A 121,457-nucleotide genomic window follows, 5' to 3' on the forward strand; every position below is an offset into this window, starting at 1 on the left:
GAGGTGATTGGTGCACATTATGCAAGAAGGGGCCTTAACATAATTGTATGTTGCTTTGCAGTGCTCTTTTTGCTTTCACTTAATAGAATAAAGATTGCTTTCAAACAAACACAATTCTTTTATTGAAAGACAACAACCAGAGGAGATAGTGAAACAAAAAAAATCATCAGCAGGGAGGGGGATGGGGGAATGGAAGGTCTCAAGAGGAGGAGGGGTCCCGGGACGGCTACAGATTTGTGTACGTCCAGGGATCATACCCAACCTTCTCCTTTGGAGTATGATGCAGCGGGTGCTGTACTTCAGCAGGGTCAAACTGTAAATGGATGGGTGTTGAGTGCAGTGGGTATTGGGAGTCCACACTGCTGGACTGTGAGGAGGGAGGAGTGGAATGCGGGTAGAGAGTGGAGCAGGATGTTGATAAGAGTGTGTTGGCGGTGTGTGTGGGGGGAGGGGGTGCATGGGAAAGAGTGTTGTGACAGCAGCTGCAGGGGAGGGCGGGTGCAGAGCTGCTCGGTTTAAAGAGCTAGTATTGCCTGGAGCGTGTCTGCTTGGCACTCCATAACTGTTAAGAGCCATTCCGTGGCTTCTTTCTGGTGTGCCACGTTCTCCTTTCATTCCCTCTTCTTGCTGTCCCGCCACTCCTTCAATTCCTTTTTCTCAGCAGCGGAGTGCATTATAACCTCACGCATAAAGTCCTCCTTAGTTAGAGTGACCAGATGCCCAATTTTATAGGGACAGTCCCAATTTTGGGGTCTTTTTCTTATATAGGTTCCTATTACCCCCCACCCCGTCCCAATTTTTCACATTTGCTGTCTGGTCACCCTATCCTTAGTTTTTCTTGGACGCTTCCTAATTCTTCGCAACCATTCTGCCACCAATAACAAAGAGGGAGGCTGTGCTCCCAAGGTCATCTCTCTGAAGTTTAAATGCAACATTTTACAGAAGTAGTATTGTTTGCAACGCAGACAATACTGTTTCAGTGCTTTAAAACACAGCCAGTACTCACACGCCTGTCACTAACTGACCCCCAGGCAAGCACACATAAGCCACAAGACCCCCAAAATGGTGAGTAGCTGCAGGGGCAGGGTAAATCACTGTTCCTGGACCCTGCTGTACACTGGGCACGTGGCTCTTGGGCACTTGGGGAGAGCCAGCACTGTAGGATGGGCCTGATAATCATTCCTGTCCCCACACTTTCCACAGGAGGTGATCATTATGGAAGATATCTTGCTGCTGAGTGTGAGCAGGGAATCAAGGGAGGGTCTTCTCCAAGCCTGCGGCTTCTGCCCTGGCCCCTATGTGGCTAGCCTGTGTACGGCAGTGGTCCACCTACTCTGCACCCGTGACAGCACAGTGGCGCGGGAAAGTTATCGTTAATGGGGCACGAAACAAAGCAGTTCTGCCGAGGAACCTGTGGGAGCGGATTGCCCAGTGTCTCCACGAGAGTTTCCTGATGATCTCTGAGGGAGCTTCCCATGAAGTGAGGGAGTGTATCAACAGCTGTTCTGCTGCTCAAACTAGGCATGAGATGGGAGACAAGCCTGCTTTCTGCAACCCTCCTGCCACCAACAACTCGCTTCAGCAATTCCCAAAATCAGATTGACTTATCAAGGGCCTGCTCTCCTGCTTGCGCTTTGCCAAGATCCAACTGCTGTGACTGGCTAGGCTCCTCCAGGGAAGAAAAGAGCTCCTGGCTGCATGTATCTCTGGCTTCCGAATCATCCTCTGCCTCTGGTTCCCCCTCCCCCTCTTCATCCAAGATTACCTCCTCCTGGCTCGGTCCACTCTTGACTGGCGCATGAGCCAACAAAGTATCCACAGAGGCCTTCGCAGTGAAGGTGGGGTCATCACCGAGTATCGTGTCCTGCTCTTTGTAGAGCCGGCAACTCGTGGACGCAGCACTGGAGTGGCGATTGGTATGCGTTCCGCAGCTCCTTCACTTTGACCCTGCACTGCAATGTGTCCCGGTCATGGCCCTTTTCTATCATGCACCTAGAAATCTGTCCATAGGTATCATAATTCCAATGGCTCGAACGCACCTGTGACTGCACTGCCTCCTCTCCCCAAATGCTGATGATGTCTAGCAGCTTGGCATTGCTCCAAGTGCAGGATCGCCTGGTGCATGGAGCAGGCATGGCCACCTGGAAAGATGCGCTGAGACCACTGCACACATCACTGAGCAAACAGGAAGGGGGCTTTCAAATTTGCAAAGGAAGTATGGGGTGGGGCTGATGGTTGGTCACCTGAGGGCAGGGCAGTAGAGTTCAAACCAATGACCAGAGAGGTGAGAACAGGCATTGTGGGACAGCTCCCGGAGGCCAATCACAGCACTGTAATCACCACAGTGCCTACAGTGGCACCGCAGCGCTGTAGCCCCGGCGCAGGAAGCTCTATGCCTCTTGTCGAGGTGGTTTTTTTAGAGTGCTGCATCTGTGCAGTTTCTGCACACTAAGTGGCTTGGCAGTGTGTACACCTCAGGAGTTACAGCGCTTAAAGCTGCTTTACTGCGCACAAACTTGCCAGTGTAGATGGGACCTAAGAGTCACAGGCACTATTTAACTTGCCCCTCTCCCCTATTTAAAGATAGAGCTTATTAGGCTCCATGGAGAGTCTTTTGTTTTGTTAAGTGACCACTAGAGTTGAAATCACTAATAATCAGGTCTGAGTGCTTAGATCTGCTGCAGGACAGCATTTCTGTGGAAAAAACAGCCCAGCCTGCATGCGCTGTAAGGTTCCCCCATTGAGAGCTGAAATCACAGAAAGCTGAGTGGAACCTCAAGAGACCGACTCGCAGCGGACCAGGTTCTGGAACAGCCTCCCACTAGGAGTTGTGAGACCAAACAACTTTCTTAGTTTTAAGAGCAGCTGGACAAATTTATGAGTGAGATTGTATGACAGGATTGCTTGTGATCATAGGTGCCGACTTCCTCTCTTCCCCAGGGGGTGCTTGACCTGCCCCAGGCCCACCCCCACTATACCCCTTTCCCCAAACCGTACCCCTGCCCTGCCTGTTCCCACCCTCGCTCCGCCTCTTCCCGCCCCCTCCCCCGAGCGTGCCCCATCCCCACTGCTCCCCCTCCTTCCTGGTGCCTCCTGCATGCCACGGAACATGCAGGAGGCAATGGGAGGAGGGTGAAGAGTTGATCAGTGGGGCCACCGGCAGGTGGGAGGAGCAAGGGCAAGAGGGGAGCTTGGCTGCCAGTGGGTGCAAAGCACCTGCTAATTTTTTCCCGTGGGTGCTCCAACCCTGGAGCACCCATGGAGTCAGCCCCTATGCTTGTGATAGTAGGGGGCGGGGCTCAGCAGCACTGGAGGGTCCCTTTGGGTTATTGTCTTATGTGCCCACAGCTCATGCTTCAGGGTTTCAGCCATCTTCTGGAGCTTTAAGGGGGATGAGGGTTGGTCTCCTTCCTCTGCATCAGGGTTGGCCATGGATGGAGATGGGACATTGGACAAGGTGGGCCAGGGCTCTGAGGTGGAACTGGGCATTCTCTCTTAGGTGCTTGGCTGGTTGATTCTTGCTCATGTGCTCAGGATCTAAAATGATCACCATATGTGGGGTCAGGAAGGAATTTTCTCCCAGGTCAGTCTGGGAGGGACCTTGGGGATTTTTTTACCTTTCTTTGCAATGTGGGGTATGGGTCACTTGCCAGGATTATCTGAGTCTCTCTCACTTCATCATTTTCCTGCCATTGCAGGAGCCTTCAGCACCCAGTCTCTCCTGTTCTCTGCCTGTGGCACATAATAGTCTTGTCTCCTGTGTGCTGTAATACTTGGGTCTAATTTTGCTTGTTGGGTGTAGTGGGCAGGTGCTGGGGGCCTGTGCTATACAGCAGGTGGTAGGAGGTCAGATTAGAGCAGTGGTTCTCAACCATGGATGCGCAGAGGTCTTCCGGGGTACATCAACTCATCTAGATACATGCCTAGTTTTACAACAGGCTACATAAAAAACACTAGTGAAGTCAGTACAAACTAAAATTTCATACGATTTGTTTATACTGCTCTATATACTAAACACTGAAATGTAAGTACAATATTTATAAACCAGTTGATTTATTTTATGATTATATGGTAAAAATGAGAACATAAACAATTTTTCAGTAATAGTGTGCTGTGATACTTTTGTATTTTTATGTCTGATTTTGTAAGCAAGTAGTTTTTAAGTGAGGTGAAACTTGGGGATATGCAAGACAAATCAGACAACTGAAAGGGGTACAGTAGTCTGGAAAAGTTGAGAGCCACTGAACTAGATGATCTGGTCCCTTCTGGCTTTGAATTCTGACTTTGTTGTCACGGTTGAGAGCAACTGGACCTGTATTTCCCGACTGTGATCCAGGAAGGGCACCCGCTCCCGGGCTTTCAAACTCCCCAACTGTTACCTTTCTGGGTGGAGACCTATGACTCTCTCCCTTCTGACTGGGGTTATTTCCAGGCTGCCAGCTCTCTGCCTTCACTGTGTTATTCCCAGCAGAGGCTTGCTTTCTCTTTAGAGAGGGATAAGAGTGACTGTCAATAAATTACCACACTGTACTACTTATGCAAGCCTGTCTTATTCTTAAGGTGAAAGCATTACAAAAAAAAACAAATAAATAACAATAAAAGAGCCTACATGCCTGCTAATACTGTTACCACAGGTCACCTCAGTCCTAACATGGGCTCTGGCAACAGCAGTCTTTAAACATCCATGGGGTCTCCTGTGTGGTCACATGTTCATCACAGATCAGTTCAGAACAAGCACCCAGTCTTATGGGGCTTCAGCAGCCCAGTCCTTCCAACACTTTCGTAAGGATGGGAGGGCCTCCATGGACCAGGAGTCCTATGTTTGCTTCATCAGAAAGAGCGCCCTGAGCCAGTTTAAAACCAGGCTCTTTATCCAAAAACCCTCTTTGTCTATTGGTCCATGGAGAATCTGGTTTGTGCTAGTATACATGGACATTTCCAGCTGGTGGCTTCAAAGGGTGGATAATGGAGGAAGTACATTAGCCTCCTCCTGCTACTAAAGAAAATACATACAATGCCACAGTAACACATACTTAATTTAATTTTCAATACAATATACCCCAAAGGTATTAACCCTAACTCAGTAAGATTTAACTTAATTTGATAGAGTTTATTTTAATTCCATAAGGTTTGTTCAAGATCAGGTCAGTCTATCAAGCTGATTTTTTAAAAAGGCTCCAGAGGCAATCCTGGCAATTACAGCCCCTTAAGTCTAACTTCAGTACCATGCAAACAGGCTGAAACTATAGTAAAGAACAGAAAGGGAAATCATGCCTCACCAATCTATTAGAATTCTTTGAGGAGATCAACAAATATGTGGACAAGGGTGATCCAGTAGATACAGTATACTTGGACTTTCAGAAAGCCTTTCACAAGGTCCCCACATCAAAGGCTCGTAAGTAGGGATAAGAGGGATAAGAGGGAAGGGCCTCTCATGGATCAGTAACTAGTTAAAAAACAGGGAACAAAGGGTAGGAATAGATTGTCAGTTTTCAGAATGGAGAAAGGTAAATAGTGGTGTCTCTTAGGGATCTGTAATGGGATCAGTACTGTTCAACATATTCATAAATTATCTGGAAAAAAGGGTAAACGGTGAGATGGCAAAGTTTGCAGACGACACTAAATTACTCAAGATAGTTAATTCCAAAGCTGATTGTGAAGAGTTACAAAGGGCTCTCACACAACTGGGCAATAAAATAGCAGATTAAATTCAATATTGATAAATGCAAAGTAATATACATCGGAAAACATAATTCCAACTATAGATATGATATGACGGGGTTTAAATTAGCTGTTGCCACTCAAGAAAAAGATCTTGGAGTCACTGTGGATAGTTCTCTGAAAACATCTGCTCAATGTGCAGGGGCAGTTAAGAAAGCTAACAATGTTAGGAACCACTAGGAAATGGGTAGATAATAAGACAGTAAATATCATGATGTCACTATATAACTCCATAGTACTCCCCCACCTTGAATACTGCATGAAGTTCTGGTCACCCCATCTCAAAAAAAAATATTAGAGTTGGGGAAAAATACAGAAAAGGACAGCAAAAATTATTAGGGGTGTGGAACAGCTTCCATATAAGGAGAGAATAATAAGCCTTGGACTGTTCAGCTTGGAAAAGAGGCAACTAAGAAGGAGAGGTCTATCCAATCATGAATGGTGTGGAGAAAGCAATTAGGGAAGTGTTATTTACACCTTCGCATAACACAAGAACCAGGGGTCACCCAATGAAATTAACAGGCCACAGGTTTAAAACAAACAAAAGGAAGTACTTCTTCACACAATGCACAGTCAACCTGGTGAACTCATTGCCAGGGGATGTTATGAAGGCCAAAACTAACTGGGTCCAAAAAAATTAGATAAGTTCATGGATGATAAATCCATCAATGGCTATTAGCTAAGATAGTCAGTGATGCAACCACATGATTTGGGTGTCCCTAAACCTCTGACTGCCAGAAGCTGGGACTTGATGACAGGGGATGGATCACTCAATAATAGCCCTGTTCTGTTCATTCCCCCTGAAGCATCCTCATTGGCCTCTCTTGGAAAACATGATACTGGGTTACAAGGACCACTGGTCTGATCCAAGATAGCCATTTTTATATTTATCTATGATCATACAGATGTAATAAATTTGAAGGAAAGTAGATGTTAGAGGGATATCAAAAGTATCAAAATCTTGTTTATCATGTATACTCATCCCAGTGAGGTTGCCACCCGCCACTTGCCCACACTAAATCAGATAACCATGTTCTTGAGTAGAGTTGGTCAAAATTGAGTTTTGGTTAACCCAAAAGTATCTGTGAATTTGTGTTGCTTTTGCCAAATAGCTGTAACCAAACTAAAAACATGAAAATATTTTGACCTGAGGAGGAGGGCTCCCTCACAACCTTTGGCCCAGTAGTTAACGGACTCACCCAGGACATGAGATTTGGGTTCAATTACCTCCTCTGGGAGACATGGGTCTCCCACAGTCTAGGTGAGATCCCTAACCCCTGGGCTAAACATTGTAAGAAAGGCTATATTCTGTTCCCTGGCCATTTTGTAACTCTTGTCTTCCTTTGCTTTTGTCAAAACGCCTGAAATCAAAATGAAAAGTTTTGAATTGGGTTGAAAAAAAAAAAAGGTTCATTTTGACCCAACTTGAGATGGTTTTGACTTTTCAATTTGCTGAACATTTTTTAAACACTGTTTTTGGTTCCACCTGAAACAGAATATTTTTTTCAAAATTGTCAAACCAAAAAAGAAAATCCATTATTCACCCAGCTCTTCTCTTGATATTGATAGTTCTGAATAGTGACACAGAGCAGCAGGAATGTGACTGGTATGGAAAAACAAAATGACTAAAATGTATTAGCTTGTTGACATTAGGGTGGTTTGTACTGACTTAATAAAAATGTGTTCTAAAAGCAATGAAGGTTTGCTGTTTATCTTGAAATGTGAGAGAAAACGTGTCCATCATGAAGAGAAGCCAAACTCCCCTGCTACTCTGTCTCTGTGAAAGGAAGGCATTGTTTCCAAGTCCTTGCATAATAATCTTGGGATCTAGAATTAGACAAGTGCATGGAAAGTTATGCTGGTCTAGAAAGTTCATAAGAGGTTAGAGACCTAAAAGAAAAGCTGAGAGGGCCAAAGGCCTATTTTAACCTGTGATCAGTAGAATTTTTTGACTAATCCTAGACCCCAAATAAGCAATAGCAGGACAAGTCCCTGTTGATGTGAGAGAGGGCACCTCACCCTACAACCTAACTGGGAGGCAGAATCGCCTGACTTTACTGTGTCATGTATAATCTGAAAACGACTCTGAATTGAGTTACTTGTGAAATTAGTTAATATGAATTTGAAAACCATACATTTCCAGATCTTACTAGGGGCTGGCAGTGAAGTCTTCTTCCCACAGAGTACTCATTTTTTAGCTTTTTCACATACATTTGCTCACTGGAGTCCATATTCAAGTCCATGTCTCCCACCAAAGACTTCAGCCCCTCCTCCCTAGTGGCCAGATGAGAATGGAGCAACGGAGCTTCTCTGCACCCTGAAGGATGCTAGGGCAAATATAGGAAGCCCCAGGCTTGCACAGCTGTGGCAGCAGCAGCCATCCCTCCCCCATATTAGCTCTAGGACTATCCTACACACCCATGAAGGATGGAACCTTGGAACCCTGGCACAGTTACTCAAGGATGAGTCTGACTCAGGGGCATCAACTCATTTGTGGATGGGGTGGGGCTTCATCCCAGGTTTTGGAATCTCCAGCCTGGAAATGATGGTTGAAAACAGACTCAGCTGCCCTGGGGGATCTAAGTAGTGCTCTGGATTAAGCCACATAGCAGCCGAGAAGGTGGGTGCGAGTCCTTCTGCCACTAATGCAGGCGAGGTAATAGGGCCCAGTCTGGGAGAGCTTTACTGAACAGGGTGCTGGATTATTACCCTGTCACAGTCCTCATGTGTCCGGGACTTCCAGTCCCTCATGATATGCTCATGATCATGCAGAAGGTGACTTTTTTCAGAACACAAAAGAATGCTCAACTGCAGCTGTTGTGACTGGGAGTAGAAAAAGATGAATTCCTACTTCTTTCATCCCAGGAAATATAGCACAAAAATTGGGTTGAATCACTAGTGATGATAAAGAAGAAGTTGAAGTCAAATCTTCTTTTATTCATCATATGATATTCCACTCTGTTCAAATTCTCTATTCTGTCCTGATCACATGGCAGCCCCATTGCAGGTAGTGCCTCACTCCACTCAACTGTCAGTGTTTTACAAGACAGGCATCTGTAAAAGCTACGTAGAGGTTGACAGAATCCAGAAGTTGCTGTTGTAGAGAGGTAAAAATCAAGTCTGTGTATTTTACTTTTTCAGCCGGCTTACCAAACACTTCTTGTCCTCTTCATTTAAGGAGTTAATATAAGTGCCCTAATTAGTCAATTTCTGAACTGAAGTCTTTGTTTCTTCCAGTACGTTTTCAATGGATATCTCTCTGATTGATCCAAGAGTAGCTTCCATTGCTAGCCAGAGATCTAGTACTGTTGTAGCAGATGTCTGGATGGCATTGTTTAATGACTGAAGTGGTTTCAACAGTAGACTTACAAGAGAGAATGGTGATTGTCTTCTCTGAAATTAGTAGCAAAAGTAGTCCACCAGCCTCACTACTTAGATCCATCCCATCTCGGTAGATACTTTCCAAAGCCAATAATAATGGTTGCAGTAAATTTAAGACAACGGCAAAGGATTGCTCATGAGAAAGCCAGCGAGTTTTTCAAATTTGAACTTCAGTCCCAGTGTATCTTCTATATTTTCCAAGATGTTCAGTCCCTTTGGACTCATGCTGAAAAAAGAAAGACATTAAATTTATGGCTTTTTAAATTCCTTTTGAAGATTCTGCAGCTCATGCTAGTACTAGTTCAAGTAGATGTTGTGATGTTGCACTCCACATGCTTTATGAAAATATGCTTATGAATGTGAATATGAATTAACTGGAATATGCTTTATGCAAAAGGTCTCTTGTAAGGTATCATTACAAAGCTTATAATCTATTGAGTGTGTTCATTCTATTTGTTTGCATGTATTATTTCTAAGTCTGGAGTTAGGAGAATAAGATATAAACTTGTATTACTGATGCAAACATATTAAGTGGAAGCCATTAAGGGTGCTTCAGAGTCAATGAACTGTAAATAGCTCTGTTTACTTGCAAACCTTCCTGTGTAGGTATGGGCCAGCCCATGAAGAATGGAGGCTGGGGTCTCACAGGACAATGTCACATGACACTGGAATCCATCTTAAATCTGGTACTTTTCCATTTAAAGGAGGGGTGGGGATCCAAAGAAACAAAATATTCCTGCCTTGTGCCAAAGCTAGAAAAGGGGGTGGAGCAGGACAAAGGAGGCTGCCAGTCATGAGAAAGCCCCGGCTTACCATCTGAGATGTCTGCTGGAACTAACAAGGACTGTACCAGGTGAAAGGATTGGGCCCAGACTAGGAAGGAGTCTAGTCTGTGAAAGAAGTTTATTGGAACATCTCTGAGGGTGAGATATTACCTGTAATCAGTTTCTTAATGTATTAGGCTTAGACTTGCATGTTTTTGCTTTATTTTGCTTGGTGACTTACTTTGTTCTGTCTGTTATTACTTGAAACAATTTAAATCCTACCTTTTATACTTAATAAAATCACTTTTGTTTATTAATGAACTCAGAGTAAGTGATTAATACCTGGGGGAGCAAACAGCTGTGCAAATCTATCAATGTTATAGAGGGCGGACAATTTATGAATTTACCTGGTATAAGCTTTATACAGAATAAAACAGATTTATTTGGGTTTGGATCCCATTGGGAACTGCATGTCTGGCTACTGGCGAGGTAACCTGCTGAGCTGTTTTTGGTTAAAGTCTGCAGCTTTGAGGGCGTGGCCCAGACCCTGAGTCTGTGTTGCAGCAGGCTAGCGTGTCTGGCTCAACAAGGCAGGGTTCTGGAGTCCCAAGCTGGCAGGGAAAATGGGCTCAGAGGTAATTTCAGCACATCAGGTGACAGTCCCAAGGGGGTGTCTCTGTGACCGAACCCATCACAGATGGCCTCTGCAGTGTATATAGGAGAGTTTAGTTACACTTTTCTCTGAGCAAAGCTTGTACTCCACTGTGTTTTCCAGAGAAGTTTGCAGCTCCATCAAATGCACAAGCAGCCATCTCTTTGGGGTTCAATTTACAAGCATTTAACTCTTCTAAGATGTGGGTTGTCAGAGATACAGCCAATGTGTCTTTTATAACCTGAACATCTAGAAATTCATCTACTGCCCTACCACTGACATCAAGAAAACATATGCAGTGACTTAATACTTAACACCCATTTGCATCGGTTCATTCATCAGCCATGTATGCATATTTTCTGAATGCGGTGGGAGTTCTTCACTTTTTCAACAGCTGAGTCTTTCACTGTTATACTGCATGATTCTAACCAGTCAGTTGAGTTTCTTACAGAAAGATAGTGAGCATTTGCTGGTCTTGGTCGGAACCAGTGTCCAACTTCAGGATTAACAAATGACAGTGCACTTAACACTGGTCTCCAGTTTCTGGTGTGTGGCATCTCTTGCTTAAAGAGAAAGTATTATGTGACAGCCCTGTTTGTTTGAATAAACTGTGTTGTGTCTCCAGCATTTTTAACAGCCTTGTTAAGTACTACTAAAATTAGCTTTGACAATGACTGGTTTATAAGGTTTTCTGTGGGTATGTCTACACTATCGGATTAATCCGAATTTACAGAATTCAAATTTTGGAAACAGATTGTATAAAGTCGAATGTATGCGGCCACACTAAGCACATTAATTCGGCGGTGTGCGTCCATGTACCGGGGCTAGCGTCGATTTCCGGAGCGTTGCACTGTGGGTAGTTATCCCATAGCTATCCCATAGTTCCCGCAGTCTCCCCCACCCATTGGAATTCTGGGTTGAAATCCCAGTGCCTGATGGGGCAAAAAACATTGTCGCAGGTGGTTCTCGGTACAGCCTCCCTCCTCCCTCCATGAAAGCAACGGCAGACAACCGTTTCGCGCCTTTTTTCCTGGGTGAACACTGCAGACGCCATACCACGGCAAGCATGGAGCCCGCTCAGCTCAAGACAGCAGTCATGAACATTGTAAACACCTCGCGCATTCTCATGCAGTTTATGCTGAACCAGGACCAGAAAAATAAGGCGAGGAGGCGGCGGCGACAGCAGCGCAGCGACAAGAGTGATGAGGACATGGACACAGACACAGAATTCTCTCAAACCGCGGGCCCTGGTGCTTTGGAGATCATGTTGTTAATGGGGCAGGTTCTATCCCTGGAATGCCGATTCTGGGCCCGGGAAACAAGCACAGACTGATGGGACCACATAGTGTTGCAGGTGTGGGACGATTCCCAGTGGCTGTGAAACTTTTGCATGCGTAAGGGCACTTTCATGGAACTTTGTGACTTGCTTTCCCCTGCCCTGAAGCACCAGAATACCAAGATGAGAGCAGCCCTCACAGTTGAGAAGCGAGTGGCGATAGCCAGACAGCTACCGGTCAGTCAGGAATCAATTTGGAGTGGGCAAATCTACTGTGGGGGCTGCTGTGATGCAAGTAGCCAAAGCAATCACTGAGCTGCTGCTACGAAAGGTAGTGACTCTGGGAAATGTGCAGGTCATAGTGGATGGCTTTGCTGCAATGGGATTCCCTAACTGTGGTGGGGCGATAGATGGAACCCATATCCCTATCTTGGCACCGGAGCACCAGGGTACCCAGTACATAAACCGCCAGGGGTACTTTTCAATGGTGCTGCAAGCACTGGTGGATCACAAGGAACGTTTCACCAACATCAACGTGGGCAGGCCGGGAAGGGTTCACGCTGCTCGCATCTTCAGGAACACTACTCTGTTTAAACGGCTGCAGCAAGGGACTTACTTCCCGGACCAGAAAATAACCGTTGGGGATGTTGAAATGCCAATAGTTATCCTTGGGGACCCAGCCTACCCCTTAATGCCATGGCTCATGAAGCCATAAACAGGCAGCCTGGACAGGAATCAGGAGCTGTCCAACTACAGGCTGAGCAACTGCAGAATGGTGGTAGAATGTGCATTTGGACGTTTAAAAGGTTGCTGGCGATCGTTACTGACTCGGTCAGACCTCAGCCAAACCAATATCCCCATTGTTATTGCTGCTTGCTGTGTGCTCCACAATCTCTGTGAAAGTAAGGGGGAGACCTTTATGGCGGGGTGGGAGGCTGAGGTAAATTGCCTGGCTGCTGATTACGCGCAGCCAGACACCAGGGCGATTAGAAGAGCACACCAGGAAGCGCTGCGCATCAGAGAAGCTTTGAAAACCAATTTCATGACTGGCCAGGCTACAGTGTGAAATTTCTGTTTGTTTCTCCTTGATGAAAACCCACCCCCTTTATTAACTCATTCTCTGTAAGGAGCCCACCCTCCCCCTTCGATCTCAGCTTGCTTTCAAAGGAAATAAAGTCACTATCGTTTAAAAATCATTTATTCTTTATTAATTGATTATAAAAAGAGGGAGAGAACCCAGGTGGGGTTTGGGAGGAGGATCGGCGGGAAGGAAAAGGCCACTAAAAAAAGGTTAAAAAAATTTTTTGCTTGGGCTGTCCACTGGGGTGGAATGGGAGGGTGCACAGAGCCTCCCCCCCGCGTTCTTACACATCTGGATGAGGAGGCTATGGAACATGGGGAGGGGGGGTTATACAGGGGCTGTAGCGCCAGTCTGTGATCCTGATGCCGTTCCTGAAGCTCCACCAGACGCCGGAGCATGTCTGCTTGCTCACACAGCAGCCCCAGCGTTGCATCCTGCCTCCTCTGATCTTCCTGCCGCCACCTCTCATCTCGAGCATCTCTCCTCTCCTCACATTGGTCCCTCCTGTCCTCATGTTCACTGGCATCTTTCCTATACTTTGAAACCGTATCCTTCCACTCATTCAGATGAGCTCTTTCACTGCGTGTGGATTCCATGTTTTCCACGAACATCTCGTCTCATGTCCTTTTTTTCCAACACCCTATCTGAGATAGCCTTCGGGACGGAGGAGGGAGGCTTGAAAAATTTGCAGCTGCTGGAGGGAGGGAAAAAAGGAGAGAATTTTTAAAAAAAAGATACATTTTACAGAACAATGCTTATACTCTTTCACAGTGAACAACACTATTCACATTACATAGCACATGTGATTTCTGTGCAAGGTCGCATTTTGCCTCAAATATTGAGTGCCTGTGGCTTTGCTGCTAGAGATCACAGATGCAGGTCCGGGCAACAGAATTCCGCTTGCATGCGGCCATGGTAAGCCATTGTCTTTCGGCTTCTGTGCCCTCCTTTCCCACATACCAAGCAAAGCCTATTGAGTGCTGCGGTTTTCCTGTTAACCTTCAGCAGCAGAAAAAACTAACTCCCCCCCGCATCCAATTCTCTGGATGATCGCTTTATCCCTCCCCCCCCACCATGTGGCTGGTATCAGGGAATATCCCTGCTAGCCAAACGCGAAAAGCTCAGGGCCGATCCCCATCCCCCCCGCGCTTGACTAACTGCAGAGGATTTCTTTTCAGCCACAGGCAAACAGCCCAGTAGGAACGGCCACCTCTGTCCCCTTAATTAGATTCCCATATTTCAACCAGGTTACCATGAGCGATATCACTTTCTTGAGGATTACACAGCAAGATAAAGAACAGATGTTGCTTGAATGCCAGCAAACACCGGGACCATACGCTGCCAGGCTTTGTCATGCAATGATACCAGATTACTTGCTACTAGCATGGCGTGGTCAAGTGTCCTACCATGGAGGACGGAATAAGGCTGCACTGCCCAGAAGCCTTCTGCAAAGGCTTTTGGAGTACCTGCAGGAGAGCTTCATGGAGATGTCCCTGGAGGATTTCCGCTCCATCCCCAGACGCGTTAACAGACTTTTCCAGTAGCTGTACTGGCCGCGAATGCATCCCAAGTCCTCAGGGCAAATTAATCATTAAAAAACACTTGCTTTTAAACCATGTTTTATATTTTAAAAAGGTAAACTCACCTGAGGTCCCTTCCATGGAGTCATGGTCTTGGGTACTGGCTTGGGAGGGTATTTCAGTCAGGCTGAGAAAAAGATCCTAGCTGTTGGGGAGAACAGAGTGCTGTGTGCTCTCCGCAAGCTTGTCCTCCTCCTCCTCCTCTTCCCCATCCGCAGAATCCTCAGGTGTGGCTGATGAGATTACCCCCGCCTCGGAATCCACGGTCAGAGGTGGGGTAGTGGTGGCGGCCCCCCCTAGAATTGCATGCAGCTCGGTATAGAAGCGGCATGTCCGCGGCTCTGACCTGGAGCGACCGTTTGCCTTTGTTTTTTGATAGGCTTATCTGAGCTCCTTGACTTTCACGTGGCCCTGATCTGAGTCCCTATTGTGGCCCTGTGACAATGCGGTTCTGGCGGAACCCAACTGAGAGTGCCAACTCAGGACAAATTGCTCAAATAGGGCAGTTACAGCCCAAGGCTGGGGTTTTTCCACCTCTAAGGCAAACCAAACCAGCCAGACTAAGACTTCGGTCTCACCCCACTGGCTAACCGCAAGTCTCACAAGCAATCTCCTTAGACACTCCAGTTACCCAGTATTACCACCAGTGCCACACGTTATGGGGACAAATGGTTATAAAAACCAATACCCCAGTAAAAGAAAACGGTTCTCCTGATCCCAAAGGACCAAGCCCCAGACCCAGGTCAATGTACAAGTCAGACCTTACCCACAAATCACGCTACTGCCAATCCTTTAGAATCTAAAAGTTTATTCATAAAAGGGAAAAGATAGAGATGAGAGTTAGAATTGGTTAAATGGAATCAATTACATACAGTAATGGCAAAGTTCTTGGTTCAGGCTTGCAGCAGCGATGGAATAAACTGCAGGTTCAAATCAAGTCTCTGGAATACATCCCCCGCTGGGATGGGTCCTCAGTCCTTTGTTCAGAGCTTCAGTTTGTAGCAAAGTCCCTCCAGAGGTAAGAAGCAGGATTGAAGACAAGATGGAGATCAGGCATCAGCCTTATATAGTCTTTTCCAGGTGTAAGATCACCTCTTTGTTCTTACTGTGGAAAATTACAGCAAAAATGGAGTCTGGAGTCACATGGGCCAGTCCCTGCATACTTTGCTGAGGTACAAGGCGTATCTGCCTTCTCTCAATGGGTCCATTGTATAGCTGATGGTCCTTAATGGGCCATCAAGCAGGCTAGGCAGAGCTAATCTCAGCTTGTCTGGGATGTCACCCAGAAGCATAGCATAAGTTTGCCATACAGACAGAATAGAGCCAATATTCATAACTTCGACTACAAAACTGATACATACATATAGACAGCATAATCATAACCAGTAAACCATAACCTTGTCCTAGACACCCCATTTGACCCCCTTTATACAAGATTTGGGTGCCACTACAGGACCTTGGTTGCAACAATGATCTATATGGTCCCAGTTTATGTCAATAACGTCACAGGCCCCTCTCCATCATGCCCTTGGAGATTTTTTCAAAAGTTTTGGCATTTCGTCTTTTCGAATGAAGTTCTGCTAGCACTGAATCCTCTCCCCATATAGCGATCAGATCCAGTACCTCCCGTACGGTCCATGCTGGTGCTCTTTTTCGATTATCGGCCTGCATGGTTACTTGTGCTGATGAGCTCTGTGCTCACCTGTGGTCTCCACGCTGGGCAAACAGGAAATAAAATTCAAATGTTCGCGGGGCTTTTCCTGTCTACCTGGCCAGTGCATCCGAGTTCATATTGCTGTCCAGAGCGGTCACAATGGTGCACTGTGGGATAGCTCCCGGAGGTCAATACCATAGAATTGCGGCCACACTAACCCTAATTCGAAATGGCATATTGATTTTGGCGCTACTCCGCTCGTCGGGGAGGAGTACAGAAATAGATTTTAAGAGCCCTTTATTTCAAAATAAATGGCTTCGTTGTGTGGACGGGTGCAGGGTTAATTCGATTTAACGCTGCTAAATTCAAATTAAACTCATAGTGTAGACCAGGCCTGTATGTCAATACAGTCCAGAGGATTGGTGTTTTGCAGCCTTTTCACATAGTTTGTCAGCATTGGCTTTGCTGATCAGTCTGGCAAGCCAAGCTCCTCCACTTTTACTATAGAAATCTGTGCTATGCTCACCTTTTGAATACTGCGTGCAGTTCTGGTCGCCCCCTCTCAAAAAAGGTATACTGGAGTTGGAAAAGATAAAGAGAAGGGCAACTAAAATGATTAGGAGTATATAACCGTTTCTATATAAGGAGAGATTTAAAAGACTAATTTTTCAGCTTGGAAAAAGAGAGGACTAAGAGGGGATATGATAGAGGTCTATAAAATCTTGACTGGTGTGGAGAAAGGGAATAAGCTCCTTCACATAACACAAGAACTAAGGGTCACCCAATGAAATTAATAGGCATCAGGTTTAAAACAAACAAAAGGAAGTACTTCTTCACACAAAACAGTCAACCCATGAAACTTTTTGCCAGGGGTTGTTGTGAAGACCAAAACTATAACAGGGTTCAAAAAAGAACTCGATAAGTTCATGGCGGATATGTCCATCAATGGCTATTAACCATGCTTTGAGAGCCTCTGCTTGCCAGAAGCTGAGTGGATGACAGGGGATGGATCACTCAATAATTGCCTGTTCTGTTAATTCCCTTTGAAGCACCTGGCATTGGCCTCTGTCAGAAGACACAGGAAGAGAAATTAAAGTGCTGCCCAGCCAATTAAGAGAAGGATGACCAGACAGCAAGTGTGAAAAATCGGAACAGGGGGTGGGGGGTAATAAGAGCCTATATAAGAAAAAGACTCAAAAATCAGGACTGTCCCTATAAAATCGGGACATGTGGTCACCCTAATTAAGAGAGCATGCACAGCTGGCAGCATGTGCTCAGGTGCCCCTCCCTACACATTGCTCCATCCTGCAGCTGCTCCCAGGACCATCCTGCTGGCTGTGCAGGGATGGGAGGAGGGTGCTGATGTCAGCGTGTCCCCCTCTCCCCAGCCCCTATAGCCCATCTCTACAGAGTAGGGGAGAGGTAGGGGACAGAGCCTGGCTCAGGACTCTGAGCTCCTGCAGGGAAGGGTGAGGGGTTGAGTGCCTTTATTAGAGACAGTTCGCTGTTTCAGAGATTTCCCCAGCAGCCAGCTCACTCTCTCTCTCTGTCTGTCACACACACTCTTTCTCCTCCTCCCTCTGTCCATGTACCCTAATCTCTGCAGAGCTGGGGAGGGGAGACAACAGGGCTCAGGACAGAGCAGGCGAGCTTTCAGAGAGTGTCTTAAGGAGACAGAGCAGGGCATCTCAGAAACTCTCTCAGCAGCCAGCACAGATGCTGTCTGTGTCTCACACACAGTCTCTGTGACACAGTCGCACACACTGTCACAACACAGCCTGTGTCAGTGTCACGCACTCTGTCACTCACACACACTGTCTCTATGTCACACTCACCTCCCAACACATACTTGTATTATTGTTGTTGGTACTTCTTGTTACCTCCTGCAAAGCACATATATTCTCTGTAATTTTATTCTTACAAAGTGTGTTATTTTATAGTGTTTTGACTGGTCTATGCATGTCAAGTTTTATTTCTCTTGCACTTAAATTTAATTCTTTGAGTAGTGAGTTCTAAAATGCCTAATCTGTCTTGGCTGGAGTAATTATCCCCATTTAACTTTTAAAAAAATATATATTATATCTAGGTTTTTTGTTTCTACGGGTGGCGCACAACCACACATACCTCCCTGCACATAACATTTATTCCAGACATGGATGGAAAAAAAATAGAGGGAACATTCACCCTGACCGTTAGAAAGCTTTTTCTCATTTCCAGCCTGAATTTGTTCATGACTAGTTTATATCCATTTGTTCTTGTCCTAATAGTCCTTTAGCTTAACTAGCTCTTCACCCTTCCTGGCGTTTACCCCCAATGTGTTTAGAGAGAGCAATGAGATCCCCTTCCAGCCACCATTTTGCTAAGCTAAACAAGCCAAGCTCTTCCAGTCTCTTTTCATAAGACAGGCCCCTCCATTTTCCTGATCATCCTACTATCTCTTCTCTGCACCTGTTCCAGTTTTGAGTTTATCATTCTTGAACATGGGTGACCAGAACTGTACACAGTATTCCAAATGAGATCTTACCAGTAGCTTGTACAATAGCATTAATACTTCTCTATCTTCACTGGAAATGCCTTGCCTGATACATCCTAGGATCGCATTTGCCTTTTTTCTAGCCATGGCTCATAGTCATCCTGTGGTTAACCAACACATCCAGGCCTCTCTCCTCTTCTGTCATTTCCAAGTGACGAGTCTCCAGCTTGTAATAGAAATTCTTACTGTCAGACTTTGCACTTAGTGTTATAGAATTTCATCCCATGTGTATTACTCCAGTGTTCACAATCATCCAGATCTTCCTGTATAATATTTCGATCCTCCTCAGTATTCATGATGAGGATAGAAAGTTGGGAGGCAACAAATTTAATTAGCACATTCTCACTATCTGGGGAAAAAGACAGACCTGACACTGTAAGAGAGTGGTCCTGCTGGGTTCTGGGAAGTGGGCAGGCACAAACCCACCCATGGCTAAAGGCCCCTCCTCCAGCCTAAAGGGAGGATCTACTCAACCTGGGACACAAATGAGTACAGGGGACAACAAAAGAAAAAACAGGGATAGGTGTGACGGTCAAAGGGTCAAAATTAGGGAATCTGACGGGTACACAGAGCAGAGAGCCCCAGACAGGGCCCACTGCTCCTTGAATGTGTCAAGGGAGCCAGTGGATGTGGCTCAGAGGAACTCTGCCTGGATACGTGAATGGAGAGAGGAATAGAAGTAGGGCCCACAATTGCAAAGAACCCTTCAGCATAGAATTTAGTTTTGTTTTTTTAGAAATCTCAGAAAACTAGGATCCCTGATCACTACTAATCATTTTAGGGAAGTAGGAGTGAAGCCCACTGGAGCGGAATTTGGTGGAGGAGGAAAAGAAGAGAAGAATAGCAAGAGGCAACTGCATCTCTTACAGTTAACAGGCCATTGTGACTCCTCTTGGCCATCTGCACTTCATGGCCACGCTCCCGCCCCTGCATCCCAGACAATGACCTCTAGCTATAGATCAGCTCAGACCCCATCAGCAGAGGCAATTTATTGTTGAAACACAAATGAAAGACACTCCCCATGTGACATTACAGAATACAAAAGACACAGAAAGCTCTGAAACCCACCCTGCCCAGAGAGTTTATCTTGGCACATTACCTATTCCCCTGCCTCACCCTGCCAACCACAGACTGCACATGTACTGCTCTGCTCGCAGACTGGAAGGATGGATATATTTGACATTTTTGCTAAGAGATATAAGTTGCAGTGTTTGCTAAAGGAACTGAAACCACCAGAGGAGTGGCCCGCCAATAGCATGGACACCCACTTCCTCAGCCAGTCAGCTCCCAAGAGAAGTTTTCTTCCCACAAAGCGACTTTTGGCCAGAGAGATTCTGCAGCTGCAAAATGTAGGCGTTCTACATGCACAGCTGGGAATGAGAGAGAGATTAAGGGGTGCAGGAGTATTTGACAGCTGCATGAATCTGTCTGCACAAAATCACTGAATTCAACATGCTCATTTGCATTTTATCAATTTCCTCTGGAGTCACCCTGGAGCCATGCACTGAAGGCAGGGATATTGCATCTCAGAAACAAGCTGAAGTCCTGTCACCAATAAGAAGTAATGAAGAAATCAGATGTCTGACAGTCAACTCTGGCACAGCCGCACAATCTTCTCCAGGTCAGCTCCCCACCAGCCTTCTGCAGTTAGGTCAGAGTTTCGCCCTTTGTTACCTGCCAAAGGAGAGCACAGCCTGCAGTCACCAAGGGCTAGCCAGTCTGCCCACTCAGAGAAAGTTAATGAGTTCCCGTACACTGGGAATTGAGTAAAAGTCATCCCTCGCAGCAAGGCTGGGAAGGGCAGGAGTCCTCCCCAGGCCAGTGTCACCAATTCACCAAGATCTCAGTTCTCTCTCCAGCCGTGTTGGCCAAAACCAATGCCCCAATGTAAGTACTGCTGGGATGCCCACCAGAGCGTAGAGGGCAGGAGCTCTAGCACTATTGTTCAGGAGAAAGGCCTGCAACATCACCCCAAGGTAACAACTAGCAGAGCAGGGCTCTATGTGGGAGTCCCACACATCCCCCCCCCCCTTTGTAAAGAGCAGATTAGCTGGCAGGTGGTGCTGGGCACAGTGTTACTGCCTAGCTGGGGGTGGGGAGGATAGCAGGGCAATACCCACTGGAGATGGGGTAAAAGCCGCAGGGGGGCTTGAACAGCAAGGCCCCGGCTATCCCTGAGCTGCTAAGCGTGGGCTGAGCTCTGCACCGAGCTGCTCGCAGGGCAACCCCTCCTCCTACGCCGGGGCTGTCTCCTGGTGTCACCTCCCCTGCTCTACCCCTCACCCTGGCCTCGATGTACTCGATCCGTCGCTCCAGCGCGGTCAGCTTCTCGTTAAGGGTGGCGAGCCGGGAGCGGCAGGACATGTCTGCGGGAGAAGGGTCGGGTCAGGGACTGCACCAGGCTCAGGCCCCGCGGTACCCGGCCAGGACAGGTGCCCCCCGCCCCTCGGGGAGCTCCAACCCCAGAACCCGCCCGAACAGAGCGCGGTGGCCGGAGGGGCCAGGGTGGGGTGGAGCCGGACCTGGGAGGATGGAGGCTAGAGCCGGGCCGGAGGGTCGAACTGGGGAGGGTGGCCGGCTCCACCTTCGTCCCCAGCACGGACCTTACTGGGGAGATAGGGGATGGAGTCGAGGGGTGAAGGTGGAGCCGGGCCAAGTCTGGGGGTAGAGCCGGCCGGGGGAACCGGAGGGAGGAGGCGGACCGAGCCGGGCCTGAGGGAGGAGCCGGGCCGGGCGCGCACGCACCAAAGGAGTTGAGGAAATCCGCAATTTTCTTGATGGAGCTGGTGATCACTTCGATGTACTCGCGGTTGGCCCAGTCCTGGTGGATCTCGCGCTGCACCGGGTCCTCTTGCAGCGACATGGCCGCCGCAGTCACCTCGCGCCCAGCCCCGCCCTCCGCTGCGCAGGTGCAAGGCACGGATCACCAAGGGGCCTGGAGACACGGAGAGCAGCTTCCCGTACAGGACAGAGCCCCGCCCCCGCAGCTCTAGCCCCGCCCAAGTTGCCGACCCCAAGTGCCAGATAACACCAGCCGGGCCGTGCGGCGCTCCCGCTTTCCCGTTGTTAGGAGACCCCCACGGACTCCCAGTCCAGGATCCTGTCCCGCAGGCGGCTCCTTTCCCCTATCAGCCTCGATCCTTCTCGGCCCAAGTGCGCAGGTGCGAGAACGGCAGTGGGTACAGGCGGCGTAAATAGCTCCCGGACTTTTATAGCGCCGCTTCCCGGCAGCCCTTTCGCCAACTGCGCTGATTGGCTCAGGTGGCGGCGGTGGCGGCGCGCACGCGCTGTGCTGTTCTGTTCTCCTGTGAGCGCGCACGTTCTGCCCCGCCTGTTGCCGTTCGCTGCTGCTGCAGCTCGGGGGGCCAGTAGAGCAGGAAGCGGCGTTAGCGAGGCGAGACCGAGTCGGGCCTGCAGGTACCGGGCGTGGACTGGGCCTGCCTTCCCCTCGCGCTCAGGGGCTGGCGCCTTTCGGCCGTATCCCGGCGCGCCCCTCCCCCCTTCTGCGGTTCGAGAGTGCAAGGCCCTGGGGACAGGATCCCCGGGATGCCCCACCCTGGTGGGAAACCGGGGGCGAAGGGGTGTTTCCCTTCTCTCTGAAGGGGGGTGTGTGAGACCCGTGGGCGGGGTATGGGGAGTTACAGGGGCAGAAATCGTTGTCTTGTCTTCCTACGAGCCTAGTGGTTGATACTTCAGGGGTGGGCAGGGGTCGCTCTCTGCTTTTCGCCCCCGGGCTCTGGGATGTGCCAGTGTCATGGGTGAGAGCTTGATCTGTGGAATCGTGAATAGGATGGAGAGGTGTCCATGTGCTAATTCGCTACTAAAATTCGTGACCCCTTATGGGAAAGTTTGAGGGCTCACTAGTCTGATTCTTCTCTGTTCCAGGATAAACAGCTATAGTTTCAGTTTTTGCTTTAGGTCCAGTTTAATAGTAATCGTATGTTAAATTTCTCTGGATTTCTGTTTTTGTTGAAGAAAGGGTGACGCCGCTGAAGGGGCTTGGTAGTGAGAATATTTTTCAAACATGGATCTTGTGTACATACAGAAGTTGTACTGGTTTAACTTTGTGTGGGGATCAGCCTTTAGTAAACTACTTTGAGCGTGTCCTTTACTTAAAGAAAACAGGCATGAAAGCCATAATAGGATTCTTTATGAGCACAGGGACATTTAGGTGGTGGTGGTGGTTCTGTATCCTTGAGTAAATGTTTTTTGCGTGGTGGGGTATATATTTGCTGTAATTACACAGTGAGTTAACTGTGAAAATTGCTATTTCAGTGGGTGTAGGAAGTTGGTTTCTTGTGTTAGTACTGTGTTTGCTACACAGATAATTTTATTTCATAGTGTGTATATAACTGGCACATGTTAGGTTTTTGTAGCAGGTCCTAGTTAAGCTCACAAAGACATTTAAGTGTGTATTGCTATCATAGAGTTCAGTTTTAAATACAATTGAATTTTAAAGGTGCAGGGAAGTACTGTCAGCTGCAAATGGCATAACAGCCTTACATTAAATATAGCTGAAAATTGATTGCTGCTCAATATGTCCTTTGATTATTAATCATTTCTTCCAGTGTGAGATGAAAGTAAGTGAGAAACTTCAAGACTTTAGTACAGTGGCTAGAGCAATGAGTTTTGTCATGGAAGATACACCTCTACCCCGGTATAACGCGACCCGATATAACATGAATTCTGATATAGTGCGGTAAAGCAATGGTCTGGGTGGGCGGGGCTGCGCACTCCAGTGGATCAAAGCAAGTTCAGTATAACGCGGTTTCACCTATAACACGGGAAGATTTTTTGGCTCCTGAGGACAGCGTTGTATCGAGGTAGAGGTATATTTGAAAGTACTGTTGCTCAGTCAGGGTAAATTTTGATTATAAAGGATCAGATTTATCAACATTTGACATATCTATAATGTCTTAATTTTTTTCACTCTATTCCCAGCTCTTGTTTTTCTTCTAGGACTTCTCTTCCCTGACACCCCCACGATAAGTAGGTAGATATGTGAGGAGCAGTGGGGGTCTCTTCAGATCCGTTAAGCCTCACCTTCTCATATTGCAAGTCATGAAGGCCTCAGGAAAAACTAGATTACTCACAAAAATCTAGCTATGGGGTGAAAGGCTTATTTCTAATATAGAGCAAATAAAACATTATCTGGTGTTTAGATAATCTAAATGACATAGGTTTTTAAAAGATAAAACTGTAGTCTTACTTTTTGACTCTCAAAAATACCCAAACTTGAAGATGATAATACTTAAGACGTGTAACAACTTAATACCCAAGTTTTCTATGACTCAAATTACCAGCCTGTACTTTGGAAGTACAATGTTTACTTGTTGAGACCAGTGTCAAGTCTGTACCTCCCTGGAAGGACCCTGCTTGGAAATTTTTGCTGTTTTTCTGCAGGTGAGCTGATCTGTTGTAGCAAACTCCACCCCCTTTCTGACTGTCACCAGAGCACTAGCATTGTAGATTGAAACTCTTAATTCTGGAGCATAAGGGCAGTTCTGACTTGGGCTGAGATATAAAAAAATTAGAACAGTCAACATTTCATTTCAGGAAGTTTTCATGGGAATGCTTAATAGGGTGTTCAACTAAACAAAGTAAATCTTGCATTATCCCCCATAGCTCATCAAACCCAAGCTCTTGCAGATTGCCATATGGAGTGAGTGCCAAAGGCAGGGACCCTGCGCTGAAGAAACAGACAATTAAAAACACCCCCAACTGATCTTAATGACCACCTGGGTGTAGGACTAGCAACTGCACTTCAGATAACCTGGTCTCTGATCATTCCAGGGCTTAAAGGGTGCTTTGGCATCAAATGAAACAAAAAATGGCAAAAATGAACTCTTTTCCCCCTCCCTTCTCAATTGCTCTGGCCTCCCTGCCTGTCTCTCAACCTTTTTATCTTCAGCTCCCCTCTTATCTGTTTCCTCAAACCATTTTACACGCCTCCAAATCCTGCCAATTTTTCCTTGACATAATTTCTAGAATCTGCCCAAGCCCTGACTTTCTCATTTTGACTACTGCAATGTCTTCCTCTCTACCTGGCCGCAAGGAGAGTTGAAACAATTGCAGCAAGCCAGACATTTCTTGAGAAATAGTTCTCCCTGCTTTCTGCATCAACTCCATATCTCGCTTTTGGATGCAAAAACATCTTTGCACTGAGACAAGTTCAGGATCTGTCAAACCTGTGTACTAACTTTATCACTATACAAGTCAGAAATCTGCACCCTCTGACAGGCAGACTTGGAGCAGCTAGAGACATTCCTGAGCATAAAGTGGTTTGAGAGACAAGATGGGTGATGTAATATCTTTTATGGGACCAACTCACCAACAGAAGTTGGTCCAATAAAAGATATTAATTCACCCACCATGTGTCTTGAATATCATGGGACCAATGCGGCTACAACACCACTTCATATGTAAAGTGGTATGCAAGATTGACATTTTGCAGAAAATCAGAGATCTGGCTTTCCTTCATTCACTCATTATATTCAAAAGTGATGTTGCTTGCTCTTTGGCCATGTTGCCAGGATGGAACACCCCAGCTCTCAAACTCTCCATTGACTTTGCCTACTGCGCTGACCACAGTAAGTCCCTCTTCAAATCTTTCAAGCTTTCCTTTACCTTCTATGTTAAATTTAAGCATCTTGTTCTCTGCAAAGCTTTATAACAACCTGGATGCTCTTATCTTCCCCATCCACTTGGCCTGAGACATGCTTCTCTATCGCTTAGGGCTTGTTTAAAGTTTTTGGTTTTTTTACCTATAGTTAATTATCAGATTATTTGAGGTAGTTAACATATTTGTAAGGGTTAGTCTGGACCTCCTCTAAAACTTTGTTCCAAGATTCAAACATCTAGCAGTATGTCTACACTCTGATCAGGATGCATCTCCAAGCTAGCCAACTTTCTGAAAATAGCAGTGTAGCTGTGGAGGCACAAGCTTTTAAGAATGTGTGCTTCTCCCCCTCCCCTCTTTAGGTTAAGTTATTTAGGTTTATAAGTAATTGCTTTTAAACTAAAATAAAAGCCTGATGCCACTTTCTTTTATAAGAGAAGCCTTTAATGTCCACTCACGCAAGTCTGTGAGCTACTTCGTCTGCAGCTCCTTATTCCTAAACTACTCCCCTTTCTTAAGTCAGCCTGCCATGTCTTCTCTTGTCTTTCAAGTCCCTCCTTAAAATACATTTTTTCAAAAGGTCTTTTGACCTTCAACTCATTAAAGTAGTACTAACAAAGTAGGTGACTCAAAATCTTTACCAAAAGGGTGAAAAAATAAATCTCAGAACCAGTGGCATATTTGGAACTTTTCTTCTCAGTCATGCTGTTTTCCATTCCCTTTTCTATTCAATCGTGCTGTTACCAATCCCCCTTTCTGCATTTATACACTTTTTTTAGTAAGGTCTGGTTTACACACAATTTTTATACCAATGTAATTATTTCAATTAGGGGGTATTGTTAATAGTTATACTGGTCAAAACCCTCAAGTGGATGCAGTTTTATTAATATAAAGGTGCCTGATACCAGTACAGCTCATTACCTTTCCCATATGGAAATAACTGTCAGTATAAAACACTTCTTTAGTGATGTTACTGTATCCACTCTGGGTGGGGTGGGGCATGGGGGGCTTGTGCAGCTTTCATTATACCAGTATAGTATGCAGACAATAGTGCAAGATTGAGAGCTTTTTTTTTCATGCCTTTCTCTAAAGCCCCAACCACTCTGCTGCTGTACCAAAAACAGATAAGATCATTGCTAGCACTTTGGATTGAATCTGGAAATGAACAGGCAGCTGTTGCAGATACTTGAGCAGTTCAATCCACTGTTGTGATAGGTGACCTGACAAACCTAAAATAAATAGCTGCAGCATTCTTCAATAACTGAAGCTTCTGAGTGGTCTTCTAGCATAGCCTTAAATAGAATGCATTGCAGTACTTTAACCTGGAGGTGACAACGGTCTAGATAAAGGTTGTGAAGTTTGCATTACAAAGGAATAGCTGTCTTGGCTGGTTGTAGCTGATGAACCATCCCACATACCATCACAACTACTTGAGGATCCAATAAGAGACACCGCTACAATCAATTTTAGTGGAAGCTAATCATGCTCCTTCAGTAATGGTGCTGACACCACTTCTTCCTGTTCTCTGCTGATCAACAAGTATCACATCAGTCTTATCTGGGTTGAGTTGTAGCCTGTTTACTTAAATCTAAACATCTTTCCCAATCAGAGGCAGAGTAATGACATCACAGAGTCTGGGTGCAGTGAAGGGTGGTTGTGAGATGATCAGTTACCATAACAAGGAGCACTTCATAGATATGAAGACAGATAAATAGGATAACTAGTTGAAATAATGTACCGAGAGTCACAGTGGAGTCTCTATCACTGACCATTTTTAAATCAAGATTAGATATTTTTTAAGAAGAGATGTCCTAGGATTTTTTTGGGGGAAGAGGGAAGTCATGGCTTATGTATACAGAAGGTCAGACTAGATGATAACTGTGGTCCCTTTTGGCCTTGGAATCAATGAATCAGCTGCTTAACATTGCCTTCTGGAAACTCTAATATTTAATATATGGAGATATCCGATCTCCTAGAACTGGAAGGGACCCTGAAAGGTCATTGAGTCCAGCCCCCTGCCTTCACTAGCAGGACCAAGTACTGACTTTGCCCCAGATCCCTAAGTGGCCCCCTCAAGGATTAAACTCATAACCCTGGGTATAGCAGGCCAATGCTCAAACCACTGAGCTATCCCTCCCCACTCTTTGTGGGGACGGAGCAAACTCATTGAAGGACCATTCAAGATACCCCAGCTGAGTCATTTATATACCTCAAAACCTGCCAATTTCCAAGTATAACTGTAAGTGAGATACTTATACCATTGCTAGATGGTCAGCCACCTTTTGCCTTGGGTATAGTCTGTATTCCATAATCAGGTTTGAAATCAGCCTGAAAAGGATAAAAGAAATCACTAGAATATGGTTATATCATTTTGGCTTTTTTCCACATACACAACAGAAATATTTATTGAATGCTTCATGGATGTCCTCTTAAAGAACTCTTAGCTATCATCTGTTAAAAGATTCCTCAAAGGACTGGTTAATGACTTTTCATAGATTAGAAAAGCGCTCTTGCTGTCGTATCTCATTGTGGCGCTGACAAAGTTAATTGGTTCATTTTTGAACCTCTGGTTGAGGGCTCTTTATTCTACCTGTTGCTAAAGATAACTTTTTGAGACGGGTGAGTGACTTACAGCCTTTCACAACAGATCCTTCTTTCACTATATGTATCACAGGGATAAAGTTAGAGAGACAGGGTGGGTGAGGTAATATTTTATTGGTCCAACTTTTGTTGGTGAGAGAGACAAGCTTTCAAAGCTTTTCTTCAGCATTGTGTAGCTTGGAAGCTCGCGCTCTCTCTCTCTCTCTCTCTCTCTCTCTCCAACAAAAGTTGCTCCAATAAAAGATGGATGTTCACCCATCTTGACCTCTAATATCTTGAAGCCAACATGTCTACAACACCACTGCATACAGCAATGGAAGATATAGGGATAAAGTTGTCTTGCATCATTGTCCAACGTTTTTACCTAAAGTAGTGTCAGTTTTGCCTAAACCAGGCAGTTAATCTCCTAGTTCTCGTAGTGTCCTCTGCACTTATGTGGAACGTAAACAAGCAATGCCCACTGGGACACTCATGTCCTCCCCTCAGTGTTGGAGCACACACTGAGGGCAGGATATAAGAGAGGGCTTGGTGCTCTGACTGCCTCAATTCCCCCACCACACACACCCTGCCCCCGCTGCAGCATTGGTCCCAGGAAGTGGGGGCGGTGGGCAGGGAGTCTGAATATGCAGAGTTCATCTCGAAGAACTCTGGTTACGGGTAAGTAACTATCATTTTTCCTCCAAAACCTCTTTCTTTTATGAGGAAGAAACAAGGCCCCATACCCTAGATTTTAAGTGTGCTTTGAGTTTTTACTGATTGGTGTAAATGACTTCCTGGAAGCCTTAGTCTTAATCCCAAAAGATTACGTAAAATGTAAGGGGAATACCATTTCCACGGAAAGTTTATTGAAATGGACTATGTTATTGGTTTGGTTTGGGGAGGTTGTCGGTGCCTGAGTTTTCTTTCAATTTACGGTTAAGATGGCATTGATAGCAACCTTCTAATGTTTCCATCATAGAAACCTAGAGAACTGCTATCTGGAGTTCTGTATGCACGTTTATGCAGCACCGTTTTCTCAATTTGGCATCTCAATCTGATGCTTGCTTTAGGCAAACGGTTCTCTAGTCCTTGTTTAGAATTAGAAATCCTCAGCCCACTTCCCGGGGGATTGTACTGCTAGCTGTACTCCTACAAAAAGAATATTCAGAGGCTGCCTGGAAGGAAGACTAATTACCATGGTAACTAGGTTGAAAGTGTTACCTTTGCATATTCATAATATCCAGGCACCTTCCCCTCTTCCACAGACTTCTAACCTTATGGGACTCTGCAGTTTAGCAGAAGAATTGGGTTGGGTGGGGGACTTCATGACTTCTTGTAATCTTGCCTCTGAACTTTTAGTGCTATGAGGGGATACGCATGTGGTCCAGACAGGCGCTGCTTTTCCAGAAGCTCAATGTTGCTGCAGTGGGAAGTGTCATTCTACAAATGTGTATACAAAAATGCAATTGTCTCCAAGAACCACAGTGACTGTTAAATAGCCTCTTCTCCTATGGGTCTGTCTGCTCTCAGCAAGAGAAGATAAGTACCAGAAAGTAGGAGGCAGTCAAAGGAGTTGAGGTGATGCATCTAAAAGGTTTATCCTCAAGTCCTTGTCTGTAATGCAGGTGTACTAGTAGTGTCAGGGATGAGAGTAACAAGGTGGGTGAGGTGACCTGAAGAAGAGCTTTGTGTAGTTTGAAAGCTTGTCTCTCTCACCAGCAGAAGTTGGTCCAATAAACGATATTCTTACTTCATCCACCTTGTGTCTCTAATATCCTGGGACCGACACAGCTACAACTGTACTGCATACAGGGATCAAAGTAGAAAGAAAGAAGGCAGACTTTTTTCTCCTTACTTGAATGCAAATCTAATAAAAGCACTTCACTTCACACACATTAGTGAATGTGCACAACTTCCCTGTAACTACATCAATATTAACCTAATTTTGCTTAATATGATCTTAGTTTCCATGGTATTACATGGAGTGCTCTCAAAAGTTGCCAGGAAGGACATACATTATATAAAACTGCTCAATGCCAGTTTGTTGAATAGTATTATCATTAATTTGATATGCACAGTCCATGTGTGACACTGTGCAAGGTATGGAAAGGCACAGAACCAGGGGGTTCACAGTTTTAAACTGCTTCTGCTAGTGTTTGCAGTGCTTGTCGAGCCACCTAACAGCAGCTTCATCAGCACAATGAAGGGCTCTAAGGCCACCATGAAATCTAGTCAGTTGACACTCTTCTACAACATGCGTCATTGACTGATGAAGGCCACAGGGACAGAGTGGGTCGTCGTGCAGACCCAATGTTTAGAGGTTGGCTATGCATATTCCTTGGCCAATTTGGAGCCTGTTCAGCAGAGTCCAAAGGTGACGTGGCAGGTCAAATCCAGGAAGTTGAACGGCTGGATCAGCAACAAGGAAACCATTCCTAATGTCTTTATCCAACCATTCACTGCACCATAGGGTTGCTGCTGACAGATTCAGATCTGGCAGTTGAAACCACAATGGACACCTCAAAGTAAATTGTGCTCTGGGGTGACTGAAAATGTTCATGTACAGTGGGAGACCTGGGTAGGCAAGTAGCTTTTCCACCAATCTGGCTATAGACTCTCTGCGATGAATGTGGGGGGGGCTGTTGTTCAGAACTGGTAGCCGTGGGAGAGGAGTGAGATGCAGGGTACCTGTGTTGATATACATGATTGAGTTCAATTTGACGTCAACCAATTTAGTGTGAGGCGAATGATACCACACAGGGGCACAGTATTCCACTGAGGAATAGTACAGTGCCAGAGCCAATGTGCAAAGTCTGTGCACCTGTGTCCCACGTCAAACCAGCTAATTAGTTGATTAGATTATTGCTGGCCTGACTTTTTTAGATGGTCATGGAAAGTCAAAGAGCAGTCCAGTTTGACAAGGTAGACTGGTTTTGCCTCGTGTTTCAGTTGTTTTCCATTGAGGAAGATATTTAATTCCTATTTAGTGCTTGCATTGTGGAGGTGGAAGACACTCAAAACTGTCTTAGTCACAGTTGGTTGGCGCCTCCAACTGCTATAGTAGTCTGCCATCTTAACCAAGATGTTCTCCATTCAGTGAAAGAGCATGACTAGGATGTCATCGGCATAGATAAATTTGCGTGACAGTCAGTGACAGGACATTTGTGCATAGACTGAACACAGGGTGGATGCAAACACAGAGCCTTGGGATAAGCAGTTGGATTGCCTTCTCCATGCATTGTTCTGTCTCCCACATGTACCCAAAAATGCCTGTCACAAAGTAGAAATTCAGCAATGTCCACCAACCATCCTGGGAGAGCTTTTGACAGTTTTACCAGAAGACCAGCGTGCCATACTTTATCATAGGCTGCTGTCAGGTTCAAGGAAACAGTTCCTGTCTTCAAGTTCCATTGAAACCTGTTTTCTTAAATTGGGAGAGAGAGACTATGAGTGATGGTATAAACTAGACTTTTGTAATGTCTTGGACTTAGTACCGTGCAGCATTCTGATTTTTAAACAATAGTGCTGTACAATATCAATAAAGCACACATTTAAACAGATTAACAACTGGCTGACTGATTCCTCTCAAAAAGTCAGTGGGGAATTATTGTTGAAAAAGGAGTTAGTGGGGATCTGCAGGGATTAGTTCTTGTAGGGCTGCACTATTCAATATTTTTTATCAATTATAAGTAAATATAAAATCACTGCTGTAAAAAATTATGGATGACAAAAAGACTGGAGTGGTAAATGACTGCTCTGTAATGACTGCCCAAAGAATGCAGGTATTATTACAAGAATGGAGCATTGGCTCCAAAACTTTATTGGTTCACATATCACCTTCTTAAAAAGTTGTTGTGAAGTGAATGGATGGAACATCAAGCTTATGTACCACCAGTGGTACACATACCACAGTTTGGGAACTCCTGGAATGGAGTACTGTATCCTGGAAAGAAGTGACCCTGAAAACGGGGTCCTAATGGACAAACATCTCCATGTGGGCTCTCAATGCGATGCTGTGGCAAAAAGGACTAATATGATCCTTGGATGTATAAACAAAAGTAATGAGGTGGGAGTAGGGAGGTGATTTTTACCTCTGTATGAGGCATTGGTGTAATTGATACTGGAATACTGCATTCTGTTCTTGTGTCAACATTTGTAAAAGGGATGTTGAAAAAAAAAATGTGCAGAGAAGAACCAAAAAAAAACTATCTGAGGACGGAAAAGGTGCTTTACAGTGAGAGGCTTAAATCTGTTTAGCATATTGGAAAGAGGATCAAGAGGTGATTTGATTATTGTATAAGTACTTTCACAGACAGAAAATACCAAGAACTAATGGATTCTTTTAGAAAATAGGAAGGGCATGAAAAGAACCAATGGCTGGAAATTAAAGGCAGAAAATTCAAATTAGAAATAAGACGAACATTTACCAGTAAGTGTGATTTAGCCAATGGAACAGACTACCAAAGGAAGTGGTGGATTTGCCATATTGTGAAGTCTTCAAATCAAGACTGGAAGCCTTTCTGGAAGAGATGCTTTAGTCAATCACAAGTTACTGAGCTCAATACAAGGGTAACTGGTTGCAATTCAGTGGCCCAGTCTGACACCAGGTATAATACTGATGATCTAAAGGTCCTTTCTTGCTGAAAAATCTGTGAATGCTGACACTTACCCAGAGAAGGAATTGAAGTCAGTGCAGACTGTGGAGCATAGGCGTGAAATCCTGTCTGTGAGAAGCACTACTAAGGAAGTGGTCCCTTATATTCTGCATTATATGAAGCTTCCGAATGCTGGTTAAAGTGGCAAAACTTGCAGATGGCAAAGACTAGAGAAAACTTCAGGTAGAAAGAACTGAACAGGTATCTGGGACACAGAATGAAAGTGAAGTTAACTGTGGACAAATGCACAGTAATACCTGATGGAAGGAATAATTTGATCTACTCAGACACCCCACTGGCTTCTAAATTAACTGTCATTTAGGCCATAAGTTATTGTAGTCAACTCAATGAAAACATTTGAACAATTTGCAGCAGTGGTCAGGGAAAATACATCCCAACACTTTTCTTTCTATCTAATTATATATACTATAAATATTTTAATGTCAATATATAAATTGGTGGTACACCATTAAATGGAATATTTTTTTCCAGTGGTCATCACCTGTCTCAGAAAGACTATAGAAGATATTGAGCTCAGAGATAAGCAACAAAAATTATTAGAGGCATGAAAAGACAAAATCCTTATGAAGAGACTGAAAATTTGTATTAAGTTTACAGAAGAAGCAAATGACTGTGATAGAGAGATTCATTATTTTCTATAGGATAGAGAAGATAAATTGTGTGCCACGTATTCCCCTGCCCATAATACCACAATAAAGGGATAATAAATTTTCATTTGAAAGGCAGCAAATGTAATCAATTTTACATCAATGATTAACCTGTGGAACAGATTGCCAGTTGGGGTATGTCAACACAGCAATTTGAGCCTGGGCTCAAGCCTAACTCCCCCTTGCGTCCGCACACCCATTGTGTTAACCTAGGGTCCGAGACTGTGTTAACCTGGGACATAGGGTCCAAGCCTATAGCTTTCCTGTGTGCACACAGCTTTGGCTTGACTCTGGTCCTGAAAATCCTCTGGATGTATTCTAGAGTTCTAGGGGCAGAGGAGCAGCACTCCAGGCAGCCAGCGCAGCGGCCAGAGGTGCCATTACTGACTGGCTGAAGGTGCTCCCTGTTCCTGCTCCTCTTGTGGTGATGGCACCTCCTGTTCCAGCTCCTCTTTGCTGTTGTGTGGAGCTCGGTCGGAGCAGGGAGCAAAGCTGACAGGTGGGAGGCAGCTCCCTGCTGCTGGGATGTAGGGGGTTATCCCTCCCTCAGCAGCACTGAGCTCTCCTGCTACCCCTCCCTGCAGGACAGTGCTTGGTCACCGTCCTCCTCTCTGGCCCTTACTGCTGGGCCGTCCTTCCCATCCCTGGGCTGCATGTGCAGGGGCACCCAGGCTGTGTGCACTGTCAAGACAGTGAGTGGGAGCCAACCCCAAAACTTCCCCAGAGCCCCCCATGGATCTCTTATGTCTACCTCCTGGCATGTGGCGGGGCAGATATAAGGGATCCCGAGGGGTGCTGGAACACACTGCATCCCACACCCTGGGGATGTACTTCACTGCTCTGCAACCAGCAGCAGCCAGGCTGGAGGTGTGTGTGTGCGCGTTTTTCCTCTGAAACCTGCATTTTATGTCAAACGTCAAAACAGATAAAAATAAATAAATAAAACCAAACAAATGCTTCCATTCAATGTCCCATTTTAAAAATTAAGAATCACAAAAAGTTTTAATTTTCATAGTTTGACAGCCCTGGAGCCTGATGCCTAGTTACCCTCAGAACAGGTGCACGTGGGCATTTTCCTGCCAATGTGACTCAGTCTAGAGGGGGAGAACCCAATTCTCAGATAAGATGGTAGTTCAGTATAAAGCCTTCTCAAACTGCAGTCATTCTACTGGGACAGCTATCAAAGGAGCTCATTATGCAGTGTGTGTCCTCCTTAGGGGAACTTGAGTCCCATCAGTAGTACCATCACAGTTAGGAAAAAGGGTGGGCAGTAGAGTTTTCCTTCAGTGCAACACATTCATAGGGCTAGAGTATTGACGCTGGGGGGTGTGGTAGGTACTCTGGGTTAAGGTTACTTTGACTTGGGTCTGTGCACCACAGTGTGGATGCTAGAGCCCTAGGTTCAAGCACAGTTCAGAAAATCCTTAACCTAGAGTTAAAATGCTGTGTAGATGCTCAAACCCAGGGTTTTCTGATGCAGGTCCGCTGACTTGAGTCCCTCAACACTAGGCTTACACTGCTGTGTAGACCTACCCTTGATGTCACTGGGATCAAGAGCTTAGCGGGATTCAGAGATTGGCTAGGGGTGTGTGTGTATATCTATATATAGGCAATGAGAATATCCATAGTTAAATTAGCTTGGATTAAAAATAAACAAAGAGATATACACTTGAAGTTTGTAAACCAACTTCCATTAGTTAAGAAATTTCCCCAACAGGCTGTTTATTCCATTATTGTCCATTATGTTGCACCTTCCTCTGAAGCAGTCTGGGGCAGGACACTGTGAGAGACAGGACACTATACTGAACGTACCTTGTATCTAATCTGGTTTGGCAATTCCTGTGTTTCCAGCCTCCTTTGCTAGTGTTATGCTTCCAATATAACTGCTATGGAAGCTACAATGCAGTTATATTGGAAAGCTGCTCCTCAGTTATTACTTCATTCATTTTTTCCCCACTCTTGGTATCATTTCCCTAATATTGAGTAAAATTTTGTGGTCAAGTATTGAAAATCAGGCAAGATATCTTTAAGTTCTGAAAAACAAAGCGTCTTGCTGCTGCCGTAATATGTTACCCTTTTAAAAATGGTTGTTAGTCCAATATTATTGTGGTGGTGTAGCAGGTCTTTGGGTTGTTGGTATTGGAAAGTACCTATTCTTCCTAAGGGCTTGGCTACACTTGCGAGTTACAGCGCATGAAAAGAGCCCCAGGCGCACTACTCACTACCCGTTCACACTGGCAAGGCACGTAGAACGCTCTGACTCCACGGCTAGAGCACTCCTAGTACTCCATCTCGGCGAGTAGAATAACGTTTGATGCGCCCCCGCTGGAGTGCCCCAGCATCAGTGTGAACGAGGTGTTGCATTACTGCACTCTGATCAGCCTCTGGAAATGTCCCAAAATCCCTTAAGTCAAGTGGCCACTCTTGTCATTGTTTTGGATATGCCCTTTGAAAACGCCGTTTGACAGCCAGCATGCTTATCTGCTCCAAGACAAAGCAACCATTACTGTGGAATGCTGTGTGAGAGAGAGAGGCGGGGGGGCGAGGGTGGGGGAGGTCTGCTGCTGTCTGAACTTACAAGACAGCATGCTGACATACTCTCAGCCCTCCAAAAACCCACTCTCTCTCCCCCCACACTCCCTATCACACCCTATCCCACCCCCCTCCCTGTTAGAAAAGCACGTTGCAGCCACTTGCATGCTGGGATAGCTGCCACAATGCACTGCTCTCTGTGGCTGTTGCAGGAGCTGCTAATGTGGCCACGCCAATGCGCTGTCAGTGTGGACAGACTACAGCGCTTTCCCTACTGCGCTCTACGAAGGCTGATTTAACTCAAAGTGCTCTATATCTGCAAGTGTAGCCATGCCCTAAAAATCTGCTGGGCAGTGCGTGTAATTTCTATTTCTGCAAATGAGCCCAAAATCAGACCCTGCAAAGGGTCTATTGAAACATTCACTGTAGGATCACAAACCAGTTTACTGTATAACTTGGCTGCATGTCTCTTTCTAACATTGAGATTAACAAAAGAGAGGGTTTTTAGGAGAGGGTTTCCTGCTTGTGCACATTATAGTTAGCTTCTAACCATTGGTTTTCTTTTTAAAAGTTTAAAAAAGGAAACTTCTGAAACTGCTTTTTGTTTGAAAACATTAAGATTGATCTTTGATCAATTTTGAAAACCTCAGTGAACCCTTATTAATATTTCATTGAACTTTCAGCAGTAGAAGTGGAGAAGGCAAGATATGCATTGATTCATGAGGTCTCTGGTAATAGCTAATGACATTCAAAGCAGAGTGGAGGTGGCAGCTGCAAAATGGATTAGTTAGTGAAAGGAAAGCAGAGTGAGCTGTCCTACAATCATTACTGTAATATTTGAGAAGCCAAGCGAATTCTTCACATCCAAAGCATGCCATTCTGGGTGCTAGCTGAATTGTATGTTGTAACTCAGGATTTGCCTACATAGAAAAAATGATTGTGTGTGGATCAGGGTAAGTTAAAATGAGTTCGCTAACCCAACCTAACCTTGATCTTTTTCCCCAGTCTAGACAAACTGAGTGGAAAGTCTCAACCATCTCACTGACTAATGTCAGAAACATCCAGAATATTATTTTTTACCCTGTTGCTTTAAAGAAGAATGTATTTTTAAAAAAGCCTCAGAATCAGTAGTGAAAAGATGACTGAGTTATTCAGTAAGCATTATGGTTATCAAAAGTGCATATGTTAAAATATATGGGCTTTTAAATGAGAAATTAGCAAGTATGGTACGTTTGTGTTATGACTGAGTATCTGTTTGAAATGAGAGCTGAGACTGCAGGGTTTCCAGCAACTGTCTGTGGAAAAACTATCAGAAGGCTGTACACATTGTATAGGAGTAGGAAATATCACCAAATGTTATTGAAACTAACTTTGAAATAACTGCTTTTTGTTGGCAGATATGTCTCCTGGGACTAAACTTGTCTCCTAACTTCTAAATCCAGTTTCTAAAAATTATATTTGGAGAAGCAATCTTGTTTATTTAGATGTATCCAAGTAGCACGTTTGAGGGAGGCAAGGGAAGAGAAAATAGGAAGAACTTATTTTTATAAAAATTGTCTCAATATTCACTTTCTGATATGGCCATTAAACAGCAGGAGATTTAATCATAACTTTCTGATTTTTGTAGTTTGATTTTTATTCTGATGTGTAGCTTCAGAGGAGCAGCCCAACCCAGGAAGTGATGAGATGAGTCAGTTTTCCTGTGGTCCCCGCTAGTTCAGAAAAGAAGCTATTCTCAAGGGCCGTGCATCCCCTGAGGCATAAAGGAGCTGGTTGCATTCTTGCTCAGGCTGGATTGATTTAAATCATTTTATTTCAGTCCAATTCTAATAATTTAAATCAGTGAGTGGAAAATTTGGATTTAAAGAAAGCTTAATTGTTTTGTTTGCGCTTCTTCATTACCTTCCTAAAGAAAATACCAATTTATGATTACCACAAAATATAGCCTTTATGCTAACCAGAAGAATACACTGTAACTATACACATTTATTTATGTAATTACAGTGTTATAGTGATTAAAATGTTCAAATTCTTAATGCTACATTTTTCAGTAGGTTAGAAAATGATGACTGTTGTACAGTATTTCTTGTTTAATAGGTTGCACATAAAGCATTATGCTAAAAGAATACAACTTAAAAATTGTAGGGCCAAAAACTGAAAACCTTATTTCTGCCAACTTGCATGTCCAATCTGTGCACTTACTGAGGCCAGGGTCCTGTGGAAAAAACAGAATGTGATCCTGCAATTAAAGATTATATTGTAATGGGTCAGAATTACAGTTGTGCAGGCAGCCATAATTCTTTCATTTTCCAACTTTTGAGAGTTTGACTTTGCAACCGAGAGTTATTTTAGCATAGTTTGTCTATGTAACTTCTGTTCTCTCTCTTTTTTTTTTTTTTAAAGAAAAAGGTAAACTGTTGTGCAACTGTAACAACCACCTTCTTCCACATTCTGAATCACCATCAGGGCTTGAACCCCAAACTATCAGCTCCACAGTACAGGCTGCTACTATTTGAGCTATAGGATTTAATTATATTAGCTGGCAACAGGGAAAGGATATTTTGCCAGAAGAGGGGACGGGAGTCTGGCCTCTCCTGCCTCCAAAATGGGAGGAGCTCCTGCCCCGGAGCAAGATTGGCCACTGAGTCCAAGGAGAATTTAGGAGGTGCCAGACCTACAGCATATCTCTCTCTCACTGCATGGGACTTTTCCAGGCTCCTACCCTATGTGGTGCTCCCAAGGGGATTGAGGGTAAATGTGCTGCTGAAGCAATGTGCTGGATCAGAAGGCTAACAGGGTGAGGGGCTTCCCCCTGCTACAACTCCTGTCAGCTTCCATGTTTTCCCAATGTAGTACAGTGTGTGGTGCTGCTGCTGGTCTGGTGACAGGCCTCAAAATATTCATTTTGGAAGGTTGTCAGATTTTTTTCTGAGGAACAGAAGTGAAAGAAGGCAAATGGCATTTTTAGCCCTTCGTGTGTCAGCCAAATCTAGAATTTCATGGGGCAAAGAAAAGACACTTCTGTAGTCTGATGGTGTTCCCTCTGTCTAATATCAAAAGCCTGCTGCAAACAGTACTGGTGTGAGAGCTTTTTAAAGGAAAATGTAGCAAGAATCCTTTGTAATGGAAAGTATTAGGCAACCTAAATAGAATGGCTGATACCAGCTCCCTCGCAATAAAAGATTTACTTATCGTTTGTGACAACCTGAATTTGAGTGAAAGTTGAATTCAGTTTAGCACAAACTTTTAAAAAATGTTGTTACCTTAAATGTGTTGGATACATTTTAAAAAGTTTATCAAAACATGTTTCACATCTACAGCTAACAGATTTACTAAACAAAGGAAGCTTTGTGTAATCATTGAATTCATAGATTCTGTTGTGATCTAGTCTGACCTCCGATATAGCACAGACTATAGAACTTCTGAAAATTATAACTAAAGCATATCTTTTATAATAACATCCTATCTTGATTTAAAAATTCAGTGGTGGGAAATCCACCACAACACTTGGTAAATTGTTCCAATGGTTAATTATTCTCACTGTTAAAAACGTAGGCCTTATTTCCGGTCTGAATTTGTCTAGCTTCAATTTCTAGCCATTGGATTTTGTTAATTCCTTTCTCTGCCAGATTGAAGAGCCTATTGTTAAATATTGTGAGCACCAGAACTGGACACAGAGTGGTTTCACCAGTGCCAAGTATAAAGGTAAAACAACCTCTCTACTCACTGTTTTTGCAACTCACGATTGCATTAGCTCTTTTGGCCGTAGTGTCACACTGGGAGCTCATGTTCATGGATAATCCACCATGGCTACCAAAATTCTTTCAAAGTCACTGCTTCCCAGGATAGAGTCCCCCACCCTGTAAATACAGCCTGAGTTCTTTGTTCCCAGATATACACATTTACGTTTGGTTGTATTAAAACACACACTGTTTGCTTGTGCCTAGTTTACCAAGCGAGCTAGATAGTTCTGAATCAGTGACCTGTCCTGTTATTTACCACTGCCCAATTTTTGTGTCATCTGTGAACTTGATCAGTGGTGGTTTTGTTTTATTCTGGGTCATTGATAAAAATGTTAAATATCATAGGGCCAAAAGCTGATCTATGTGGGACTTCACTGTAAACAGACCTGCATGATGGCAATTCCCCATTTACAGTTACATTTTGTGATCTCAGCCAGTTTTTAATCAATTTAACGAGCATCGTGTTTTCTTTATATCATTCTATTTTTAATCAAAATGTCATGCAGTACCAAGTCAAACCTCATACAGAAGTCTTAAGTATATTACATCAACACTATTATCTTTGTGAACCAAATTGATAATCTCATTAAAAGCAAGTTAGTTTGACATAAACCTGTGTTGATTTGCATTATTTATATTACCCTCCTTTAGTTCTTTATTAATTGAGTCTCACATCGGCTGCTCCATTATCTTGCTTGGGGTTGATGTCAGGCTGACAGGCCTACAATTACCTAGATCATCCTGTTTATCTTTGTTGTTAATTGGGACAACATTAGCTTTCTTCCAGTCTTCTTGGTGCTTCAGGACTTCTTGAAAAACAACACTAACAGTCCAACAACCTCCTCATGCAGCTCTTTTAGAAGTCTGGATAACTTGCATCCAAGAGAAGTTGATTTTAAAATGTCTAACTTTAGTGTCTCTGGAGGATGTTAAACAGGAGCTACTAATTTAATCATCACCGCATGAGACTATAAAATCTGTTTTTTTTTCCCCCCAAATACAAAACAGAAATATTTATTGAACACTTCTGCATTATTATTTATAAATTTACCATTTCCATCTAATAATGGTTAAGTACCATTATCAGGATTCTGGTTGTTCATAATATATTTTAAAACCTTTGTCCGTAACTCTGCTGGGCATAGATTTCTCCTTGTGTCCTTTGCTTCCCTTATCAATTTTCTACAATTCCTAGCTTCTGGGTTATATGCATTTGTGGTGTGTGGGTGTTTTTTACTGCTGCCTTTACTTCACCTCTAAAGCAGGTTGTTTTTTAGCCAGCACAGACTTCTTAATTGTTGATTTGTGGCTTTTGGGGCATCTAGTAAGATGTTTTTCAACAATTCTAAATTTTCATTCACATTTTTTCTGATTAAATTCATTCTCCCAGCTGATTTGGCTCATAATTTTTTCAGCTTTGTGAAATTGTCCCTATTAAAGCACCAAGTATATATATTACTGGTCTGGACTTCATTCTGTTGGCACATTATAAATGTGGTCAAATCGTGAATACTTTTCCTAAGCGACCATTAACTTCTAGGATCAGTCCCTCTTCATCTGTTAGGAAATTGTCAACTATAATGTTTAACGTTTAGAAAACTGATGTTTTACAACTGGCAACACAAGATCTCCATCATATGTCACTCAAATTGAAGTCCCCTGTGATCATGCAGGTTTTTTCTGTGCATTATAAATACGTGTGTAGATCTCCATGTGTTTCAAGTTCTAGAACTAAGAGCTGTTATCTCCCACCTCATTTTTGTTTATAAAATAGAAGATTAAGACAAACTGTTCTGCTTTTTCAATACCCAGTCAGGTTCTAAACTTTGAATATGTTAGTCCAACTGAAGAAATTATTTTTCATCTCAAAAGATGGTATTGATGTTAAAAGCCATTCAGCACTTTAGCAAACTCTGGCTCCAGGTGCCTAGCTGGTGACTTTCACCATTTTAGCAGTTTGACTTTCTTTATGGCTTTGGCAACAAATATGTACTGTTTTATGGTGCACCTCTAGCCCTGACATTGATTATGATTGGCATGATTGATAGACTATTAGGGGCTCATGTCACAGCAGTATATTCTTTGTCAGTTAGGGTATCCTGATACTTTGTGTTGCAAGAAAATGAGGTGGAATGAGTGGGTCTATCCACTCCTTCACTGCCTGGAATTTTTCTGTAGTTTTGTTGAAGTTGTTTCCAGATTTCAACAGTATTCGCAATAGAGAAGGTTCTTTTGCATTTGGTCACTATGGAAACAGGTTTCAGTAAATGCTGCATATTTTCTGCATCTTTATTTCGATGTTGACTGCTTTGGCTATAATAGTTCCATCTGTTTTTGTCATGACTTTCTTCACAAATTGTAGCAGGATTGGTCCGTTCTTAATAAATAGTTCAACACTATCAACAATGTTGACTGCAGACAATGGACTAGATTTTTGTAAAATAAAGGACTGTTTTACCAGCTGTCATGATACTGTTGTGAGTCTCACAATAACTGGTATTTTCCTTAGAGCCCGAGTGTATAGAGTCATATGAGTATGTGACAATCTGTTTTCATTTAAAAAAAACAAAAACCAAAAATCATACCTTCCTGGCTGCAGCAAAACACATGGAAAACTGACCCCTATGTATCCTAAAGGTTCCCAACCCAGAAGGCAAATACGCCAAAAGTAAATTTTTTTTAGATCTTGTGATCTTTTCGTGCCTCACTCATGAGGGTTCTTTTTTCTTTTTCTTTTTTAATTCAAGCAGTGGAGGGGATGATTGATTGTATTACCATTTCTCTTTTCCTGCCCTTTAGTCCTCTGACCCAAGCTTTTCAGCTGGTCCATCTCAGTTCAGCCCCCTTCCAGGGGGAAACAGATCCATGTACAGTCCTTCCCTAGGCCTGTCTAAATTCTCTTCTCTCAGGGCACAGCCACTTCCCCAATGGCTGTTGGGAGGGTGGGGGACAGAGGACCAAGGCCCATCCACTACTCCAGGGCTCAGCCCAGGGATTCTCTGAGTAGCAGCCACATCTCTTTAACTTCTTTTCCTTGGGCCACTTCCCCATAGCCTATCTTAATTGAGTCCTGGCAGCCAGCCAGAAGCTATTCCCTTGTTTCCTCAGTCCCTGCCAGCAACAACCTGCCTTAGCCCCTGCAGCCAGCCAGGAGCACCTCTTGCTCCCCGGTCCCTGCTATCAGACTGAACTCACTCTGGGCTGTACAGCTCCTTTTATATGAGCCTGCTGGGCCCTCATTGGCTGCTCCCTGCAGCCTCTCTGATTGGCTGCTTGCCCTGCAGTGACTATAGTGCTTGGAGGACCTCCCCACTGCTCCTTTCCTGGTATGGGTGTGGCAGCACCCTAAGGCCTCCAGCAGGGGCCTTTGGGCCTCATTTCAGGAGGGATTTAAGGAAGATAATGCTGTAGCTTTGTGGATGTGTATATGAGGGGCAGTGAAGATTGCTTGTTTGCAAACTTAACAGGTGGGTGGGCGATGGAGGCTAGCATCTTGGGGAAGATTGTAGATAGGAGATAAAAGAACAGGAGTACTTGTGGCACCTTAGAGACTAACAAATTTATTAGAGCATAAGCTTTCGTGGACTACAGCCCTCTTCGGATGCATATAGAGTGGAATAAATATTGAGGAGATATATATACACAAATACAGAGAGCATAAACAGGTGGGAGTTGTCTTACCAACTCTGAGAGGCCAATTAAGTAAGAGGGGAAAAAAAAAAACTTTTGAAGTGATAATCAAGATAGCCCAGTACAGACAGTTTGATAAGAAGTGTGAGAATACTTACAAGGGGAGATAGATTCAATGTTTGTAATGGCTCAGCCATTCCCAGTCATTATTCATTATAGATAGGAGATGACACTTCTGTAAGGAATGAGAGATGATAGATAAGGTGGGGGATGGGCTTGGAAAGTGAAGATAAGCAGCTTATGTTTGATGTAATAGGAAGGGGGAAAACCAGTGGAGGGATTCATAGGGAGGGGGTGACATGGTCAAAGCAATGGGCTAGAAAAGTGATCTTTGTAGAAGCATTGTGAATAGATATGAACAGGGCAACATTGCATTTGTCAAGGCCAGAGAAAAGAATGTGTGACAGCTTACAAGGGCACTCCCTAGATCCTAAGGGGTCAAAGCAGCAACCAATTAACCCTGACCTACTAGAGAGAGCAAGGGCAATATAATGGGCCACCTGGAAGGCAGCAGTGGGAAACAGCTGGGTGTGAGCTGTCGCTGTGCCCCCAAGTCTATATATGGAAACTGCTGCTTGTTGCTGTTTGTATTTGTTACTACTGGTTTTTGTTCTGCTTGGACTCTTTATAAGTTTTCATAAACATGTCCCAGGGAAGAAGGGATGACAACTAACTGAAAGCTGCCTGACTGCTTTATTTTATGGGCTGGGAAATCAGGGTGGTGATGTAGTTCTTGAGACATGATATAAAAGCTTAGATAAGAATGTTTGTGTGGATGAATAGAAAAGACTTTATCTTAAAGATGTTATGTGGAAAGAATCTGCAAGGTTTAGATGTAGCTTGAATATGAGGACTTAAAGGTCCAAATCAAAGATGACTCCCAGATTATGGACCTGAGTTACAGACAGGATGTGGTGTTGTCCACAGTGATTGAGAAAGGAGCAGGCGGAGAGCTCTATCATAGCCATGTTAAGCGTGAGCTGACAGACATCTGCACAGAGATGGCAGAGAGGCTGAGATTTTAGTTTGGACAGAAGGAATGGATGGGTGGATCTATGAGTCTTCAGCATAAAGCTAATTGAATTTGTTTGCAAATGAGATTACCCTAAGATTGTGGCAGTGAAGAAAAGTAATAGGTAGTTATTGCTGAAGCAGGACTGGGAGAAACAGCAGAGCAAAACAGACAGCTGCAATGTCCCATGGTCCTGTTGAAGCAAAAAAGAGAGCTTCTGCTCACAGTAAATGGCATGGAAAAGAGAAAAGAAACTGTATTAGAATTGAAGTCTGCCGGAAAAAGTTGAAGGAGGAAATCCTAGTATCCACAAACTTTAGTTAAGGGGTCGTTAAATTTGAGCTCTGTGGAAGAGGTGACACAAAGCCTATAGACTTCATGAAATTTCATCACTGTTGTCAAAATGAATTTACTATGAAAAAGGCTAGAGAACATTCAGAACTTATACTCCAAAGCCACAAGCTCAAGTTTGTCCAAAACCGTCTCTCTTCTTTAAAAAAAGAGATTAGAGCTGGGTGAAATTTTAGCAACACTTAAAAGGTCAGAAATTCACTGTAGGGTGGGGGTTTCCATTTGACTTCTAATTAAGCTTTCAGTATCACTCACATAGACCCTAAAGAAGGGAATAACTGACAAAAAATCGTGACCGATGGTGAAACCTAAGAAAAAGAGGGTAGGAAAAGAGACCCTCTACAGAAAAGTCAGTGACAGATGTGGTATTGTGAAACAGGAGAGCTCAGATACCTGAAGATTAACCAAAAGGGATTTATTGGACATCATCCAAAATGAGGCGTTGAATAATTATATTAATGAGAAGAAAATACACAATTCAGTTTTGATTGGTGTGAACGTGTATGTGTAGTAGCTGTGCTTAATATTTAAAATATAGAGAAAATTAATGTTTAGGGGGTGTTGAGTAGAGTTGTGGAGTGAGCGATCTTGAGAAATTGAAGAATGGATGCAGAGGAATCTCCATGGATTCTGTGTAAATCTTCCTCGCTTAACTCAAAACGTAATATAATAGACTGTTCCTAAAGGTGAGAGTTGAGGTTCCATGGGTGGAGAAGGTATGTCTCCAGCCCTGCAAAAAGGTAAGTATTCCCAAATACTTAGGAAGGGAGAATACAGGGGGTTGAGGTTCAGCAAACAGATCTGTTATTTGGAGACTGACATTATTGTGATTTTTTTTTTTTTTTTTTTTTTTTTTTTTTTTTTTTTTTTTTACATTGGGGTTTAAGATTGGGAATACAAATGGAAATGATACAGAAGGGAGAATGTGGGTGAGTGGAAGCGAAATGGCTGAGGATGGGAAATTGATTTCTTTTTTTAAAAAAAGGAAAAATTTGGAAGTTTCAAAGGAAAAAAAATTATGCTAAATCCAGGCATACAGAATTGTGGGAACAATATACTCAGCAATGGACATTTGTCAAACAGAGGGTAGCATATAGATGACTTCTTCAGAGACAGTTTCCTGCCCCCTCCCCCCCCCCCCCCCCCCCAAAAAAAACCCAACCTACAACAAACATTATATTTGGAGGTGTTTTTTTGGTAGTAATCGTAAGTTTGACAGACTTCTCTGGGTTTGTAAATGTTAGTAAAGACAAAATTTTCTCTGTGTAAGAAAATTTTCAAGCTGCACATTTTGGGTAGTGTAAATGTTTCTCTAAACTAAGTGATAAGCTCATTTTGTAATGGTTAATATTTTCGTCATGGGGCTTGCAAGAAAATTAGTTGTACATCTGTTAAAACATCCTAAATAAACCTTTAATTCGAGAATCCTATTTATAGTTGTGTACAGCATACTGGCAATGCGACAGGCACATGTAGTTAGGGCTCAGTAGCAGTGAGAGAACCTCTAATCTTTGGGCTCGTCTACACTGAACATTTAAATTGGTGTATCTGCATCTTGCAGGACTTGTCTATGCTTGAAACGCTGCAGTGGGGCTAGTGCACCACTGGATCACTTCAAATGAAAACACTACCTACACTGATGGGGGAGGGGTTTTCCCACCAGCATACGTACTCTTTCTCGACCTACCACTGCCTACACTGGAGATTAGGTTAGTTTAACTGCATTGCTCCGCAGTATGAATTTTTCATACCCTGAACAATGTAGGTATACTGACCTAATTTCCTAGTGTAGACCAGATTCTGCCATCACTGTAGTTAATTCACCTCCCTGGGAGGCAGTAGCTAGGTCAGGGGAAGAATTCTTCTGTTGACCTAGCACTGTCTATCCCAGGTGTTACGTCAGCATTGCTATGTTTCTCGGGTGTGGATTTTTTACACCCCTGAGACATAGCTATATGGATGTAAGTTTTCAGTATAGATCAGCCCTAAGACTAGAGGTTCTCTTACTGCTTAAAAAAAAAAAGTGCTGCAGAGGAGGTTCCCAATATGTTCAAGAGGGAAGATTTCTACCAAGGTGCTTTCTAATCCCCCCCCCCAAGTTTGTCTCCCCCAGCCCAGACACACCCTTTATCCCCCAGAGGCCAGCTGCATGGACTCCCAGCCCAGACACCCACACCCACTACCCTTCAGAGCCTAGCCACATCTCCCTCCAAGCCCAGACACTCACACCCTCTATCCCCCAGAAGCCAGCTGTGGGGCCCCCTGGCCCAGACACACTCACCCACTACCCTTCTAGAACCCAGGGATCCAGAGGGAGAAACCGCCTGATACTGGGCCTTGGCTTGCAAAGAGTTTCCTGCACGCTGCCACCTCCTTCCTTCAGAGCGTGCTGGGAACTGCAGCTGCTGGGATCCCTCCAGTTCCCTCCCCCCAGCCTTGTCTTTTATTTGCAAGCTGGGCTCTGCCCGGTCCAGCAGCCCCTAGTGGTGACCAACATCTCTGCAGCCCATTTCTGTGGGAGGAAAAGGAAATTCTGCTCTCCCAACATTAATTTCTGCAAAATTCTGCATTGTGCAGTGGCGCAGAATTCACCCAGAGTATATGGTGTTGTCAGTCTTGTACCAACGGCCACTGGTGTACATCTGGAACCTTGTATGTGTGGGGCGGGGGGGGGGAAATCTCCTCCCATTTTCTAAAATAATATAGGGCTTTCCTGTTGAAGGTTTTAGCTGTGTAGGTAGGAGGAGGGGCACCCACAAGGGAAAACACAGGAAGTGGGGAGAAGGACTATAAACAGCACTTCAGCTCTTACAAGCTTTTTACAAACAGTCCGCCCTACATCCCAGTGGAAGTAGGTATTCTCCATTTTGCTAATAGGGAAACTGATGAATGCACATGAAGTGACCTTGTCCAGTGCCACAGATCAGGTCAGTGGCAGAGCTTGGATTATAAATTGGGACTCCTGATTTTCATTCCCATGCTTGTACTGCTAGAACTCTTTCATTCTTGGAGAGGCACAGGGTGCAGCTAAAGGCAGTTGATTTAACACCTAGAAATGTGCCTTTTGACAGTATGTGTTGAGGTGACTGAAGGGACAACACAACCAAGCTCTGGAAGGCTGCTTCCTACCTCATCTCAATATTCAGGCAGTAGTAAAGTTGTCACGGCGTGGGCTATTAAGAGAGGAAATAACCAAGGCCCATGTCCTTTGTGGCAGAGATTTGTGACTGTGGTAATTGTATCAGACTGAAATTATCCAGGCTTTCTTGTCTCCAAAGGAGTATATTTCAAAGCTTGAGCGGTAATCAGATGTCCTGAGTATAAAGAGTGGAAAGAAACATACTCCTTCCATTATAAAAACTATATAGATTCTGGTGACCTTTAAGCAGCTTTTGTGCCAGTGGCTAGAGGTGGAAAGTTAATTTGGCTTGGAGTTAGCTTTCATGGAGAAGTGGCTTTGAGTTCTGCAACAAAAAAAATGGTTTGGATGTGGCAATGGAGCCTTTGAAAACAATCTAATTTTGCACATGTGTAATACAAATGATCAGGGTGGATTTGATTTAAATCACTAGTCAGGAAGACTTGATTTAATCATAATTTCTACATAAAAGTGCAATCTTGTTGGTTGTTATAACCTTAATACATATTCTTCACAACTCAGAGATTAGATCTAGGTTTCATTTTTAGAAGGTACACACTATATACATTTTTTAAAGTGATTTATTTTGAAATGTTTCAGATTAGTTTTACTGCTATATCAGAAAATGAATGATTGGTTATTTCATTTACCAAAGGTAATTGAAGCAGTTCACCTCCCAATGACTTCATAAATATCTATCTCCAATTCAATAGATTAACCATTAATATTTGGAGGGTTTTCTTGCCATGCTGTATTAGGAGGAGATCATCACGAGACAGACATTAAAATTGTTTTATTTAACTAAAACAACGTTATGTATTCTGGATTTTTTTTCTTCAACAGCAAACATAATACTTTAATAAAACAAGCATATGAATTTTTGAATTTAGTTAAACATTCAAGTTTTTTAAAATCAGGTTTGTTTTTGTTAAAATTGTTTTAAGCTACAATAGTTAAATGAAATATTAAAAAAAAAACCATAAAAGTTAAATCGACTGTGTCAGCCAGGTCAACACAAGAAACTTAAAATATTGGCTTCTGCAGGTAACTCAGTCATCTTCACCTTAATTTTCCTGTTTGTTCATAATCTGGAAAAGAAAAGCAAGCTTTCTTGCTTTTTCAGGTCCCAAAAGATTTCTCAATTTGGAATGAATTAGTCCAAAGGAGGAAAATATTCTTTCTACGCCGGCAGAAGAAGCTACTGCTGTTAAAAGTGAGATTATCACTTCAACAGTCTCTGAATCCAAGTGCGTAAGTGACTTCCACCAGTTCACTGGTGTGACTTTCTTTAAAACATCATCAGCAAACATATATCTTAAATGGTTCACCCTTAGCTCTGAAGTTTATTATAGTTGGCATTATGGAGGGATGATTACTGGATGTCCATGTCATAGCCAACTCTTCTTCTTCAGCAGTTAATGTTTGACCTTGGTACCGAGTATTGAGAATACACCTCTACCCCGATTATAACACGACCCGATATAACACGAATTCAGATGGAACGCGGTAAAGCAGCGCTCCAGCGGATCAAAGCAAGTTCAATATAACGCGGTTTCACCTATAACGCGGTAAGATTTTTTGGCTCCGGAGGACAGCGTTATATCGGGATAGAGGTGTATTTGCAAGAAAATGAGCTGGAGATAGTGCTTGTCCCATTCATTTTTTTAATGCTTGTAATTTAACTTTGTCTCTGCATATACCACAGGATCATTGTGGACATTGCCCCACCCATCAAGACCTAGGTTAACAATATTACCCTCTAGACCTTTTGCACACTGCTCAATTTCTCTTTCATGCACTTTATCCAGCAATTTCCCTGCGACATCTGCTCTGTTGGATGGACTGTATCCTGGTCTTAATGACTTAACCATGTTAATGAAGTGTGGGTTCTCAATCATACGGAAAGGAGAGTTTGTTGCATAAACAAATTGGGTAATTTTTTTCATCAGTTACCTCTTTTTGTAATCTGCTGGTTCGTATCACAAACTTATCTATGGTTGTTTCTGGATGATGGAGTTGTTGTTGTTTTTTTTATTACCACCATACTGCTCATTTAGTATTACTCATTGCATTCACTGACACTCAGTACTACTTTCAAGGTGAAATTGTAAAAGGAAGATCTGCCTATTTCAGCTATTTATTTTTTATCACAACTGCATCTAAAATGATAGTACCATAGAGTAACAACTATATATTTTTGCTCAAACATGAAAATTCAAGAATAGTCCAGAAGGAAGACAGGCAGTCCTTAAAAAAGTATGAAATAAAAAAGTTTACCAACCTGAAGATCCTGCATGTTCAGACATGTTCCTTTCATCATCATCATCAACACAGCTTCCTCCTGAGAAGGAACACTTCTCCATGATGTTGTTTCATTTGGGCAACCAGGCCTTGCATTTCTTTGTTGCACTGTTTGCATTTTGCATGCACGCCTGTCTTACCCACAGGTAGAGGAACTTCATTAAAATATTCCTAAACTGGGTCTCTTTTATGGCCTGCTGCCATTATAGGTTTTTCCTTCTAGTGAGAGAATGCTATGGTAGATCTCAAATCAATGAAGGCTACTCTCAGACACCAAGACTTCTGGAATATGCTGTTCAAACAGTTTCACTTTTTTGTTTCTACTTCCTGTCCCTCCCTTCTCACATTTATCTCCAGACTTCTCCTTGTCCGGATCTATTCCGCCCCCAACAATCTTCTATTCATTGAACTTTTTGAGATGTTGCACTTTTAGAGAGAGGTAAGGGATTGACTGTGTGTACACAAATTTGCAGAGGGATAATAAGGTTGAGGTCTGTTATTTCTCACCTTTATATATTATTTACTTATTTATTAAAAAAACAGCGTATTATCTCTGGAGACACAAATCCACAGTTTGAGAACTGCAAAATTAAGCATCTTTGATGGTATCTTCTGGACTGAGCACTGAGTCCTATTGGGTAGATAGAAAGCTTAACCTAAATAATCTATACAGAAGCCCCTGAAACCCCATAAGGTTGGGTCCCTAATCCATGAACTATTGGAACTCATTTGCAAACCTTTTTTTAAATATTACATGAGTGTATTGTCTCATACCATAGAATTAGAATTTATAATCCCTATTCCATGATGAGATATCTTCGAGCTATAATGTAATTGATTTTTATCCACCCTGCAAAATAGACTAATTAAAAAACTCTATTTTATGTATACACAGATGTAGGATAGGTTGTGCTGTTGTAGTGAAAAACTTAACAAATGATGTGCTGTGAATGAAGCAGAGTTCTGCAGGAGCCCTTGATTAGATCATTACAGTGATATCTAGCAAATGTTTCTATACTGTGGATATTCTTTCTTTTCTTTCAGAACAAACCTCTAGGAAATTCCATTTAAAAAAAAAAATGTAACGAGGACAGTAAAGTTGCACACTGAATCAGTCTTTTCTGACTTTGGAGTATTAACAGCCTTTAATCTGTTAATTTGCATATGTTACGATAGTCTGCTGGTACATGATTAATATTTCTCTGTTTAATACTGTTTTCTACAACTTCAGTCGTATGTAGCATCTTGAAAAGTACTCCAGTTTTTCTGTTTACACTAACTTCATTTGCACACTTCTGTGAGAATCTTTGATTTTGACTTTATTTATAAACTTTTATCATCTGAGTCAGATAGATAGGAAATAAAGGCCTATGATGGGCAAGTCATTCATCTGACATCTCTGATAAACAGTTTTATTTGCCCCCACAGAGCTCCATATTATTATTTTTTCAGCTGGCTGTTCTTTAAAGAACTTTTTTTCCCCTAATCAGGATCTCTCGAACTCCATACAGCTCCGGTCTGGAGGGTTCTTAAGGTGATTTAAACCACAATTGAACCTTTCAGGCTACTCAGTTATACAATAACAATGAATAGTTTGCACACTCTGTAGTAGCTTCCACCTGAGTATCTTGACGTTCTTTTACAGAGATATATTAGTCTCTCAATTCCCTGTGCTCTAGGTAAATATCTCCATTTTTTGGAGGAATATAAATCTACAGCATTAGTAGTTGGCTTTAATCTTGTGGCTTTATGGTAGGTTCTGTCATTTCCCTTTCTAATCCATTCTTCTTAGTGCTAGTCATTCCTTCCTGGAAAAGCACAACTCTTGTTACCAGAATTGGAGCCTCCCCAAGGTAGGCTTGCACTGAAAGCAGGCTCCTGACTCTTCTATTTGTCAGTCATGGTAGTGAGGTCAGCTGTTGTCCTCTTCGTTTGTCATGTCTCTTTCCAGTTCAGTCTTGATGTAAGCAGATGACAGTGATACCTATTTTTGGCTGGGCTGAGAGGTTGTCTAAACAGACTGAAAGCGAAATAACTAAATCTGTTTTAATTCATATCTTTAGTTACTTTAAGTCTGTGCGAATACTTACTCCAGAATACTAAGGATGTAAATTAAAACAGATATACCATATATCCTCGATCATAAGCCGGTTCATTTATAAGCCGATACCCCCAAGATCGATAAGTAAAAATGGAAAATCCCTATAATTCAGGGATCAGCAGACTTTGGCTCCCGGGCCATCAGGATAAGCTGCTGGTGGGCCGCGATGGTTTGTTTACCTCGAGCGTCTGCAGGCACGGAGGTAAACCTAAGTAAACAAAGTGTCCCGGCGCACTAGCTGCTTACCCTGACGGGCCGGGACAGCAACTGGTGGGGAAACTTTTTGGGGGGGAGAGCTGGGAGTCAGGGGAGTAACCCCTGTGACCACCCCCCACACAACCCCACCCCTAGCCCAGGACCCCCACGCTCTCCCCATCCCATCCCTTCCTGCCTTATTTGGGGAGGGCCGGGGGAGGATGTCTCTGGCCTGGCTGGAGCTGCTCCGGCAGACTGGGCAGCGAGGCCACAGCCTGCTCCGGCGGGCCAGACCGGGCGGCGCAGCCGCAGCATGTTCCAGCCGGCTGGGCCGGGCGGCTGGGCTGGGCAGCATGGCAGCAGCGTGCTCTGGGGGGCGGGGCCGAGCGGGGCACGGCTGCAGCCTGCCAGGCCCGGAGCTGCAGCTGCTTCGGAGCCTGTGGGGAGAGCAGCATGACCAGAAGTGGAGAGACTCTGGCTCCGCCTCTTCCCTTCTGGCTGTGCTGCCTCTCCTTGCTCCCGCTGTTGGCGGGAGGGGCTGTGTCCCACTTCTCCCTCTCTATCCCCGTTCATAAGCTGACCCTCTTCTCTGGCGCTTCCCTTTTTACTAAAAATATTCGGCTTATGAACAAGTATATACGGTAGATATTTTTGCTTCAGTTTGTGTATAGACAAGCTCTGAATTTGGCCGAGAGCTCATAATAGAGAACTGTGTAAGTACTGAAGGACAGCCAGTATTTGAGACCCCACTTTAAGCTTTACTATTTCCAAAATGCTTTTCCTTTAAAGTTGGAAGTCCTATGGTTTTAGATCAAGACTAACTACTGTACAGCAACAAGAATCTATATTCTCTCTTCATCCAGACTTCACTTGGAGAGTTTCCACAGGCAATGACATTCCTGCTTATAACCAAGCAAACTGTCCAAGAAAAAACATTTGCATTTCCTTTGAGAGAAACTTGGCATAGTTTTAATCACAACTCTGACTGAATACATTCTTTTTATTGAATCACTGCTGACAGAGTATTTTGCTGTAATTCTAGATTAGAGAGCATATTTTGATAGGAAGGAGTGTAATTTCTAAAGCTGTTATAAAAATGGAAAATCACTTTCCTGAAATTTTAAATTTGTTTCACAGGGTTCAAAATAAAGCAGTCGTTCTTTTTCTTTACATTTTTCATGAAACATCAATGTTTTGTTCTCCCCTTTTTTGCCAGTGAGTGTCCAGGGTTTTTTCATGGCTTTTATCCTCTAACTTCTCCATCTTTAGAAAAGTTAGTGGCACAAGGAAAATTGAAACACTATAACTTTCCCACTCTAAAGTTGGACATTTTAAAAAGTTAGAGTGGAAAAGGTGAAGCAAGGGGAAACAGTGTTTATCCTTGTCAAGGCTGATTCCCCACTCTGGCACTTTGAGTGCAGAAGGTGGGGGCCCGCAAGGACTCTAAAAATTAATATTTCCACTACAGGTTTGTATTAAACTCCCAAGGTTACAGCTTTCTCTGACCTTGGATTGGTAAATGCTGCCACCACCCAAGTGAAAAATCCCTCTGAGAACCCAGGAAGGCACACTTGGGGAACTTTCTGTGGGGAACCCTCAAGTCCTTTCACCCCTGCTCCGGGGAAGAGCTGAGAAAGAAAAACAAAAGAAATCAGCTGTTGCCATCAGCTAATTAAATAACGTGCAGAAACCTCTTAGGACACACAAATTCAGTTCTGTTTTTTAAAAAAAGGTAAAGTTTATTAAACAAAAGGAAGAAAATACATTTTGGGAACTTAAGCTATTGCTAGATTTAAAGAGAGCAACTACAATGATTAAGCATCAAGAATAGTCTCTTGAGGTCCAACTTAAAGATTATAAGCAAAACAAAAGCATCTAGAGTTAGCACAGAGGAGTCCACAAGCCATAAAGAAATAAAAGGAGATAAACCTGATTGCGTCTTCCTAGACATTTCCTTATCTACTTCCATATCTGAGGTTTCGAATGAGTATTTCTAGGTATGATACTGATGATTTTTCATACTTGGCCCCAAGCTTCTTACATCATGGTTCCAGCCCTGTCTGCCTCTCCCTGAGAACAGACAGATAGATAAAAGGAGAGTTTTGTTTCAATTTTAAAAAGTTCTAGCCTTCCCATTGGCTCTTTTGGCCAGGTGTCCACTCACTTCCTTTTACCTATGCGTAGTAGTGACTTTTAATCCTTTACACGTAAAGCAAGTAGAGAACAGTTACTAAGAGGGATTTAATAGCTAACTGGCTGGCTGGGCCCATAAAAGGGAGCTCTTTCTCCTCCTTCTCCCCCCCCCCCCCCTTTCATTTATCACAATCCTATTGCAGTAGACGATAAAAATTTGGGGGCAGGAGGAGAACCGCATCTTAATTTTTGAAAAACAGAAGTATTGATTTTCGCTAACTTATAAATTTTCCATTGAAAAATTACATCAAGATTTGGCTATCAAAAATGTCATTTTTGATCAAACTTCATTTTTCAGCTGGAAAATTTTGTGGGTGAAAAACTTCAACCAGATTTAGTAGCTTCCTTTTCTGTCCAGATTCTACGGATTTTAATTTTTATAAAAGTTCCTTATAGTGAACAGTGCTGTTAACATGACTCTAAACCCATGCACAGGATTTTATCATCCAAAGGCACCAATTCTGTTGGTACTGAAAAGCTGTAGGTTTTATCGCATCCCATAAGGCTCTAAAGCTCTCTTTCCACTTTTAAAAAAAAGTCCAATTGATAAGTGTCGCAACTGTTACATTGGAAATCTAGTGCAGTGCTATGTGGATATTTATAACTTCGTTGAGTACTGGTCCCTATCTATATTTCACTGTGGGTGGGTACACACATACTTCATGCTCCTGAGACTGGAGAAATCTTGCAAGCGGTGTCTGTTGGTCCACACCTGCGACCCTGTTCTCCTCATGCTCTGCACGGTGGGTATAAGGGCCAGGGTGGACCAACTGCTTTTTCAGTTCCTTCTCTACTGCCACATGGCCTTAGTCGGAACCTCCAGTATCTAGAGCTTCTTCTTTCTCTCCAGTCATCTTGTCTTCAAACCTGTAAATGTTTCAGATTTAGTTTCAGCTTTAATTTTATTAGTATAGGTAGTGGTTAGTTAGATTTCCCCAGTCTGGGAGCACCTCTGGATTCTAGTATAGGAATTAGATTATGCCCAGGACACTGGGCTTAAAAAGTATCTCCTGTCCCCACTCCTTCTCAGTCACTGATGACCACCTGTACTGCCTTGGAAAAGAGCACACCTCTGCCAGGTGCAGTATCTGTCACTCCTTCCTTGGACTCAACAGATGCAGAAATTCTGACTTAAAAAGCACCTCCTGGAAAAGATTGAGGGCCCAGTCAGACCCAGGCCACCTCCCAACCTTCCCCTAGTACACTGGACAAAGTATCAAGGAATGTGCCATCTATCACAAGGCCTGACTTGGGAGCAAGGAAGATCACACCTACGGATCCTCTGTCAAGATTTCATCAGTAGAGCAGGGATCGGTCTCATAAGCACAAGAGCAGATCCCTCTCTAAGTCAACTCCGAAGAGGACAGATCCCTCCCAAACTCTGATCATGTTGGACAAGTCTTTGCACCCATCTTCCAAAGACTAAGGATGCTCTGACTTCCAGGACTGTGATAAAAAGGCTCATGGGACAAGGCTCTGCTGATACCAGACTCCTTACCAACAATAACTTCATTAGTAGTACCATCTGGGTCAAGAGGCCGAGAATTGCCAATTCAAATGAAGAATTTTCATTGGGAACGTCAGCCACCGGCAGTACTACAACAATAGCATATGGATGTGGCAACCCAGAGCCTTCCTACATTGGTTCTGTCAGTTTGGGCGGACAGAAACCCCACACGCTTCAGGGCAAGCGGAGGGATGCAACACTCCAGAGGATATCTTTGCTCTCCCAGATCTGCAATCTTTTTGTTGTCAAGACCATCCCTCTTCTGATCCCACCTGGAGACACTATGGGAGAAGTATATACCCCATCCTGTCTACTATCTGAGACTTTCCTTCAGTGGAAGTGATGGTACTACTGACTCAGCTGGATCTGGCTTTCTCGTCATCACGGGAAGTAGAGTTACTGAAGCAACCATCGCTGTCTCCTCTGAAGGAGATCAGTTCAGACAGGAAATTGAGAGTTTCCTGGAACCAGCCTCCTGGGACCCATGGGACGTATATGCATGATCATCAGGATGGGTCTGTGCAGTCTCGTAAGGACCCCTCCCCTCCAAGAGAGTAAGCAGAGTTTCCTCCTGACTATAGGAGAGGAAGACTGTGAGCCAGGTCTGCCAGTACAGATAGGGGTATCTTCCTCATCTCCTGATGAAGTGATCACTCTAGCTTTGTGTCCCTTCTCTTTTCTCTCCCTCCCCTCCCCCCCCCCCCGCCCCATGACAAAAAGTAGCTCCAAGAGCTGTTGTGCAGGGTGGCAAGGAGCTCGGTCTCCTTACAGGAGGTCCAGGACACTCAACACAAGCTCCTAGACATCCTGCAGGGTCCAGCCAGGTAGCACTCCCAGTGAATGATGCCATACTAGAACCAGCAAGAGCTGTGTGGCATATACCAGCAACATGCGTCCCTACCCCCAGAGAGCTGAGCAGTGTTGCTTTTTCCTAGCAAAGGGATCAGAATTTCTGTCTACCCATTCCGCACTGAACTCTCTAGTTATTCAGGCTGCCCCAGAAAGATCTAGGTAGCAACACCCAAGAGCCCCTACCCTCCAATAAGCATCTGGACCTAATAGGAGGAAAGTTTTTACATCTGCTAGCCTCCAGGTTCGAATATTGAACTGTTGAGCACTCTTGGATAAGTAGGAATTTTGAATTGAGAAAATTGTAGAGTTCAAGTATAAATTACCTCAGCAGGCTAGGGCTCAATTTCAGGGCATTATTGAAAAAGGAAAGCAGGTGGCCAGAACTTGACTGTAATCTGTGGTAGATGCAGCCAACACTTGCATAGAGGTTGATGGCATGGGTTGGGAATCACAGCTACAATCTTCAATTTCCCAGAGCAGTCCTGAACACTGTGGAGAACTTGTCCTTCGATGAGACCAACCTTTTCAACAAAAAGACTGATGGGCCTTTACATTCACTAAGGCCTCCAGGGTAGCCCTCCACTCCCTGGATGTATATGTACTCACCATCCCTAAAGAGGAAATACTACAAACATCCCTACCAACAAAGGCCTGTGCTTCAGCCATTTTACCATCAGCAGTCTTGTGAACCGCCACATAAAAGACAGAGTACAAAAGGAGAATGCTCCACCTGCCCCTTCCACATCAATTGAACCTCATCCACCAGCCAAAACGCACTTTTGCAACTCTCAAACATTCTGTCAACCACTATTAATGCCATATTGAAACCTACTCCTCACGTGTCCTGTGGCTGTCTAGTACTCTGCCATAACTAGAGTACAATAACAACGGACAAGTGGATGCTGGATATCCTCCATTCCAGCTATACTATCGAGTTTCAATTCCTACCCCTCCAAAAACCCCTTTCTCATCTCTCTCCAGGGACCATTCTCATGAGGAGATCCTACAGGAGGTAGAATCTCTCCTCGAATGGGGAATGATAGTGAGTATCTCTACAACTCCAAGGAATAGTGTTCTATTGGCAAATATTTTCTAGTTCCCAAAAAGAAGAGAGGATGGAGACCCATCCTTAACCTGTGCTAATTCAACATTTTTATTTGCAAACTAAAATTCTGTATAGGTAAACTGGCATTGATATTACCATCCCTAGAAAAGGACACAGTTCACAGCTCTCAGTATGAAAGATGGTTTATGGTGGGTCCTGACCACTGAATACATGGTACTTGCATTCGAAGTCACACCCAGGGTCTTCACTAAAGTGTTTCTAATAGTATCAGCACAATTCAGACAAAACAGCTTCACAGTCTTCCTGTAGTTATAGTTGGCTTCTCACTGGCAGGACTTGCCTAGAAACTGCTTCATCTTCTGTCATCCCTAGGAGTCTGAGAATTTGGAAAAGTCTATCCTGATCCGAATGCAGATTATAGAATTTATAGAAGCAACCTTGGATTCAGTCAGGTCAAGGGCTTATCTCCCAGTAGACCGATTTCATACCATGAGCAACCTGATAGACCAGGTTACATGCAACCCTCAAACATCAGTTCGGATTTGCCTTTCTCTTCTGGTGCTCATAAAATCATGTACATACTTTGTGCCATTCAACAGATTCCACTCCATTACCTGCAGGCTTGGTTCTGAACAGTATATGTGCCAAGCAAGTATAGCAAGAACACATAGTGACAATTCCCAGCATGGAAAGATCCTGGCCAAGTATGTGGGTGTCTTTCTGACAAGATAATTACAGATCTCTCCTTGCTAGGCTGGAGAGCTCACATGGACAGACACAGCACAGGCCTCTTAGATGCCCTGAGAGACCAGAATGCACATAACTCTTCTGGAACGCCTTCCAGTCTGAGAGACTTGCTGAGATTCATCCCCCTATATAAAGAAGTGGTCACCTTATGCACCTGGTTTATCAAAAACCATATCACTTATTAGTGGTGTACCTTCCAGGAGCCCAGAATTCATTGTCAGACAGCCTCAGCAATCATTTTGCTATTGATCATGAATGGGAATTATATGATTCAGGGGTGTACAGCACTTTCACTCAGTGGGGAACCCCCACTTTGAAGCAAATAGGAAATGCAACGTATCTGATCCAGGGGAGCTCAAGGAAAGCATTCTAGACAGAGTGGATAAAAATAGATTTTATTTAAATCAGTTTTTATATTATTTACATTATAATTTTTTCTTTTTAAACTTAAATCTGTTTAAAATGAAATCTGCATTTTAATGCAAAATATGTTAAGACCTAAACTTATGATCTTTTAAAACATTTAAATGAAAAATAAATATGCTAAATCCATGAGCCTCTGTCAAAAACTTTGAGTTAAAGGCTACTTTTTCTATATAAAGAAAGAATCAAGAGAAAACATCTAACTTTTTGAGGTCAAGCTTTATAAATATGGCACAATAGATCACATACTGTATTAAGGTCTTGATCCTGAGGGGGACCCAGTGGCTGTGAGATTAGGATTAGGAGACTGGCAAACTCATCACAGGCTTTGGGACCCAGCCTCTGACTTCAGGAGACACCATCATATATCTCATCACGATCATGCACTGAGCTCATCTATGGTCTCGTAGTCCTGTTTTATAATTTCTCTCTGAGCTCTGATTTGGTTCAGTTCTCAAACTATGAATATTTGACTTCCCCTGCCATGGAAAGATATTCTGCAGCTCATAGAGAAATGCTGGTCTGCCTATTAACTACCAGCCCTTGGTTCTAGATGGTTCTGAGCACTTCAAGTAAATGGTTGTACTCTGTCACCTTGAGTGTGTACGCAAACAGAAATCCATTAATTTCTTAACTGCTTCCCTCTCTGTCTCTAAACAAATGAAATACTGCAGTGCTAAAGGCATGTGCGTTACATGAGAAGAAGTCTTGGATTATTAGTTCTTTGGTTTTGTTTTTTTGGGGAGGGAGGAGTTATGTAACAAGGGAGAAGAAGCAGAGTATGCAACCAGAAAGAAGCTACACTGGTGTCAAAGTGAGAACACTGGAAGAAGGGACAACATTCTTCAAAGTGCAGCATTTAGTGTTGATTTTAACACCTGGGAAGTGGAGGAAAAAACCTGCCATGGCTACAAATTGTTTAAAAAAAAAAAATCCTATTTGGGAATTTTTCAAGAAATTTCTGAATCTCCAAGTAAAAAGGGTATACGTACCAAATCTAAACAGTGCAGCAACATAGAGATACGAGGCCTCGTTGCCCAAATGAAACAACATTGCGAAAAATGCTCCTCAGAAAGCATTGACTGACTTTGAAGATGGTGGTGTGGATTTGACTGAACAATCTGGATCTAATGGTAGTAAACATTTTTGCACAATTATTATGGACTGTCTACCATGTCTTACTATGCTAGTAAATGTATTTTGGATTGATTAATTTATGCATTTCAAAATGTTTATGTTCAAAAGATTATTGGTATGTTTTGGTGGTATTTATCAATTACATTTTTACTGTTACTGCTGGTCTTCTGAAATGATTTTTCATTGCTTAGTATAATCAGACATCCTAGGTGTAGATTTCCTGTTTAAAAGTGAAGTTTTATTAGGCATTTACTTTTTTTCCCCCCAAAGCTCTTTTGTATGTTAGAGATAAGGGTTTAAATAGATTTTAGATAATCCTTACGATCAATTATTTTCCCATAAAACTGGGTTTAGAATAAATTATATCATACAAACAGCTGCAGCAGGAGGAATTGGTCTTTTTTTAAGAAATGGACTAATAGTGAAGAGTGACGTGACTTTGCCGTTTGATTTCAGAGTCCAGATTAGACATAAGAGGTTCAGTGTCCAGTATCTGCAAAGTCTTCAACTTCAGAATCATATGCTGGTACTGCCAGCAGTGCTGCAACTAAACATACAAATCATGGATGAGTTCATAATCAGGACTAGCAAATTCCAGTTGCTCGGTTCATTTATGCAACTAATTCTCCCTTTCACCTTGTTCAGAACAAATATTGCATTACGACCAGGCTATGCTCCAGCTGAATTTGCTGGAGGGTTGATGGATACATTGTATGAGAGGAAAATTGAACAGTGTGCAAAAATTGACGGGAAACGGGGTGCATTTGATTTAAATCAAATTGATTTAAATCACAAGTCAGGAAGACGCTATTTAATCATGGATTTCTACATAAAAGTTCATTATTGTTGATTGTTATAACCTTAATACATATTCTTCACAACTCAGAGATGTAGGTGTCATTTTTAGAAAGTACCCACTATACATTTTTAAAGTGATTTATTTTGAAAACTTTTCAGATTCATTTTCTGATATAGCTGTAAAACTAATGATTGTTTAACAGATAGTTCACCTCCCAAGGACTTCATAAATATCTCCAATTCAACAGGTTAATCATTAATATTTGGAGGATTTTCTTGCCATTCTGTATTAGGAGGAGAACATCACGAGACAGACATTTAAGTTGTTTTAGTTAAATAAAACAACAACGTTATGCATTCTGGATTTTTTTCTTCAACAGCAAACCTATAATATTTTAACAAAACAAGCATATCTATTTTTGAATTTAAACATTCAAGTTTTTTTAAATCTTTTTTTTTTTTTTTGGTTAAAATTGTTTTTAACTAAAATAGTTAAATGAAATATTTAAAAAACAAAAATTAAACGGACTGTCCGCCAGGCCAACATGAGAAACTTAAAATATTGGCTTCTGCAGCTAACTCAGTCATCTTCAGCTTCATTTTCCTCTTTGTTCATAATCTGGAAAAGAAAAACAAGCTTTTCTGCTTTTTCAGGTCCCAAACGATTTCTCAATTTGGAATGAATTAGTCCAAAGGAGGAAAATATTCTTTCTATGCCGGCAGAAAAAGCTACTGCTGTTAAAAGTGAGATTATCACTTCAACAGTCTCTGAATCCAAGTGCTTAAGTGACTTCCACCAGTTCACAGGTGTGACTTTCTTTAAAACATCATCAGCAAACATATTTCTTGAATGGTTCTCCCTTAGCTCTGAAGTTTATTATAGTTGGCATTATGGAGGGATGATTGCTGGATATCCATGTTATAGCCAACTCCTCTTCTTCAGCAGTTAAGGTTTGACCCTGGTACCGAGTACTGAGAATATTTGCAAGAAAATGAGCTGGAGATGGTGCTTGTCCCATTTGTTTTTTTTAATGCTTGTAATTTAACTCTGTCATTGCCTATTTCTCTTTTTAAGATCTTAGTTCCTTCCAAATTTCAACAGCATCAGCAATAAAACAGCTGCATTTTGTTCAAGGCTACAGAAATAGGCTTTAGGGTACTCAGCATGTGTTCAACATTTCTCTTAAGCCCAATGTTGAACTTTGGCTGTGACAGTGCCATTTATTTTTTCCCGATTTTGTTCACAAACTGTCAACAGATTAGGCCATTCTTGATATAGTGCTCAAAACAGTCCACTACTGAGTTCCATTGCACGTCTTGTGGAAGAGTTAGCTTGGTTCCTCCCACTTTTTTCAGAGCAGCTGCTGCAAAGTGGTTGTTATGGAAGTATTTTGCAATTTCAACAACATTAGCCTTTATTTCTGGAATACTGAAGTCTTTGGCTCGGAGGTGCATCAAATGAGCACTGCAACCATATGTTATAAGCTTGGGACTCTCTTCTAAATAATTTTTTTCTCATCTTGGATACATTTGTAGCATTGTCTGTGACCAAGCTGCGTACTAGACATTTGAATTTTTTTTCACAGTTTTATAGCTTTTACTGCTGCTACTTGTAAGTATTCTGCTGCGTTTGCATTTCCTGAAGTATCAATTGTTTATGCAAGGAAGACATTCCCTTCTTCTGTTGTCACACAAGCACATACCACAGGATCATTGTGGACATTGCGCCACACATCAAGACTCAGGTTAACAATTTTACCCTCCAGACCTTTTGCACACTGCCCAATTTCTCTTTCATACATTTTATTCAGCAATTTGCCTGCAACATCTGCTCTGTTGGGTGGAGTGTATCCTGGTCTTAATGATTGAACCATGTTAATGAAGTGTGGGTTCTCAATCATACAGGAAGGAGAGTTTGTTGCATAAACAAACCGAGCAATTTTTTAATCCATTACCTCTTTTTTTGTAATCTGCTGGTTCTTATCACAAACTTATCTGTGGCTGTTTCTGGATGGCGAATTTTTTTCTTTTTGCTACAGGTGATATATTGTGGCTCTGTGACATACATGATGTGACTGAAACACTATCATTGGCAGATAACTCTGAAACTGTAGAAAATGATGGTGATCTTGAAGGTGGATAGTCTTTCAGAATCCTGTATATTGAGGATGGATTCCCCTAAACAAAATAAGTCAATGCAGTTATTTATTATCATCATACTGCTCATTTAGTATTACTCATTGCATTCACTGACACTCAGTACTACTTTCAAGGTGAAATTGTAAAAGGAAGATCTGCCTTTTTCAGCTATTTATTTTTTATCACAACTGTATCTAAAATGATAGTACCCTAGAGTAGTTGTCTCCAAAGTGGGGTGCACAAGACAATCCATTGGGGGGCACGGTGGGACGTGCGCCGCTGGAGCAAAAGGGTGGCACGGCAGGAGGTGCACTGCTGGAGAAGAAAAAGGGGTGGCCGGAGGAGTGAGGGAGCGAGCAGGGAAGCTGTCTTCCTCTGCCCCCCGGCAGGGCCACCCGGAATGCAGGCGCTTTAGGGGCTGCAGGGCCCTGGGGCCCTTGCCTACAGCTCTAAAGCCTCTTTCGGAATGCGGCCCTGAGTCCTCTGGCCCATGGAGGAGCAGGGGCAGCCAGCGGCCGGAAAGAAGCGGTGCTTTCCCCTTCAAAGCCGGCCAGAGAGAAGCGGCGCTTTGAAGGGGAAAGCACCGCTTCTCTCCGGTCGCTGGCTGCGCGGCTGCCTTGCTCTTCCTGAGTCCTCCGGCCCGTCCTCGCAGGGCCGCATTCCAAAAGGGGCTTTAGAGCTGCAGGCCAGGGCCCCCTTAGCCCAGGGCCCTGCAGCCCCTAAAGCCCCTGCGTTCCGGGTGGCCCTGCCTGCCTGGGGATGGGGGGGGGGGGGGGGGCTAGCTTCCAGAATCGTGGCCATGGGAGCAGTGCTGCGCTGCACCAAACAGGAGCTGCCCCAGGTAAGTGCTCTGTACCTCCTGCCTGCCCCAGCCCTGAGCCTCCTCCCGTACTCCCACCCTGAACGCCCTCCCGCACTCTAACCCTAATCCAGTCCTTTGAATTACTGTATCACAAAGTGTTAAACCAAGATTTTCAGAAATAATGAAACCTATTCAATCATTGTTCTCATTAAAAAATATTAATTTTTTTGTGAAAGCAGAGATTTTTTGTAACATTAATAAATAAAATACAAAATTATTTTAAATATAGTTTTTCATCTTTCTCATCCTTTTTTAATTTCTATTTTTTGTTTTATAATGTACATAATATATTAGTACAGTAGTACATGTATATAATTTATACATAAATATACATATATTGGGGGTGCATGCTCAAAATTTTTTTACTGATACAGGTGTGCGATCAAAAAAGTTTGGAGACCACTGCCACAGAGTAACAACTATATATTTTTGCTCAAACATGAGAATTCAAGAATAGTCCAGAAGGAAGACAGGCAGTCCTTAAAAAAGAAGTATGAAATAAAAAAGTTTACCGACCTGAAGATCCTGCATGTTCAGACATGTTCCTTTCATCATCTTCAATGCAGCTTCCTCCTGAGAAGGAACACTTCTCATGATGTTTCATTCGGGCAAGCATCAACATCAGACTAAAGGGAATTGGAGAAGATGCACTGAATATACTGAAACTTATTTCCATGGTCTTGGACAAACGCAGAAAGATTGCTTCTATATTGCTGATGTCTCTTGAAGTTCTTTGCAAAGTCCAACAGCAATGAAGAAGAATACTCAATGACAAAATTAAATTACAGGCAATAAATAAGTGGATGGATCGAGCACTTAACTGCATTTTCTTGCCAATATTCTCAACAGGGTAGATGCCTAACTGCTGAAGAAGATGCTGCTTTGACATGAACATCTAATAATCATCCATACTATGCCAACCATACTAAATTTCAGGGCTGGAGGTGAACCATTCAAGCATTACATGTGTGCTGATGATGTTTTAAAGAAATTCACACTACTGAACTGTTGGAAGTCACTAGCTAAAGCCCCTGGAGCTAGACTTTATTAAAAGTGCTAAACCAGCTTTTGACTGCAGTTGTCTCTTCTGCAGGTATAGAGATAATATTTTCTTCATTTGGACTAACTGGAGAAATCAATTAGGATTGAAAAAGCAAGAAAACTTTTCTCCCTTCCAGTCTGTGAATAAAAATGAGGAGGGAAGGGGATGAGATCTTACTAATTTTATAAGTCTGAAGGACTACCTAAGTAATTTAGGAGACTGGCTCATTTTCAAGAGATTTAGGTGAGTAAGAGCTTACGCTCCAGTCACTTTCATTTAGACATATTTGAAAACTTTCCCAGGCTGATCTGAAATAATCAGTTTAATTAACTGACTATAGTTAATCCTTCTGTTTAATAAATCACTTATTAAATTGACATCAAATGAGCACAGGCAGCCAGACACCGAAGGCTGAGCCTCAGCCATGAAGGATCTCCAGAGGATGTGGAGAGCAAAAGAAAGTGAAATTATATACAAAAGGACAGATTTATCAAACCCATGTACTTCCAGTCTTCTTATATGGACCAGAAACATGGATGTTGCTTAAACAAGACATCAGGAGGCTGGAGGCATTTCATATGCCTTGCCAGCAGTGAGTACTAGGCATAAAGTGGTTTGATTTTAATCGGGATGAATTACTGAGAACTGGCCTTGAGAGCATTTAAGTCATCATCAACCACCACGGATTGGCACTTTTTAGTCATATAACCTGCATCAGAGATAAAGTCCCTCACACATCGAACCCTGAAGATCAGGGTTGAGGTCAGGAAGGGATGTTGCCTGGCCATGGACTGGTGGCAGCCACACGGTCATCCGTGATTAACCTGGATGTACCAGATCAGTAATAACCCTGTGGAGCTTTTAGTTGCCTGGAATAAAGCCATACAAGGTGGCCATGGACATTCGGCAGAACTGATTCTTGCTGTCCAAGTGTGGTGGTGGTTAAATCATTTAGTTGTAAATGTGAAATATTGTTTTGATAAGAGAAGTTTATGTATCCAAAACATTTAAGGTTGTTTTGTTTTAATAAACATTTTTATTTGTCGGGGTGTGTGTGTGTGTTTGTTTAAATTCAGGTTGCCATTCTAATGCAGCTTGTCACAAATCCCAAGCAAATAGTTAACTAGTAAATAAGATATCATTCACCATTTTCTAATGTACTAAAAATGTACAATTAATAGGAATCTGAAAATATTAAGCTATATAACTGCTTAAATAAATGTGTATAATTATAGTGTAACTTTGTAGGTAGAAAAAAAATGTACCAAAGTGTAAAGGTTCTGTTTAGTTGTAAAGCAACATGTTTTAATAGTTATATCAACCAATGAGAGAGAATCTTCAAAAAAGAACTAGATAAATTCATGGCAGATAAGTCTATCAATGGCTATTAGCCAGGATGGGCGGGAATGGTGTCCCTAGCCTCTGTTTGCCAGAAGCTGGGAATGAGGGACAGGGGATGGATCACTTGATGATTACCTGTTCTGTTCATTCCCCTTGGGGCACCTAGCACTGGCCACTGTCGGAAGACAGGATACTGGGCTAGATGGTCCTTTGGTCTGACTCAGTAGGGCCATTCTTATGTTCTTACCTTTCTTTAGAAAATTACAAGTACAAAATGGAGAAATTGAGTAAAATAGATTGTTTAAATCAAGGTTTTCCACTTGATGATTTCAGTCAATCCACCCTGACTACAGGGGCATGCTTTTGTGCTACTTTGAACAGATCAGTTCAGCTATGCCTTCCCTCCTATCCCGCTATTACCTCGGGTTCTATGGAAGATGCAGTTGGATAGGGCATGAGTCATCATCATCTCCCCCAAATGGCCCAGACATTTCTGGTTGACCGTTTTCCTACAGATTTCTCTGTCTGGGCCCAGCCAAATCATATATCTTAGATGGTGGATATTTCTACTATTGTAGACTGTCGTTTTACTCTAAAGACTATCCTTTCCCTTAGCTGGCTACAGGTTCACCTGGTGCCCATCAGTGTATGTCACCTGCCATCAGACAGTTACTCCATCTTTAACACCAGAAGTTTATGAAGGGACTGGAGAGCAAGCCTGCCCTGGCCTGTTGATGGGGCTAGAGATCAAGTCAACCGTGGTGAGGGGGGAAGGAGCTGGAGAGCGAGGCCATCCCACACAAGTGGCTCCTGTCCTGGGGGCTGGGCCTAGCGCTCTGCTCTTGACATTGTGACCTTGGGGTCTCATTGTCTCAGGGTTCTTTGTTTAGTCATCCTCTGAACAAGCATCAGAGGGGGATGAGACTCATGCTTTGCCAGTGGGTTTCACACATATTTGCTGACAGCAGAGGAAGGGTGGGGCTCATGAATCTCCATTCTGGGTTCTGGAAGGAAGTGTGCTCTAGTGGTCACAGATCCTTCATTTTCCCCCTCCCCCTATCCCTCCCTTTTCTCCAGCCTTTTCCAGTTTTCCTCTCAACTCTTCCCCTACGCTTCTAGTTCCAGTCACCCACCCCTGGGCTCCTCATTCAGTCTTTCCCCCCACCTGTCATTTCCCCTCCTCCCCCATGCTTGTCCTCTCTATATCTGAGTGAAGCCACTTTCTGCTCCATGCTGCTACGGAGCCTGTAGAGAGAGCTTTGAGAGCATAGAAAAAGCAGTCTCCTTGCTCTCCGTTCTGGTGTCCAGCAGGGTGCCAAACTCTAACAGATATCAGAGGGGTAGTCGTGTTAGTCTAAATCTGTAAAAAGCAACAGAGGGTCCTGTGGCACCTTTGAGACTAACAGAAGTATTGGGAGCATAAGCTTTCGTGGGTAAGAATCTCACTTCTTCAGATCTGATGATCTGAATGCTCCCAATACTTCTGTTAGTCTCAAAGGTGCCACAGGACCCTCTGTTGCTTTTTACAAACTCTTAACAAAAGTCTCCAAGTAGGTGGGATCTCAGATTTTTCAAAGGTTTATAATTTAGCCCCAAAAAAATTTTTTTCATGGGCACAGCAAAAGGCACACTGGCAGTCCCCCACAAGCAATATACCAAGTCCCTGTTCCAAAACTTCTCAACAAAATGGTTGTCAGAATTTTGGGGTTTTTTTTTTTTCTTCCCCGATGATTTCAGAAACAGCTGAAACATTTTGCTGAAATTTTCCCCCAAAATCAATCTGAGGCAGACAGTTGGTGTGGAAAAACTTCAGCCTCGAAGGTTAAAATATGGCAAAGTTATAAGCAACTAAAATCATGGTCTTATAATGGGAAATGTTGGGCAACCTTAAGTCTAAGTAGTACTATGTGTTCCACCTACAGTTAAATGTCACAGTTTTGGGGTAACTGCATCTCTGATCTTTAAACATGACAAATCCTGCATCTTGGCAGGGGATTAGACTAGATGACATTTGCAGTCCCTTCTAACCCTATGACTGTATGACCCACTCCATGGTCTGCTCAAGAGAGAGACCCCCATTTGGTCTCAAGCCTCTGGCTGTCACCTGTCACTCACCAGGGACACACATCCTTTTCCCCCAGACCAAGGATTTAAGCTGCAGTCCCCCTGCAATTCCCAGCAGTTCTGGCCTAGCTCAACACATGCAGTTTCACTCTTTCTCCAGGAACAGTTGTTTACCAATGAACTGGGCATCTTCACAAAGCAGAGTACAGTAGAACACCAGAGTTACGTACTGACTAGTCAACCACACACCCTGTTTGGAATCGGAAGTACGGAATCAGGCAGCAGGAGAGAGAAGCAAGTATAGTACTGTTTTAAATGTAAACTACTAAACAAAAAATAAAGGGAAATCAGCATTTTTCTTCTGCATAGTAGTTTCAAAGCTGTATTAAGTCAATGTTGTTAATTTTTGAAAGAACAACCATAATGGTTTGTTCAGAGTTACAAATATTTCAGAGTTACGAGCAACCTCCCTTCCTGAGGTGTTTGTAACTCTGGAGTACATTTATTTTAGATTCTCTGATGTTTTTTGTCCTATTTTAAAACAATCTAAGGTCTAAACACATACTGAGCTTACCTTGAGCCCTTTAGACCCTTCGAGCAGGGTTTGCCCCCCCCCCCACCTTAGTTTACAGGTTCATGTTGGGTTTTTTAATCCAACCTGAGGTGCTGCAGTCAGCTCATGCTGACACTTTATACAGTTGTGGAGCCTTTGTTTCCCAGGCTTCCTGAAGCAGGTAAAACAAGTCAATACCCCTTTGATGGAGGAGCAGCAGGGGGGTCAAGCTTCAGATGGTGGGTGTCTGTATAGCCAGTATTGGTATTTTGTGTGAATCACCCCCTTGTGATTCCAGATTCTGCAGGAAACCCAGCCCGTGAGCCAGGAACACACACATGCCAATATCATTTATTGATTGAAAGGTCTATGGATATTCTATGGGCCCACGACAACTGGTATGTCTCAGTACAATAATCTTTCAAGTTTTCAGGCTTCCAAGGTTTGGCTCACAACAATGCAGATAACTTCTATAATGTGGATACTGTAGTCTCAAAAATATGCCTTTTGTTCATCATATCTGTCACAAAATGGTCAGAGGATGTGTCCAGTGCCAAGGATCCTTATATGGGTGCTGCAATAATGCCATCATTGCTAGAGAAGCGAACATTGGCAGTGTGGAAGCAACAGGAGCTGGACCAATGCCAGTAAGGGCTGAAAAAAGATTTTTACAGCTTGAGTGGCTTCCAATTTTAATATACAAACAGGTCCGTCTTAAGGCCTGTCCATTGTCTGCACAAAGAGCAAAGACCAGGTATACTCTTATCCCATTGCCTGGCCGTAGGTGGGTGAGAGATCCCTGTTCTCTGGGATACCATTAAGTGCAGCACTACCTTTCTGTCATTTGTTAGCAAACAACACAGTTTTATCCTGTTGCTTGGCTGGGGAGGTTCTTTGTCCCCATTTTGCATGTTCTCCAGTGCTGTTAATGGGGACTGACGCAGCTCTGTGACTTGGGTCTCTTCCCACTCACGATTAGACCTCCATCCCCAAAGCATCGTGAAGCCACATCATGGGCTGGGTTGACTGCCATTAGGAATTGAAATCTATTAGTGCTATCTACGCCATAGTGGAAGTCTATTCCCACAACTGACTCTCCAGGATCAGCTCTAATGCCTCAGCTATATTACAGGTATAGCTAACAAATCCAATCCAAAAGCGTCCACAGAGGGTTCAGAAATTGTCCACAATCTTTGTGGAATCTTGAACTTGCAAGTTAACGACAGGCCTAAAACATGGTTCATCTGGAAACTGAATTAGGGGGATGGCGGGGAAAAGGAAATGCACACTTTTGTGAGACATACATTTAAGATAGGAAATGTCCGTTTTTTTCCATTCTCCTAGCATATTCACTTAGCTTCTTTTTACAAGCATGTTTTGAGTAGACATGGTCTTGGGAATGCTTCTGTGCACCACAAGAAATACCCTCTGGCTGAGCAGAGATATTGGTGTGCTAACTTTCAGCTAACAGGAGCCACTTTGTTGTATCCTACTGTGACTTTAGGGAGTGAACTGTGTCTTAAAGATCGTGTGATAACTTCTAGAGACCTTGGGCTGAGTTAAGGAAATGTCATCGTTGAATCCCTTCCATGGAAACTAATCATCTGACTCATGCTGTGCAGGGTGAGCCTGGTGTGGGTTTCCTCTCCAGTAGCTGAAGCTGCCAAGCAAGCTTATTTTAAAAGAACCCTATGTAATTGCAGAGGGGAAAAGGAAAGTGATTCATTATAAAAATGGAAAAAAATAGTAAGCTCCTGTTAAGCTCCATTGCTGTAGAGAATCTTTTCTAAGAAATGCATAGGTTCCATATAAAGCCCCAGAAAAAAACAATCTTTTAATTCTACATGTATAGAATATTTTTCACAGAATGTTCTATCCCAGTTGCTGTTAAACCCCTCAAAGTGCAAGCGCTAGGTGACATCGTCTGATGCTGTGCTTCAGGATTTGTTGGCCTTAGTTAATAAAGTATCTAACACATTTAAGGTAGTTTTATTTATGTACATTTATTAAAACATTTTGCAGTTAAAACTAAGGAAGTATTAAATGTAATTGTTAATGTAGTGTGAATTGTACTTATCGTTTCTGGTCATCTGTCTTTCAGGTTTTTCAAATTCATAGATCCCCTCCTCTCCCACCTCATTTTTATGCATAGATTAGAAAAAGAAAATAAGCTTTCTTGCTTTTTCAACTCCCAATTGGTATCTCACCTGTGAACAAGCTAGTCATTGAACTGAACCAATTGAATAAACTGGAATAAAGGAACATCTTCTCTGCACCTGCAGAAGAGGCTACTGTTTGTCATACTTCAAAAAGCTCTGGTTCCAAGCGGTTAGCCAGTGACTTCTACTAATTCAGTGGCTTGAATTTCTTTCAGAGTAGCAGCCGTGTTAGTCTGTATCCGCAAAAAGAACAGGAGTACTTGTGGCACCTTAGAGACTAACAAATACATTAGAGCATAAGCTTTCGTGGGCTACTGCCCACTTCTTCGGATGCATATACACACACATATATATATATATATATATGCATCCGAAGAAGTGGGCAGTAGCCCACGAAAGCTTATGCTCTAATGAATTTGTTAGTCTCTAAGGTGCCACAAGTACTCCTGTTGAATTTCTTTAAATCTTTGGCAGTAAACCTATACACCTGGCCAGGCGCCTTCACACCTTAACGAATCTTGTGATCATTGGGCAGTTCACTCAAGGTCTTCTGTGCCAAAAATAAACTAGTTATTACCTTTTATTTAAAACTATTACTAAAAATGGATTAAAAATTTGCTTTATTGTGGCTTTCTGTCATGTTAGATTGCGATTCCTACAGAGGACAGCTTGCTTATTTACCAGATCAATAGTCAGGGTCACCAGTGTTAGATGTTTGGCTGCGTGTGTGTGTGTTTTCCCTGTGGCTGTTCCAGCTCTGTGCAAACAGCCGGCACAGCAGACCTCGAGTGAGCCGCCCAATGACCACAAGATCCGTTAAGGTGCAAAGGCGCCCAGCCAGGTTTATTCTAAACGAAGCACGGTAATAGCACCTGGCAGACTATGAGGCTAGTAAGATATGTATGCCCATGACAATGGACGCAGCTCAGTGAATGGTGGGACTTTTTATTCACCCTTGGCTGGACAAAGATATTCTCTCTGAGATACATCTTTAAACCCTGATACAAACAAGTTAGTACTGCCTCTGACATAGTTACTGTCCCCTGATGTTGCTAGTTATCACCCATTACCTTATACATGTTGGTTCGATCAAAACATCTCTATTACGTACGGTCATCCTGACCTTATCTTTTAAAAGGGGTCAATGTGTTCCTCTTACCTTTAGGGAATGTGTTTGTACCATTCTTGGTATGGGGTGTTCTGGGACCACCCTTTGGGAATGTGTGTGTGTTTTGTGCCTAGCACTTCTTAGGAATGTGTGTGTTTGCAATATCAGCCCTGTTCTTGCCAGATTCTGTAAGCAGGGCCTGCCTCATATCAGGCCTCTAATATAAGGGCTTAAATATCTCAGGCTCTCTTGCTACTACAGGGGTGAGTGTCCTTGGAACTGGCTGTAGGGGGAGACGATTGCTTTCAAGAGCCTATGTAGCATATTCATGGAGCTTACTGCTTTAGGAATCTGTCCAATGCACTGAGATAATTCCGTCAGTTCTCTTCCTGCATATCAGTAAAGTACTCAGTCTGTGTGGGTAGCCCTGGATGTCAGGAAGGAGTGGAAAGCCTCTGGTACCTTTTATAGTTAAAATGCATATTCTATTGGCTCAGCATGGCCGGTGTACAGCTCTGGCCATCAGTTTAACAGAATATTTGTGTAGACATTGATTGGCATTACCAAAGAGGAACTTTCTCTGAGAAAGCAAAAGATTCAGAAAGGAGCCAGAGGATATTACTTGTGCTCTTTTGCTTCCCCTGTCTTGGTAGGTTCCTGTCTTGAGTCTACAAGACACACAAAGAACTACTAAGCACTACTGAATCAGACTATTGGTCTCCCCTCCCCTTTTACCCTGTGATTTACTATGGGAAACAGACAGTCACATGTGTTCTTGGGTACCAGATGTCCCAGGAGAATTGTCCTGTTCCTCTGGATGCAGTAGGCTTCCAAACATTTTCCTTAGTTTTCCAGCCACTTTCTACGTTAGAAATGTATCCACTTGTGTTCTAACAATGATCCAATTTATTTATCTGGCCTAGATACCTGATTCCCCACTTCACATCTGGTTCTGGTTCTCCCTCCTCCAAGTCCACATGGTCCTATGCTGCATGGTGGGGCAAATGTCCTTAGGGTTGTGAGGTTTTAAGAGGATGGTGAATTGGTCAAAACTGATGACATACACAGCAGTCTTAAGGAACGAGTGTACCAGTTTTCAAAGTTCTTGCTGATTGGGGACATAGAGATAATCAGTTACTCAGTTTCTAGCATTTGTATTATATAGTAGATGATTATTTCTGTTATATTTGTCAAGCCCAATTTTTTTTTTTCTAGCTATGGCAGCCATTCGGAAAAAGCTGGTTATAGTGGGTGATGGTGCCTGTGGAAAGACCTGTCTGCTGATTGTATTTAGCAAAGACCAGTTCCCTGAAGTTTATGTTCCCACAGTGTTTGAAAATTATGTAGCAGATATTGAAGTGGATGGAAAGCAGGTAGGTACACATTTCTGCAACAGTTAAACAGCACTTGTTTTATTCAGAATGGTGAGGAGATCTATGTATGTGAAACCTCTAGAGAGATGTATGTTCTTATAGGACCTAAAACAGGTTTGCAACACATTTGGGGAAAAAGATCTTCTATGAGTGGTGATGTGTCTATAGCTGGCTTTTCTTTAAGTGTCAACAAAATCCCACCAGCCTTCTTTGAGTTGAGAAAGTTATTAAAAAATGCAGTTGTCCAGCGTATGATCTTGTTGCAGTAACTTATTTTTCTGGCAGTGGTGGGTAGAATAATGCCAGGATGTCGTCTTGTGAAGAGAAGAGACTGGGTGGCAGCATTTCTGGATAGGTTAGCTGGTTCACTATTTTAGCAGTTCCACCAGTCATAATTTTCCAAACATTATGGTTCCTCTTTGTGGGCCTTTATATATTTCCACTTGTGGGCGTTACCTTTTGGTGGCAAGTATGCAGCACCTTGTTCAAAACAATGTCTGGGGGTGAGCATGCAAGTGCCTTCTGGCAACACTGACATCAGCCGCTCTAGTCTCTATCAAACAGAATGCACCCTCTAGCTGCCTCTGCTCCTTCTCCATAGCCACCAGTAGTGAGAGGGGCCCTCTCTGGTGTCCAAGTTGACTAAGACAACTTTGGTAAATAGCTAATAAGGATAGTTAGTCTAATTAAAAAGCTCCAAAATAATTTTAAGTATGCCTCCCGAGCTTTTACCTAAGGCTCTCCCAAGCAAGGGCAAATGTGCCTGGCCCTGATCACAAAATGGGGTTTCAAAAGGTGTGCCTCTTGCCAGACCACAATCTGATATGCATGTACATTGCCATCTGTGTCTGGGCGACACATCTTAGTGGGCGATAAGTGGCACTTTCACTTCTGGAACCCACAGGGGTAGATCTCAGGCTGCAGGCCCACCTGGCTGCCTAAAGCCTTCAGCCAAATTCATCATAGGGCCCTGTTCTGGCACTTAGACCAGACAGAACCAGATTCAGTGCCGAGGTCCTTACCTGTGGCACCCAAGAACACTATTTCCTCAGCTCCAGAACCACCCACCATAAAGGGCTTGACACAGGATTCCTCCAGCCTCAATGGCTGCAGCCAAAGCCATCAAGCCTAAGCTGGCACCAACATAGGAGGCTTCCTCCTGCATATCAAGCATTCAGTAATCTAAGCTGGTTATGCTGCTAGCGGCACCAACTACACAGAACCCCTCCTCCTGCTCAGACAGATTTCTGCTCCAGGCTCTGGTATAGACCATCTGTGCATTGGAAAAGGAGTGCCACCAGTGCAAAAGGAAAGAGAAAACACATCATTGAGGAGGGTGGACATAGAAAGAACAAATGGCACCTTCTGTCCTGGTCCCCAGTGAAAGAGTGTGTGCAAAAGAACAACCTCCAGCATCAGCCAGAACAGCAAGGCCATGTTCCAGCACCAGGTACATTCGTGCCTGTACCCTGAGAACTATTGCCACTGAGGATTCCTTGAATGATATCAATACTTGCCAGTCGGAGCTCTGGGCCACCAGTTAGAATCCTAGCTTTTTTTTTATTTTTTTTTATTATTATTATTATTATTAATGGAGATATCCCATCTCCTAGAACTGGAAGGGACCTTGAAAGGTCATCGGGTCCAGCCCCTTGCCTTCACTAGCAGGACCAAGTACTGATTTTGCCCCAGATCCCTAAGTGGCCCCCTCAAGGATTGAACTCACAACCCTGGGTTTAGCAGGCCAGTGTTCAAACCACTGAGCCATCCCTCCCCCATGCATTAGTCCCCATCTAGCCCAAAATCTTCGGCTAGCCCCATGGCTGGGTTTATTCCACTCTGGGGTTGGCATGGAGCACCTTTGAATCAGAGTTCCTTTGGGCAACCTCAGTACTGGGACTCAGGACCATTCACTTCCCTCAGGCATAGGGGTCCTGAAAAGACTTTATACAAGGCTTGCTTCAGTTAATAATGTGGCCCCCCTATGCAGGATTCAGTGAAGACCTTGTTGAATGAAGCAATATTTCCACTTTCCAGGCCACTACAGTATACAACTCCAGAAGGGTTTCCATTGACTCCAGAAACAATGTCCATCACCAGCACTTATGCTATCACTGGTAATGCTATCAACACCAGGTCTTTGGCATCTATCCCACTACCACTCCCTGATGCTCAAGATCATAAGATGGACCAGTTGATTGGGGTGGCGATGATCCACAGGAACCAGATAAGTCCTCTATTGGGAATACTACAGATGCCACTTCCCTAGACAATCAGATTGGTACAGTCATGTCCCCACTGACAAGTACAAACAGTTCCTAAAACTTTTAGGGATGATGGCTTGTATGCTTCAGTTATCGACAGGGATCACAACACGAGAAACATTCCTTATTTGACATTTTACAAGGAGATAACTGCCTAATTTCACAATAGTGGTCTGTTGAACACAGTCAAGGATATGGCTCTCATCTGTCCTCTCTTCCACCTGTTGTAAAGAAAGTAGATAGGATGTACCCCATCCCCTCCAAAGGTCACCAATTTCTGCAGCAGCACTTTCTTGCCAACTCCCTGGTAGTGTCTGCTGCTCAGGAAAGATGTTGAGGGGCTAGAGCTTCTCATTCAGCCCACATGAGTACAAAAGGATCCTTTTTGGATGAAGGTCCTATTTGTTGGGAATCTCTGGGCCTCAGAGTGGTGAATTACCAACCCATAATGGTGGGGTACAGCTACGTCATATGGATACAATGAACCCCATTTTGGACTTTCTCCCCAAAGAACAAAAAGAAGCAGCCAGAATCCTGGTCAAGTGAGGGCTGGATGTTGGCTCTGCATTCTTGGATGGCAGCATATTATGCTACAGATACAAGTGCCAGGAAAATGGAGATCTCGGAGGGAGGGAGAGAGAGAGTCCTAGCTTAGATATTCAGGGCTAATGCCATAGTCTAAGTAAAATCAAGGATCTGCCCTTCAAGAAAAACTGCCTATTTAGTGACACACAGATTAGATCCTAGGAAAGATCAAGACAACTATAGCTATAGCTCATTCACTAGGTGTCTTCCAGTGTAATAGTTTCTTCCAAAGGAGGTTCTCATGCCATGATTTCTGTGACCAGAGACAGAACCCAGCTTATCCTCAAGATGTGTAGCACGAAAGACGATACCAGCCACCTGCCAAACCAAATACTGAGAAATTCCAGTAACACAGTACCAGGATTTCTCCTCATACCCATTTGCTGCATGTAGCATCTGCCTCAAAACAGTGGATTTGAGGGTACTTTCAAGAGACTAATACCACTCTAACGGCACTTCTTCAGATCTCTGTACCCTATCTCCTCTCTTTGGAACTTGTCTCCTCCTCCTGTAGTGATTGCTACTCCCTTACTTTTGGTCATTGGGTACTGGATACCAATCTGCAATCTTGGCAGTCTGTCCAGTTCTGCACCTGGTCCCCTCATCATCGTCTCCTTCCTTCCTCTTTTGGGACCAGTCTCATGAGGGGGGAGTCTTATATGAACTGGTATCCCTCCTGCAAAGGGAGAATAAAATCCCACAGGAATATCAAGGGAATGATACTATTCTTATTGCCTGATGTCTAAGAAAGCAGGTAATTTTAGACCCATCCTAGTACAAAGGAACCTCAACAAGTACACATACACCTTCAAGTTCAGGATACCCATCTTGAGAGAGAGCATATCTCATCCCTATCCCATGGAGACTGGTACGTAACCCTTGATTTAAAGGAGACCTGGTACGTGATTCTAGATACTTTCACGTTTCATCAGGAAGAGCCACATCAAATACCTGAAGTGTTCTACCTGGGAATCAGCTATCCAGTTCAAAATTTTCTTTCGGCCTGTCCATAAGCCCCTGGTTATTCGTGTCTAGCAGTGGTGGCTGCCCATCTCAAATGAAGGGGCGTTTATGTATACCAGCACCTGGACAATTAACTAGTAAACACAAAACCACAGCAAGAACTGGCATTTTGAATACACGTGCAAACTGTTCTCTTCTCTGGTACCCCAAATCATCCATGAGAAATTCACAGTCCAACCCATCCATCTTATTGGGGCATTCCTGGATTCAATCCGCGCCAGAGCTTTCCTCTGAGGACAGGTTCCTCAAGATCTAGCAAGCCCTGATCACACTCAGTGCCCAGCCAAACCAGCTGACACGGTTCACTTGAGCCTTATGAGCCCTGTGGCCTCTTCAGCATACGCGGCGGCTCAAGCTCACTTTCATATGAGACCCCTACGGTACTGGGTCACAGAACACCATGCAGTTTACAGAGGAAACTTCAGAGGGGTAGCCGTGTTAGTCTGTATCAGTAAAAACAACAAGGAGTCCTTGTGGCACGTTAGAGACTAACAAATTTATTTGGGCATAAGCTTTTGTGGGATATAACCCACTTCATCTGATTGCGTCTGATGAAGTGGGTTATATCCCACGAAAGCTTATGCCCAAATAAATTTGTTAGTCTCTAAGGTGCCACAAGGACTCCTCGTTGTTTTTAGAGGAAACTTGTGATCACTCCTGAAGTCCTACAACAGCTTGGGGCCAGGAAAAATATCTTGTAGGGTATACAGTCCATCCCTTTCGCTCTCACATCCACATTCGCCACTGACCCCTCCACCTCATCCCTGATGGAAGTCTAGAATCCAAGTGCCACACCATTGTTTTCAGGCCAATGTCAGGGTCTTTAGGGAAATTGATATTGGTTAATAATGAACAACACTACAGCCAGGTTCTTCATCATTAAGTAGAGCAAAGAAACTAGACGTTGTGTACAAAGCACCAGATCCATCTGGTAGGCATATATCTGTTGGGGAAGAAAATGTGCAAGCAGCCTTGTTGAGCAGCAAGATGCAGACTCCATATGAATGGTCTCTAAAAACATCAGTGGTCAGAAAATTTAATCAAATGGGGCCAACCAAAAACTATACCATTTCACATCAAGGCAAAATACCAAGCACCAACTCTGCTGCACCAGAGCAGAAAAAGGCAATACCTCTTTCTGATACATTTCTTCTGAAGTGGGACCTGTCTCTCCCCTGCACCTGTGATCCCAGGGTCATTAGAATCACAGTGACTGTCTGCTTTAATTTTTTTTCCTAACCTGTGACCATGCCAACGCTGGTACACAAATTCTCAGACCTCTCTAGGTAACCATCTTAACCTGCTCGTCTCTGTCTCCAGACTGCTTGTCTCAGTGTAGAATACTGCACTCGAATCCCGAGATGCTACATCTCACAGCATGGATGACAGCCTGGTTAACTACCGTGTACCACACCTGTTCTTAGATTGCAATCCATCATGCTTATGTCTAGGAAGAGCTCCTCTCTCAAATACTACAAACAAAAATGAAAAGATTTTGCATCTGGATCAATGACAGGGTTATGTCTCCATTCCAAGCTGGGGTTTTTGCAGATCTGGGCTACTTACTGCATCTTGCAACCCAAGGTCTGGTCTGATGGGTGCATTTCTTAAGGTTCACCTGGCAGCCATTTCCGCTATTAGCACCATGCCAGAGGCAGACCAATTTTCCCTCCACCCTAGTCTCCAGATTTCTAAAGGCTTGTCTAATGCTTTTCCCCCAACCAAGGAGTGTCCTTCCTCTTGGGATTTAAATCTTGTACTAATTCCTCTTCTTTACCCCCTTCCCATTTTGAGCTTCCTAGATCAGCTTCTTTAGACCATCTTATTTCTAAATACAGCTTTCCTTTATTGCCTCCACCTCTGCAAGGAGGGTAAGTGTACTCCAGGCACAAGGGCTACACCACCTTACACCATGGCTCAAAGATGGTTATGAGGCCCCATCATGCCTAAGGCGATGACCGTTTACTGGTAGATCAACGCTGTTGCGATCAATGCAGCAGCATCAATTTAGTAGGTCTGGCGAAGACCTGCTACATCAGTGGCTGAGCACTATCCCATCGATTCTGGTACTCCAGCTCCCCGAGAAGAGTAAGGGAAGTAGGTAGGGTTGGCAACTTTCTAACCGCACAAAACTGAATACCCTGGCCCCATTCACTACATTCCTCCTCCCTCAGTGGCTCGCTGTCCCCCACCCTCCCTCACTTTCACTGAGCTGGGGTTAGGGAGTGGGAGGGGGTGAGGGCGCTAAATGGGGCATGCTGGCTCCGAGTTGGGACTGGGGATGAGGGGTTCAGGGTGTGGGAGGAGGCTCTGGGCTGGGACAGGGGATTGAGGTCCGGGTGGGGGGACTCCAGCTGGGGGTGCAGGCTCTGGGGTGAGCCTGGGGATGAGGGGTTTGGGGTGCAGCGGGGGCTCCGGGTTTGGGGGGCTCAGTGTTGGGGCTCGGAGTTGGGATGCAGGCTTACCTCAGGCAGCTCCCGGTCAGCGACGCAGCAGGGCTAAGGCAGGCTCCCTGCCTGTCCTGGCACCGCACTGCGCCCCAGAAGTGGCCAGGAGGTCCGTCTCCTAGGTTGGGGGGGCAGGCGCACTCCCCCCCCCCCCCCCCCCAGGCTTCAACCCGCAGGCACCCCCCGCCAGCTCCCATTGGCCATAGTTCCCGACCAGTGCGAATGTGGAGCTGGTGCTCGGGGCAGGGGCAGCACATGAAGCCCCATGGCCCCCTTGCCTAGGAGCTGGACCTGCTGGCTGCTTCCAGGGCACAGCGCAGTGCCAGGACAGTTAGGGACTTGCCTGCCTTAGACCTGCAACACTGCCGACTGGACTTTTAACGGCCCAGTCGGCAGTGCTGACCAGAGCTGCCAGGGTCCCTTTTCAACCGGGTGTTTTGGTCTAAAACTGGATGCCTGGCAACCCTAAAAGTAGGTGGAAGGCATCTCCCATTGACACCGCAGTAAGTCGACCTAAGCTGCATCAACTTCAGTTACGTTAGTCACGTAACTGAAGTAGCGTAACTTAGGTCAACTTACCATGGTAGTGTAGATAAGGCCTAAGCTGGTATCTGACTTGCACCTCAATCAATACATTTCCCTTGCTGTCTTCTTCCTAAGATGCCATTCCCATCTCAGGGCAACACACCTGCACACTGTTTTAAAATAACTCCCTGGGTTTACCTAGACAGTACAAAATCTCTTAAGAGAAACTCTGTTTATAGTTCATGTAGAAAGATTCCCCATGGCATTTATCTCTACACAGATTGTCCCAGTGGATTAAGAGATGCATAGAATTGTTAAATCATAACTAAAGTACCAGTATCTATAGTCTTAAGAAATTGTACTGGAGCCACTCCTACAGAGAGCAGCAACATGGAGTTCAGTGCATACCTTAACCAGGCATTTTTCTTTTGAAATTGAACTGCGATGCGAAATTGGGTAGGACAGTGCTGCAGTCCAAGTTTATTAGAGCAGTCCTTGCGTGCCTTCTTCCTAAGGGAACATGATGCTCTGTACCTCGGGGGAACACCCAGCACCTCCATGTTCATCCTTGTAAAATGATTGTGTGGTATCCAATGCAAAGTTTGTCATGCCGGGTGTCTTCGGAAGGCTCATGATGCATTGTTGTTACAGTAATGTTACATGAAATTATAACCTATAACATTACTATATGTAATTATGAGGCTGAAAATGTATCCTCATGGCTTAAAATAAGCCCAAGCAAAAACTGTCCAAGAGCAGAGAGGTAGTTCACATCTCATCAGGGCAGGTATGGGACAAACCCAGCCCAGCCTCACAGGAACAAAGGACGCTGGCCTAGGCAGTAACAGAAGGATCTGTTGGACTCTCGAGTGAGTCACCCCCCACCCCTTTCCTTTGGCCAGTTTGGGACTGCGATGAGGTAGTGCTCACCTGACTCTGAAGGGGGGGCGGGTGGCAAAGCCAAGAGGGAAGAAAGGACATGATAAAAGGGAGAGACATTTGCTAGGCTCTTCCTCTCTCTTCCACCTACATCTACAGACACCACACCAAGTGACTGAAAGCACTGATCAAAGGGGAGAGCCTGGCTGAAGAGCAACCAGCCAGCCTGTGGTGAAAAGCATCAAAGTTTGTAAGGGCATTGAAAGTGTTAAGATCAGCTTAGAATGCATTTTGCTTTTATTTCATTCGACCAAATCTGACTTTTGCTTTGACTTATCACTTAAAATTTATCTTTGCAGTTAATAAATGTTTGTTTGTTCTACCTGAAGCAGTGCATTTGGTTTGAAGCATGTCAGAAACTCCCCTTGGGATAACAAGCCTGGTACATATCAATTGCTTTGTTAAATTGATGAACTCATATAAGCTTGCAGCGTCCAGAGGGCATAAAACTGGACACTGCAAGATGGAGGTTCCCAGGGTTGTGTCTGGGACTGGAGATATTGGCTAGTGTCACTTGGTTGCACGATCCAAGGAGCAGCTTACATGCCAGAGGCTGTGCGTGAACAGCCCAGGAGTGGGGGCTCTCACAGCAGAGCAGGGTAAGACTGGCTCCCAGAGTTAAGGATTGGAGTGACCTAGCAGATCACCCGTCCAGGTAATACCAGAGGGGAACGTCACAGGGAACACTACTCACAAGTGTCCCACAAGTGGGAATGCACAGATGCCCTCAAAGCAGAGAAGGAGCTGAGGTGGCTAAAGGGTACGCACCGTTATGTAGTCTAGAGCATCTCCTTCAGCACTATATAAAGGCACTCGTGCACCTCCCAGGCAGACACTTCTTTAGAAGAGGGTTCCGTGTGTTCACCACCAGGAGCCTGCTCCCACAAATGTGAATGTACAAAGGGGACACAAAGAACAAGTTACTGGTAAGTAACTTCTCATTCTGAGCCCAGTTCTGCCCTCTGTTACATTAGTGCGACCTTCCTGGAAATTTATGGCAGATGCATCCTATAATTGAGAGTAGCATTTGAGCTGTTGTCTTCATAAGTTAAACAATTGACAGTTGCTTGGCATTCAAGCATATTGATGTTTGGAGTCCAGTTGCTGCCTGTCTCACTTAACCAGAGCTGCTTGGAAAGTTTCTGAACTTTATTTTGCATAGAGTCCATCCATTTAGTATTTGCAGTTTTACAAATTTATTATTGTAGGTACTTAGTATAGCTTATAGTTTTCTAGGTTTTTTTTTTTTCCCTCAAAAAATTCTGTGCTGTAGTTCTCCTAGCTCTGCCCCAAATTGAGATCTTAAAAGATGACCTCATTTATTCAGCCCTTAGCAATAACGGGTGTTGCACACAAGAAAGATCAGCAAATTGCAGGTTTAAGTTTCCACTATGGTGGTGGAAGTTCAGTAAAACTACACAGAAATGAGTGGCCCTTTGACATTTTTGTCTTTTAGTTGGAGTGTGGGGTGAATTTTTTTAATCTGTCCAAGTTCCTGAAAAGCAAGTGCATGTATAGTCCTGTTTTACTGAAAATGTGACCTCTTCGATCGTTTACAGAGTAGTTTCCCAGCCTCAGAGAACTATTTTTAGGCTATTATATCCCTTCAGTTCATCCATCTTGCTGTTCTTTTTCTGGTAGCTCCCCCTCTTCAGAGGTGTAGGGGTGACCACTGATATAATGGAAAATCTTGTCAATATGTTAAATTGATTTTTGGACGCAGGGAATAGACAACGCCTCATTTTCCATTTGTGAAAGTGGAGTGCACTGTGTTCCCCTCCTGTTGAGTCATGTTCACTGAAATCCACTCTCTAGTTTGCTTGGATTACTCACACTTGAATCAGATTTCCCCTTGATGATTTTGGCTAACTGCCTTCATTCTTTTCTGTAGGTTGAGTTGGCCCTGTGGGATACTGCAGGACAAGAAGATTATGATCGACTTAGGCCTCTGTCATATCCAGACACCGATGTTATACTTATGTGTTTTTCAATTGATAGTCCTGATAGTTTAGGTAAGTAAAACTGAATCCAAACCAGGTTTCCTGTATCCCTAGGACTGTACTGTGCAGCCTTTAATTCATTTATCCATGGTTTAATGAGTGGCAATTCTGATTTCTACTAACCACGTTTGTATATACATTGCAATGTTAGCTTCAATATTTTGTGTAATGAATCTTTGTTCTTCCAGTAGTGTTCCTCTGGGTGCTCCAATTCAGGTGCATATGCACCCCATTTGCCTTTGTTCAGAGACTTTCAGTAGCAGTGCCCATTCAACCAATGCATGTGCCCTACGCCTCCTTGTGCCTCCTGCTGAGGATATATAGGGTTGTGCAGGCAAACTGCCCTCAGTGCCTTCTCAGTCTCCTCCAACTGAGACGGAGCATCTAGCATGCCTACTTCACTGTTGGTTAAGTTTGCCACCTTTATTTCTAGTTTAGCTTTTTATTGAAGTTTAGTTTAGTTTAATATCAGAGGGGTAGCTGTGTTTTTATAAGGTAACTCCCTTCTCTTCATGTGTCAGTATATTTATGCCTGCATCTGTAATTTTCACTCCATGTATCTGAAGAAGTGGGTGTTTTACCCACAAAAGCTTATGCCCAAATAAATCTGTTAGGCTTTAAGTTGCCACCAGACTCCTCATAGTTTAATTAGTGTAGTTTGCCATTTTTTTTTCATTTATTTCCCTCACTCACACACGAGGAGTCCTTTTCCTCCATTATGGGGGTATGCCAGGATGACCAGGATTCAAATGTTGCCTCACTTGCTGGGACACTATACCCGTTAACAATGGACATTCCAAGTGCATTCGCTGCTCAGAGGACATGCACATCCCTCAGAAGTGTAATTTTTGTGCAGCCCTTAAGAGCAAGGCTAGAAAAAAACGATAAAACTTGAACTCCTCATGATGGAGTGCTCTCTTCTTCCTGCCCTGGATCTAGGTCAGTGGAACCCCTGTATATCAGCCTGCACGTGAGCATAGTGCCCTGTCTATTCAGCTCCACTTTCACCCAGATCTTCAAAAGAAAAGATGTCAGAAGGTACTGGGAAGGCCTGTAAGACAAGGAGTTCCAGATCTCCCCACAAAGAGCTTGTCTCAAAAATATCTGTCTTGGCAGATTTCACCCATTTCTGACCCCTCAGGTCCTGGGCTGAGTACTGCTGAGGCTTCAGGCTCTTCTAGTACCAATAGTGTTTCCAAGGCCCTGAGTTCATTTAGGAGCCACGGTTCCAAGTGGGCTTTGGAACCTAAACTGACTCCACTACCATCTAAGCATGACCAGAGCAGCAAGGAGAAACATTTTGCATCTGTCAAGACAGTACTGATGGACCTTACTCTGCAATCTCCGGTACCTAGCCCCATAATTCCCTGAGTACTGTAGAAGTCTAAGCTTTCTCATGCTACTCATTCTTCAAGATAGTCAACCTCATCAAGTCAGTTAACATCATCAGTATCCAATGACTTCATTGTAAGGGACTCATCGAATCAGACTCCTCTCTCAGCTCCCCTAACTCACCCGGTACGGCAGGAATTTAGGTGCTCCAAGGACCTGTATGTCTCCAATGAGAGAGTCTCCCCTCTTAATCGGTACGTATTTTAATTGTAAGAGTTGTAATTCTGGTGACCATAATGACCTATCACTACCAAGGTCATCATGGTCACCAGAATTACAACTCTTTGTGGTACTACTCGATTTCCCAGCAATTTCTGAGGTAGGCAGAACTTGTCACATTTTGGTGCAAGATTCCCCTACCTACCAGTATGGAGGCTCTCTTCCTGATGCCTATAGGGAAAAGGAGTACTCATGTGAGAGACATTGGTGCTCCTTCCCCTTGGTGTGAGCAACAGTGGATGCCACGTCCTATGCCTAATGTTTCCCTTCAGAGGCTATATTTGGATCCTTGGTCTGCCTACTGACAGCAATTTTCATGAGCACATAACGTTTCTTGTCAGGATAGGTAGTCTCCTACTCCAGCTCTTCCTCCTCCGCCACCTCAGTTGTAGGAAGGAACCTTTGAGGAACAGGAGGCCAGAGTGGGTAAGAAGAATATTCCACAAACTAACATGTTCTCATCTTTCCCAGATGAAGCTGTCATTCCTTCCCCACCCTGCATACCAAACAACTTTAAGCAAGTTCAGGATCTAAGGAAATTCTATACTCCCTATAGATTCCCCTAGAATAGGTCCAAGAGTCTCAGCGAATGTCACCTTTTGTGTGGATGGCCTTACCCATAAATGAAGCCCTTCTTGATCCTGGCAAAACCATCTGGCAGACTCTGGCAATTGTACCACCCATGTTCAAGTGCACCAATAAGAAATATGTACCAGCCAAGGATTATGAATTTTTATTTTCACACCCTTCACCTAACTCCGTGGTTGTTTCAGCTGTAAAGGAACGTGGCAGGCAGCCCCATGCTAAATTGACCGCATACAATAAGGATCAAAACAGCTTGACCTTTTGGGCCATATGGCTTATTTGTCTGCGACGCTACACTTCAGGATCACAAATTATCAAGCCCTTATGGCAAAGTACAGTCATACCATCAAAAGTCACCTTGTCTATTGAACCACCTTCCAACAGAACATCATGAACAGTTCCAGGCCATCATAGCTCATGGTCAACTATCGGCTAGAACATTGCTACAAGCCTCCATAGATGCAGCTGATATGGCAGCTCTGTCCATTTCCACTGCTGTCATGATGCATTGGGCATCTTGGCTTCAGCTCTCTGAATTCCCTAGGGAGCTCTAGAATAGAGGTTCTCAAACTGTGGTCCGTGGACCACCTGTGGTCAGCAAGTTCCATTCAGGTGGTCTGTGGATAGTTCCCTCTAAGGTGCGTGCCTGGGCGGCCGCACATGAGACAATGAAGGGCCACCCACCTAATTAGTGGAGGGTGGGGGGAATTTGGGATGTGCAGGGCTGCACAGCCAGGGAAAGAGGCGACTTTCCCCAGCTCCAGGGCTGTGGTTGCCAGGGAGAGACGGCCCTCCTACCCAGCCCCAGCTTGGGGGCTGCCACAGCGGGGGAGAGAGGGCACATCAGTCGCATTAGAAAGGTAAGACTACTGATATTTTAAAAAAAAAAAAAGGAATCAGTTCTACAAATAAAAACACAAAACTCATATTTTAATATATAGTGCTTTTATCCAAAACACTTGAATCCAAAACAATACTTAGCTAACAGTACAAACAACATTTGGAAAGATCCTTAAGTAGTCCGCCGAGACCCTCAGCAATTTTCAAGTGGTCCGCGAAAAAAAAAGTTTGAGAACCACTGCTCTAGAATACTAATAAGGAGCTCCCCTTTGATAGGCAGAAACTTCTCTGAGACAATTGATTGATCGTTGCACACCTAGATAGAGTCCCTGACTGTGGGGCTGGGGCTGAAACTGCACGGGTATCAGAGAGGGTGGGGGGCACTTTCTCCCCCACCCCCTACCCTGAGTTTCTTGCCACAAATTTCAGCCCCTGCTGACAGCCAGAACCCCAGCCTGAGCAACTTTAGCTGCATGCCCCCTATGGCATGGGGCCACAGACAATTCCCCTGCTTCCCACTCCCTAACCCTGGCTCTGTGCATCACTTCTGTCTACTCAGAAACCTGTGTAGTTTCCTAGCAAGGACCTGGCACGTGTTATGGTTGAAGCCAGTTTGAAAAGTTGATGTAGAAATAATTTTAGCAATGAACCATTTTCTGAAGAAAAGTGTAGGAAAGAGGGGTAATGGAGGGTAGTCGATTGCCACTAATAGCTAAAGAAGAGTTCACAACAAGGATCCAAACAGCAGTTTAAAAAAAAAGAAAGAAACCCCAAATACCATCCGAAATATTTGGAATATGGATTTACATGGACTGGCTTTGAGGAAGACCCATGGGCACAGTGTGTCGTGTGTGGTGAAGTTCTGGCAAAGGAGAGCTTAAAACCATCTAAAACGTTATGGCACTTGCAGACACGGCACAGTTCTCTTCAAACAAAACTGCTCAATTTTTCCCCAGCAAAAGCTAGGAGAGCTACAGGGCTTAGAAAAGAGCACTGAGAATGGCAACTACAGGAAATAAGAGAGCCCTTGAGACATCTTTCATGTGTCATACTGGATAGCTAAAACTGGGACACCACACAATATCAGAAACTTTTTTTCTGCCATGTGCCAAGAAAGTGTTTTCAATTATGGTGGGGCAAAGTGCAGCAACTCAACTTAGTGTCAGGAGAATTGAATCATTGCAAGGGGTGTATTCACGGATGGCAAATGACGTGACTGAGCAAGTGATTGCCAAAATCAAGCAAAGTCCTTTTTTACCATTCAGCTTGACAAAACGATGGATGTGTCTGATGCTGTTCAGATACTGACATACATAAAATTTGAGAGTGATGGAAAAACTCCAAGAAGAATTTCTGTTCTACCAGCCATTACCACAGCATGCTACAGGGGAACAGCTCTTTGCACTTTTGGATGCTTTTGTCTCTGATTCTGGCTTGGAATAACAGTGCTGTGTAGGAATTTGCAGGGACGGTGCTTGTGCCGAGACGGGGAAAAAAACAGTGAGTCACTCAAATGCAGGCTGTTGCACTGCAAGCAGTTTGGGCTCACTGTATTATACACAGGCAAGACCTAGTTGCAAAAAAATGCCACCCATTCTAAAACAAGTTCGCACAGTCAACTTCATCAAGAGTAGCTCAACAAGTGTGTGTCTGTTTGGAGTTTTGTTTGACGAGATGAGAGCTGAGCACCGTCAGTTACTTTAACACGCAGAAATTCAGTGACTCTCTCAGGGAAAGATTCTCCATCGTTTGTTTGAGCTCAGAGAGGAAGTGAGAATTTTTCATTCAAAGATTCCCCGCTGGTGGAAAAGTTTGCAGATACCAAGAGGCTTGCTTTGCTAGCTTACCTGGCAGACATTTTTGAATGCCAGTACCTCACTTCAAGTACGAGGTACTTTCATCTTTTCTCTCACTGACAAAATCAAAAGTTGATTCAAGAAATTTTCCTTGTGGTATGCTCGTGTGGACTGTAGCAGTTTTGAAGGGTGCTTTTTACTGGATAACTTTTTGGATGAAAATGCCATGCCAAAATATGATTTGCAATTCATTATCAGCCACCTGGAAAGCCTTAAACTGCAGCTTTGGGAGTACTTCCCTGTAAAGGATCAGAAAACAGGCATGGATTAGAAATCCCTTTAATGCAGAAGTGACTGCAAGTGCTGTTGTGTCACTTTATAGTGAAAGAAACATTAATGGCTCTTTCCTGTTTTGAGACATTGATGCTGAGATTTTCTGAACAACCCTTTGCTAACTTCTGGATTGCTGTGCGTGAAGAATATCCAGAGCTGTCATCTGCAGCTTTGAAAGCACTCATGCCATTTTCATCCACCTACCTGTGTGAAGCTGGGTTTTCAGCACTGACTTTACTGAAAAACAAATACAGGGCTTCCATCTTTACCTCACCCACACAGAGCCCTGCTTCAAGCCTTTGTGTTCATCAGTACAAGCTCACCTCTCTCATTAGGTGCATATTTATTTTTTACTGCTGGATATAAAGATTGTCTTGCGAGTGGATTGTGAATTGAAATATTTAGCGGCTGTTTTTTTGTAGATGTGGCCTTATAATGCATTTTTATTTCAAATATAATAATTATTCTAGAGTTACACAAGGCACTGGGGTCCTGTAGTAATCTTTGTTGTCAGAAGGGGGTTGTGGTGCAATGAAATTTGAGAACCACTGAGGTAGACTGAGTCTGGGCTGAGAGGGTCCATCACTGTCAGCTGCAAAGAGCTGCTCAAGGATGGACCGTGAGGTCTGAGCTGGGGTTTCCTCAGTGACCTGATTCTCTAGCACTTCCTGGGCAGACTGCAAGCTGGGATTTAGTCCAGTGGATAAGGCACTGGACTGGGACTTTGGAGACCTGGTTCTCTTCCAGACTCTCTGCCACTGATCTGCTGTGTGGCCTTGGGGAAGTTCCTTTACCGCTATGTGCCTCTTTTTCCCTCTGTCGTTTCTATTTGGATTGTCAGTTCTTTGCGGCAGGGACTGCTACTATAGGTCTATACAGTGCCCAGGAGAACAGGGCCCCAATCTCAAGGCATCTAGGTGCTACTGTAATACAAATAACAATAGACCATCATCTACTGAAACCATATCTTATCCCTAAAGTCCATTTGATCTACCAACTTCCAGGCTTAGAACAAGAAGCTAGTTGCAGCAGGAAGGGGACTTTCTGAGGTCATTCCAGAGTGGGTAGTTATCCCAAGTTGTCAGAGCCAAGGAGCCCTTGGTGCCAGGGACTGAGATGGCCAGGAGATTCCTCTCCAGCAATGGTGAGCTCTGTTTTAATGCCAGAGACCGAAGGGGTGCCATCCTTTGCCTGTATGAAACTCTCCCTAGCTCAGATGGGATCAGCATTTGAGGGCCTCAGTTCACTTCCTCCCATCTTGGAAGTGGCAGCCAGTCTGTATCCTGTCCATGAGCAATGTTTTCAAATGTTGCCTGAGCCTGAGCCTGAGATCTTGCCTGAGCCTGAGATCTTGGGCAGTGATGGTGGCCAATGAGAAAAAGCACTAGGCTGGAACTCTTGGATTCACACAGGAATAGACTCCATTCTCTGGGGTTTATTGGTGTGGAAAGTTTAATCCTTGGCCATGTTGTAGATGAGGACTGCCAGCTATCGGAGTGTTGACAGTGACTTCCACCCCCAGGCCAAACAGTTGCATTGTTGTATCAGCTCCCTGAGAGACAGTATAAAGGAATGTCCACTTCCCTCTGGGTCCCAGAGGTGGTCCAGAGCAGTGTTCCCTCTAAGCTGCAACTCTTGTGCGGCTGCGCAGGTATGATCAAGTGCCGCGCATGTCAGGTGCCCCTCCCCCCGTGCTGCGCTGCTCCTGCCCTTTGCCTTGGAGCCCCTGGCCAGCTGCTCCTGGCAGCCTCCTGCTTGCTATGCAGAGTCGGGAGCTGCTGATGTCAGGATGTCTCCCGCCCTCCCCCCCGGTACCCCATCTCCACAGAGCCGGGGGTGGGAGGGGACACAACAGGGCTCAGAAGTGGGACGGAACTGGTGGTGGTGCTGCTGTGTCTGAACAAGCAGCATTCAGACTGGTGAGTGCTGATCTACTTAAAGAGGCAGCATCGGTCTGTCTCTCTCACTCTGTCTCTCTTGCCCACCTCCCAACACATACTGTTATTATTATTATTATTATTTGTTGTTGTTGTTGTTACTTCTTGGTATTTCCTGCAGTGCACATATATCCTCTGTAATTTTATTCTTTCAAAGTGCTGTTGTTTGAGTTTTTTTACTAGTCTATGCATGTCATAATTTTTATTTCTCTTACTCTTACATTTAATTTTTTCAAGTAGTGAGTTCTACAATGCCTAACCTGTCCTGGCTGGAGTAATATCCCTATGGTAACTTAAAAAAAAATAAAAAAATTATAGCTAGGTTTTTAGTTCCTACTGGTGGCGCACATCTGCACATTACCTCAATATTGGTGCACAAAGCAAAATTCATTCTGCACATGGATGGAAAAAAATTAGAGGAAACATTGAGGCATTCTTCCTTCTGCCTGTGGAGTTGCCCATTAGTTGCACTGAGCTAAAACAGCAAGCTTGATGGGACAGTCTTGAAAGATACTGCTTTCATCTGTCTGTCTCATTGAATATACCGGGTTTGTGTAGGGTAAGAGCTTTGCTCATAACACTGTAGCCTGCTATTTGGTCTTTCTGCATGCCAGGGGTTTCCCCCAAATGCCTGGTTGTTAAGCTGTGTTTGAGTTTTGTTGAGGTAGATATGATGCCATCTCTACTTCCCATGCTCTAATGCACAGGTTTCCTAGCCTTCACTCACGGTGCAGTTGAACAAGTTATTGGGGTTGCTTATGGGGAATAGCATTTCCTTGATAGTTGTGGCAAAGGAAACTAAATTCTCCTTTAGCATGTATGGGTTGTGCTCTGGAGACCATGATTGGACAGGTTTGTTTGAGGTCTGATGTAGGAATTTCCTCTGCTGTGGTGTTGGAGTCTTGTTCTCACAAAGCTCATGTAGCCAATAGTTCAAACATTTGTCAGACCATTCCCTCTGGGTGGCTGAACACCTGCCAAGTCATATAACAATCATGAAATATCATCTGTTTCATTTGGACAGTCTCAGCGCTGAGAGAGATGGATCCCCAGTCTTGCCTTCATGTGCACCAAAAGTCTAAAACTTGTGGGTAGGTTTGGTTTCAAAGAGATGATTATTTAAGGCCTTGTGTACATGCAGAGCATGGGGCCTGACTTTCTGGATATGAATGGGGCTTGGAGAAATGGACATGCTAGTGACCAGAAAAATGGAAATGAGAGACCACTTCAAACAGGAATTTGGGAAGGTGACAGACAGGCCCTGGCTTTAGAATGTTTGTGTATTTGGTGGTAGTTGCAACAAGAGGGAGGAAATGTGATGATTAGTGATTTATATCTCACCAGAAGCTGAATGAAATTTCGTGGGATAAAGCAGCATAGTTCTAGTCAGAAAGCAGAGATGATCTTAAAAAGAAAACTGCCCCAAACACTTTTCTTTAGTCTTGTATGTGGATTACGAGCCACTTCTGCTTTTTTTTTCCTCCTCCTCCCTCCAGAAAACATACCAGAGAAGTGGACCCCAGAGGTGAAACATTTCTGCCCCAATGTGCCTATCATCCTGGTAGGAAACAAGAAGGACTTAAGAAATGATGAGCACACACGACGGGAGCTGGCCAAAATGAAGCAGGCAAGTATCTTTCTGCCCTTCTTACAATAAAACGTGACAGTTTTTGTAATATGGCTAATGAGCACATTAACTAAGTGTCTGCACTGATTGGCAGCTTTCCCTGGACACCATCCCCTCAGCACCATATCCTGGAACAAAGCTACTTGTCTCCTAATCCTTCTCTAGTGCAGTTTGGCTCCGCTAGGTAGAAGAAGTGTTAGATTCCTTTATCGCATCCTGTCTCCTCCATCCCTCTTCTGTGTGCTCCTGTTTCTTGCTAAGCTGATGTAGAGCAGGTCACCCTGGGTGTGTTTTGACTCAGCCCTGCAATGAAGTTTCAGGAACAAAGTGATGATCTGTGGGAAATAGCTAAGTGGGGCTTGTATTGAAATTGGAAAATGTTCAGAGCAATACAGATCATAGAGAACGGGCTGGAAATGACAGTTATTCAGGACAGAAAATTGAAAGCCTCTTTTAGATGAAAAATAAACACAATCTGTTACTTATGTGTTATGGTTTCATAGTTTAAGTCAGAACTAAGTTGTTAAATACAGAGGTTAAAGAGCCAAACAATGCCCAGTTGCAGTTGGATATTTTCTTCAGTAGCCTCTTACGAAGGATCTTGTCAGAGGCACCAAATGATGCTTTTCTAACCTTCTTGGGGCTTCCTAGCAGTAAAGGTCAAAGAAATGAAGAATTTCTTTCTCATCAGTTAGACTATTGGTAGATGAATGCCCCAGATTGGAGGAGTGGTTCTAGAAGAGTTGGGAGGTTAGTGATAAGGTAAAATCAACACACCAAGCACATACACAACAAAATAGACGCTTAGGTTACCATGTAGGATACCATTTATCCGGTACTCAGAGTACACTGTCCCACAAAGAAACCATTGCATTGGACAGTGGTTTTAAATAATAACTTGAACAGCCTTGCTTTGGTTTGTTCATGAGTAAAGACAAAATGTGTTTCGTTTTGAAACAATCCCCAACAGCAGCATACCAGGTCTAGTAAAAAGTAGTGATCCTTCAGCATGAGAATACCCTGCCCAAATAAGCAAACTTGACTGTCCTGGCATAATGTTTCTTTTAATCAAAAAGTGACATGGCAATTTTTGTAGCTATTAATATTGCTGAGGAGTTTGGTACTGCTACGGTAATGACTTGTAAAATTGCTTTTACTTCCCAAGTATCATTAAGTCACTGGTTCCATGACTTTTAAATTGCCAATGGCAACTGTTTGTTTAAACACATATATTCCCTTGAAGCGTTTGCAACACAAATGTTGAAGCTTTTATACTATGACATGAGAATTGGACCCTCAAGAAATGGACTATAAATAATTGACACTGACTGATCCAAACTGGGCTATCATTTTCATTGTCCAAAATGTAAATAAATGAAGTGATGAGGTAAATGAGATTTTAAAAATTCTTCAGTAACGTGAGGTGGTGGTGTTACAACCTGTGGGAAAGAAAATGTGTTTAACATTATTCTTAATTAAACTGGGTCTTAATCCAGAAAATAAACGTGCATTTTAGAAGATTCCAGATGGGATCTAAACAGAGTATGTAGTTTGCACTTCTGGCAAACCTGGAAGACTATGAAAGGAATGACCTATTCAGGTGCATTGTTGGACCCTACTAATTTGCTTTTACTGTTGTATTCCACAGGAGCCAGTCAAACCTGAAGAAGGCAGAGACATGGCAAACCGCATTGGTGCATTCGGGTACATGGAGTGCTCTGCAAAGACCAAAGACGGTGTGAGGGAGGTTTTTGAAATGGCCACTAGAGCTGCTTTGCAAGCCCGGCGTGGCAAGAAAAAATCTGGCTGCCTTCTCTTGTAAAGCATGGCCAAGGGAAGACGGCCCAGGCAGCACCCTGCACTTGATTAATTTTGAAGTGCTGTTTATTAATCTTAGTGTATGATTACTGGCCTTTTTCATTTATCTATAATAATTTACTTAAGAGATTTAAAAATCAAATCATCTTGCTACCAATATTTAGAAGCCAACTATGATTTTTATAACAGTCTGCATCAAATTCATCTGTGCACACAAGTAACGTCAACATTCCTTTAACAAATGTCTGCACGTGCAGGATGTGCCAGGCACTAATTGAAGACAATTCTCTAACTTCTTGCTTCTTTCTAGAAAGAGGAAAAAGCTGGTAACCCTGAGAATTGGGCTGTAACTATTTTATAACTAGTGTACCATTCAAATTGGGTACAAGAGCTACATGGCTGTATGTGGAGTCCAGAATAACGCCAGTGCTTTCACATTTTAGGAAGATTTGTTTTTTCATGGCTACATTGGGTGTAAAACGATAGTTTGAAACTGTGACCACCCTGAAATAACAGATCCCATCAAGCTATGAAAAGTGACAGTTCTGTAGTTTCGTGTTAGTTACCTTTTAGTTACCATTTAATTAGTGCCACTTAAATGTATGGTACCAAAAATAAATCTATATGCCCCAGCCGCAGTGTAGTATTTTTTTGTATAATTGGATTTCCTACTACTGTTACTTGTAATCCCTGAGTAGGGTTTTTCTGTTTTTTTGTTTTTGTTTTGTTTTGTTTGTTTTTTAAGAAAGTTTATTTGAAAATAAAGGTGAGTGGAAAGCAGCTGATTCCTCCCCCACCTCCCTGTTTGTTTGTAAGTGTCTGACCCATTTGTATGGTATAAATTCTAATCTCTGCACCCAGGAAGAGGTTTTTTCTGTGATCGTCCAGCACCTGCCTTAGGAGCCAGGGAAAGGCAGCCTATTCACACTCAAGGCAACTGAACATTTCAGAAGCTTTAAGTTAACCTGCTGGACTCAGCTCAAGGCTATAAAAATGCAAGTTCTTTATGTATTGGTTGGTTACCACCTGGTGGCCAAACTCCCATCTGTGAACTTCTTGCTGATCTGCAGCCAACTAAACTCTTCTTTTCTGTATTATTTCTTTTTTCCAACAACTAATAGAATAAAGGCAGTTTTCTAAGCTCCCGGTATCCTGGTGTTTGTGTTCCTCTTTGCAAGGTATTCGTTATGCAGCTGCCCTTAGGCCCTGCATTTGACAGGCTCAGACAAAAATCTCATTTTGATAGAACTACGTCAGAAATTCACCCGGCACATCCAGGCACTTGAATATCTTTAGCAGCAATGGATTCCACGCTGGAGCCTGCAGCAAATTCTGAGAGTGGCAGAGCCCAACCATTGAATTCCAGCGTCTTCTCCCTGCTCTTTAGTGCCCAAAAATGAAACTCTGTCCCTTAAGGAATCTCTTGTGAAAGACCCTTCAAACTAGACCATCAGCTCCCAGACACTTAGCTGCTGCCACAGTTCAAGTTCACTTACTTTCTTGCGCATGTGAGTAGAGTATAGCAAGAGGTGATGTGTCAGTAGGAGGAAGGGTGTTGGGTGCACACCCTGCAGCAGCAGCATGCATGAGTGTTGTCAAGTGTGTCCTGTGCTACCCACAGAATGTACCTCTTACACCCGGGCAGTTTCCTTTTGATGTTCCCCCTGTCTCTGGAGCATCTGGTAATGGTATGTGTGAGCTGTGTGCCCTGTGCCACAAAGGAGTGTGGGAGACCTGTAGATACAGAACTTGTGCCATACTCGTTGTATTCGTATATGGACATGAGAGCGGTAGTATGTTAACACTGGGTTACAGAGTTCAGTTTTAACAGGCGCTTTAAACCTTTAAAGTGTAAAAATTTCATTGAAAGAGCAAAACCTAAAGCAGAATGCAAACATTGAGCAATTCTAACAGCACTCATGGTGGTTTGATGAAAAATATATTGATAATGAGAATAATAAGAATTCGGAAATAACCAATTTTTGTGTGTGTGGATTGTCTCGTTTTTCATTGTACCCCTCTTGCAACAAACCTAAAACATGTCTGGGCCTGGCCTGTGGCCGTATTGCTGCTTCTCGTGTGAGGATGTGTTGAGATCAGTTACACTGTGGGAGTATTTGTCGATGGACCACTGTATAACTGTTCTCCCTGATGGGAAAACAGGCACCAAGTTAAACCTGCTGAACTCTAATTTGAGACAGACCGACTCTTAACTCCTTCACCATCCATCCCTGTAGCCTAAGGAAATTTCCTAAGCCAGGAAAGAGGAGAGCAGGAGTTCAAATCTCATCTTTTAGTGCTGTTTAAATGTCCGTGCAATTTAGTAAAGCAATAACTTCCTTCTCCCCCTCCCCCCCCATGTAGAAGACAGGGAAGAGCTGCAAAACACTGCTTTTCCCCCCTTCTCATATTAGCAGAGAACTTGTGTCATTGTAGCAAAGAACCCTAGCATCTAACAGGAAAAAAAACTGTTAGTGGGTCGAAGCTAGGGATCTGAAGTGAAAGGATTCAAGTTGCTGTTGATCTATGTGGGGAAAGGGATGGTTGTGTGATCCACACAGTGAGAAGAAACAGAGGGTACGTCTTCACTACCCGCCGGATTGGCGGGTAGTAATCGATCTAGCGGGGATCGATATATCGCGTCTCGTTAAGACGCAATATATCGATCCCCGAACGCACTCCCCGTCTACTCCAGAACTCCACCAGAGCAAGCGGCGGTAGCGGAGTCGACGGGGGAGCCGCGGCCGTCGATCCCGCGCTGTGTGGACCCCAGGTAATTTGATCTAAGATATTTCGACTTCCGCTACGCTATTCGCGTAGCTAAAGTTGCGTATCTTAGATCGATCCCCCCCCGCCCCTAGTGTAGACCAACCCAGATTCACATGACTTGCCAATTCTTTTCTGCTGATTCACACCATGGTTTTCACATTTCAGTCATTTGTTAGTTTGCTTGTGCGACCCATTGTTCACTGTGTGCACACTGGTCCCCCTGTGCCGATCTACAGAGGAGGAGAGTTTGACTAGTCTTAGGCTGAGTACAAGCTGCAAAGACTCATGCATTTAGTGCTGGAGCTTATCGGTTCAATCCCTGGTGTTGGCCAAGCTGGCACTCATCATATATTGATGTGTTCATAGGTTCAGAAGGGTTGACAGAGCTAGGAGTCATTTCAGCAGCACAGTTTCCTCCTCTGATTCCCAGGTGGGTGCAGCTCTCTTTCTCCCTGACTGAGGGGAGCTATGCACTGAGATATGCCAAAGCCCTATGAAAAACTACGCTTGGAGCAAACAAAAATTCCTTTTAGTCAGGTACGGTTGCGTAGGATACACTCCCCTAACCCCATAATGTAAGGGGAAAGACTCGTGGATTCTTTTCGACCTTCATATAGCCTACAATGCTGTCAATAACGCACTCCAACATTCCCTAAGTCTTTCATGACATCTCCAACCAATACATACCCCAGCTTCATCAAACCCTTCACAGTGACCTCAGCAGCATTAAGACAAAATAAATTCCTAAATGCGGGGAATGTGAGACAGTCAGATGTGCTGATCCTAACTGACACAAAGCATATGAGCATGCAAGTTTCCTGGCATTGGGCTATGTGTTGTTTCTTATTTCCCTGTTGAAAGGTTTTGGTGGAAAAAAGAGACAGATGCTGAAATCAAAAGGCAACAAATTTAAATGTGATAAAAGGTTACAGAGACAGGACTGAACCTCATTGCAACAAGATAGTATTGATGCCAAGAGCTTAGTTGGGGTAAAAAAAATCTCTTGGTTTATACACTGTAACTATTTCTGTTCTGTATTTGGAACAAAGCAGCAGGATGTATCCATCCCAGAGGATGATGTGGATGGAATAGAAAATTTACTATCTGTAACAAAGAAAGATGTGAGGCAGCATTGGCTAAACTCAAACCTTTTAAAATCAAAAGCCCAGATACTGTGCACCCAAGAGTCACTGTGCACCCAAGAGTCTTGAAATAGCTGAGAAGTGCTCTAAACCACTGGTGTTAAAAATTAATAGATCTTGGAAAAGAAGGGAAATGCCAAAGGTTTAGAGGACTGGCAACGTCGTTCCAATATTTTAAAAAGGTAAAAGGGATGCCCCTGGGACCTACAGCCTATTTAGCCTGACATCAATCCTGGATAAAATAATGAGAGTTCATTTTGGTCTTTATTTTTAACATCTAATTATTTGTTGATAATGCTGGTTAGCTTGGTTTCATGGAAGATAAGGCTTGTCAAAGAAACCTTTTGTCTTTTTTTGACAGAATTACAGGTCTGATTGATAAAGGCATCTGCAATGATACAATATACTTTGGATTTCTCCAAGGCATTTGACTTGGTACCACATACAAGTTTTTTAAATCAAAGTGTTGTTATATGGAATTAACAAGACATTAAAAACTGGCTCACAGACCGCTCTCAAAATGTAGTTAGTAATGGTGGGTATCAATATGTGGAGCTGTTTCTAGCAGGATTCTGTAGGGATTAGTTCAATGCTATTTAATTTTTATTAAAGATCTAGATGCTAAATGCACCCATATATTCACACCCTACACACCACTGTAATGCTCTTTGTACAAAATATGCCTTGTGAGGTATCATTTGAAAACTAATAACTCACTGATCAATAATGTGGTGAAATGTGTATAACACCATTATAAAGCTCTGAACATATGCTGAAATTATGACTGAAATGTGTTTACAAGACAAGTCTGGGAAAGAGGTAAACCTGTTTCTCAAGGACTAGCTGTTGCCTCGACCCAGATGTCATCAAAGTTGATTGGCAATCACCAGTCTAGTGCCTGTTCTTCCTCAACAGCAGGGAGCAGGAACAGCTCAATCTGCATTTTAGCAAACACCAACATGGAATCTCCATCAGCATGAGACTGTCTTTGTCATCACAGTAAAAAGGAACTTAACTAGGGGCTGACCTTCAGGAAAATGCATTTCAAAGGGTAGCTGGACTATAAAAGTGAGGGGCAAAAATACCCTAGGTATTTTCTTTTTCGTGTTATTGCGCTCTCTCTTACCTAAGGGGGGAAAAAAAGGAACCAGCCTTTGGATTTTAGGAGGAGTTCTGACATGAGAATTTGGTCTGCCCTGTTGCTGGAACGTGTGGTGAGGATTTTAACGTTGAACCAAGTCTAGTTTATTACATTTTAGCTGCTAGAATATGTTTTAGCTTTATTTAATTTGTAATCATTTCTGACTAGAATACCTTATATTTGTACTTACTTAAACATCTCTCTTTTTAGTTTAAACATAGCACTGGCTTAAGTAAGTTTATTTAAACTGAACTGCTGGGGTAACTCCAGTTAAAGTAGCAAACTCTTGTATATTGATCCCTTAAAGGGGCAATGGTCCTCTAATAACTGAATTGGACAGGAGAGGGCTGGGCCATGCAGAACACATATTTTGGAGATAATTCAGGACTGGGACGGTGTTGGGGTCACCATCATGCAAGTATTAACCCCAGATGGGACATCAGCGGGGAAGGATAAGTGGTCTGAAGTTGTAGAGAGAATCCTCTCTCTAGATGACTGGTGGTGGGTCTTGCTCACAAGCTCAAGGTCACGCTGACTACCAGATTTGGGGTTGGGAAGGAATTTTTCCCCAGGTAAACTGTGGCACAATTAGAATAAAATATTTCTGACCTCAGGAGCCTGAAAAGTCTTTGGGCTCAGTACAGGGGTAACTGGTGACATGTAATGGTCTGTGACATACAGAAGACCAGACTAGATGAGCTAATGGTCCTTTCTGGCTTTCAATTCTATGAAACTATAATAGGTGGGAGCTTTTCTGTAACCGGACCAGAAGTGCCATTGAAAATCACTAAGGGGCTTTGGAAAGCCCGCCTCTGAAAATAGCCCCAGTTAATACAAACCCTCCTGCTTCAAGACATAAACTTGCCCCCCAACAGGATTCATAATCATAAGACTGTGAGCAGGACACTGACCCCAGAGCATGTAGAGTAGAGTCTTCACCTCATGTTCTTGAGTGCTACAACCAAAAGTTCCTTTTCTGTGCCCCTCTGTGCTCCCTCACCACACCCCACTCAGCATGGCTGTCATTGGTCAGAGAGGACCCAGGATTCAGAGGTGCATCTGTGTGAGTTCACCTCCTACCTGGGGAAGAAGGCACCTGGTTGCTCCACCAGCTGAGCACTTGCTCTGGCTAACTGCTCTGCCAGTTGCAATTCCTCTCCACTAGCCGCCTCACCAGCCACTCATTATTCTGGTAGCTGCTCCATCAGCTGCTGTTCCTTGCCACTGGCCACCCTGCCAGCCGCTCCGGTCAGCTGCCCATCAGTCACCTTTTGCTGCCTCCTGCCTCTCTGCTGTGACCTCTTCAGGTCAGTCTCTTACTGATTTTCAGCTCTTAGGAGGCTAAAACGTTGTCCCATCACAAGTGATTTCAGATGTTAGTAAAGCAATTATTATTTAACATAACAAAAGACTCCTCATGAAACCTATTTAGCTCTCTCTTTGAACACTGGGGAGGAACAAGTTAAAACAGACCAGGGACCCTTAGGGAGAGTCCACACCTCCTGGCTGGGACACCTGTCCCCACCCCTTTCTGCTTTCACAGGGGTCTGACATTTGAGCCCCAGGCTTAATGAGGTCCTTTCCGCTGAGGGTGACCCCCTCATTCAGGACAGGTTAAGCACAGTTCTGCTGCTCCCCTTTACTCATACAATAAAGACAACAACATTGATTACAGTATTTCACTACCCCTGCATTCAGTAGTACTGATTTGTAACCTAACACCAGCCAAAGTTGATCAGTTGGAGCTACACATCTCCTGTCTTCTGGATATCTAAGGAGAGTAGATGTGTTCATGTAAACACAGTTTGCTCCTGAAGTCTCCCCCCTCCTAGGGTTGACAGGTGTATGGTTTTTTACCAGAATGCACGGTCGAAAAGGGATCCTAGTGGCATCGGCAGCCCAGCCCCGTTCGTTCCCGAGCGGGACAGGGGGGCTGGGGCCTACTGCCCCCACTCCGGGGCCGCCCGCGGGATTGCACCAGCTGGGTAGCCAGCCCAGACGCGACTGGCCAGGGGCTGGGTGCGCACAGCGTGCGTGCTGCTGGGTCTCCGCAACAGGCCCGGGCTCGGGGGGTTCGGGCCAGCCGCCGAACACCATGGCTGCTTCCTCCGGCCGCGGCAGTAGGAACTGCAGCAGCAGCTACTACCGAGTCCTGCTGCCCAGGTGGGGAGAACAGCCGCCCCTGGCCCCGCGGGCCGCCCCTCTACTCTTCCTCCAGGTACTGCCCAACTGAGTCCTGCCTGCGCTCGGGGCCAGGCCAGACTCTCACTCACCCCGGCCCCGCACTCCCCCTGCATCTCCAGGGCCTCCCTCCGCAAGCGCTGGAGGGAGGAGAATGGCGTGCTTGGGGAAGAGATGGGGATTTGGGGAGGGAGCCAATGGGGGAAGGATGGGGAGGGCGCGGGGGGGGGGAGGGCGTGAGCCCTTCCGGGTTCCAGAGCCTTTGCTTGTTTGGTCATTGGTCGGGACCCGGGACAAATATTGGGACAGTCCCGATAAAATTGGGACATCTGGTCACCCTAGCTGCGGGGGGCAGCCTGCCGGTCACTGTGAGGGCGGCAGTCAGGCTGCCTTTGGTGGCATGCCTGCGGGAGGTCCGCTGGTCCCGTGGCTTCGGCGGCAAAATACGTAGAGCCGCCCCTGCTTAGAGCCCTGTCTCATGACTTTGCCCCAGCCAGATTCTCTAACTAGGTGATCCCCTGCCTCTCTTGCCAGTGGGTCCTGGTCTGGTAGGTGTGCTCTAAGCATGTCGAGCCCATACAGCTTGTAGGGTCCCAGAATCCCCCAGGGTCTAGTGATTGCAGCACTCACCTAGCAGGTGGGCAATCCGGGTTTGCATCCTCACTCTACCTACTTTGGACCAGGAACTTGCAACTTCCTGGGTCACCCACGTCTTGGGAGCGTGTCCTGATCCCTGGGCATTCTGGGGTGGAGTTTTCTCGGTCTCTCCCACTTCAAATAAATACTTCAATATTGCTGAAGCAGGGACTCGAATCTCTCTCCCCACAGCCTGAGTGAGTGCCCTGCTACGGGGCTAACAGGTCAGTGTCTCGCCCATGCACACACTCTCCTTTGCTCTGCCCCAAGGAATGCTGAACTATTTAGACAAAACTTTAATGGGCGAGACTGAGAGATCCCACCCCAGAATGCCCTACAACCTGGTGGGCGGGGCATTCCCAGAAGTTGGGAGGCCCACGTTCAAGTTCCTGTTACAGATCAGGCAGTGTAGGGGGTTGAAAACAACTCTCCCACATCCCAGGTGCGTGCCCGGGGATACTGGCTGGAATAGGGTCAGGTCTCTCTCTCTGGTGTTTCATGAGAAAGGGCTGAGCCTGCTTAAGTGCAATTCACTCCTGACTTTTTTCGATGGCTCCCTGCTCAACGTGCTGGTTTTTGAGGATCCCTTTCTTGGGTGCCTGTGTCTTCCCATGCAATGCAGGGTGCGCCCAGGCACCTGACTTATGGCTGAGGATTCCAGTGAGGGACAGGATGCCAAAGAGTTACAGACTGTAACATCAGTGCACCACGCTGACTTTAGCTCACAGCTCCCGCTGTGATGTGTGGCCATAGCAAAGCCAGCGGGGAAATGAAAGTGACCGTATTCCCTGCAGGATCTGAATGGTGGCAGTAAATAAGGCAAGGGTCCACACGTTCAGTGCTAAGTGTTTCCTGAACCCGCCCAGACTGTGCACTGGATGAGACACAAATCCTGCAGCAATAGGCCTGTGCAACCCTGTAGCCATCACCATTAGCCTATCACAAAGCATATGCCCCCAAGGGGGCTGTACAGACAACCTTAAATCTGGCATTTCTTAACTTTCAAGCATTGGCCTTTGCAAACTGAGCTGTTTCTTGTGCCCCAGTGTTTGTGTGTACACAGAGCTCTCTCACAGCCACAAACCCTCACTCCGCTCTGCCACTCAGCTACTTTCTGGTGCCTGTGTGCCTGTGACACTTGCAACACTGATGGCTGTGGCCACACCAAGTGTCCTGGGATGCTGGGGCTCTGGAGGGCTTGGGAAACCTCCCACCGCGGTGGTTAGCCATTCAGGCACACTCTTGCTCTCGATTAAAGATGAACTTTCCTGTCTATGCAAATTTGGTGCAGCCCTGATGAGCCTGGCGAGTTGCCAAAGCAGCTGTGGGTTGGGGCCACTTTGGGCAAGTGGGGACAAGCAGGTGCTCTCTTGCTTTCCCAAGTGAGACCACTACACTTACTGCCTGCAGGCACTGACGTGCTGGGGAAGGAAGCAGATCAGCCTGAGTGTACTGAGCCTGCGCCTGCACAGCACAGGGAGAGGTCTGTTTACACAAACGTGTCACCAAAATCCAGAGACTCAGTCGCCAGGGGCTAATTGCCACCCAGATCTCCCACGGCAAAGTTTAAAGGAACAAAAGTAACTCCAGTTAGTGGCATTTCATCTTCGTTGATTCCTTTTGGCCTGCATCACACGGAGTTCCAGGGTTCACAAACCTGTTTATTCTCCATCTGCTCCCTGCCCCTGGGGAAACAGTGTAGATTCAGAGCACCACCATAGTTTTGTAACCAAGCAGGATCCAGCCACACAGCAACTTCTGACTGGGCCGATGGCTAGTCAGGGGAATGGCTTGTTGCATCCATGTCACCACAGCACAAGGTTAATAACTGTTGAATCTTAACTGGGTGCCACCCCACTTGCTGCCTAGTCTCACACAGTCCCTAGCCCAGTGTTTCTCAAATGCGGCCACCGTGACTGCATGCTGCCACCAGGGGCTTTTCCTGCCATCACAGCCTCCTAGTCGGTGATTGGGAGGAGGGGAAGAGGTGGCCCCTTCCCTGGGGCCACCAGCAGGGGTTGGGCCTTGCCCCCCTCTGTAGCCAGAAACGCCGGAGGAGCAGGCGGCCGGTGTGAATTCCCCACCTTTCTGGGGGTGGTGGGGCTCGGGCTTCTGGATTCAGCCCAGGGGTGCCAGTTCTGGGCAGGGGGTTTGGGGCTCCAGCTGCACAGCAGCGGGCTCCAGCCCCAGGCTCACCACTCCCCCCATCACCCCTGGCCCCTGCTGTCTCCTCCATCCCTGGGCTCTGGCTGCACAATGGCGGGCTCAGGCTCTGGCCCCGACCCCAAGCTCACCCCCCACCCATCACCACTGGCCCCCATTCCATCCTCCCACCCCAGGTTTTGGCCACACTGCAGCGGGCTCCAGTCCCTGGCCACATGGCTTTGGGCACCAGCCCAAGTCGCCCCCAGCCATTGTTGCTGGCCCCTGCTGCCTACCACGGCCCCCTCACTTATCACCTCTGGCCCCCCACTGCCTCCCTACCCACCTCTCCATCCAGGGCTAAATTTGTTCCCCAGCTTGCCAGGGCTGAGTAAATCTGCTGTGAAAAGTGATATTTGTATGTTTGTTAATATCGCTTTTCACTGCCTCCCAGCTAGCTAGCAAGTCTGCTGTGAAAAATGATATTAACCAACATACAAATATCACTTTTCACACCAGCAAACTTACTAGCTAGCAAGTCTGAAAAAAAGGAACCAAAAAAGCAAAAGAAACAACAAAAACAAAAGACAAGAACATCCAGAGTACCTTATTTGTGTTTCTATTCTGTTTAGGTCCAGTCAAGAATAGAGAGAACTGTACATTATTTTTATTTCCGAGCTTGCAAAAAAACCCTACATAAATAAATGACAATGATTTGGATGTGTATATGTGCATATTTATTTATTTTTCCTAAAGTTAATTAACTATTTTAGGAAAAATTGTCAGAGAGGCCACTGGCAAGACTTAGTGGCTGCACTCTGAGGCTACCAAAAAATTCTTGTGAGAACCCCTAGTTCCTGGCACGTAGCTAGGCTCATGAACAAGGACTCCCAGCCATGTCACTATAAGAAGTAGAGCTACTCCTCTTTGCTTTCATAACTCTCCGCAGTTCGACATCCAGTCGAGCCCTTTCCCAGAGCCTGGTCTCTGGAGCCTCTACACTCCCTGGATAAGGTGTCCTGGTTTCCATGGCAATGTCACCCAGCAGGCATGGGCAGGTTTAAAATGCCTGTAACATAGTTTGCTGGTCAGAGTGCTCACACCACTTTTTGGCTGACTGAAAGCTGTGAGCTGTAGCTCACCTCCATTTGCTGTCAGAAAAGGGCAGACAAATAAACAGTGACAAGTTTTTAAAGTGCTTGTATACAAATGCTAGAAGTCTAAATAATAAGATGGGTGAACTAGAGTGCCTCATGATAAAAGAGGATATTGATATAATAGGTATCACAGAAACCTGGTGGACTGAGGACAATCAATGGGACACAATCATTCCGGGGTACAAAATATATCGGAAGGACAGAAGAGGTCAAGTGTGTGTGTGGGGGGGAGGAGTGGCACTATATGTGAAAGAAAATGTAGAATCAAATGAAGTAAAAAATCTTAAGTGAATCCACATCTTCCATAGAATCTCTATGGATAGTAATTCCATGTTCTAATAAGAATATAACATTAGGGATCTATTATCGACCGCCTGACCAGGACCGTGATAGTGATGATGAAATGCTAAGGGAAATTAGAGTGGCTATCAAAATTAAGAACTCAATAATAGTGGGGGATTTCAATTATCCCCATATTGACTGGGAACATGTCACCTCAGGATGAAATGCAGAGACAAAATTTCTTGATACTTTAAATGACTGCTTCTTGGAGCAGCTGGTATGGGAACTCACAAGAGGAGAGGCAACTCTAGATTTAGTCCTGAGTGGAGCGCAGGAGCTGGTCCAAGAGGTAACTATAACAGGACCGCTTGGAAATAGTGACCATAATATAATAACATTTAACATCCCTGTGGTGGGAAGAACACCTCAACAGCCCAACACTGTGGCATTTAATTTCAAAAAGGGGAACTATGCAAAAATGAGGGGGTTAGTTAAACAGAAATTAAAAGGTACAGTGACTAAAGTGAAATTCCTGCAAGCTGCATGGGTGCTTTTTAAAGACACCATAATAGATGCCCAACTTAAATGTATACTCCAAATTAAGAAACACAGTAAAAGAACTAAAAAAGAGCCACTGTGGCTTAACAACCATGTAAAAGAAGCAGTGAGAGATAAAAAGACTTCCTTTAAAAAGTGGAAGTCAAATCCTAGTGAGGTAAAAAGAAAGGAGCCTAAACACTGCCAAATTAAGTGTAAAAATGCAATAAGAAAAGCCAAAGAGGAGTTTGAAGAATGGCTAGCCAAAAACTCAAAAGGTAATAACAAAATGTTTTTTAAGTACATCACAAGCAGGAAGCCTGCTAAACAACCAGTGGGGCCCCTCGATGATTGAGATAGAAAAGGAGCGCTTAAAGACGATAAAGTCATTGCAGAGAAACTAAACAAATTCTTTGCTTCAGTCTTCACGGCTGAGGATGTTAGGGAGATTCCCAAACCTGAGCCGGCTTTTGTAGGTGACAAATCTGAGGAACTGTCACAGATCGAAGTGTCACGAGAGGACGTTTTGGAATTAATTGATAAACTTAACGTTAACAAGTTACCGAGATCAGATGGCATTCACCCAAGAGTTCTGAAAGAACTCAAAAGTGAAATTGCGGAACTATTAACTAGGGTTTGTAACCTGTCCTTTAAATCGGCTTCTGTACCCAATGACTGGAAAATAGCAAATGTAACGCCAATATTTAAAAAGGGCTCTAGAGGTGATCCCGGCAATTACAGACCGGTAAGTCTAACGTCGGTACTGGGCAAATTAGTCGAAACAATAGTAAAGAATAAAATTGTCAGACACATAGAAGAACATAAATTGTTGGGCAAAAGTCAACATGGTTTCTGTAAAGGGAAGTCGTGTCTTACTAATCTATCAGAGTTCTTTGAAGGGGTCAACAAACATGTGGACAAGGGGGATCCAGTGGAAATAGTGTACTTAGATTTCCAGAAAGCCTTTGACAAGGTCCCTCACCAAAGGCTCTTACGTAAATTAGGTTGTCATGGGATAAAAGGGAAGATCCTTTCATGGATTGAGAACTGGTTAAAAGACAGGGAACAAAGGGTAGGAATTAATGGTAAATTCTCAGAATGGAGAGGGGTAACTAGTGGTGTTCCACAAGGGTCAGTCCTAGGACCAATACTATTCAACTTATTCATAAATGATCTGGCGAAAGGGGTAAAAAGTGAGGTGGCAAAGTTTGCAGATGATACTAAACTGCTCAAGATAGTTAAGACCAAAGCAGACTGTGAAAAACTTCAAAAAGATCTCACAAAACTAAGTGATTTGGCAACAAAATGGAAAATGAAATTTAGTGTGGATAAATGTAAAGTAATGCACATTGGAAAAAATAACCCCAACTATACATACAATATGATGGGGGGCTCATTTAGCTACAACAAATCAGGAAAAAGATCTTGGCAGTCATCGTGGATAGTTCTCTGAAGATGTCCATGCAGTGTGCAGAGGCGGTCAAAAAAGCAAACAGGATGTTAGGAATCATTAAAAAGGGGATAGAGATTAAGACAGAGAATATATTATTGCCCTTATATAAATCGATGGTACGCCCACATCTTGAATACTGCATACAGATGTGGTCTCCTCATCTCAAAAAAGATATACTGGCACTAGAAATGGTTCAGAGAAGGGTAACTAAAATGATTAGGGGTTTGGAAAGGGTCCCATATGAGGAGAGATTAAAGAGGCTAGGACTTTTCAGCTTGGAAAAGAGGAGACTAAGGGGGGATATGATAGAGGTATATAAAATTATGAGTGATGTGGAGAAAGTAGATAAGGAAAAGTTATTTACTTATTCCCATAATACAAGAACTAGGGGTCACCAAATGAAATTAATAGGCAGTAGATTTAAAACAAATAAAAGGAAGTTCTTCTTCACACAGCGCACAGTCAACTTGTGGAACTCCTTGCCTGAGGAGGTTGTGAAGGCTAGGACTATAACAGCGTTTAAAAGAGAACTGGATAAATTCATGGAGGTTAAGTCCATTAATGGCTATTATCCACGATGGGTAAGGAATGGTGTCCCTAGACTCTGTTTGTCAGAGGGTGGAGATGGATGGCAGGAGAGAGATCACTTGATCACTACCTGTTAGGTTCACTCCCTCTGGGGCACCTGGCATTGGCCACTGTCGGTAGACAGGATACTGGGATAGATGGACCTTTGGTCTGACCCAGTACGGCCGTTCTTATGTCTCTCTATTGTGGGGATTGTGATACCCTGGCACCCCAATATTCACCACTGTCATGTAATTAGGATATGTTTTGTAGCCCACGAAAGCTTATGCTCTAATAAATTTGTTAGTCTCTAAGGTGCCACAAGTACTCCTGTTCATTTTGTACAAAGTTTGCCTTGTGAGGTATCATTCTAAAAGTCTTGATCTGCTAGACCAGGGGCAGGGAAACTTTTTGGCCTGAGGACCGCATCAGGTTTCGTAAATTGTATGAGGGATCATTAGGGGAGCGGGTCGTGGCCCAGCCCCCAGCTCCTATCTGCCCCCTCCCGGGGACTCCTGCCCCATCCAACCCCCCCCCATTCCCTGACAGCCCCCCCGGGACGGGACCCCTGCCCCATCCACACACTCTGTTGTCTTAAATTTACTGCAACCATTATTATTGGCTTTGGAAAGTATCTACTGAGATGGGATGGATCTAAGTAGTGAGGCTGGTGGACTACTTTTGCTACTAATTTCAGAGAAGACAATCACCATTCTCTCTTGTAAGCATGGCAGGTGCAAGGATGTTTCGCGCACTAGGCAAAACTTCCACCTTGCGCCCCCCCGCCCCGAGCCCTGTGGCAGCTCGCTGCCCCCCCGCCCTAAGGCGCCCCCCCACGACAGCTCCCCACCCCCCCTCCGCCCTGAGGCACCCCCCCCACGACAGCTCCCCGCCCCAGCTCACCTCTGCTCCACCTCCTCCCCGAGCACGCCTTCGCCACTCCACTTCTCCTGCCTCCCGGGCTTGCGGCATCAATCAGCTGTTTGGCGTCACAAGCCTGGGAGGAAGAGAAGCAAAGCGGGGCAGCATGCTCAGGGGAGGAGGGCAAGGAAGAAGAGAAGAGCAGCTAGTCCCATAGGAAGAGGGGAAGAGTCAATGGAGATAACAACACCAAATATGAGCCCCAGGAGGATAAGGGATGGGTTGCGGAGGACTGCAAGGGATAATAGAAAGAGAGAGGACTTGCAGCCAGAGGGAACTGGGGATAGACCGGAGAATCGCACCATCACCAGGAAAAGGCAGGTCTATGTGATTGGGGGCTCCTTACTGAGAAGAATAGACAGGCCTGTAACTAGAGCTGATCCGGAGAACAGAAGGGTGTGCTGTCTGCCGGGTGCTAAGATACGGGATGTGGACCTGAGGCTGAAAAGGATCCTAATGGGAGCGGGAAAGAATCCACTGATTGTCCTTCATGTGGGAACAAATGATATGGCTAGATTCTTGCTGGAACGTTTCAAGGGAGACTATGCCAGGCTGGGGAAGACACTTAAGGAAATCGAGGCTCAGGTGATCTTCAGTGGGATTCTGCCTGTTCCTAGAGAAGGGGGACAAAGGTATGACAAGATTATGGTGATCAACAGATAGCTCAGGCAGTGGTGCTATAAGGAGGGCTTTGGGGATGTATGGCCACTGGGAAGCATTCATGGACAGAGGACTGTTCTCTCGGGATGGACTTCACCTGAGTAAGGAGGGAAATAGACTTCTAGGATGGAGGCTGGCACAACTGATTAAGAGAGCTTTAAACTAGGAATTTGGGGGAGATGGTTGGGAGATATCATGTAATCTCAATTCCGGAATTTAACATTGAGAGGGAAGAAAACAAAGTAAGAAAGGATACAGCCATGGGCAGGAGAATGGACATAAGGAGGAAGGGTATACCGGTCTAATAAGTGATACTTGTAGTAGAATGTCTGTGCCTAATCGGATAAAGAATGTCAGTGAAGCCAAACGGCAAAAATTAAGATGTTTGTACTCTAATGCGAGGAGCCTAAGTAACAAATGGAGGAACTAGAGCTACTGGTGCAGGAAGTGAAACCGGATATTATAGGGATAACAGAAACATGGTGGAATAGTAGTCATGACTGGAGTACAGGTATTGAAAGCTATGTGCTGTTTAGGAAAGACAGAAATAAAGGCAAAGGTGGTGGAGTAGCACTGTATATCAATGATGAGGTAGACTGTAAAGAAGTAAGAAGTGATGGAATGGATAAGACAGAGTCTGTCTGGGCAAAAATCACATTGGGAAAGAAAGCTACTAGAGTCTCCCCTGAGATGGTGCTTGGGGTGTGCTACAGACCGCCGGGATCCGATTTGGATATGGATAGAGACCTCTTTAATGTTTTTAATGAAGTAAACACTAATGGGAATTGTGTGATCATGGGAGACTTTAACTTCCCAGATATAGACTGGAGGACAAAAGCTAGTAATAATAATAGGGCTTAGATTTTTCTGGATGCGATAGCTGATGGAGTCCTTGACCAAGTAGTCGAAGAACCAAGAAGAGGGGATGCCATTTTAGATTTGTTTTTGGTGAGTACCGGTAGTGAGGACCTCATAGAAGAAATGGTTGAAGGGGACAACCTTGGTTTGAGTGATCATGAGCTAATTCAGTTCAAACTATATGGAAGGATAAACAAAAATAGATCTGGGACTAGGGTTTTTGATTTCAAAAGGGCTAACTTTAAAGAATTAAGGAAATTAGTTAGGGAAGTGGATTGGACTGAAGAACTTGTGGATCTAAAGGCGGAGGAGGCCTGGAATTACTTCAAGTCAAAGTTGCAGAAACTATCAGAAGCCTACATCCCAAGAAAGGGGGAAAAAATTCACAGGCAGGAGTTGTAGACCAAGCTGGATGAGCAAGCATCTCAGAGAGGTGATTAAGAAAAAGCAGAAAGGCTACAAGGAGTGGAAGATGGGAGGAATTAGCAAGGAAAGCTACCTTATTGAGGTCAGAACATGTAGGGATAAAGTGAGAAAGGCCAACAGTGACAGGAAACTTGGAAATGGCAGAGATGCTTAATGACTTCTTTGTTTCGGTCTTCACCGAGAAGTCTGAAGCAATGCCTAACATAGTGAATGCTAATGGGAAGGGGGTAGGTTTAGCGGATAAAATAAAAGAAGAACAAGTTAAAAATCACTTAGAAAAGTTAGATGCCTGCAAGTCACCCGGGCCTGATGAAATGCATCCTAGAATACTCAAGGAGCTAATAGAGGAGGTATCTGAGCCTCTAGCTATTATCTTTGGAAAGTCATGGGAGACGGGAGAGATTCCAGAAGACTGGAAAAGGGCAAATATAGTGCCCATCTATAAAAAGGGAAATAAAATCAACCCAGGTAACTACAGACCAGTTAGTTTAACTTCTGTGCCAGGGAAGATAATGGAGCAAGTAATTAAGGAAATCATCTGCAAACACTTGGAAGGTGGTAAGGTGATAGGGAACAGCCAGCATGGATTTGTGAAGAACAAATCATGTCAAACCAATCTGATAGCTTTCTTTGATAGAATAACGAGCCTTGTGGATAAGGGTGAAGCGGTGGATGTGGTATACCTAGACTTTAGTAAGGCATTTGATACGGTCTCGCATGATATTCTTATCGATAAACTAGGCAAATACAAATTAGATGGGGCTACTATAAGGTGGGTGCATAACTGGCTGGATAACCATACTCAGAGAGTTGTTATTAATGGTTCCCAATCCTGCTGGAAAGGCGTAACGAGTGGGGTTCCGCAGGGGTCTGTTTTGGGACCGGCTCTGTTCAATATCTTCATCAACGACTTAGATATTGGCATAGAAAGTACGCTTATTAAGTTTGCGGATGATACCAAACTGGGAGGGATTGCAACTACTTTGGAGGACAGGGTCATAATTCAAAATGATCTGGACAAATTGGAGAAATGGTCTGAGTTAAACAGGATGAAGTTTAACAAAGACAAATGCAAAGTGCTCCACTTAGGAAGGAAAAATCAATTTCACACATACAGAATGGGAAAAGACTGTCTAGGAAGGAGTACGGCAGAAAGGGATCTAGGGGTTATAGTGGACCACAAGCTAAATATGAGTCAACAGTGTGATGCTGTTGCAAAAAAAGCAAACATGATTCTGGGATGCATTAGCAGGTGTGTTGTGAGCAAGACACGAGAAGTCATTCTTCCGCTCTACTCTGCTCTGGTTAGGCCTCAGCTGGAGTATTGTGTCCAGTTCTGGGCGCCGCATTTTAAAAAAGATGTGGAGAAATTGGAAAGGGTCCAAAGAAGAGCAACAAGAATGATTAAAGGTCTTGAGAACATGACCTATGAAGGAAGGCTGAAAGAACTGGGTTTGTTTAGTTTGGAGAAGAGAAGACTGAGAGGGGACATGATAGCAGTTTTCAGGTATCTAAAAGGGTGTCATAAGGAGGAGGGAGAGAACTTGTTCACCTTAGCCTCTAAGGATAGAACCAGAAACAATGGGTTTAAACTGCAGCAAGGGAGGTCTAGGTTGGACATTAGGAAAAAGTTCCTAACTGTCAGGGTGGTTAAACACTGGAACAAATTGCCTAGGGAGGTTGTGGAATCTCCGTCTCTGGAGATATTTAAGAGTAGGTTAGATAAATGTCTATCAGGGATGGTCTAGACAGTATTTGGTCCTGCCATGCGGGCAGGGGACTGGACTCGATGACCTCTCGAGGTCCCTTCCAGTCCTATAATCTATGATTCTATGAAAAGCCATGTAGAGTTGCACCTTGCAAAGGGAACTAAAACCAATAGTAAAAGGTTCTTTAGCCATATAAATAAGAAGAAAACAAAGAAAGAAGAAGTGGGACCGCTAAACACTGAGGATGGAGTGGAGGTTAAGGATAATCTAGGCATGGCCCAATATCTAAACAAATACTTTGCCTTAGTCTTTAATGAGGAGCTTAGGGATAATGGTAAGATGACAAATGGGAATGAGGATATGAAGGTAGATATTACAAGGAGTCTGGTGGCACCTTAAAGACTAACAGATTTATTTGGGCATAAGCTTTCGTGAGTAAAAACCTCACTTCTTCGGATGCATAGAGTGAAAGTTACAGATGCAGGCATTATATACTGACACATGGAGAGCAGGGAGTTACTTCACAAGTGGAGAACCAGTGTTGACAGGGCCAATTCAATCAGGGTGGATGTAGTCCACTCCCAATAATAGATGAGGAGGTGTCAATTCCAGGAGAGGAAAAGCTGCTTCTGTAGTGAGCCAGCCACTCCCAGTCCCTATTCAAGCCCAGATTAATGGTGTTGAATTTGCAAATGAATTTTAGTTCTGCTGTTTCTCTTTGAAGTCTGTTTCTGAAGTTTTTTTGTTCAATGATAGTGACTTTTAAATCTGTAATAGAATGACCAGGGAGATTGAAGTGTTCACTTACTGGCTTATGTATGTTACCATTCCTGATGTCCGATTTGTGTCCATTTATTCTTTTGCGGAGGGACTGTCCGGTTTGGCCAATGTACATGGCAGAGGGGCATTGCTGGCACATGATGGCATATATGACATTAGTGGATGTGCAGGTGAATGAGCCCCTGATGGTGTGGATGATGTGGTTGGGTCCTCTGATGCTGTTGCCAGAGTAGATATGGGGACAGAGTAGGCAACGAGGTTTGCTACAGGGATAGGTTCCTGGGTTGGTGTTTCTGTGGTGTGGTGTGTAGTTGCTGGTGAGTATTTGCTTCAGGTTGGGGGGTTGTCTGTAAGCGAGGACTGGCCTGCCTCCCAAGGTCTGTGAGAGTGAGGGATCATTTTCCAGGATAGGTTGTAGATCGTGGATAATGCGCTGGAGAGGTTTTAGCTGGGGGCTGTATGTGATGGCCAGTGGTGTTCTGTTATTGTCCTTGTTGGGCCTGTCCTGCAGTAGGTGATTTCTGGGTACCCGTCTTGCTCTGTCAATCTGTTTCCTCACTTCCCCAGGTGGGTATTGTAGTTTTACGAATGCTTGATAAAGATCTTGTAGGTGTTTGTCTCTGTCTCGGTTGTATCTTAGGGCTTGGCTGTAGACAATGGATCGTGTGATGTGTCTTGGATGGAAGCTGGAGGCATGTAGGTACGTATAGCGGTCAGTAGGTTTCCGGTATAGGGTGGTGTTTATGTGACCATCAATTATTTGTACTGTAGTGTCCAGGAAGTGGATCTCTTGTGTGGACTGGTCCAGGCTGAGGTTGATGGTGGGGTGGAAATTGTTGAAGTCCAGATGGAATTCTTCAAGGGCCTCCTTTCCGTGGGTCCATATGATGAAGATGTCATCAATACAGCGCAAGTAGAGGAGGGGCATTAGGGGACGAGAGCTGAGGAAGCGTTGTTCTAAGTCAGCCATAAAAATGTTGGCATACTGTGGGGCCATGCGAGTACCCATAGCAGTGCCACTGACTTGAAGGTATAAGTTGTCCCCGAATCTGAAGTGGTTGTGGGTGAGGACAAAGTCACAAAGCTCAGCCACCAGGCTTGCTGTGGCCTCATCAGGGATACTGTTCCTGACAGCTTGTAGTCCATCCTCATGTGGAATATTGGTATAAAGTGCTTCTACATCCATGGTGGCCAGGATGGTGTTTTCAGGAAGAACATCAATGCATTGTAGTTTCCTCAGGAAGTCGGTGGTGTCTCGAAGATAGCTGGGAGTGCTGGTAGCATAGGGTCTGAGGAGAGAGTCCAAATAGCCAGATAATCCTGCTGTCAGAGTGCCAATGCCATGAGACATACTACACTGTGATGTGTGGCGTCCAGGGTTTCCGGGTTTATGGATCTTGGGTAGCAGATAGAATACCCCTGGTCGGGGTTCTGCGGGTGTGTCCATGTAGATTTGTTCCCGTACTGTAGCTGGGAGTTTCTTGAGCAGATGGTGTAGTTTCTTTTGGTATTCCTCAGTGGGATCAGAGGATAGTGGCCTGTAGAATGTGGTCTTGGAGAGTTGCCTGGCAGCTTCCTGTTCATAATCTGACCTGTTCATTATGACTACAGCACCTCCTTTGTCAGCCCCTTTGATGATAATGTCAGAGTTGTTTCTGAGGCTGTGGATGGCATTGCGTTCTGTACGGCTGAGGTTATGGGACAAGTGATGTTGTTTGTCCACAATTTCAGCCTGTGCACATCTGCGGAAACACTCTATGTAGAGGTCCAGTCTGTCATTTCGACCGTCAGGAGGAGTCCACGCAGAGTTCTTCTTCTTGTAGTGTTGGTAGGAGGGTTCCTGTGGGTCAGTGCACTGTTCAGTGGTGCGTTGAAAATATTCCTTGAGTCGGAGACGACGAAAGTAGGCTTCCAGATCACCGCAGAACTGTATCATGTTCGTGGGGATGGTGGGACAGAAAGAGAGTCCCCGAGATAGGACAGACTCTTCTGCTGGGCTAAGTGTGTGGTTGGAAAGATTGACAATGTTGTTAGATGAGTTGAGGGTACCATTGTTATAGCCCCCAGTGGCAGGTATTAGTTTAGATAGCTTACAGTCCTTTTTCCTCTGTAGAGAAGTGAAGTGTGCATTGTAAATGGCTTGTCTCATTTTTGTAAAGTCCAGCCACGTGGAAGTTTGTGTAGAAGGCTGGTATTGTATGAGAGTCTCCAGTTCTGAGAGCTCATTCTTGATCTTCTCCTGTCTGCTGTACAGGATGCTGATCAGGTGGTTCCTCAGTTTCTTTGAGAGTGTGTGGCACAGTCTCTCACCATACTCAGTGTAGTATGTTGATTGCAATGGATTTTTTACCTTCAGTCCTTTTGGTATGATGTCCATCTGTTTGCATTTGGAGAGGAAGATGATGTCTGTCTGTATCTGTGCAAGTTTTTTGTTGAGGTTGATGGATTTCCACTCCATACGGCTAAATTTAGTGCCTTGCATGGTGTCAAGTATCAGGGGGTAGCCGTGTTAGTCTGTATCTACAAAAACAACAAGGAGTCTGGTGGCACCTTAAAGACTAACAGATTTATTTGGGCATAAGCTTTCGTGAGTAAAAACCTCACTTCTTCGGATGCATAGAGTGAAAGTTACAGATGCAGGCATTATATACTGACACATGGAGAGCAGGGAGTTACTTCACAAGTGGAGAACCAGTGTTGACAGGGCCAATTCAATCAGGGTGGATGTAGTCCACTCCCAATAATAGATGAGGAGGTGTCAATTCCAGGAGAGGAAAAGCTGCTTCTGTAGTGAGCCAGCCACTCCCAGTCCCTATTCAAGCCCAGATTAATGGTGTTGAATTTGCAAATGAATTTTAGTTCTGCTGTTTCTCTTTGAAGTCTGTTTCTGAAGTTTTTTTGTTCAATGATAGTGACTTTTAAATCTGTAATAGAATGACCAGGGAGATTGAAGTGTTCACTTACTGGCTTATGTATGTTACCATTCCTGATGTCCGATTTGTGTCCATTTATTCTTTTGCGGAGGGACTGTCCGGTTTGGCCAATGTACATGGCAGAGGGGCATTGCTGGCACATGATGGCATATATGACATTAGTGGATGTGCAGGTGAATGAGCCCCTGTACACTACAGTACAAATAATTGATGGTCACATAAACACCACCCTATACCGGAAACCTACTGACCGCTATACGTACCTACATGCCTCCAGCTTCCATCCAAGACACATCACACGATCCATTGTCTACAGCCAAGCCCTAAGATACAACCGAATTTGCTCCAACCCCTCAGACAGAGACAAACACCTACAAGATCTTTATCAAGCATTCGTAAAACTACAATACCCACCTGGGGAAGTGAGGAAACGGATTGACAGAGCAAGACGGGTACCCAGAAATCACCTACTGCAGGACAGGCCCAACAAGGACAATAACAGAACACCACTGGCCATCACATACAGCCCCCAGCTAAAACCTCTCCAGCGCATTATCCACGATCTACAACCTATCCTGGAAAATGATCCCTCACTCTCACAGACCTTGGGAGGCAGGCCAGTCCTCGCTTACAGACAACCCCCCAACCTGAAGCAAATACTCACCAGCAACTACACACCACACCACAGAAACACCAACCCAGGAACCTATCCCTGTAGCAAACCTCGTTGCCTACTCTGTCCCCATATCTACTCTGGCAACAGCATCAGAGGACCCAACCACATCAGCCACACCATCAGGGGCTCATTCACCTGCACATCCACTAATGTCATATATGCCATCATGTGCCAGCAATGCCCCTCTGCCATGTACATTGGCCAAACCGGACAGTCCCTCCGCAAAAGAATAAATGGACACAAATCGGACATCAGGAATGGTAACATACATAAGCCAGTAAGTGAACACTTCAATCTCCCTGGTCATTCTATTACAGATTTAAAAGTCACTATCATTGAACAAAAAAACTTCAGAAACAGACTTCAAAGAGAAACAGCAGAACTAAAATTCATTTGCAAATTCAACACCATTAATCTGGGTTGAATAGGGACTGGGAGTGGCTGGCTCACTACAGAAGCAGCTTTTCCTCTCCTGGAATTGACACCTCCTCATCTATTACTGGGAGTGGACTACATCCACCCTGATTGAATTGGCCCTGTCAACACTGGTTCTCCACTTGTGAAGTAACTCCCTGCTCTCCATGTGTCAGTATATAATGCCTGCATCTGTAACTTTCACTCTATGCATCCGAAGAAGTGAGGTTTTTACTCACGAAAGCTTATGCCCAAATAAATCTGTTAGTCTTTAAGGTGCCACCAGACTCCTTGTTGTTTTTGTAGATACAGACTAACACGGCTACCCCCTGATACTTGAAGGTAGATATTGCCACATCCGAGGTAGAAGCCAAACTCAAACAGCTTAATGGGACTAAATCGGGGGGCCCAGATAATCTTCATCCAAGAATATTAAAGGAACTGGCACATGAAATTGCAAGCCCATTAGCAAGAATTTTTAATGAATCAGTAAACTCAGGGTTTGTACCATACGACTAGAGAATTGCTAACATAGTTCCTATTTTTAAGAAAGGAAAAAAAAGTGATCCGAGTAACTATAGGCCTGTTAGTTTGACATCTGTAGTATGCAAGGTCTTGGAAAAAATTTTGAAGGAGAAAGTAGTTAAGGACATTGAGGTCAATGGTAATTGGGACAAAATACAACATGGTTTTACAAAAGGTAGATCATGCCAAACCAACCTGATCTCCTTCTTTGAGAAGGTAACTGATTTTTTAGACAAAGGAAACACAGTGGATCTAATTTACTTCCATTTCAGTAAGGTATTTGATACGGTTCCACATGGGGAATTATTAGTTAAACTGGAAAAGATGGGGATCAATATGAAAACTGAAAAGTGGATAAGGAACTGGTTAAAGGGGAGACTACAACGGGTCATACTGAAAGGTGAACTGTCAGGCTGGAAGGAGGTTACTAGTGGAGTTCCTCAGTGATCGGTTTTGGGACCAATCTTATTTAATCTTTTTATTACTGACCTTGGCACAAAAAGTGGGAATGTGCTAATAAAGTCTGGTTTCAGAGTAGCAGCCGTGTTAGTCTGTATCCGCAAAAAGAAGAACAGGAGTACTTGTGGCACCTTAGAGACTAACAAATTTATTAGAGCATAAGCTTTCGTGGACTACAGCCCACTTCTTCGGATGCATATAACTAATAAAGTCTGCGGATGACACAAAGCTGGGAGGTATTGCTAACACAGAGAAGGACCGGGATATCATACAGGAAGATCTGGATGACCTTGTAAACTGGAGTAATAGTAATAGGATGAAATTTAATAGTGAAAAGTGCAAGGTCATGCATTTAGGGATTAATAACAAGAATTTTGGTTATAAATTGGGGACACATCAGTTGGAAGTAACAGAGGAGGAGAAGGACCTCGGAGTATTGGTTGATCACAGGATGACTATGAGCCGCCAATGTGATATGGCCGTTAAAAAAGCTAATGCGGTCTTGGGATGCATCAGGCGAGGTATTTCCAGTAAAGATAAGGAGGTGTTAGTACCGTTACACAAGGCACTGGTGAGACCTCATCTGGAATATTGTATGCAGTTCTGGTCTCCCATGTTTAAGAAGGATGAATTCAAACTGGAACAGGTACAGAGAAGGGCTACTAGGATGATCTGAGGAATGGAAAACCTGTCTTATGAAAGGAGACTCAAAGAGCTTGGCTTGTTTAGCCTAACCAAAAGAAGGCTGAGGGGAGATTTGATTGCTCTTTATAAATATATCAGAGGAATAAATATCAGGGAGGAGAGGAATTATTTAAGCTTAGTATCAATGTGGACACAAGAACAAATGGATATAAACTGGACACTAGGAAGTTTAGACTTGAAATTAGACAAAGGTTTCTAACCATTAGAGGAGTGAAGTTCTGGAACAGCCTTCCAAGGGGAGTAGTGGGGGCAAAAGATGTATCTGGCTTCAAGACTAAGCTTGATAAGTTTATGGAGGGGTTAGTATGATGGGATAGCTAATTTTGCCAATTAATGGTATGGTATGATGGGAAAGCCTAATTTTGGCAATTAATTGATCTTTGATTATTAGCAGGTAAATATGCCCAATAGTCTGTGATGGGATGTTAGATGGGGTGGGGTCTGAGTTACTACTGAGAATTCTTTCCTGGATGCTGGCTGGTGAGTCTTGCCCACATGCTCAGGGTTTAACTGATTGCCATATTTGGAGTCGGGAAGGAATTTTCCTCCAGGGCTGATTGGCAGAGGCCCTGGAGGTTTTTCGCCTTCCTCTGCAGCGTGGGGCATGGGTCACTTGCTGGAGGATTCTCTGCACCTTGAGGTCTTTAAACCACGATTTGAGGACTTCAATAACTCAGACATAGGTTAGCAGTTTGTTACAGGAGTGGGTGGGTGAGATTCTGTGGCCTAATTGTGCAGGAGGTCAGACTAGATCAACGCTCTCAAACTCAAATGACCATGAGGGCCACATGAGGACTAGTACATTGGCCTAAGGGCCGCATTACTGACACCTCCCCCCCCGCCGCCCTTGGCCCCACTCCACCCCTTCCATGAGGCCCCGCCTCATCCCACCCCTTCCCTGCCCCCATTCCAACCCCTTCCCCGAAATCCCCACCCCAACTCTGTCCCCTCCCTGCTCCCCGGGGGTGCAAGAGGGGTGTGGGGTGTGGTGGGGGCTCAGGGCAGGGAGTTGGGGTGTGGGGTGCAGGACGGATGAGGGGTGCAGAGTGTGGCAGGGGCTCAGGGCAGGGGTCAGTGTGTAGGAGGGGTGCAGGGTACAGCAGGGGGTTGGGGCACAGGAGGGGTGCGGCATGGGGCTCAGGGCAGTGGGTTGGGATGCAGGAGGGGTGCGGGGTGAGGCGGGGTCGGGGTGCAGGAGGGGTGCAGGGTATGGCATGGGGTCGGGGTGCAGGGGGCTCAGGGCAGGGGGTTCAGCTGCAGGAAGGGTTCGGGGGGCAGGATCTGGCCTGGCGCATACTGGGGGCAAGGCAGGCTCCCTGCCTGCCTGCCTGCCCTGCCCCCGCAAGAGGCTGGAAAATGGGGAAGGGTGGCAGAGGGGCTGTGTGTTTCTGTTGCTTGAGGCACCGCCGCCAGCAGCTCCCATTGGCCGTGGTTCCCCGTTCCTGGCTTGCTGCCTAAAGCAACAGCCACACACAGCCCCTCTGCCCCCCCTTCCACATGTTCCAGCCTCTTCCCAGAGCTGCGCAGGGCAGGCAGGCAGGGAGCATGCCCTGCTTCTGGTGCACGTCTGGGCGGAGCCGCTCTGGTAAACACTGGAGAAGGGCAGGGAGGTTGCGAGGGGCTCGCGGGCCGCAGAAAATCACTCCGTTTGAGACCCCTGGACTAGATGATCATAATGGTCCCTTCTGACCTTAAAGTCTATGAGTCTATTAGGTCACCTAATGTGTTGCACCGGCCCTGCTTGTAAGTCTACTGTTGAAACCGCCTGGGTCATTAAACAATGTCATCTAGGCATCTGCTATAACAGTAGACTCTGTCCAGCAATGGAAACTACCCTTGGATCCATCAGAGAAATATCAAGTGAAAACATACCAGAAGAAGCAATGACTTCAGTTCAGAAGTTGACTAATTAGGGCACTTATATTGACTCCTTAAATTAAGAGGAGAAGAAGTGTTTGTTAAGCCATCTGAAAAAGTAAAGTACACAGACTTGATTCTTACATCTCTACAACAGCAACTTCTGGATTCTATCAACTACGTAGCTTTTACAGATGCCTGTCTTATAAAACACGGTCAGTTGAGTGGAGTGAGGCACTACCTGCAATGAGGTTGCCATGTGATCAGGACAGAATAGAGAATTTGAACACAGAGTGGAATATCATATGATGAACGAATGAAGATTTTACTTCAATTTCTTCTTTATCATCACTAGTGGTTCGACCCAAACTTTGTGCTGTTTCCTGGGATGAAAGAAGTAGGAATTCATCTCTTTCTACTTCCAGTCACAATAGCTACAGTTGAGCATTCTTTTTCCTCGTTGAATAGAATTCTGAATAGAAGTCACCTTCTGCACAATCATGAGCATATCATGAAGGACTGGAGTTACCAGACACACGAGATGCCACCAAAAATAAATGTACTGCATTCGAGAAATTAATTAACAGAGTTGTGCAAAATTACAA

The 121,457-nt window shown here is 44.2% G+C and overlaps 2 protein-coding genes across 11 annotated transcripts; one reads left to right on the forward strand and one right to left on the reverse strand.

The window, feature by feature from the left end:
- Positions 1-19,601: 19,601 nt before the first annotated feature.
- Positions 19,602-21,522, reverse strand: LOC112060575 (probable protein BRICK1). The gene is made up of 3 exons (XM_065553185.1): positions 21,388-21,522; positions 20,926-21,008; positions 19,602-20,316 (listed from the first exon to the last, which is right to left on the reverse strand). Exons 1-3 carry the CDS (start codon positions 21,503-21,505, stop codon positions 20,290-20,292), a joined length of 228 nt encoding a protein of 75 aa, XP_065409257.1. The 5' UTR covers positions 21,506-21,522; the 3' UTR covers positions 19,602-20,289.
- A 140-nt stretch (positions 21,523-21,662) lies between these two features.
- RHOA (ras homolog family member A) lies at positions 21,663-95,064 on the forward strand. 10 transcript variants are annotated; one of them, XM_065553177.1, is made up of 6 exons: positions 21,927-22,059; positions 48,755-48,882; positions 73,435-73,592; positions 83,267-83,387; positions 91,974-92,104; positions 93,753-95,064. In XM_065553177.1, exons 3-6 carry the CDS (start codon positions 73,437-73,439, stop codon positions 93,924-93,926), a joined length of 582 nt encoding a protein of 193 aa, XP_065409249.1. In that variant the 5' UTR covers positions 21,927-22,059; positions 48,755-48,882; positions 73,435-73,436; the 3' UTR covers positions 93,927-95,064. The 10 variants fall into 10 exon arrangements, with proteins under 10 accessions (XP_065409254.1, XP_065409248.1, XP_065409249.1 ...); XM_065553179.1 differs by having other exon boundaries at positions 48,755-48,878; XM_065553181.1 differs by lacking the exon at positions 48,755-48,882 and adding an exon at positions 39,326-39,401 and having other exon boundaries at positions 21,947-22,059.
- Positions 95,065-121,457: the final 26,393 nt, after the last annotated feature.

Source organism: Chrysemys picta, chromosome 7 (assembly GCF_011386835.1).
Source record: "Chrysemys picta bellii isolate R12L10 chromosome 7, ASM1138683v2, whole genome shotgun sequence".
In the NCBI taxonomy this organism is placed as follows: Eukaryota; Metazoa; Chordata; order Testudines; family Emydidae; genus Chrysemys; species Chrysemys picta.

Excerpts from the sequence above, each read along its gene's own strand:
- RHOA (XM_065553175.1), top strand. Across the intron at positions 83,388-91,973 it reads TGATAGTCCTGATAGTTTAG|AAAACATACCAGAGAAGTGG; the intron begins GTAAGTAAAACT and ends TCCTCCCTCCAG. Across the intron at positions 92,105-93,752 it reads AGCTGGCCAAAATGAAGCAG|GAGCCAGTCAAACCTGAAGA; the intron begins GCAAGTATCTTT and ends TGTATTCCACAG.
- LOC112060575 (XM_065553185.1), bottom strand. The coding sequence starts at position 21,505 with ATGTCGCTGCAAGAGGACCCGGTGCAGCGCGAGATCCACCAGGACTGG. Across the intron at positions 21,009-21,387 it reads GGATTTCCTCAACTCCTTTG|ACATGTCCTGCCGCTCCCGG; the intron begins GTGCGTGCGCGC and ends CTTCTCCCGCAG. Across the intron at positions 20,317-20,925 it reads TCGAGTACATCGAGGCCAGG|GTAACAAAGGGCGAAACTCT; the intron begins GTGAGGGGTAGA and ends CTCCTTTGGCAG.